At 27.7% G+C, this 124155-nt stretch overlaps 6 protein-coding genes and 1 long non-coding RNA gene across 22 annotated transcripts; 3 read left to right on the forward strand and 4 right to left on the reverse strand.

Annotated features, from left to right (window-relative positions):
• The first annotated feature begins 14054 nt into the window (after positions 1-14054).
• LOC113554990 (protein takeout-like) lies at positions 14055-20354 on the forward strand. The gene is made up of 5 exons (XM_026959232.1): positions 14055-14352; positions 16907-17150; positions 17599-17732; positions 18243-18395; positions 19284-20354. Exons 1-5 carry the CDS (start codon positions 14259-14261, stop codon positions 19436-19438), a joined length of 780 nt encoding a protein of 259 aa, XP_026815033.1. The 5' UTR covers positions 14055-14258; the 3' UTR covers positions 19439-20354.
• A 1173-nt stretch (positions 20355-21527) lies between these two features.
• On the reverse strand, positions 21528-34552 carry LOC113554991. Of its 2 annotated transcripts, XR_003405323.1 has the most exons (5): positions 34100-34552; positions 30303-30413; positions 28993-29092; positions 28664-28934; positions 21528-21659 (listed from the first exon to the last, which is right to left on the reverse strand). It is a non-coding gene; the product is annotated as an uncharacterized LOC113554991 (long non-coding RNA). The 2 variants fall into 2 exon arrangements; XR_003405322.1 differs by lacking the exon at positions 21528-21659 and having other exon boundaries at positions 28524-28934; positions 34100-34551.
• Positions 34553-35699: 1147 nt separating this feature from the next.
• On the reverse strand, positions 35700-46068 carry LOC113554551 (V-type proton ATPase 116 kDa subunit a). Of its 4 annotated transcripts, XM_026958442.1 has the most exons (18): positions 45706-46068; positions 45429-45605; positions 45042-45170; positions 42895-43016; positions 42686-42778; positions 40019-40145; positions 39298-39474; positions 39025-39237; positions 38809-38959; positions 37897-38036; positions 37590-37829; positions 37404-37513; positions 37199-37323; positions 37017-37135; positions 36798-36905; positions 36497-36710; positions 36246-36417; positions 35700-36032 (listed from the first exon to the last, which is right to left on the reverse strand). In XM_026958442.1, exons 1-18 carry the CDS (start codon positions 45820-45822, stop codon positions 35930-35932), a joined length of 2637 nt encoding a protein of 878 aa, XP_026814243.1. In that variant the 5' UTR covers positions 45823-46068; the 3' UTR covers positions 35700-35929. The 4 variants fall into 4 exon arrangements, with proteins under 4 accessions (XP_026814243.1, XP_026814240.1, XP_026814241.1 ...); XM_026958439.1 differs by lacking the exon at positions 42686-42778 and having other exon boundaries at positions 45706-46067; XM_026958440.1 differs by lacking the exons at positions 42686-42778; positions 42895-43016 and adding an exon at positions 40593-40690 and having other exon boundaries at positions 45706-46066.
• A 175-nt stretch (positions 46069-46243) lies between these two features.
• LOC113554552 (protein FAM32A-like) lies at positions 46244-48853 on the forward strand. Its single transcript, XM_026958443.1, has 3 exons — positions 46244-46500; positions 48012-48150; positions 48240-48853. Exons 1-3 carry the CDS (start codon positions 46436-46438, stop codon positions 48360-48362), a joined length of 327 nt encoding a protein of 108 aa, XP_026814244.1. The 5' UTR covers positions 46244-46435; the 3' UTR covers positions 48363-48853.
• Positions 48854-52169: 3316 nt separating this feature from the next.
• LOC113551275 (protein HID1) lies at positions 52170-57553 on the forward strand. Its single transcript, XM_026953430.1, has 15 exons — positions 52170-52453; positions 52518-52731; positions 52807-52952; positions 53013-53066; positions 53315-53483; positions 53886-54094; positions 54151-54354; positions 54422-54512; positions 54576-54806; positions 54867-55031; positions 55090-55326; positions 55714-55862; positions 56164-56288; positions 56441-56599; positions 56683-57553. The coding sequence occupies exons 1-15, from the start codon at positions 52388-52390 to the stop codon at positions 56744-56746; spliced, it is 2283 nt and encodes a 760-aa protein (XP_026809231.1). The 5' UTR covers positions 52170-52387; the 3' UTR covers positions 56747-57553.
• A 506-nt stretch (positions 57554-58059) lies between these two features.
• Positions 58060-95662, reverse strand: LOC113554043 (RNA binding protein fox-1 homolog 2-like). 12 transcript variants are annotated; one of them, XM_026957703.1, is made up of 13 exons: positions 95068-95662; positions 80164-80637; positions 79811-80005; positions 77707-77760; positions 76653-76745; positions 74183-74246; positions 73157-73177; positions 71098-71326; positions 68524-68599; positions 68127-68144; positions 65134-65372; positions 62021-62093; positions 58060-59722 (listed from the first exon to the last, which is right to left on the reverse strand). In XM_026957703.1, exons 2-13 carry the CDS (start codon positions 80632-80634, stop codon positions 59681-59683), a joined length of 1575 nt encoding a protein of 524 aa, XP_026813504.1. In that variant the 5' UTR covers positions 80635-80637; positions 95068-95662; the 3' UTR covers positions 58060-59680. The 12 variants fall into 12 exon arrangements, 11 of the variants coding, with proteins under 11 accessions (XP_026813504.1, XP_026813505.1, XP_026813503.1 ...); XM_026957704.1 differs by lacking the exon at positions 73157-73177 and adding an exon at positions 73645-73680 and having other exon boundaries at positions 68524-68584; XM_026957702.1 differs by lacking the exon at positions 73157-73177 and adding an exon at positions 73645-73680.
• A 17324-nt stretch (positions 95663-112986) lies between these two features.
• Positions 112987-115193, reverse strand: LOC113554813. Its single transcript, XM_026958861.1, has 6 exons — positions 115085-115193; positions 114842-114996; positions 114548-114751; positions 114270-114474; positions 113140-113288; positions 112987-113052 (listed from the first exon to the last, which is right to left on the reverse strand). Exons 1-6 carry the CDS (start codon positions 115191-115193, stop codon positions 112987-112989), a joined length of 888 nt encoding a protein of 295 aa, XP_026814662.1.
• Positions 115194-124155: the final 8962 nt, after the last annotated feature.

A 124155-nucleotide genomic window follows, 5' to 3' on the forward strand; every position in this document is an offset into this window, starting at 1 on the left:
ATAAATAGCTGATGCCGGTGACTGAGTCAGCGTCGTACACAATTTAGGTTAGGTGTGACTTATTTCTGATTTTTCGGAATAGGATAGCCAGGATAGGATAGATAAGCATTGCATTGACGTGATTTAAACTGGAGCGTACGCCATGTTAATTAATCAAATACCCGAAATACTCGATCTCTTTAAAACTAAAAACAACAGTTATCTAATCGAAATTGTAAATTGTGTTTCGCCGCCAAGCGGAAACTTCTTTTAATATTGCGAAATATTCGGTATAATTTTAAGTTGTAAATTTGCAATCGTCATATCGTCTTAATAAACTTATTAGGTTACCTCGAAGAATTAACTCATGATTCGTGAAAAACAAATTGAATAAACCGACTAAATATTCTCGGTGAATTAATTAACCCAAACGGCTTTATTACGTATTTATAATATTGTCCTAACAGTGTTACGAAAGACGTATACGGAATAGATTTTTCACACATATGGACATGATGAAATCCATTCTTTAGATCTAATAATTATTTTATTAAGCTCTCTATATTCTATGGCTCTATGCACAACCTATAGTCTCCAGATTGCTTTTTCACTAGTACGGTGTGCTGTATGAACTATTACTCGGTCTTATCACTCCTTCAGACAATAGCTCGTCTAAAATAACACGTAACTTATTTTATTCGCTGTACGACAGGCGTCTAGGGCAAAATGAAATCGGTTGTTCGAGTTTTAAAATTATTTTCATATCAAAATTTACATTGCTGCCGCGCGATTCTACGTTTTATTTTAATAACATAATATTATATTCGTTGTTATAATATACTTTAATAAACTCATTTCTTATCTCCGTGTCCAAATCGGGATCTATATTCAACAAACAATTATAAAACAAAATAGAATCAGACGATATGGTGTTATTCGGTACACTATAAAATCGAAAATCTATAACATCGTTATCAATCGTTACATTGGTTTCGAAAATACCCAATATATTTTACTTAGCCCCGTCATCGCATAAGCGGACACTTGGTTGAATTTTTAGGGGGGGGCTATAATAATCCAATGTAAAGTGAACCCCCTTTTTATACACAAATATACCATAATCTTCGATTTTTAGGGTGTCTAGTGAAATACTTGGGGGTTAAGCCCCGCTAAGTCTACCTCTCCCAATGTTCACCTATGCCCGTCAATTCCGTAGAAATTACTATTACATGTTGGTTTAATTACAAAATAGTTACTAGGAATGGAGTCGCATTTTAGAAGGCTTATAGGATTACCTGTAAGCATTGAACTTGACTTCGCAAACTTCATGTTCCACAACAGGAACGTCAATGTGGCACTATACCTCGTACGGCTTCAGGTAGTCAACCGGTGGTTCATTGTCATCTGCTACGTCGATGTTCATTCGTGTTGTACCCTAGCTGGTAGCTTTCCTGTTGACGCGTCGGGCTTTTGTCTCGTACGTCCTGGACAACTACTTTGTGGTGACCTCGAACTACATTCTGTGCTCCTTTTCTCTTTAAGGCTTAGGACATTGGAGTGAAATATGAGCTTTCGAGCCGCAATTAAAACACGACTGTTGGTCTTTCGTCGTGTTTTTCGTACTTTCTTTCTTCGTCGGTATTGACGGGAGCGTATCATTCTGCTGTCGTAGTGTATGCTTATGTAAACCGTTGTCTTTAATATTTACTGACGACTGGCAAAAACGCATCGCACGTGATGCATCTAATCGTTCATACTTGACCATGTCACCCAATAAGTCGTCTACGTCTCGATGATCACGGCCAATAAATACATAATAAAATCCTTCGAATATAAACCTTTCAAAACTTGCGTTTTCGATTCGTAGATTGATAGGCCTACTTGTTTGCACAGACAAACTTTCTCGTGAAAATATTCGCGTACATTCTCGTTTTGTAGTTGGACGCGGCCACACATCTTTCCAACAATCACCTGTCATCACTACACCGATGCACGTTTTATGAAATTAATTTTCAAAATCAGTCCAGTCATATCTCTTTATAAACCAATTATGGGCGGCTCCGTCTAAATTTGTGCGCACAGACTGTACACCTTACAGTGTATCATTCGGTTCATTCTCATTCCCTTCATTGTTAGTGTTATTTCCGTTGTAGTTATCATTCACGTTACCACGGGATCGCACGTTACCACGGAATCGTGTAACAGCTCCGACATTCTTATTCATTTTTTTTTTACATACAGGTTATACCTGTGTTGGAGGTCACTTGGAAATGCACAGAAAAACTGATTTTTGGTCGGTCTGTGGCGCGTTCTCTCGCTGGACAGAGTAAAGTTCAATCCTATTTCTGAAAATTGATGGGAGGAGTGTTCATATTCATCATTCGATCGTCAGAATGTCTATTTAAAGAAAAAAACAATAACAGTATTTGAATGTATTGCGTCCATATTTTATAATATACTGCGTACACCAAACTTGGCGGACGGAGACAGTTAGACTAACTGCTATTACAATCGTATTATAACAAAACGGTCTCTGTTGTCATGATCGTCCCAAATCGCAAACACAATATAATAACAATAGCCAATAGGTTGTTATTGTCAACAAAGTTTAAATTATAGTGATTTACAATTTTATTTTTACGCCACGATAATATAATATGTAATAATTAAAATTATTATGCCTTATGCTTGCTCTGATACTCTATAGCAGACGTCACCAACTGGTGGAACCCGAACAATTTTTTACGAGATCTTAAATTGTTTTTAATATAAATAAATAAAAACTATAAGTGTGTCATATAAAATTTATACATTATTTAAATAATGGAGAATAATCTGTATTGAACAAATACATAAATAAATTAATAAATACAAATACCGTCGCGCGCTTGACAAACATTATTTACTATTTTTATTTTTTTTTTTTGTCTAAAAGTATCAATCTTTTGCCAATCGTACAGATTTTTCTAGTGATCAGAAACATATTCTAAAAACATATTTGAATTCGTCATGAAATTTGCTTGAAAACGACTTTCTCAAATGTTTAAATTATTTTTTTTTTTTAATTCAATATATTATATATTACTTTAAGATTCAAAATTTCAAATTAAAATGTAAATGGTTCAAGTGATCAATTTCAAAACAGTTGAAAAGTCGTTTTCAAGTAAATTTCATGACGAGTTCAAATATGTTTCCGATTACTAGAACAGTCTACATGATTGAAAAAATATAGATATATTTTGTTAAAAACCACAGCCGTATGGAATCCCCTTAAATTAAATTCTACTTCGATATTATCGCTAGCAAAACAAAATCGACCAACGACTTTACAAAAGAGTTTGGATTTGGTTTTCGGCCTAATATACTTTATGCATTGGACATCTAGACACCAATTTAACTGCAGATTAAAAAATATGTCGTTATTTTTAATATTACTAACAAGTCATCTATGTTTAGTATACGATAAAAGTCCTTGAAACTACATTGCTATTATTGCCTAACAGTTGATTGCAATAAAAACGTGATAAACCTATTTTTTATGTAGACATCTATCTCAACTGAATAATTTTAACACAAATTTCATGTGACTCTTTGAATAGGTAAGTATTATTGAGTCAGGTTTGACTTAACTTATAAAAACACCGATATGATTTTCTCTTCTTAAATGCTTAACATAAGAGTCAGGGACGTACACACAGGTAGGTGTTTTCACAACTATTTGCTAACTATCAAAATTAGTAACAACAAACTTATTTGAAATTAAAATAAGAAATTTGATATTTAAAAATGCATAATGGTTGCACAGTTTACACACTTAAAAAAAATTTATATCAAAATAATATTATTTTTATATTTTTTATTCTATTGTGAAATTTGGAATTTAATATAAAATAGAGTATTATGTTGTTTAGACTAGGGCCCCTCGTCAGTTGTGGGCCCGTGGCTGTTGCCCACCTTGCCTATCCGGTATTTACGCCGCTAAACATCAATACACGCCTAGTGGCTAGTTTCACTCAGAATCTTAATTATTATAGTATTAGTATATACGTATACTCAAACAAATCTAATCTTACCGTTAACTAGAATGATGTCCAGATCGATAACCAAAATGGTGATTCCCGAATTTTATTAGAAAAAAACGACAACGTAATACAATGATCGTGAAAGTATTTTGCAATGGCTCGTTCACATTGCCTTCTTTAGTCTTATATGTATCATATGGGTCTGCGGCAAATAGTCCAGCGGCTAATGAGTAATGGCCCGACGACGTATTGGCTGCGGCGAAATGTCCGGGTTCGGTATCATATGCCAGTACTTTTGTGAAATACGCAAATATGATACGATAATATGATTTGTAGACATATCATCCTTCCCAGTATCCCGCGCAAGGAAACAACGCTAAGTAAAATTCTAATAATGATGCATGAATAACACATGACGTTCGGTGTATCATTCTGAATCTGAAAATGCTTGTGAAATGAAAACTAATTGAATAGCCTGGAATGAACTGTTAAATAAACAATAACAAAAGACAATTGTTTATTTTATACATATGTATATTTACCAATATACCGTAGAGATTAATTAACTAGCCTTAGTAAATAATTTAAATTTATATATTTAAAAAGGGTGGGCAAATGATGGGTATCGCTCTGCTGTATAGTAGTGATAGAGAGTAGGTAACTATAATGGAGATGTGTTAATTTTGAATGCAATGACAGGTATCATTGTATCATACAAAAAACGATTCTGAACGGAGTTGATTTGTCAGTCAAACATAATTAGTAGGGTATATTATGTATCATTGACTATATTTAAATTGTAATGTGTCGTTGTTTTACGCGATTTCGTAAACAATTAAATTTCATACGCTCATAAAAATTTTTCTATATTGACAATAGAATTTTTTTTTTTACAGTTATTTGAAGAAAAAATTATGGAGAACCTTGTATTAGGTTTTTTAACGTTAAGTATAAATCACAAGAATTTTATGAATTTTCAACATCAAAATTCTTTGCAAATTTTCGCGATTTTAGCATATTTCGTAATTATTTGAACTTTAAATGTTTATCAACAAAAATTGTGACAAACGATTTTTGATTTTTTTTATTACGATAAGTACAACTTATATAAACCTTGTATTAAATTTTAAAGATTTTTTGGAGTACCACATTTTTTTTAGACATTTCAATAAAAAAAATTTAGAAAAATTGAAAATTTCAATTGACTATAAATAGATTGAAAATAAGTAAAATATTTTTAAAATAACGCTAATACGTTTTTGGTGAAAATTTGAAGTATTTACAACGGTTCGTTTTTAAGTTAAAGCTAAATAAAATAATCGATTTTGTCGAAAACTGGTTATGCGTATAAAATTCCCTTTTTTCTGTAACTTTTTATGGTTTTTCCTGACGCTTTTGAAAACTACTGGAAACTTTTTACTATTGACCCCCCCTCTTCCCAAAGTACCTACTAGATTCATTTTACTTTTCAAAGAGGGACTGAAATCAAAAATCAAAGCATTATTTCTATTCCAAAACGCGATAACTGACACAAAAATAAAAAAAACAAAAAGAACTTACATCATTGTAAAATCAATACATTCCTCACTCCGTTCAGAATCTAAAATATTATATGCCTACATAAATCAAGATCATCGATTTTCATCATTTCGTTGTTGTTACAGTCGTTAAACTATAACATTTTAATGCAATATGATATTTCCAAACTACAACCAAAGTCTATAATAGATACTAATTATCATAATATTATGTATTAACATTGTAACTTACATTAAAAAGACGTCGTACTCGCTATGTTGTATTGTATCCATCTTACTAACGCACACCGTATAAAAATATAAGTTATGAGTATGCGAACATTAATATATAAAAATGCTTATAATTCGCTTAAAAATTATAATACCGTAAAAAACCAACGGAAAAACTTAAATAGGTAGTGTTCTTAGTTATTAAGTTTGACAACGGGTCATTTATTCATTCTAATATTTGATCTAAACAAACAAAATTAGGCTACTTAAACGTATATTATTTATTTTGTTATGGAATGCATTAGTAAAACGGAGACAACACAGCAGCCCCGTCCTTCTCTTGATATTGTGTATTATAAATTATGAGGTGTTATGTTTACTGATAACTTAAAGCCAGAAGCGTTGACATTATTACCTACATCGGGAATTTAAATTGCATTATATTGTATAAATGTCGAACTAATCACGATGCATACAATATGATAATAGACTAAACATTTTTGATTTAGATCGTACAGAAGTTGTGTATCCCTCGAGTGAATATTACTCAAACTCATTGTACCTATACATTTAATATTAGCGTTCATGTGCGATGGTCTTGCTTTATTTTAATTGTAATTTATTATTTATTGCACGTAATGTAACTAACTAATAACCTATAATATTATATCATTATTATGAATTTTATGATTATTATACATTAGTACTTATTAAAATTATGTGTATCTGTTTATATCTGCTGTATAGTTTACCGTACAAAATATGAATACATATTTGGTTTTAGAAAACGGATTAATCTAAATTATATAGTATACACCGTTATGCGAGTAATAACGGCTTGTCGTGCGATTTGCTGCACGATATGATAATATAATGGAACGCGATATAAATATATAATTTGACATGTGTATGAACCAAATAGTAAATATAATATCCTCGAAGTTTTTATTATGCAACTTTTGATCGATAATATTATTTATATTGTTGTAATGAAGACAGGTAAATAGGTACAGTATTGCTATTATCTGTATTATTATATTATTATTATAGTCAATATATGCCCTATTGGATGTCGCCGTTTGAACGCGAGTACCTATATTTTTACATAAGATTTACCATAAATCATTATTTGAATTTGATTTATAATAATATTATAACTGAAACATTTTTTTTTTTGACATTTAATTTATAAAATGAGTTATAAATAATTAATCTTATATTATTTATAATTAATTTAATCAAATAATCAAATATCGTTTATAAGATATATCCTCGATTTCGCTAGACCATGAAGTACATTGATGTCGTAAGTATAGGTATAGCATTAGTTTATCTTAAATCGAGTCCACTAATTTGAAAATTAAGTTTAACGGAACCAATAAAGCATGGTATTAATTTAATATTATCTTACTGAACAAAAATTACAAATTATAGTAACATCGATCGTTATTCGTTTTTTAAATTGTTATAATTAGTTATTAGAATTAAACTATAAAAAATCTAGTTTTGATTAATGATAAGATATTATGAACTATATTAATAAATATATTATTACAAAATTATACAGTTTAATTTAATAATATCACCTTACCAGGCTTACCGTTTAAATGTTTTAAGTAATAAGGATATATTATAATCCCACTACTTGTAAATACCTTAACTATAATAATAAATATTATAATTCTATTTAATCTAATGATTCTAATGTATCGAATCTAAAACATTTATGTCAAAATTGTAATATTATAACTTACTAATGGTCATAGACGCTGGATTTATCAGATTAATAAAAAATGTATATGTATAATTTTAGTTGCATTTGTACCTTACATTGTTACCATTGACCCAAAACAAGATATAATTGTAATATTTTGTTTGTTCTTGATAAAATTTTATAGATTCTATATGTTAAGGTTCGGTTTAAAAATATTTATGAAAATTATGAGTCCCCGAATTAATTAAATCGATTTAGTGTAAAATCAGAACTAAAATGTATGCATTTTCTTAAAAATAAAATTAGTATGGAAAATGTTACAATTTTACAGTACCCGTTTCCCCTTTATACACAGTTTTAACGATTTAAAATACTATGCGATTATTGATTAATATATTCTATTATTTATTGATTTTTAATAATATATTTATCAAGTATTTATCAAAACAAAATGTAGTTTTAAATTTCTGGTGTGATTAAATGAAAAATATATCCTACAATTTTAAAAAATAATTATAAGTACAAAATACATATTAAATAATTTTAATTGCATATAAATTGTAGGCGAATGTCTATGAAATATTATTTATGCACAGAGTCGTCGTAACCTATACAATATCTTTCGAAAAAGAACAAGAAAATGTCACCGTCTAATTTAAACTGTTTCTGGGAAATAAAAAAAAAATTGCAACGCAATATAATAATGATTATAATTTCATTATTAGAAACGCATACGACGAACGTCTTCCGTTGAATTGTGACATAACAATATATATATATATATATAATATCTCATAATTAATTATGTTCATGATATCTATGTATATTGTTTCTAGTGTAAACGTCATAATAGGTACCTACCTGCAGCTACAGCGCGTCGCATCCATCCGAAAGTTTCCGAGTCATTAAATTTGAAACAGTAGATACGCAAATCTAAAGCGTAAATACACTACACGCAATTTAAGCCAATTTTCTGAAAATCGAAATGTTATGACGTACACTAATAGGTAGGTACTAATTAGAGAATAATCGCTACCGAAAACATCCATCCGTAATAGTCGTCAACATTTATATAAAAATTTAAAATTATAAACATAACATTACACAGGTATAATAGGTACGCTATTGTGTATATACATTAAACATAATATGTATACGCTGTATGCATGAGCATATCACGAAGGCATACAACGCGCACCTAATTAGTTTTAATTATTATTATCATCATCCGTGAGAACATATACATAATAATATAATACATCTATATCTTACTATCATCTAGTTTTTTCTATATAAATAAAAATGAATGTGTATGGTTGGTTATATAAGCGTAGAAACTAGCAACCACCGAACCAATTGGCATCAAATTTTACACACATATATTCCTTGAGATTAGGATAGTATCTTTTGTTTTATTTTTCGACCACTTTAGATTACTCCAAGATGGCTTGTATATGAATTTTATTTTGGCTCGCAAAAATCGAATAATTTTTTATTTATGTATTTCATTAAAAAAAAAATAATATTAAATTGATTGTTATTCGAATGTATACAGCCAAAAGCGATGACAGCTTAAGTAATATAGCGTACTACCCGTTTGTCAAGTATTATATTATTATTGTGAATAGAACTGATATCATCGTATATATGAATCTCTGTTGAATAATTGGCATCCAAATTGTTTTACAGCGTATTATATATTTATATTTACACGTTTTCTTTAGCGGATAGCTTATCACCAAGACCAAAACAGACTAGATCTAAGTCATTTAGAACAGCTAATGAATCATTAGATTTTTAAAAAAATATAATATTAAAATTTTAGATTCTTTATGAAGCGATGAATGTAATGATTATTTCAATATTAAATAATAATAATAATTTTATAATATTTTATATTGATAGTGGTTTCTGGTAAAAATTGGCTTAAGTTTATAAGTTTGTTTACTTTAGTAGTCCAGTAAAGTACAAAATCCTCAGAATTTTACAAAATAATCGGGAAAATACAATAACAAAAAATATGATAAAACGAAAATATTTGCACATGTAAAATTATTTTTAATAATTATTTTCACTTCCAACATGTGTTTACAGACACAAAAAAAAATATTTCATTGAAAAATCAATACGTTCATATCCCTCTGCACCGAATCTAAAATGTGATGTTGCGTAATAGATATCTTTACTTTAAAAATCAAAGTAGCGTGTTTTATCAAGAACACCGTATAATCGAATATTAATTATTTGTAGCTTGTAATATGTACATGAATCTTATTATCAGATGCCAGCAAGACGTCAATCTTGGTAAGCTATACAAAATCAGTGAAAAACGAGTGTTTTTGCTTCTACGTTGAAACATTTTCTGAACAAATTTAAAGAATTTTTTTTCCAGTTAATTTTAGATACCACATGAAGTCATGATTATATTATATTGATACCTTTAGTTTGTTTAAAGTGTTCAAACTCTTAGTAAGAAATAATACGATTGTAGTTATTATTGGCCATGGTTTTGATAATATTGTTTTCGATTGATTTCATTATTGTCACGGTTTGTGTTTGAATTTCCTTCATAACAGAAATCACTACATGTGTAGACAAGGGCGCCTGCAGGGGGGGCCGAGGGTCCACCCCCCCCGCTTTTTTAGTTAATATTAAATATTAATTATTTTATATTACCTACCTGTTTTGCTTAAGTATTTATACTTTTGACTTTGTTCTCTCCCCTCCCAATTTATATTTCTGCGAGCGCCCTTGTGTGTAGGAAGATGCTTGTTAAAAATTTAGATAAACGACAAGGACAACGTCGCTCAAAAAATCGTTCTCAATCGTTAAAATATAACTAATATATGGTACAAAATATTATTTCTTTGATTTGCCGAAAATCGTTCTCAATCATATAACACCGGGTTCGGTATACTTTAAGTATAAAATATAAATGTATAATGCATATCATAATAAAACCTTCGTTTTTGTTACATGATAACACGGCCTAAACCAATGCTCTCCATTTCCCCGACCTCTTCTATTCTATGCCTTCTTTGGAGATTTTCAAGTCTCACGCTTATAAATCCTATAAATTGAAAAAAGATCACCTTATTTTGTATACTTAACGAATATTATCTACAATATTCGCAATGAATACCTACTTTATTTTATCAATGATAATAATTATAAAATATAAAAAAACAGAATTGACAATTAATGTGAAGGCTGACAACACTTTTATTTAGACAATTTTTTTTACGATTAAGTACCTACCTCGGCGAAGATTATGAGTGTTCAGCGACCAAACACTCGTAATCTTTTAATCTGTACCCGATAACCGCTCGTTATTAATTTTTATTATTTCACTGCATAATAAAATAAAAATAATTAAATAAATATAAATTATACTTTGTGATGACAGCGTGCACCCCGCAACAATATGTACACACCCCTGGGTTGGGAAACACTGGTCATAAACTAACAAGATTCGCAACTTCAATGTTGTACTTCGTACTTTAAAATTGATATACCTAAATAAAATAAATTACGTGCATCGCAATCCTTGAAATTAACATAAAAATTGTTTATAGCCTGTACTTACGTATCCAAATTACGATTGTGTTGAAATTAAAATTATCTATGTATAATTGATAAGTGGATCAATGACATATGTTCATGTAACATTTATTCTATATCATATTACAACAATTAATAATAAAATATATACCTATAGTATGCTGCGTAGTCATTAGTCCGTAAATTGTACGCGGTCATCAACTTTAAACGCGCTGAATAACAAATAATTAAGTGTACAATTTAGTATTTAGATGTAATTGATAATATTATACATAACCAATACATATTTGAAATATTTAAATATATTATACGCACTACACGAATTTACTGACAAATCAGGTTTGGTTTTAATTAATTTACCATTGAATACAAACAAAAAGTGCGTGAGACGTTAACTATCTTTTTTATAAGAGAAAGTATATATGGGTAATATAAATATATATAATACTCTTATAATTTATATTATATAGCTATACTATTTATTGGAACCTACATATATATATCAAATACTCAATAATTATATATATTAGCCATTATTGTTATGATATGGTGTACATTGTACGTATAAGAATATAAATATATATTTTCATTTCATTTATGGTGCTATATCTGATAATGACAGATGTTAATAACTTTAAATTTCAAGAGATAATATTTGAAGACCAATAGGGAACCTCCGAACCTATGTTTGGAGATTCGCATAAATATTATATTTATGTCCGTTTGAATTTTGAAGTATATCTAGATCTTTTAAAATGCAGGATCATAGATAAGCATATAATGTGCAGGATTTTAATGATTTTTTACTACAAACGTATATTATTGTCTGTAAAAAGGCATACTAATCGGTAAGGGAGAGGCCGGTAGGGTCTATATACAGAAAGGAGGTTCTCTATAAAGAAACGTAAAATTATTTTTATAAAATATCTACATACCAGCGATTCATCAAATGAGTTCGCTCCCATTTTAAATTCTTAGTAGAACGATCAGATTGATTTTACAATGATGTGTGACTGTATGAAATTCCTTGTGTCTCCAGACACGTTTGTACACCATTAGTTCTTAAACTTATTATTTCATCCACCGCCCACTTTGAGAACTAAAAATTTTCCAGTTTTACCATCTGTAGTGTATCTTAAAAATGGTAGTATCACTAGTATCTAGTCTGGATCCTATACTGCCCCCCCCCTGAAGACTATCATCATTAGGGACCGGATTTATGATGATGATTCATCATTCATCGCCCACTTCGATAATGACTGGTGTACACAGTTATAATAGTCTATGAAATTCGATTTTCAACTTTGAGAGTGGTTTAGGATAGTAAATTGGATATAGATTTTACCTTATAAAGATCAAATTTAAAAATAATTAGGGTTTTTCAAAATAATTGGGAAAATCAAACAAAAAAATTTAAGAAAAATGGAAATTTGTATACAAACCAGAGTATAATTTAAAAATATTTCATTCTTTTTGAGCGGTTTATGAATATTTGAAATTTAAGAATCTCAAACATTTCCAAATTATTTTGTAGGTAGAAAAATTAGCTTCTTTATATAGGTATCTAAGATTTATAAATGTATTAATACAAAATTCTTTATAATATTTCTAACCTTTATAAAAAAAAAATTCTACTGTTAAGTCAAATTACCTTTTTTATATGCATTTGAAGTTCAAAATATCTTAATAAGTAAGTATTTCATATTATGGATACAAAAATCTAAAACGTATAGGTACATCACAATTATTTTTTGGAAAAGTTTGAAGTTTAAATTTGGACGTGTAATTACATATTTTAATGATGAATAGCTATGTCAATTATATTTTGTTATATTTCAAAAATATTGTTCGTGAAAGTTTAAAACTTTTACGCATATTCTTAATTTTACTATTTGCAATGATATACCAAATATGTGTAGATTAATTTTAATATATTATCTATTTATACTATGCATCTAATATTTACACTGTTCTACGTTAAGGTATATTGACTAAAAAAAAATCATAATATAAAATGGTATAGGTACATATTTATATTGACAGTCTATGCTCAGAATCGTTTTCGTATATACAATGGATATAATTGAATTTAAATTTAACACATCCTTACAGTGACCAATTCGACACCTATAGGTACTATATAGTAAACAGTATTGCGGTACCCATACTTGCTCATATTTTTAAAATACTACTTTATTACGTATTGCAAATACCTCTTCAAAACAAATAAGGTCGTGCGTCATGATAGCTGCAGCGCTGCAGAACACCTGCGGGCAACAACCCGCAAACATAATGTGAACTTTGTAAAACTTTTCACTAAATAGAAAATTCTGCAGTTACCTATGAAATTCATCACCTCAAAATAAAAGTAATAATAGTTTTTTTTTAAACGACAAATATTTTTTTTATTTTATATGTATATATTTATAATTTATATGCTAATAAGTAATAGTATATACTGTACACCTACTGTATAATATATACTAATATACTATAATAGGTACTATACTTGCAACTTTAAATACATATGACTTACGCAAACTATTTTTTAAATATACTGCACATGTATATTTAATTATTATTTATATAAAATGAATTATCTCCGGAGATGTCGGCTAATAGTAGCAACCGCCTGCAGCTAGGTTGCTCCGCCTCGTCATCGGCCACATGTATTATAGAATCAACGATGGCTCTACGAAGGTCCCCCGCATGTAATATATGTGTTATTAAAACGACTTCGATAGTTTGATAAGTGACGAATTTGATGATACCAATGATATCATACACCGATATACCTATAGGTACTCACCTGTAGTCACACATAGCACGCCACCGCGGCCGTATAGAAATATTGGACCAAGGACGACAAGAAAAAATACAAAACAATCACATATAATCCAATTGGTGTGCGCAGCACCACAATTAAATAATAATAATAATTACGGTTATAAACTTGTACCTATTTAATTCGTATGAGATGTATATATACGTATGCGAGAAAATTATTATAGTTTATTCAGTCGCCGGTTACGTAGACATACTACTATATGGACATCGTTTCGGTCCATATCTATATATAGCTGCAGCTTCTTCGTCTAGTCGGGTCCCTCGCCTAAATATATTATTATTATACATATTTATACTGTTTAATACGTATGTTATGCATGTGTAATTTGTGTATTCTATCCGTATAAATAAATATATATCAACTATAGTAAATGAGATAGATAAATAATGATGGCGACAAAATTTGTGGTTTGTTTGTTTTTGACATGTTACGTGATCGTGAAAAATGTTGAATCGGCTAAGCTCCAAGCTCTACCGTTACGTAAGTAATGTATCTATTCAATAATCATTAAACTATTAATAGGTATACATTGAACACTCGCCAATTATTACAATCAGTTAACTAATTTTTAAATTTTTAAATTTTTTTCAATAATTAATATCGCCAACCGGTAACCAGTTTTTCACATATCAGATGTTTCTTTTTCATTTTCATTTTTCATTAATTAAATAAAACGATTTTTAACCTAAAATTATAGGTACTATACTTATATACCACAATTTTAATAAATAATAATTAATAAATGCTTGTTGCATATAAAATATTATCTTTGCATCATTAACATTTTCGTTTAAATATTTTAAATTTTGTTTTAACATAGATATTTTGATTTATGACTCTAAAATTCCAACAATTTCGCGATTTTCGAGCCCTATTTATACTTATCTGTTAATCAATTCAAAATAATAAAATAAAATAAAGTATTGGATTTAATTATAATACATGAGTAATATAGGTATATGCATCTTACATAGGGTCAAAATATACATATACATATAACTTTATATATAGATTATTCAATTATTGGGTATTTTAAAAGATACAAACAATTTAAATCTTGTTAAATTGTTAATTTTTAACAAAATACAAAACGTATATAAAATGTAATTAAATAATATATAAATTGTATATTATCAGGTGTTTAATAAGAAGTACAAAAACTATAGTATAATAGTATAGGTCGTTTACTAGATTATTATAGGCACTAGTTATGATGCAAATTAGAAGTTTATTTTTAAATTTTAAATTTTAAATCAATATAATATTATCCACTTAAGTGGATATAGTGAGTATACCCAGTTTTCATCTGAATATTGAAAACGAAATTCAGTACTTAAAAGTAAACATCTTTATTGGTTAATCTTCGTTATATAATTATTTATATACGAATATATAAAAAGTATAGAACATATTACATATGTATAAGATACAGTGATATAATAATTTATATAGAAATACAGTAGGTATTTAGTAATGTATATATTATTTTTGTTAAGCAATTTAAAATATATACATATATATATATTATAGGTAGGTTCGTTGGTCGCCGGGGATATATGACATTTCAGTGACTTTAACGAATGCAAATACATTAATAAAAAGATTAATATAATCAATGAGCTCATATTTAACTGTTTTTATAACGCTATTGAGTTATATACCTAATAATAAATATTTGAGGATGTATATTATATAGTTGATAATAACTAAGTCAATTTAAACACAAAATATACTATTATTCTGTGATTTAAATTAAATATATTGATAATGGGGTTAAAATGAAAATAAAAAACCTAAGATGACCTTCATGAAAATATCTGTCACCTTATAAAATATATATATATCACTTCAAAATTAATTTCAATTATGTAGGTATATTACACAATGTAATATTATGTTTGTAACTGTTTTCGAAAAAAAATAATAATAATAGTAATAAATTAATACTGACATTGACATATTTTGAAAATACTAACATTTGATTTAAGGAGGGTTACCAACAATGCTATTTATTATAATTACACGATGGTCTTTAATTAATCAAATTTTAGTTTAATGGTTTAACAATATGTTTATTTTTTTTTTTTATTAACTATCTTAATTATATTATATTATGTAATATTATTCATTGCAATTTATCCCTTGATATTAACCTTCTAATTCAGTAGTTGTTCACAAAGCTATTTTTTTCAAAGCACTTCTTTATGTACACGGTAATTCGTTTTATCAAAAAACACTCATAATTTCAAAATCTGTTAATATTTTTTGTTACATAATTTTTCGTCGAAATAAATTAACATTTTTAATTCATATTCTGAAGCAATACATTTTTCAGAGAATTTCAGCATTTCTATACATTATTTTTAATTTTTAAATTTTTTAAAAGATTTACAATCTACTTATTAATTATTAACACAATGAGTAAATGTGATACACAGAAATATACGTACAAGGGGCAGCAAGACAATTAATTATTCAATCATACCTAGAGAAAAAATAAAAGTTTACAATTACTCGAATGTAAAACATGTGGAAAGCAGCCACTTATCATTAGCGAAACTTTTTTCAGGAATTTCTATACATAAAAATCGATATCCGTACGAGTAGTTCATGAAATAACTTTATAAGTAGTTAAAGTTTAGATGAGCGAAGTAGCTATAGTAGACCAACATTTTGCGGGATACCACCCCAGCAATTACCCCACTTCACTCACCGAAATTATTCATTATCTTCAACTCAAAAACTACTTGTCCACATTTCAATTTAAATGTATCGAAATATTCTGTTTCAGAATACGAAATGACAAATTTATGATGTATTTTATCATTTAAAAAAGTAAAAACTTAAAATATAATATTAATAGATTTTGAAATAATAAATGTTGTTCGATAAAAGAATCACCCGGTACTTATATTATAATAAATATATATCATTAGTTATTAAAGTGTTAAACAAATCGTGACACTGAATATATCATATAAATCTAATAAATAATGAATGGATACGATTATTACGGTTTTATAAACGGTTACAGCATCATACATCGGCAAAGGTTGTCTAAGGGACGATCCAAACTTAAATGAATGCGTCGTGCGCAAAGGAGCTCCGGTAATCGACCGTTTAGTCAAAGGTGACCCCAAGTACCGGATACCGAAATTGGATCCTTTGGTCATACCAGAGTTAACGATAAAACAGGGTACGAAACAAGTGGGTCTGACGATGACGTGCAAGAACTGTGAACTGCACGGACTGAGGGAAACGAGATTCGTCAAAGCCAGGTATGAAAACAACATTAACGTCATAAATTATAACTTATTTTATTATATTGCATTTGATAACATTTGTATAATTTTATAGATAACATTTTATTAATATTTGATAATGAATAGACTACATGTATAAAATCCCTATGAATTATATCATTTGGATGCAAAATGGTATTATCTGTGATTTAAACTCATGCGAAAAAACGATAAAAGAATATTTAATTTTATTAAATTAAAAATTAATTATTTTTCAAATTGAAATATGAAAAATTCGTTTTTTGAGTGTACAAATTATGCAAGTCAGATGCTGGTAGTCTGCAGCATTATAGTGGGCAGTAGTACATAATTGTACTTTACAAAAATTGATCAGCCCTCCCCGAAAAAAAATCCTGGCAACGCCACTGATTAAAAGAATAGTTCTATATAGTAAGTTTAATTTAATTAAAATTATTGTACATAGAGTGGACGAGAAAAAAAGACACGTAGAATGGGACTTTGAACTCGATCAATGTATGTTTTTGGGACAATATTCTGTAGAAGGACAAGTTCTGATATTGCCAATCAAAGGCGACGGAGACGCCAATATTACAGTTAGTAAGTGCTTTTCGTGAATTATTGTCAACTATTTTTAACCGAGAGACATAAAAATCAGTTATAATTTCATAAAAATATACAAAAAAAATAGTTCACTGACATCCAATTTAATACATTTGTAGTGACTAATATAAATTTTTAATAGATAATTACAATACATTTATTGTAAAACAACTTCAATGATTGTCGTTGATTAAATTCTAGTGATGTTGACGAAAAAAATATCATTTTAAATTTTAATCCATAAATTTAAAATAACATGAAATACTAAAATTTGGTACTTATTTAACTATACTTTAAAAACTATGCGATAATATTATAACGATTGCATTTGTTATAAAAATCTAGGGGGAAGAATTAGCCACATTGCCACCCAATATAGTATTGATGAATTATATGTACACATTACGTAAAAAATTAAAAGAACAGTCCTTAACTATAATACTGTATAAAAAATGGAAGTCATCAAAATTCATGTTGTAAAATAATTTAATTGTATGAATTTATTAGACGGGATAACATTCACGTATTTGTACGACTACGATCTAGTCAAACGAGCGAATGAAAGAGACTATGTGGATATCACCAAGAGTGAATTGAAGTTCAATGCAAACGGAATGAAATTGAAATTAGATAATCTATTCAATGGTGACAAACTTTTGGGTAAGTGCAATAAGTGCAAATAATATTTTATAGGTACATTGCAATCTAAAAATTAAATATTTGTATGCGTCATGCAATTACTGCAATTTCGATAATTATTTAATAAAATGAAAAAAAAACACTGAAAACTATACCATAATAGCTATTTGTAATTAGTATACAAGTTGTATAGGTACACTTACAATAAGATGCAGGCATCACAAATTTCTTTTAGTAATATTATTATGTTAAATAGGTAGGCACTAGGTACACTTTTTCTTAATAGATCATGCAAATAATAATTATATACCGTTAAGACCTTGTTTAATCTTTTCTAACTACCTTTTTATGTATACTAAATTACCTATCTACTGAGCATACCTATAGGTATTTATATATTTATGTCGTAATCTTAATAGAAGATAACCTTGTCAACAAATTAATATAATATTTATACAATAAATGTAATTTAAATATCTTTATAAGAACATAAATGTATGTTATCACTTATACATATATAAGGTAAAATACATATTTAGTTTATCACAGTTATTTTAAATTTTAAAAACATAATATTCTGTATATTTATTACTTATATTATTACACAAGTGAAAACGCTGTAATAATGAATAATGGTATACTAGTATTTATTATTTTTATTTATGTATATTGTAACCTCCAAGTGTACCAAGTTAATTTTTTTTTAGCATTTTTTTTAACATATGTTTATTGAGTTAACAGACATTTTAGCATAAGAAAAACAAAGAAATGAAGGGTAACAGGATTTAATAAAATTATTATGTTTACGCGACGGTATTTGATATGTCTTACTGATGTCTGTAGTCCTGTAGACGACAGTCATCGCCGTGGTCGTATTTTTAAAGAACGCTTTTGTTTTATACATTTCAGGAGATAACATGAACCTATTTCTAAACGAGAACTGGCAAGATTTACTTAAGGAGTTTGGACCTGCCATCGGTGATGCCTTCGGAACAATTATGAAAAACACGCTGGGATCGGTGTCCGATCTAGTGCCGTACGACTTTATTTTCCCAACTAGTTAATCTATATTTTAAGTCTCTACTCACCTATTATTAATTATTGTTATAAGTTTTAACTTACAAACTTAATATGTACATATGTATATATATATATATACCCGAGTTAAATTGATGTGTAATAATATTAATATGTAAATTATAATGTGAGCACTTAGGTACAATATAGTAAATGATTTTATAACCAACTTCTAAATTGCAAAATACATTTGCATAATATATATATTAATTAACAACCAAATATACCTAACTGGTATCAATATCTACAAATTCCTCGGATTATTATATGTTTTTAATTTTTCTCATTACAAATGTATATCAATTATTAAATATATGGTATTCTTAAGCCTTTTCGAATATGAATAAATAATTTAAGTATAAGTTAAGATATAGTTTAAAATTTTCAGTATCGCATTAAGTTTACAATTTTAAGAATAGCTAGGTCATAGGTATATATAAATTAACTTATACATTATTAAATCTTCATATATATTAAGCGCCAAATTGGCAAGATATCTGCCTACTGAGTTTTCGAATTTCTAACGTTTGATTACAGCTGCTACAGCTACTATATGGTTTAAATAATAAAATTATATTGTCTACCATTTTTTGTACTAATTTACACAAAACTAAAAAATAACGGCCAAACACAAAAAAACAGGCCCAACGAGTTTTACTCGATAGCTCGCCAGACCAATTCGGCACTATACATATTCACTTGATCGTTACTTTTATAATGCTAACTTAAAACAATAATAGTTATTATTGTCTAAAATTTATTTCATCATAATATTATATATGTAACAATGTAACATTAGTATATAAATATAGTATATAAAAATGTAATGTTAATTTTTTGTATTGCTTATACCTACACAGCAAAATAGTCTAATTAATAAATACTTTTAGAAGACAACTAATACTTACAACGTTATCTTTAAAATCCTATACATCTAATAAATAATATAATGTGTGTTATAAATTATAGATAGTTAATAGGTACTTTAAAGTTCTAACTTATAAGTTATAAAAAAAGTATTGTTATATATAGTATTTACTTATTATAAATCTACTACTTTATTATTACTATCGAAATCATTGTTATAATGTATTTAGATATCTAGTGGCTAGTTTGTATTATACTATTTTTTAAGTCCTAGCCATTTAAAATTTTAATTATACCATTATATAAAAACTCTGTAAAAGTGTAAACAGTATACATTTGAATAATTAAGTACCACCTGAGTACCTAACTGATACACATACAAAAATAGTGATAAATTAGTAATTACTGTGCCTTATGGTGTTTCTAGATCATGAGCGGAGCGATTATGATAACCTATATTATTATTGGTAATTGGGCAACATTTTATCTACCCGATTCGTATAAAATATTTGTTTACCATTTAATACATGTATAACACAAATATATACCGAATCACATTTTATAATACTAAATGTGGATAGCATAGACCAGGGTTTGGTCTAACCTTTTGTAGTTTGCGGGTTAATTTACACTTTCATAAAAACACCGGGGGGCCGCCAGCAAAAATTTTTACATTACAGATTAAGTTACTTATATTTAGAATTGATTAATTAATGTGATGATTGGCATTATTTTTCAATGTCAATTGAAAATAATTAATTTAATTGTTGGGGGGAGGGGCAAAAAAAAGGCTTTAAGGGTTGCGGGTTAGACCACCCTGGCATAGTTTGCAATCAACTAAACGATCGCGATACTTTATAATCTTTGTAAGTTACGCTTAAATAATTTAATATTGAATAATTATTATTACATTTGATAAGGCACACAGTTGCTTCGAATAAAGTTTCGTGTGCACTGACGTGTTGGTTGGTATTATAGCAATTTATATTATAATAAAATAATCATTATTAATTTATAAAAATTTAATATTGGCCAGTGGCGTAGTTTGGAATATAAGTTTATAGTATCGTTCTAGTGGGGCTATGCCCCCACCCTTGACAATTAAATCACATAAATACAAATATTATATTAATTTATTATTATAAATTAAATGTGGTAAACGGTATAATAATAGTTTACAAAGACAATAAAGTAAACAATTAAATTAAATATATTTTTCATAAATTATAATATCAAGTCAATTCCTTTTTGTTTTTTTCGCCAAAATATCCAATACGTCATTGGGGTTTAACTAATGTCCCGATGCACTGATGATAACATCGTAAGTCCATTCAAGCGTTCCTATTAAGTATTTAAGTTAGTAAAAGTTCATAATTATTATGTAATTTACAAAAATAATGATTATTACTCGTTTTAGTACAAATAGACATTTGTGATACACTGTTGCTCAAGGTTTAGTAATATAATATTCGAAAAATAGTTAATACCTTATACCTACTACAGAATAAATAAAATTATGTTTTCATTCAATACCAGTCTACACCACGCTTATATTATTTATTTTTGTAAAGTTTTAGTTAAAATTATAACAAGAGTTGTAAGTTGTAGATTTTATCAGTGTTATCTTTTAACTATGAGTTATACAACATTTTTCTCATAATATATAATACTGTAATTGTTGAGCTATCGTAGTTTTACTAGTTTTATATTAGTAAAATAAAAAAAAATCTCAACTATGATAACATCCATGAATTCTTATTTCCTATTTTAAAATATTATTAATCTTAAAATCTTTTAAAGCTAAGTGCTTACGGGAATTTTATTATGGTTATTCTAAAAAAAAGCGTCTGGGGGATATCCCAATATCCCTCCCCCATAATTACGCCACTGATTTTGGCCTATTACCGAATATAATAAAAAATATTGAAAATAGTGGTCCAATCACTGGGCTTATCTGTTATAAATGTAAGACAGTAGTGGCCCAATTTCCTGGGCCCCTGAAATGTATTGATTGATATGATTTATCATATTATATATTTTTTTTGTGTACGAATATACACAATAAGTCTTCGATAAAATCTTAGACTTTTAAAAAAAGAAGTGAGTGGTTTTGAATATTAAATTGGACATTGTTTGTATTTTAGAGGTCTAATTAAAAAAAATACCGATACTTTATTTTATTATAGGGACAAGTAGGGGCTAAAATACTGTGTCCCCTAAAAATAAAAGTGCGTCCCAAGTTTTATAAGGTATTTTAGTTTTGATTACAAAAATAAATAACAAACATTCAAATATTTAGGAATTTCAACATAATTTCAAATATTTTGAACTTATACTTGTATTTATTTTATGTATTTTTAGTACTAGTATCATATAAATAATATTAATGTGTAAGGTAAGTGGTACATAAAAAAGGGGGATTTCAGGAGTTATAACCACCAAAGGTTTTTTTGCTTTATAAATCTGTCTAAGCCCAAAAGTAACAGTTAAATCGATAAGTGTGTCCCCTGAAATCAGATGTATTTTAGGCCCTAGGAACAAGGATAAAACAAACAAAAAATTTAAAACGGTTAATTTACACAAATCGAATTCTATATTTATTTATATACATTTGAAATTAGAATTATGATGACGTTCGTCAAAACATACTCACTACAAAACAAGTTCAAAATTCATAGAAGCTTTTATTGTATCTTGTTTTGAAAAATTAACAAAACATTCTTCAGAGTTCACATTAAAACCATACAAATTATATCAACCTATTATAATATTAAAAATTAAATAGGTGTATAAAAAACATATCTGATAGGCTGATGTTTCTGCTCAGAATTATTTTTAGTATACAAAAATATATATCATTTAATTTAAATTTAAGGCACCTATAATAGTGACCCACTCGAAAACTTATGTACATCAGAGCAATACCCGCTTATCTACTTTTTTTAATAATTAAGATACTTAAAAATGTTGTTAATAGGTAATTTTTTGAAGGCCTAGGCCCCAGAAAAATTTCTCAAAAAACTAGTTGCAGTACGACTTTGAGCAAGACCTGTGAATAATCGTGAATAACAAAGTTACAAGATTTAATATTTTGTAAGCGTTTTCATTCAACTTTCAAAAAGTAAATATAGCTTAACAAATCAAGGATCATACTAATGTCAAAATGGATAGTAATAATAAGGAGTTAGAAACAATGGGTGTCAAAGTCTGGAGTCTATGCATTTTTCACATAAACCTCATCTTACAAGTTAAGTATTAATACATACTTTGAATTTATTGAAATGCTTAGATTTATTCTTATCAAAAATTACCATAAAAGATTTAAAAACAATTTAATCTATATATTCTGTTGGAGAAGAAAATAATTTAGACAACCAATTAAAGTTTCAATATATTTTTATTTAGACATCCATTTTTAACATGATTAATTTACATAATCTTTGAATGCATTGTTACATTGTAAAGGGTGACCTAATTTTGAAGTCAAAATGAAGCTATATGTATTTAAATTTTAATTAACAATATATTGTAGGAGTATTATAGGTGAAGCTTTCTAAAATTTACCAAATAGGTTTTGAAAATTCAAGAATTCAAAAAAAGTAGTAATCATACATACAATAATTATAACAAAAAAAAAAAAATTACACATAAATAGCTTCGATTTGTAATAACCACATAATATAAGTTAAACATACATTATTGTTGAAAATTGACCAACATAATATTAATATACCATAAGTATTATTTTTTTCACAATAACATACATTTCTAATTCATATAAATTAATACAAATAAACATAAGTGACATAAATGAATAAAAATTACTTAAATATTAAGTCAAGCTAGATTCAACTAAAAACTGTCTCCAAAACACTATGAGGTAAAAAGTGTTGACACAAATTAATATTTCTTGGATATTATGTAAAAATTATGTATGTATTTCTATTAAAATGTATATTAACTTATATTTGTTTTATACTATACAACTATTGCATCATAAAGTGAATATTGATTATGCTACACATATAAAAAAAAAAATACTTGTCTTATTATGCGTAAGACAAAGACAAAAATCAATTGCAAAATCTTTTTTTTAAAACAAAGAAGAGGAAAAAAATAATTTATATAAAATTAATTTGAAAACATCCCTCACCAGCATCGGAAATAAGGCGTGATTAAGACAAAAACCAAATAAGACTAGTAAAAATTTATAAAAATCATATTAATTTCTATGTACACTTACAACAAAATCTTGACGTAAAGATACGTTCATGAATTTGTATTCTAATGCTTGGGAGTGAACTTCGGCCATCAGTAAACTAGAACTAATTTAAATCTAAACTTACGACAAGATGAAAGTGTCTTGACACATTCTTCAATCTTGTACTCTAATCACGTGAATAAAACTCCCATATAGTATAAATTACTAAAACCTTATTAATAATGTTATATTTGTGTTAACTATTAACACAAATATATTAAATTCATAAATATAATAACTATCTTAATATAATTTGAATATTAACTAAATAATATAAAAATTATGTACACTTACAACATGTCAAATGTTTTAATTAACAATTTAAAACATGATATCTATATAATTTTGTGCGTGTTTCCATTGTGTCAAATTAATGACTTATCTTAATACTAGCTTAACAGTACCTTAAACAAAAGATTAATTACACTTACAACATGCTAAAATGTCTTTATTGACAATAATTAACATGTTATCTAATTCAGTTTCAGGCGATCAGACAGTCAAATTAATGACGCTACTTAATATTAACTTAACAGTATGAAAATTATTTACACTTACATCATGTCAACATTTCTTGATAAAGAATTTAAAACATGATATCTATAATATTATATTCAGTATTTGTATTAATAATATAACTTAATGTTAACTTAATAGTTAATAATAGAAATACTATTTACACTTACAACATGTAAAGATGTCTTAATTAACAATGCTTAACATGTTATCTAATTCCACCGGTCATTGGCCCTAATTTTAAGTATTCACTTAAAATAATAACAATAAATATAATATAAAAAGAGTTATGTATATTAATCCAGAATAAAATGAAATTAGGTTGTAATATAATACTTAATTTTGTCAGGTAAAAGCTAAATTCAAACATTAACGTAGAGTTTTAATTAAATTAATATTTATGTGTAAGAGATACAATTTTAGCTTAATAAGTCACGAGTATATTTTAAATGTGGCAGTAGTATTTCAATTTAGAATATTATTACTTAAAAAATTATGGGAATGAAATAATTATGATAAGAAAATTAAACCATATCTATTTTTTTATTCTAGATTATATTTAATTTAATACCTATTAATTTATATTTTATACTTGCAATAAAATTAAATATTTGATTATTAAAGTATGATTTAGTCACATTAAAGTAATAAAACATTGATATTAATACCTATTTAATAGTTAAATTTTGAACAGAAAACAAATTAATTTACAGTCTCTTAATTTTGAAAAATCTTACAGCTAATCAATAAATAACAGCGAGATTTAATTAAGAGAAGATTCAAAACTTTTTAAAATCAATAATTTTGAAGACAAGAGTAGAGAAAATGGTTCGAGTACACAGTTACTAATAGAATGCTAACTAAACAGCATATTGTTGTTAACAATCCATATTTAATTTTATAAATTTTAATGTTTAAATGGATCCATCAACCTTATTTATTTATTTATTTGATGGGGATATTATGGAGGGAATTTTATTAAAGATTTTTTTTCCAGAATTTTGCATTAATGCAAGATCTAAACAAATGACTGTTACTCTTAAACGGAAATGTATGTAAATTATTAACTATATAAATGAAATGAAAAATCAATTAACATGACAATCATAGAAATTTTGGAATCAAGTTTCCATTGTTGAAATCAACAAATTAAAACTACATAGTATTAGACCTTAAATTGTAACCAAACAGAGAATAAGACTTAATGAATCATTGAATATATATATATGTTTTTTTTTATTAACGATTCAACATTTAAATTTATAACCCGGTTATAATTAATGTAATATCTTATAAATATTAATTATGGTTCATGTATTACAAAAATAAAAACTATCATATCAAGGCACCAATCAATTTAATTTTAACAACTGAAATAATGAATTACCGAAATTGTTAGATATAATGAATTTTTGTCAATTACAAAACCACAATAATAATAATTAATAACATGGTTATAAACTTAAATTAAAAAACTCCATATTATTAGTAATTTAATTTTAATTAAAATAAATATAATTAGTTCAATAATTTTAAAAGTATAGACATGAAAATTACAATATCCTAATTTAATCTATTATTAAAATTACTTGACTCGTAATAATAACTTAATTTAAACTTATTCAAACATACACTTATTGCAACTTCATGTTAATACTGTGAAGTTGAATCTAACACTTTGACTTGTTAAAACATTATTTGTTACCTATTTAACCTAATTATTTTACTAACCACGTCAAAAAATATTTTTTTAATGTAGATCATAGATAATTTTAAATATTAAAATGTTTTATTAATGAATTAAATTACAATTAAACAGAGTTTTTACCATACAATATATATTTATTTAGTAAGAATTTTGAAAGGTAACAATTACACAGAAATTTTGACGTGGTTCAACATTTGAATATCATAGTTATGACTTTTATTTTTAACTATAGTCGGGAGAATGAAAAGTGGCTGCTGGCTAATATGATAGCAACGATTTTTTTTGCTAAAAACAGTGGTTCTCATAATGAAAATCGAGGAGCGCGATCGGTATACATTGTCAGACCGGTTCGCCGTGAACCAGCTGTACGGGCGGTTTTGGTTTTATAGACCTTATTTTCCCTATTTACCCACGGTTATTGTAGTTTTATTATATGATGGGGTCTCCTCCCTACACACCACATACCATATAATATAATATAATGTATTATATATATTATTATATAAAAAAAAAAGAATGTGTATTGTATACACAACATTTGCTTCTCTGTTCTGATATTTGTCATTCGGCAACGATTATTCCACGTGTTAAGTGTTGTGTCGTGTTATATTGGCCTTCAGAAACTAAATTACATAATTTTGTTTATTAGTTATTACTGTTTTCAGTTAAATATTTTTTAAATATAATGGCTAGTAAAAGTGGTAGTGATACCTGAAGTCAAACAAAAAAAATGGTTTTTAATGTTTATAAATTTATAAAAGACCTATCTAAGTATAAACGGAATGAGCTGGACGAGATAGCACTTCAAATGGGTCACGATGTCATAAGGTTACCTCCCTACCATTGTCAGTACAACCCTATTGAGTTGATTTGGGCAGGTAGCGGAGGTAGCCAAAAATAACAACACATTCAAATTGGCAGATGTCGAAAAATTGGCGCACGCAGCTATTGATGCAGAGAAAAATTCAGAATGAAGACAACGAAAAGGAAATATTGAGGGATATCACATTGGAGCCAATTATCATCACATTAGAAGAGGACGACAGCGATTGAGGCGATGAAGAAAATGACGACGACATAATTGATGAAGAATGTCAATTTAAATTGTTTAAATGATGTACATATTTTATATTATTATTTTGTAAATATTTTTAATAATTTGTATTTTATATGACTTGTACATACATTGTAATGAATTTTTATTAAATGACATAATCATTATATTTTTATAAAAATATGTAAATACATTGCATTTAATAATTCAAAATACGCGCCTTTTTTTCACATTAGTTTGGAAACCAATTACAGAAATTTGCCACCGGAAGCGTTCGCATCAGCGGCCACTTTTCATTCTCCCGACTATAATAAGACGTATCGTTTTATTTATACCTTATTTTAACTGGTGAGGGAAACGTTGAATTTTAATAATAAGTTTTAATTAAAATAAAGTATCACAGTTTTCTTTGAAAATAAAATGTATGATAAATAATAATAATTAATAACTAATGGATAAATGAGAAATATTTAAATTGACCAAGTTATCAAATAAAATGTAATATATTGTTTTTAATACACTTTTTCCAATGATATATACATATTAGATTGGTCAATATTTTAAATATATTATATATTTTTGAAAATCATATATATATAGATATATAGTAGCTTACATAAATTAAACATTATCACTGGTAACAATAATAAAAAAAGGAAATGGAAATTGAGTAGCAATATTATTTTATTCTTAAATGATAAACAAGACTCAAATACTTTAATATTATAATTATATAAGATAACAATATGTGAGTTTAATAAATGCAGCAATTGTATATTTTTCATTTTCATTTTTTTTTTACTTACTTTGGCAAGCACACTCATATTTGACCAGCACCCTGGAGGAATTTGGTCTGGTGTTAGTGCCGGCTCTATACTATTGAATTATGTTGTAACGAATACAGGTGAGATGTGTTCTGCGATATAATTAGTCGAGCATTCATTATCAAGTAAACTTGTAGCTATTTCTACAAGCACCGCCATATTATGAAAATGAATGTTGATAGTTTGGAAAGAAAAGAAATAAAATATGGATGATAATACTATCTTGAAACAATTTAAGCCTTAAGATAATGATCTGAAAACATATTTTTAAATTAAATTTTTATATAACAAAATTTAAATTATAAAATTACCTTTTTAACACATAAATTATTTCACATTAAACAGCAGCTTAGGATAATACATTTTACCATATGGTCAGCAACAGAACAACACATAAAAAGAAAATTTGATCTAAAATATAAATATTTTTTATTAGTTTATTGTCAGTCAAATTAAAATGAATTTATAATTTTATAAAATATTAGCTGATCTGACAAGTATTGCCCATAAAATATTGTAATTATATAATTATATAATTTTTTACATTAAATGTTTATAGATTATAGAAGATAAATAAAATACCAATAAACATACCAAATCAATATTTAAGAAAGCATATTTGATATTCGCAACTATCATATACTCAATTCTTAGCTATACATTTAATTTTTTACCATAATAATAATATAAATACAAATAGATGATAGTACGTATAACAAAAAAAGAACCAATGTATATCAGACACTACAGCAGTTTTCCGCAGAAAATCTTTTAACAGATTAACTCAGAAGAGGGAGCCTGTTTAAGTCATCATTAAAAAGTTTTAATTGTATACCTAAGCATTTTTTTATTTTTTTAGAAAAATGTATTACTATTTAGAAAATAGTTATTTGTTAACTCAGAAAGTGGTTAATTCTGCATTATTAAATTATGGGTTCTCTCAGATGAGGGAGCCTGGAATTTTCATCATAGTAAATTTAATTTAACTAAAAACAAATCAATATCAGACACTACAGCAGTTTTCCGCAGCAAATCTTTTAACAGATTAACTCAGAAGAGGGAGCCTGTTTAAGTCATCATTAAAAAGTTTTAATCATGTACCTAAGTATTTTTTATTTTTTAGAAAAATGTAATACTATATAGTAGTTATTTAATAACTCAGAAAATGGTTAATTCTACATTATTAAATTATGGGTTCTCTCAGATGAGGGAGCCTGGAATTTTCATCATAGTAAATTTAATTTAACTAAAAACAAGTCATAAATATTTTAATAGGCAAAAAACAATCAAATTGTAAATTTTAGTGGTTTACTCAGAAAAGTGGTAACTTCTGCATTATTTAATTTTTGGGTTCTCTCAGATGAGGGAGCCTGAAATTATCATCACAGTAAACTTTTATTAATAAAACAAAACACATAATATAATATTTTTAATTGTACTAAATTGGTAGCTGAAAACTGAAAACAACTTAATCTGGGATTAAAATTCCTAAAGAAAAAAAGAATAATTGAAGTTGAAATAGTAATAATTAATAAGATTTAACAGTATTTATAAAATAAGTAAACAAAATTTATTTTATACTCTATATATACCCAAATAACACAAATATTGAAATACTTACTTTATTTAAATATGTAAAACTGTATAAACAACTATTATAGCATGTACTTCAATTATCCAAACAACTGATGAGTGATATAATAAATTGATATTTGCTGTCTTAAAGAACCAACTATAAATCAAAACAAATATCATAATTATTAAATCCATGTGCATTGAAATAATTTATAAATAAATAAGTAATTAAAATCCTTAAATATAATCTACAAATCACATCTATACAAAATTGTAATGTATTTAATTTTTTATTACATTAAGACGAATTTAAAAATTAAGGTATATGGATTAGATGGTTATAAAACTTAGAGGAGGTATGTTGCACCTACACTTCTTAATATCAAAAACATGTTCATAGTTTAAAAAATAACTTCATAGTTTAAATTGTTTTAAAGCTAAACCGCCAATCAACAGAATGATATAAAATAGTAAATTGTTAAATTATCTTATGAAATTTTAACAAAATATTTAGGTACCTACCTAGTATTATAAAAGAGGATACAATATTTTAAGAGCTAAAGATTATGAAATTCATTCCTAGAATTTAGATGTTGCAATACTATATTAATTAGATTGTACAAAATAGTAGATACGATAGTTTGAAAATTATTTTACCACTCACTAAAAGACTAAACATTCTTTACTAGTAAGTAACTTACAGGGAAGCTGAGGCATGGATAATTTATTTAGATAGGCACTAAAGACCTGCATGGGGCCGGCTTGGCCAGACATTTTTTAGGACAAAAATTAACAAGCCAGACTGGGCTACTAAGCAAAAATAACATATACATATTACATAATACATATGTCAATAACAACTGATTATTTGTTTTGTTGTTAAGAGGATGTTATACCTGCACGTGTTGTCTGTCTTACTAATGTAGATCATAGCAAATTTTTGTGCAGCAGAACACATTTTGTGATATTAGAGTAAATTTACCTATTATCAAATTTAAAGGTAAGAATATTATCTAGAGCATCTCATAGGCTTTTATTGATATATTAATTTTTAAGTGAGTTAAGGTTATGTAAAATAATAAAACTTTAAAATGCTTGTAACTCGCTTAAAAATTAATATATCAATAAAAGCCTATGAGATGCTCTAGATAATATTCTTACCTTTAAATTTAATAATAGGTAAGTTTACTCCAATATTAAAGCTAATATCACAAAATGTGTTCTGCTGAACGAAAATTTGCTATGATCTACATTAGTAAGACAGAGACAACACATGTGGGTTTAACATCCTCTTAAACTTTCAGCAGCCGTTAAATGTTTTTAATATAAATATGTTAAGTAAATTATAATTATTAGTAAATAAATATAATATTAAAAAAAAAAAAAAAAAACTATAAAAAAATTAACCTATTCATGCCGGGTTTACTTAAAAAAATTAGCGGGCCAAGCCGGGCTTAAATATAACAAATGGTTCTTAGACAGGACTTATATACAATAAATGGTTACCAGACTGGGCCAAGCTTACTTAAAAAATTACCAGGCCGGACCGTGCTGCAAATTATCATCCTGTGCAGACCTCTATTAGGCACATAAAGATGGGTAATTTTATATCAAACATAAATACATTGCGCATACGGATTATGAAGTAGATTTATCTTCTTAATTAATCTCATTAATATAAATGTTTTCAAAATTGCAGTACTAATTTGTTAAGGTTGTACAAAATAATAGTTACGATAATTTGAAAATTATTTTACCACTCACTAAACGTCCTCTACTAGTAAATAACTTAGCGGGAAGCTGGGGAATGGATAATTTCTTGAAATAGGCACATATAGATGGAAGCTAATTTTACATCATTATGTATATTTACTTAATTAATTTCATTAATGTAAATGTTTCCAAAACTACAGTACTAATTTGTTAAGGTTGTACAAAATAGTAGTTACGATAATTTGAAAATTATTTTACCACTCACTAAACGTCCTCTACTAGTAAATAACTTAGCGGGAAGCTGGGGAATGGATAATTTCTTGAAATAGGCACATATAGATGGAGGCTAATTTTACATCATTATGTATATTTACTTAATTAATTTCATTAATGTAAATGTTTCCAAAACTACAGTACTAATTTGTTAAGGTTGTACAAAATAGTAGTTACGATAATTTGAAAATTATTTTACCACTCACTAAACGTCCTCTACTAGTAAATAACTTAGCGGGAAGCTGGGGAATGGATAATTTCTTTAGATAGGCACATATAGATGGGTAATTTTATATCAATCATAAATACATTGCACATATAGATTATGAAGTAGGTTTATCTTCTTAAATAATCTCATTAATATAAATGTTTTCAAAATTGCAGTACTAATTTGTTAAGGTTGTACAAAATAGTAGTTACGATAATTTGATAGTTATTTTACCACTCACTAAACGTCCTCTACTAGTAAATAACTTAGCGGGAAGCTGGGGAATGGATAATTTCTTTAGATAGGCACATATAGATGGGTAATTTTATATCAATCATAAATACATTGCACATATAGATTATGAAGTAGGTTTATCTTCTTAAATAATCTCATTAATATAAATGTTTTCAAAATTGCAGTACTAATTTGTTAAGGTTGTACAAAATAGTAGTTACGATAATTTGAAAATTATTTTACCACTCACTAAACGTCCTCTTCTAGTAAGTAACTTAACGGGAAGCTGGGGAATGGATAATTTCTTTAGATAGGCACATATAGATGGAAGCTTATTTTACATTGTCATATATATCTACTTAATTAATTTCATTAATGTAAATGTTTTCAAAATTACAGTACTAATTTGTTTAAGTTGTACAAAATAGTAGTTACGATAGTTTGAAAATTATTTTACCACTCACTAAACGTCCTCTTCTAGTAAGTAACTTAGCGGGAAGCTGGGGAATGGACTATTTCTTTACACAATTAAATAATGTCTATTATAGAAAGATAAATACTTAGTTCATTGACCTCATTTGTCACATGATCATAATGATTGTTAACTGTAAAATAAAACTACTGAGTCTTAAATATAGATGTTTCAGACTTGCAATACTACTTAATTATAGTGAATAAAGTAGTAGTTACGATAGTTTGAAAATTATTTTACCACTCACTAAACGTCCTCAACTAGTAAGTAACTTAGCGGGAAGCTGGGGAGTGGACAGTTTCATTAAAAATAAATACGTATGACACAGAATAACCACTGAATAATTGAACAGTTTATATAATACCAATGTACCACATATCAACCGAACTGAAAGCTTTACAAAATTGAATAAACGTACAACAGGATCGATTGCCAACTACTAAATTGGAATAAACAGAAATTAATAGTTTACACAATGGATGATTTGAAATTAAATAGGGTACCTACAAAAGATATGTCAGATGCATTAACACGGGGTCATAATATACCCACCAACTTGTGACATTGATAAACCTCATGAGCATATGGTTTAACACGAGGCAAATTGGCAATCAATCAAATTTGAATCAATAGCAATAGAACTGATGGACAATAAGCAGCAAGCAAACCACGTGTATGATAGACACTAAAAAAAAAAACGTGGCGGTGTTGATGTCCAATCAAAATACTGACATTGATGGCGAATAGTATTTTCTCAACACGTGATATATATGCTAGGATTTCGATCGATGGATGGACTTGGGAGTAGAACCAGACATTAAATCATTTGTAAGTTAGAAACGAAAAATCAAGTCGCATGTTGCCCGAAGTAAATGTAAGGTTAAAAAACAAAGATCAGACATTCAGACAGCATTGCTGTCAGACGGAGGTCAACGATACTTACATAGTTTTTCGTTGAGGCGGACATCATTCTGGAACTACTGGACTATTGATCTATGTTAATGAGTTATGTGGTGATTCTGGACAAAGAAATGGTGACGGCACCTAAACCGCATCAGTCGGAAGATAAGCATTGAGATGGCGGACACGAGAAGCGAACACAAATTTGAAACGTGCACTTGAAGATAAATGGTAGTAGGACACGTTAGCGTTTAGATGTCAAAAACTGAAAGCAAGGGACGCAATTTTAACTCCAAACAGCCAAATGCCATTGGAAAGGCGAAGATGTCAAATAATTCTGTAGAGGTAATCCGACCACCAACACGGCCCATGATTGGGCCGGTCGGCGTACAAGACACACTAAGCTATAGTAAAGAAAGTAAAAAACCGTAAAGCAGTAAAGAAATGAACCACGGACGTGGAATAAAATGAGCGAGGAATGAAGAAAACTACAGTAGTACAACCTACAGTAAAACAGTGAATACTCAAACGCCAGACTGCTGCTACAGTAGTACAAATTGTGCAATACTTTTACAAGACAGCAAATGGTAACATTTCTACGCAAGTCGTACCAACTGTGATCAACTCATGAAGGATTTGACAGTGAGTTACTGAATTGACAAATAGAATAGTACAGCTGTATTTACTATACGGGTTACTCATTAGCACGTCTATAAATATGAATGGTTTCACGACAATCTATAGCCGTGCTCACTAGTCATTAACAGTTGTATACTTATATTGGAATTCTGGACAAGACAAGGTGAAAACATTTTTATGCAGTAATTATAAATAATATGTCCCATCTCGGCCATTTCAATAGCAAATATTTATTATTTAATATCTTCATGACTATTATATTCTATCATATATTAATAAATATTGTAATATATAGTATCCATGATCAACTATAAAAACTATTGAGTATAAGACAGGTATACTATAGGTATATAACTATATGTTTAAGTCATATCTCATATTCTTATGACCAATAAAAAATAACTAATCGGTCTTGAACCAATGTTTTAAAAAATTAATTAAAACAATAAGAGTAAAACTAATAAAAATATATAAAATATAAATTATTAAAATTAGATACACGATAATGTATTATGTATTTATGAGTTTATATATATATTTTTGCTAAGCTATGTTTATATATTTCTTCTTTATATATATATTTTTTTTTTTTTTGAGCAATAATTACATATTTAAATAAAAATAAGTTAATATTGTGGTTTTTTATTACATTAATATCCATTCTCTACAATTAAAACTATACTATTACCAAAATACCACATAAATGCTGTTATGTACTGTACCATATATTGTATCTACAAGTTGAATATATTTCAATTCAAACTAAACAGTATAATTATAAAAACCACAATATAATTAAAAAAGTGAAAAATGATTAAATCAATACCCAAGTAAAAAAAGTATGGATTAATATTTAAAAATAAGTAATTTTATAATTTCATACTTAAATTGTAAAATATACTTAACTTTAATAATTTTAAAATAAATTGTGTACATAAAAGTATGACTACCATTAAACTTATGAAAATTATAATTATTCAATAAATGAAAAAAACGTTATTATAGTTTCTAAGTATGTATTTATTTATTGGTTTTATAATATTAAATCTAGATGTTTATTTCACAAATTAAGTTTTATGATAAACCTAAAAATGAATCAAAAGATTCTAAAAACCATTAAAAAATGGAATGAAATTATTATTAATTATAATGTTTATTCTTAGTAGTATTAATTAATATAGCAACTATATAGTTCTAAAATAATATTACTACATTCTTCATGTTAATGTTTTATTTATTCTTCAACAGCAGTCGATGCAGTATTTAAAATAACTTCAAAAGAAAATGGTGCAAATGCATAACCAAGTCCTTTGTAAAATTTGCTCTGGAACTCAACCCTAAAAAATATATATTAAATTAATATTTTTGTATTAATATGACATAACACAATTAAATTATAAATTAACTATGTATTAATTAAAAAATAAAAGGATACAAATACAATTTAACAACTTCTTCAAATAAACATTTTAGATGCAACTCGAAAAATTATTAAATAATAATTAATTTTATAATTCCTTTTAAAATGTAATAATAAAAAATGATTTTACCAGTGTAAACGAAGTGTATGTAAAAATGCAGAAAGTCCTTCCATCAGCACAAGAATGCCTACTGTTAGGATTGCCCAAAAACCAAAGACAAACCACAACCACACTCCACCTATCCATGAATTCAATATCAGACCTTTGGTCATTACCATACTCCATAACACTTCAGATAATTCTAAAAATGTTATAAAAAAATTAATTTGTGTTAACATACAATGAATAGCAAATATTACAAATAACTATATATAACTTACGTGCATGAGCTAAAGAAAGAGCCCATAAGCGAAGGTATGAAGCTGTATGACTCACAGATCCAAGAACATATTCAATTGTATGAATGCCTTGGTGAATAAAAAGTTCACCAATCTCATTTTCGTCGTGTCCGCCAGCTGGTGGTGGTGGCTGTTGAACTACTCGACCAGCACCTTCTGCATCACCATTTTCAGTTGTTGCATGGCCATTAACTAACTTTAAAAGAGTAATAAATATAGTTGATTTTTAATACTTAATATATACTAATATTTTTCATTTTATTTAATATTATAAAGAACTTACTTGTACATGTTTATCTTTCTGTTGACGCATAATATATATGGGTTTGGCAAGTAACATAATTGGTACACACAAAAGTGCTACAATGACTAAAAACTTTTGTAAAGCACCCTACAAAAAATATTAAATATTTATAAAATAGATATAATATTTACACAAAAACCAAATAATGTAGTTTTTATTGTATGTATTTAAAAATAATGCATTAAGAAATATATTTACCTGACCAGAAAACATGTAAACTGTATTACAATTTTCTAATGCAACAGCATCTTTGAATAATACCATATTAATAAATGTAATTAAAATTGATGGTGCACATGCAGGACTATCAGGAAAGTCTATAAACATTTTCAATTATTAATAATATATATCATTAAATAGTTGTAGTAATAAGTGCATACCGTTTTGTGGTCCATATGATACCCATTTAATAAACATCAATAACACCATATAAAAGAATAGGAATGTCAAAAATATTACTTGTGGAATAAAATCACAATAAATGGAAAGCCGATCTTTAAAATATCTAAAAATTGAATTGTGTTAAATAATATTTTATTATGAAGATGTTAATCAATAAAAATAAGAGTATTTTAATATCCTTACCTATAATTGTACAAACTTAGGCTAACACCACTCAACATGTGTAATACACCAATTATAATGGAAATTTTCATTTTATATGCATTTAAAAACACAATTTTGTTTAATGCCAACTAGAAAAATAAATATTAATTTTAATATAAAACCATTAAATTTTAGACTATTTAATATTATCATTTATTTTTTTACCTGCCATACAGGGTCGAGTCCTACTGGATACGGAACTTGATCATACTCTGATGAATTAGAAGGATTTATCTGTAAATCTTTATTGCTCATCACAGTTGATTCATTGTAATTTGTATGCCAATGTGATCCAAATAAATTTAGAGATTTAGAAAAAATATCATTGTATATAAAACCAGTATACATAGAAAAAAGACCCATAAGTAATATTATGTAACGTCCAGCAAAGAATATATTCCATACCTAAAATGATTATGATTATGATTTAGAAAACTTTTAATTTTTATGTATTTATGAAGGATTTTTATACTTCATTGTCAGTTTTTTTTGCAGCTAATGGTTTTTCACGAAGTACTAAGAAAGCAGCAAACAAGAACATCAAACATCCGTGGCCAAGATCTCCAAACATCACAGCGAACAAAAATGGAAAACTGATTATGGTATATGGTGCTGCAATTAAAAAGTAATATAAGTGGAATAATATTAATTGTAATGTAAAAGGATATCACAACACTAAAAAACAAGTTTGCTTAGATTTAAAGTATATCAATACCTAAGAAATATGACGGTCTCGCATTTAAACACTAATTATTCAATGAGATACAGGCGTTTGAAAGTATGCGTGTGACATCATAGAGCCGAAGTCAGAACAGGGGCGTATATTTTACGTACAAAAGTGTCTAAATTCAATCGTTATATATAATATTTTCAAATTTTTTTTATGTAACCTTAAATGTTTTTTTTGTGGTTATAACACTGTTTTTTTTATAGTAGATAAAACTATTATAATCAATTTTGTAAAATTTGGTTTGCGTGGCAATATAACGCAAGTCGCAAACTCAATAATTTTACTAAATTATAATTTATAATATGTATGTAACAACAAGATATATCATGGTATAATTACACCACCGTCTTAAACACATAAATATACTTAGGATTATGAAAAAAAAAATTCTGAAATACTACTTTAAGTTATTCAAATCATAATGTAAATCAAACTACTTTTACATGTAAAACATAGACTGCTCAGTCATCAGCTCTATGACGTCACGCGGCTATTCATCAACTCTCATTATCTCATTGAATAATCATTTTTTTAACTTTAAATTTTTACCAAAATGTTTTTCATTGTGTTCATTACAATAATACACCAATAAACTTAAGATTAAAAAAAAAAAAATTTAGTGTTGTGATATCCTTTAAATATTATGAAACTTACTTGGATTTATTTCTCTGTAACTAGCAATTCCATAAGCATCAACCAAGTTTTGGAAAGCACTTGTAAATTTATTTGTTCTGTTATAGGTTGGTGGATCTTCAAATGTGTCCATTCTATTTAATATGGGTGGTACAGAACTACCACTACGTTCCTAATAAAATTTTAAATTAAAAGATAAATTTCACATTAATTTGTTATAACTTTAAAAAGACTTACAGTTCCTCTACGTAAAGCCAATTGTATAGTTTCAATATCAAGTAAAGGTACCCAGCATTCAGCAATTAAGCATTTCTGTGTTACATCCAAATTAAATAAATTTAATGTATGATAAATTGCTTTGATCTTAACGACTTTAATAAACCAATTTTTTATGTTTTTAGCAGCAGCAACAAGCACACGATGACGATGATCTTGTGTTTGACCCAGTACCTATAATATATATAAAATAGTTTTACTAAAAACTTGACATAAAAATTAAAAATTACATACAGTATTTAAATCTTCAATACGTGTCATAACTCCCATAGCCATTTCACGACGTTGAGATGGAGCTTCAGGACATGGGTATAATGTAGCACGAAATCCTTCACATATTTTACGTACTCGAGACTTCAGTTGATCGCCTTGAAAGAATATTATGAAAACAGATTTGTGAACTTGATCTCCCTAAAGTAAACAAATATTTTAAATAAAAAAATGTATAACCAATGTATATAATTTATTGTTTGATAGTAACTTATTTATGTGAACAGTAACTTAATTTGTAGAAATGAAATCATATATTATGTTTGAATCTAAACAGACCGATAACTTTATTGATTCAATATTTATCTATCATTACTCATTACCTTTTAGAGAAGTGCAAAAAATTTAATCTTTAACTTTAATATCTATTAAGGTAACAAAGTGGACCTAGGTGGTAATTTAGAATTCAAAAAAAAAAAAAAATTAGTAAAACAGAAAATTTAATTTTAAAATGATTTATCATTGAATCCCAATTTAATATATATACAGTGACCTACTCAATAATGATATACACTCAATATCTATTGTATGCCAGAACAGTTACCAAATTGCCCACTTTTTTTTTAAATTATAAATATTGATCAATTATTTGTTCTATTTATTTAAAAATAATTATTTAATTTATACAATTTTTTAAAAATTATTTCATTATAAATATTATTGATCATGATTTATTTATTCTTACAGTTGATGGGTCTTCCAATGGAGTTTCAATTTCTGCTTGTCTCAAAAATACATTTCCACGACATGCACGCCATAACATCCTCTCAAATGCAGGAATTCTTTCACGTAGTATGACTCCAGCAACAAATCTTTAGTTTTAAAATAAAGTATTAGTTTATGAAATAAAATTTAACATTTATAAGACATATTAAAGCATTGAAGACAAAACCATATTAGCCAGACTATTAAAATTGTAAGTAAATAAAACTAAGATTGTGGTGGAATGATCAATGTAATTTTCTCCCATTTACCAATATCTGCGCTGGACCTGCAATTCTTCCATGTATTCCACTCACCAACTCAGAAATGATAGATTATTATTATAGCATTTATGAAATAATTCAAATTATATATTAAAAATAATTTATCAAACTCTCACAGCAAAACATAAATGCCCTTAGTACAAGCATGTTTTAAAAAAAAAAAATTATATTTTATATCTAAACAATATAAATTTTATTTAATCATAGTTATGTTTTGTAAATATCCAATGTGTAGTTGTGTATATAAATAATAATATCAATATAGATACATACCCCAATTGCACTGGGCCAGCGTTGACTTGACGTGCTATTGAGTCATCACTAATAAGAGCCCGCGTCATTGATTCTGTTGGGTGCAAACCACCCTCTTGCTATTGTACACCACACACACACACACACACATATGGTCGTAAAATTTGAATAAATGTTTGATTTTTAAAATTATTTATAAGTTGTATTAAATCAGAAATTATCTTTTTGGTATTTATTTAAGGTTAATACATTAAACACGGAAGTTCATAAAATGTTTAGTCAATTTTAATTGATAAAATATGTATATTTATAATTTTAAGGTTAATATTTTACTAAGGTGTATATTTATAATTTTTAAGTTTTATTTAATATTTTGATTTTTAATTACCTATAGTTCAATATGAAAAAAAATGATATATTTTTTATTCATTGAATATCTGGGTTTTGTTTTTATTGTTATAACTTTTTATAAAAATATTGATTATGAAGGAAATATAGTAATTTTGTTTTGCAATGATTTTATAAGTGTAAAAGCAAAGCAGTGAAGTATAAGCATTGTTTATGAAACCCGCATTAATTTTAACATACCATAACCATTTAACCACAAACCAATATTATTTATTATTAATATTCAAATAATTGTATTAGTCAATTAGACAAGCATGTATATATATATATGTATTTTCCAATTAAATATATAGCCCAAAACTGTTCAAGATAATTTATAGTTTTAAAGAACATAACATATTTGCCAATTTACAATACAATTAGAAATAAATATTAAATTTTACAACAGTTTTTTGTTGTCACCAGGAAACCCAGGTCCAGTCAAACTACACGGCAGCATCGGCAGCTATATATTGGGTATTTACATATGTGTAACCAATATGTGTCTTTAAATATCCTCCACCACAATCTTATTTACAAACTAACACAATGCAATATATTATGTTTTAATGATGTTCATGGTTAGAAAAAAATACATTCACGATTATAGATAAACATAATATTAAATAGCCATTAAAAATAGAATAATGATTTCCAATCATATTATAATACACTATAAATAATTTTAAAATGTGATTGATTCATTATAGTATAATATTTACAAATAATTATTTGTTATCAGTTATACTTGAATAGTTTTTATGAATATATTATAAAATAAAAATAAAAACAAGTAGAAACTTACTTATAGGGAAATGCTGATTGAAAACATTTTTTATATAGTTATAAAAATGTAATCCTATAATATATTTTACCATTACTATGTATTTGATACTTCAATCAAAGACGGTCAGAAAATAAATGCCCATTAGTGTATTTCCTATCATATAATAAATATAAATTGAGAGCTTAAAACTGGTTTATAACAAGCCAAGTAAGACTTTGGTTTTTCAATTTTTCAATAGTCTAACTATAACTGAAATCACATATTTAAAATGAGATTATAAAATAGTAGAGTTAAAAATGAAACAAAATTGGACAATTAAAAAAAAAAACAGTTCACAAAACTTACAAGAACATAGAGTATCAAGTGTGTCAGTACTGTCATAAAAGGATGAATAATTAAACTGGTTTTTAAGATCTTGGTTTTGGCTACAGTTAGGCTTAGGCTTGTTTTATATGGGCGCATACTGTATATGCATATTTTCGATTACTTTGGTTCAAAATATATGCGCCACTCCGACGATGGCGTGTTTCCTTCGCCAGTATGGCACAATGAACTTAATCAATGTAAACTAATAACGCACACATACGATATACGCCTATGTGAAATGGGCCTTAAAGTAAGAAAATGAAAATAAAGATTTATTCAGCTAGTTATAAGCAGATTTCCAAAAACCAGTTTTAAGTATTGTTATAAATCTATGTGACTATATTATAATATATAACATTCAATAAGTATAAATAAATAAAACAATTGAAACAACTTGAATTAGAAAATAAAGTCAAATCTATTGCAATAAATAGTATTGGAAATATTCTGATACTGACTTTTTTCAACTTATAAGGAAAATATTAATATTAATCACTAAGAAAATTCACAAAATGTTAAATCAGAACGAGTCAATAAACACACAAAATCATAATAACACGTTCAGAGAATCTACCTAAAATAGTAGTTCCCAACCTTTTCTGGTTCAAATTTTGACTCTGATTTTTTCAATATTTTTGAACCCCACATTAACAACCGAGCAGAATACCTAAATAATAGTTTTATATTTATAATCCCACAGATTACATGATTGCATTGGATAGAATATCAAAGCATACAGCAATTAAAACCAATACTACATATGAAAATATTGTAAAACCGTACCCTAGTTTGAGGGCTTGACCGCCGGCGCGAAGTCCTTCTTCGCCTAGCAGTGTCACTTGCTCGTCCTCCCGATTTGGGTCAGCCATCTGCGAAGCAACCGCGGTACCCATTTGCTGTTCAGTCTGGCAACACATACACACACGCGCGCGCATAGGGACGACATACGGACACACACCACCCCACCAGACAAATATTTTTGTTATAGTAAGTATATGATAAAATGATTGTATGAAAAAGCAAGCATCAAAAAATATTATAAATTACATTACAGTATTTCTGAATAAATAATATAACTATTTGCTTTAAAAAAATATAATAAATAAGTTTAATAATATATAAAAATGGTGTTGAATCAATGTTACAGAACTTTTTAAGTATAATACAATTTTTAATGCTTACTAGTAAAAAAAATTAAGCAAATAAAATAAGAAGCTTAACTAGATAATAATAAATATAATCAATAAAATAATAAAATAATTAAAGCAGAAACTTTGTATTTCAAGTTTCACTTTTTACAATAGGGTAAAGTAAACAAATGCTATGAAAGTGATTATTGAAAATAAATATAATTTGTTTAATGATTTTAAAATATAATTTAGGTTGCTTATAAATATTTTGAAAAGCTCAAAATGGATTGTTATTATTAAAAATATATTTATTTTCGCAATGACTAAACAATGTACTTCAATCATTTAAGTTTAAACTTGTATAAACAACTTATATTACCCACGCCAAAAAATGCATGCTTTAAATGACAATTATCTTGCCATGTTGACATAATATTTTTATACAGTTAATCTTTTCATGAGATGTCATGTATTGCTATGAAATGCATGCATAGGATTGAAAAATTAAAATTTTATTGATAAAGATTCATTTTTAATTTTAATTTTAAATTAATATACTAAATAACATAATAAATAGTAACATGATAATATAATTTATTCCCAATATCATTAATATAAATATAAACAAAATTATTAGCATTTAACTATAATGAAATATAAAAATTTTAGATAATAGTCTATACCAAAATTAAAAATATTAATAGAATTTTATTTTTTTGATATACAGTCAACATTGCCAAACAAAAGTTTAATATATTTACAATACTTAGGCAACACACCACTATTTTTTTTTTAAATAGGTCATATTTCCTCGCCACAGAATAACATATATTCTGTTATTTTACCTCCACCACATAATATATAAAATCTCCATCATTTTTTATTCTCTTATCATTTCACAATCAACAAAAAGAATATAAAAATAAATATTGAGCAATAACTTATTTCATCAGTGATATAGTTAAAAGATAATGAGAGTGCAGTTATGTTAACTGTACAGAAGATGCAAACATGCAAATGATAAGCAGTAAAATATAGTTTATAGAATACCTAATAAAAATACTATTTAAAATAAAAAAATAAAAAAATTTAAATATTGACAAATTTTAGAAGATTGATAAATGTATCTAATAAAAATGTAATAAAGAACTGGGTGACTACTATAGTTTGGATAAATATTTTTAATTAAATAAATACAATAAATAATACTTTTTAGTTATCTAATAGAATCACTAATAAATTTCAAAATTTGTTTTAAGTATAATTTAATTCAAACATATTTAAAAATGTACCAATTAAATACCTAATTAAAAATTAATATTTTTTTTTCTGTAAGCTAAATAGAACATTAAAAAAAAAACTACATTTGTGCAATTAGCAAATAAAGCTCAACTTGATAATACTTTCAAGCAATTCAAAAGTTGAAAAAAAAATACTGATCAAATCATAAGAATAAAAAAAAAATGCAGTGAAGTAAGAAAATGATAGAAACCCAAATGAAAACTTTAAGATCCAATTATGGTGAGGTGGTTCCTGTTTAATTTGATGTTGCCAGATACTGAAACTTATGAGATCATTATAATATAATAGTATATTATTTTTTATAAAATCTCTAGACAACTAGGTACCATTCATTTTATGGAAATATTATTTTAATTAGCAATAGGCATAAATGCATATTTAACTAATCTAACAATTTTTTATTTAATTTAGGTATTGATGATTATTATTATACAGTAGAAACCTACTTAGATAACTTCAAATATTTATTTTAAAAATAATAAGTTAAAAAAAAATTACCTCATCAAAGAATACTTGAGTTTTTCGTAAGATATGTTTGAGCTCTGTTAACTCAAGAAAATTACGTTTCAAGGCTTCAGCATTATGATTTACTTCTCTCAACTCATTTTCTAATTTTTCAAATGTAGCCTAAAATAAAATGTACAAACAAAATAACTTTTAAATTATATAAAAGTAATAAGATTAAATATCTAAGGTTCTAATTATTTATTTGATTGTATTGGAAATATATTTTTTTAATTCTTATTATCTTAAATTATAAAACTTAAGTAGTAAGTAATCCTTAAGTGTAATAGAAACAAATATAATATAGGAGTGAAGGTAATGTAGACTTATAGAATAAAAAATATATATAGATATATTATATGCAATAAACTGATGAATTACTTCAAGGTCAATCATTTCACGGGGCTGAGGAGCTTCGGGATTTTCACCCGTATCCAACATGGGTATTCCATCCTTTTTAATCTCCTTTTCCAAGTACCGCAGTTTACGTTCCATTTCATCGCAGCGGCGCACTTCGCTGACAAACTTCCGTTGAAAAGCGTTGACATCAGGATTTAACTAAACGTCGAGAAAAAACCAAATGGAAATGGGAAAAAATACGATTAAAAAAAATTTAGAAGAAAAATTTAGTTGTCTTATTATAATATTATATACATACGTCCCGGAACTGAACCAATCCCAATTCTCCAAGTTCAGATACGCAGGCGTAAGCAGCTTCGCTCTGCAAAAACAACTGGCACAGGGCCATTTCCTCGCTGCGGAACAGCGATCCCATGACTACGGTTCGGAGGTGCGCGTTCTCCGATACACAAACGACTTAGCAGCCCTGCAGTCGTCGCAGATTTTTTACCTACTCGGCAGTGGTTGTGATGTTCAAAACTTGTCGCCGGACGACAATAGTCAATAGTCAATGGATATTAAATAGATGTTCTATAATCTATACTCCACACGGGTGTGGCTGACAGGCGGTTCCTACTCTTCCTACAAGCCACAATACTGCAATAGTAGTAGTACATTAGTACAGAAGGCGATGGGCGATGCGATACGCGGGCTAGGTCAGAATATTATCTCAAACATTATTTGTATCACAGAGCGTACCTAATAACAAACGACAATTCAATTATTGAAACTGTGAAAATGCTGCACTGATAAGTGATGTGCTGTGGTGATATCACATTTCGCCAATTTTGATATCGAAATTTAGATTTTTTAATAATAATATAAATACATTATCTAAGTTGTACGTTTCTTAAAAGTTTAAAGAAAAGCAGTGTTAAAAAATTAAGTTTAATAACAATAATAAATATTAAATAACTATAACCATAACAACACAGAGTCTTGACTACCGAATTCATAAATCGTCCATCTGTGTAATAATTTTATAGACCATGTCTGAATACGAATCTTTCGGCGGAGGACGTTTGAAATTGAAAAATGATTCAGGAATAAAAAAGTATGTAAACCTTAAGTATAATAAGTATTAATAGGACGATTTAGAGTATTACTTTTGTGTATCAGAAAAAAAATCTAGTTTTTTTTTTCTTCAAAATGTATAGCATTTCTCATAATTTAAAAATATAATACACAATTATAATCGAGTTTTTGCGGAAGTAACAAAAGCCAACAGTTTGCAAACTTTAATAATTTCTTTATTGTTTACTGATATGACATATGAAGTTTGTTCTACAATCCAAAAAGATATTTTTATTAAAATTATATCTATTATCAGAAGTACCAGAAACATTTAATCAAATTAAAACATGTTGGTTAGAGATCGGAGCAAATATTTTATTATTTTAGTAAACATTAAACAGTCTTGACATAAAATTATTACCATAGCAATTTTTAATAAACTGTTTGCTCTTGGTAGCCTCACAAAAACACGCTTTATACTTCGATGTAGTTGTCTAATCGTATGATACATTTTTAATACCATCTAGACCCATGTAGGTCAGCTTTTTATCTTCATTTTTTAATTAACAAAGTTAAAGAATAAGTCAATTTGGTGTGAAATTACAGTTAAATAAAAAACCTGTTAAGTGGTTAATCATTCTGCTGTACATTAAGTATCGAGTATATTTCATCATTGAGTAGATCATCATAATAAATGTGTTAAACTTGAGTTAAATAATAAATCATAATTTATTATGAAAAACCATTCTTAGTAAACACTTTCTGACTTTTTGATCATTAAAATTATCAAACAATTATTTTAATAATAATATTAAAATTTTAACAAATATTCTTGTATTTTTTCCACCCAATTATTTTAAAAATTACTGAGAAGTTTCTATTTTTGACCCACCAAGATATAAATTAGATTCAATTTACTACCAAAAACTTCGCTCAAGATTGATGATTGGTGTATTTTTCATACTAAAATGTGTAAATAAGTGAATTAAAAAAGGTTAGGTCATTGGAATAGTATACAACTAAAGATTTTTCTATGATGTAAAATGTAAATACTAGGTAAATATGATATGTTGCTTGCATTAAAATTTATTTTTGAGATGAGCTATAAAGAGATTTGTTTATTCTTGTTTTATCATTTTATAGAAAAAACCTATAACTTCAAATTATATAAATAAACAGGCGTTATTTTCCAATTTACCTTTGCATAGTTGCATAAACACTTATTAACCTTTTCATTCATGCACTATAAATAATAAATATTGTATATTTTCTATGTAAAGTAGGTATTCAAAACTGCTATGCATTGTGACACGTCAAAGAAGCTATTTCATATTTATAAAGATTACTGATTATTTAAAAAAAGATACATTAGACAGTTAAAAAAAATATATGTTATCCTTTTTAAATACATACTTAATATCATTTTAATATTTGCTTTAATCCTTTCAGCAATCCAAGTTAATATATGACTTAGCATAAATCATAATATGTTCATAGTATTAGTTAATTTACTTAATTTATTTTATACATTTATTGTTTTAATTTAAATAGAAAAAAGAAGAAAAGTAAAAATAAAGAGAAAACAATAGAAAAAGTGACTAAAGGATTAGAACAGGAAAAAGTATCCAAGGAATACCATGTGCCTTCTACTAAGGCTGAATTAGCCTTCATGAAACAACAAGAAAAATTGGTAGAGTATTTTTCATCATTAATTTATTGTCATATCAAGAATCTAATAGTATTTAACTAATTTATTTCTTATTGAATAATTGATTTTAGCAAAAAGAAAAAATTTTGAAAATTGCATCAACAACACACAAACAAAGAGTCGAAGAATTTAATCGTCACTTAGATAATCTAACTGAACATTTTGACATACCAAAAGTTAGTTGGACAAAATAGAGTTATTATTCACTCTTGTATAATTATTTTTGTATACTCGTATTGTAAAATTGAAATAATGTTTTTTTTTATTTAAGTTATAAATAAGTTACAATATGTATTAGCACATACACAACTTTTTTATTAAAATTATTTGTATTTGTAACTACTAAATTGTATTGATTGGTTAAATTAAATTAGTCAAAATAAAATTTTCTTTGAAATAATAATCAAATAACAAACTACTATTTAAGATTCAGTAGGACGAGGGGGACAGAAATAAAAAATACTCAATAAGACAATAATCCAAATTTGTTTAAAGTTTAAATTAATTTTTTGTAATAATTTATATTATTGATCATTTATCAGATAATGTGTTATCAATATTTGCAAAATATGATCAGTTTAAGAGTCATAAATTTGTAGTACATAATGCACATTTTGTAATTTTCAAATACACATCTAGAAGACATATGTGTAAACAAAAAAAATAAAATAACTATGCTGTTATATTTCTGTTTATTAAAAAATTTAATTGACATTATTGATTCTTCAAATGAATTCATTTAGATATCAAGTTTTACTATTTAACATAAAATATAATATATGATTGAACTTAAATCTTTTTTATGTTCTTATAAATTCTAACCTTTAACTTTATTTTTAAAGTGGTCATGAATATTCCAAATTTCATTTGTTCTTATATGTGATGTTTAACTTCCTAGTACTGTACTTGTTGAACATAATACACAGATTTGATTTAAAATAAAAGTTTCAATATCTAAATGCAGTAGTTTTCAACCTTTTTAACCATGCGGCACACTTCATCTCATACAAAATGTCGCGGCACACCAATCCATGTAATATGTGAAGCATATTTTATATAAATACCTATATAAATATATAAATACATACTAATAAAACTATTAATAGATTTTTCGTGGCAAACTTCAAGAGCGCTCATGGCACACCGGTTGAAAACCATTTATCTAAAGATTTGATGACAGTATATATATCATATTTAAATCACTAAACGACAAACTTTTATCAATTTTAAGGTGTCAGTGCTGAGAAATATTCTATTTTTCATGACTAGAAAAACCAGCTAGTAGCAAATTGTAAAGTTAACATTTCAAAAAATTCAGAAAATTCATAGCAAAATAATGACACCAGTTTCAATTTATAGTGTAGAAGGATAAATACAGAATAATAACAGCAAAGTGGACCTGTGAGAGAGGAGTAATCGGTGGAGTTAGCCAATGAGTTGGTGTGCTCATTACCAGTGATTTCGACATGCCTGAAAACCCATATAAAGGAAATAATAATATATTAATATCAACTTGGTGATGAAAGATAGCAGAAAGTATGGATTTTTAAAACAACGGTGGAGCACTTGGAACGAATACATTGATTGCAATAGCTAGTAGAATGGTTTGAAAATTGAAAATAATAAGGTAATTACCAGAGGGTAAATAGCTAATACATACAGGAAAGAGTTGGAATAGCACAGAATTTTACGGTGAAAGAAGACGCACATGTTCATATGGATATGAAGATAGATCGGCAACTAAATGTACTCGTATATGCTCTTTAAAAAAAAACTAAGCGTAGCTCTACTTTGAGGGTAAAACAGATTCATCTGTAAACCATAGCGATCAACTAAAAATTGTATGCAATAAATTGCCTGAAAATAGTATTGATTGTACCTTCACGAAAGCCGTGGCCGTAATTCGGTCCCAGATTAACAAAGGTCAAAGGAAGTTAAGTGAAACTATCCACTAAAAGTATTAGGGTAAGGGCATCATAGGAATGCCATAAAAGGGTAGTTTGTAGATTGTAGACTTAAATATGCATGTGTGAAAACATCTGAAAATAACTGAATTATATATATTATATAATATACAAGTGTAACGAATTTTTATTTAATGTTAACCGAACTATATACCTATATCAATTACAAGAGAGATGGATATGGAAAAACATTTCACTCCATTTCAGATTTCAGGATACAATCTGGGTAACAGAATAAAAAGACAACATAAATGATTAATTTGTAAATTTCAAAGTAAAGAAGCAGGGCGGGCGCCCAACCAATACCCTACTAGTAACTTTAATAAATTAGCTCATTTAGAGGTGAAGGAAATTGTATGAAATGAATGTACTGTCACCGTAGATTTCTATCCAAATATGTAGTTTTGTTAACCAAAAAAAGTAGAGCACTACCCACATAAAATCGACAAAAAGAGTTAGGAATATGCACGGTGGCATCCCTTATACAAAAAAATGCACGCCAATGATTATGACATGCAGGCTTTTAAAAACGGATGTATAGGGCCGGCGCTACACGGAGGCCAGGGTGGGCAAGTGCTCCGGGAACTTTGGTTATTTGAAATAATTAAAACGATGAGGCTAGACGCCTAGACATAGCCTAATCTACCTCTAATGGTACATCAGTGTTAGTTGGGGTAACTCGAGAATGGGAATTCATCATTTCTATGAGGCCTAGTATAGGCTAAATAAGTAGGTAAGTACCATTAAATAAATGCGAGAAAATGACAGAAATAAAGAGGCAAGGAATGGAAAGATCTCTATCTTTTGGTTCTACTGATGCTATTTTTATTTTAATATTGTATAATTTGATTATCAGTATGCTTTAAATTAGAGAGTGTAGAATAGTACCCAATAGGAATAAGATGAAATATTCGGAGCGTTATCAACCGAAATAGCATTTATAGAAAATGATCTGAGGAAGCAAACTGTGAACAAATATGAGCTTTACTTACAAAATTGTTATATATTTAGTAGACAGCTTATAAGAAAATATATTTTTCACAGCCATGATTTTTGTTATATTCTCCTATCTGACACCTCTAGACGATTTTGATTCGTTGAAATATGATTGTCTTTACAAAAGTTTAAATTCATTCAAATAAATTGAAAATACCGAATTGGTCATCGCTCATCAGCTTAAGAAGATGCTACACCCACATATGTCATCTTGCTCCGTTTATGGCCGTATTAATACCTGTTTTCTCGGGTCTACAAAAAAAATTAAAAATCTTGACAGAGCTTAGGTAACAACCGTTTCCGTATTACTATGAGGCTGACTGTTCGCATTATATTCGCATGTATATAATATTAAAATACAATTATAATATACTTATTACTTATATTCGAACGATGGATTAACAACGCGTTTTATTAAGGTAAGAGTGGTAAGACACTCTCTAGTCCTCGAGCGTCTCAGCATTTCAGCCTCTAAAATAAACAGTTGAGCATGCTGACCACTTATTTTGATAAGAAATTTAATAATATTCATTTTTGATATATGTCGATAATAAAGCATGTCATCTAAAGTATTAGGTACGATATTATTTACCATAAAAATGGCACATGCCAATTCTTTGTAAGACAAGATCGTTTTACTGGACCGAGCCTCATTGATTAATTCCTAGCCAAGGCTGTTAGATTTCTAACAATCTAACATAATATATTACCGTAGACTTTAGTGTCGCTTCTTGTATGTTTTATAGTTATACGCATGGTTAAATGTACATATTTCACATAAGCCATAGTTATACGTACAGAAATAGACTTTTTAAGCTTTTTACCGTTAAGCCCACAAGTATATCATACAGGAGCGACATCATAATATATATATAGTCGTTTTATGATTCTGTGGACACGATGTAAATGTATTCTCTACATCGTGGATAAGCCTCATCGAAAGGTGGATATCACGATTCAAGATAGTATACTATATAACCGCCACGTTATCAATTACTATTATTGTCGTCATCGTCTTGATAAGTGATAACTGAAATCAGAACGGGACAGAAACCTATTCCGAATCGAATAATAAATAATAATTAATAACAATAATAAATTAACATCATTGCAACTACAGCAATCGCAATGTTTTTATTCCCGCTTCCCTCAACATAGTGACAGCGACATCGACGTCTGCTGTTGTGACCTGCGTCCTGTAATACGACCGTTGCGTACACCAGAGCTCATCACCGCCCGTAAATACAAAAAATCCAGAAATGGGCAACGCTGACACCAAACTGGTGTTCCGAAAAGCCGTTGTTCAACTAACATCTAAGACCCAGGTAAGTTTGAACAGTGATATGAGTATGTGTCTATTCTAACCCTGCATGCATGTCCTGCACACAGACAATCAGCTCTGAGGACAATGACTTTTGGGATCAGTTTTGGTCGGAGACCGTAACCAATGTGCAGGACGTGTTTACACTTGTGCCGGCCTCTGAAATTCGGCTACTTAGGGAAGATGTACCAGCTAATTTGGCCACGCTTTGCTATAAGGCGGTCGAGAAGTTTGTCAAAGCTGTGGAGAACAGCTGTCGCACACAGCAGGATCAAAATACAGGTGAATACTTTCTTGTTTATATCATTTGACTATGGTTTCAATATTTTTTTTTTTTTTTTTTGTTTCATCTACTAGTCTTGAATTGCTCACGACTGTTGACTAGAGTGCTCCCATATGTCTTTGAAGAACCAGATTGGGAGAACATATTCTGGTCCAGTTTGCCAGCTGGCAAAGGTGATCCGCCCATTCCATTGGCACATTCACTATGTAGTGCTATATGTGTATGTATACCAACAGAAAGATTTTCAGTGTTCTAAGATTTTCATAGATTTTGTTTTCAGGATTTATTGTTTTGCCCAGATTTCACAGTCGCATCGAATCGTAAGACTGGGCCGGTAAGTTTCAGTTCTTATTTTATTTTAAAACTGTGTCGTAATAATAAAAAAAATTCATAACTATCTCTAAAATAATCAAATTAAATATTATATTTAATATTAAAGTAAACATAAATCATGTACTTCATTTTTGTTTACTTACTTAAATTTAATAAAATCAGCAATTTAAAAAGTATGTTTAAACAAATAAGTAAGTAATTATTAATGTGCAGTTTGGATTATAATAATTTTATTTCATGTTTTTCTAGGATAAAGCAGAAGATTTACATGCAGTAGATAGTTGTGAATACATTTGGGAAAAAGGAGTAGGTTTTGCACAGTCTCCTGTAAAAAATGCTACTTTTGAATCAAATCGCACTGAACTGCTGCGTTTACTGTTGACGTGTTTCAGTCAAGCTATATACTCACCAAATCAAAGTAAAGTTCTTGCGAAGATGCCATATCCATATTTGTCGTCTCACTTCAGATTTTTTATTTTACAAATATAGCAAATTTAGGTTCAAATATTCATAGGCTGTATTAGTATATAGTAAATGTTTCAATGCTATAAATTAATAAAATGCTCATAGCTTGCTTGAAAATAAAAATAGCAGTAAAACACCTTTTATAACAAAACATAGACATTGATTTTATCCTCGTGTTTGATAATAAGTCAATTCTCACTAATATAATTTATAAAGCTAAATGTGAGTTACTGAGTGTAAATTTGCTGTTATGCAATTGTAAGATAAAAATAACAAATACAACTATGATGTCCTAAACATCATCCAGTATTTTGATTAAGTTCTCATTTTTAACACAAATACATTATACATTTAGATGGTAATAGATGGGTACAGTATGTAACCTCAGCTGAAAATCGCCATGCATTGCCTATGCTTACATCTCTTTTGAATACTGTGTGCGGTTACGATCCTATTGGCATGGGTGTCCCGTACAATCATCTTCTATTTGCTGACACATCTGAACCCTTAGTTGATATGTGTCTACAAATCCTTATTGTGGCTTTGGATTCTGATGTTCAACAGGTATATATTAATATATTATGCATTGTATTTTATATTTTTATTGTTCTGTGTTGTAGAATGATGAAGCAGCCATAGATAATTTGTTTATTAATTATTTATCAAGAGTTCATCGAGATGAAGATTTTTCATTTATTTTAAGTGGATTTACAAGGTTGTTAATGAACCCCTTACGACAGACTTATCTTCCACATTCCACAAAAAAAGTGCAATTCCACCAAGAGCTGTTGATATTCTTTTGGAAAATCTGTGAATTTAATAAAGTAAATGTTTAAACTATCTGATTTATAGTGGAGAGGTTAAAATTAACTATTTATTTATTTGGTATAGAAATTTCTATATTTTGTACTCAAAAGTAGTGATGTCCTTGATGTTTTAGTACCAATTTTGTATCATTTAAATGATTCCAGAGCAGATCAATGTAAGTGAAAAAAATAAAAAATTGCTCAATGTTTACATTTAGGTTAAAAATTTTATTTTTCAGCTCGAATTGGTCTTATGCACATAGGAGTATTTATTTTGTTATTACTTAGTGGTGAGAGAAATTTTGGAGTACGTCTCAACAAGCCATACACTGCAACAATACCTATGGATATACCAGTGTTTAGTGGTACACACGCAGATCTTCTTATTGTTGTGTTTCATAAGATTATCACTACTGGGCATAACAGAATGCAACCACTTTTCGACTGTCTTCTTACAATCCTAGTAAATGGTCAGTATAATTTTGGATTTACAATAATTTCAGAATAATTTGTAGTGTTTTTGTTTATAGTCTCTCCATATTTAAAAACCTTGTCAATGGTATCGAGTACAAAGCTTTTACATTTGGTGGATGCATTTACAACTCCATGGTTTTTGTTTTCTTCACCATCTGCCAATCACCTTGCTTTTTTCTTGTTGGAAATATTTAATAATATTATACAATACCAATTTGATGGTTAGTACTTATTGCCTCACATTATGATAATATTTTAATCATGTTTTGTTTTCATTAGGTAATTCAAATTTAGTATATACAATTATTCGCAAAAGACAAGTTTTTCATAGTTTAGCAAACTTGCCAACTGATTACAATACTATTATTAAATCACTAACTAAAAAAGCAAAAAGAAATATGCAAGCCACTAGCTCTGTTAGTCTAACAGCTACTGAAACACCTAGTATGGAAGGGTCTACTCCTGCATTGCCTGCCGAGCCTGGAACTCTTAATGCCACACTTCCTGATACTCCAGGTAAGAAGACTGTTTAAAAACAACTAACCATGTAACCATTTTATAACTAGAGTCTAGACTTTTTGCTATTTAAAACCTTAAAATTATGGATTAAAATTCTTAAAAATGTTCTACTTAATATGCTTTTTAAATTTTCTTAGATGCAATTAAAAATTTTAACTTGAAATAACTATTGAATACTTATAAATTGTGATAATTAGTAATATTGCTTAATGGTCAATAATATGTAAAGTAAACTTATTTCTATGTTTTTAAGTGGATAAAAATATGATCATAATTTGTGCTTCTATAAAAAGTCAGACTCTAATTATTTCCTTAGAATGCTTCTAAATTATAACATGCATTTGTTCTGCCTTTGCTAACTGGGTGTAATGTAACAAATGCCAGGTGTAATGAAAATAACTGAACGTGAAAGTGCTCATCCGGGAAATTTAACCTTACCCGCTGAACTGGTAATGTCTAATGGCATGACAAAGGAAATTACAAAACAATCTTCTAACCAAGGAGATTGCTCTCCAACAACATCGTCGCCTAAGGTTTTTAATTTTTTACATAATATAAATATTTAATTTAATATAATCAAGAGCTTGAAATAATAATAAATTAATATTCTTGTGTTTAGTCCATTAGTTTATATTAAATATTTATTAAAAATATTAAATTTATTATGTGGATGTTATAAAGTATTTAGATAATATTAACTAATAAATAATACTATTTATTATATTTTCTTTACTTTATGGCTCATTATATATTATAAAAATTAAAAACCAATGAAATCTTAGTATATTAGTATACTTATGTGTTTAACTTTTGATTGTGTGTAAACATATCTAGAATGATGCAGAATGGACTCCAACTACTGAGTGGGTGCGATCTTGGAAGGAAAAGTTGCCATTACAAACAATTATGCGATTACTCCAAGTGCTAGTGCCTCAAGTGGAAAAAATATGCATAGACAAGTATAATGATTTATTACATTTTATTTTTGTTACAATCCATAACCATTTATTTGACATTTAAATTTCATATCAATGGCTGTATAAATAGATTATCATGTTATAAATGATATTGTTAAACTGAATAATGAACATATTATTTATGTTATTTCTAGAGGTTTGACGGATGAAAGTGAAATTCTAAAATTCTTGCAACATGGTACATTAGTAGGACTGTTACCAGTCCCTCATCCAATACTCATAAGAAAGTATCAGTCTAATCCAGGAACAACTGCTTGGTTTCGTACATATATGTGGGCTGTTATATTTCTCAGGTACTGATAATAATTATTTTCAAACAAATTTCAGATTTAATGTTTATATATGTATATAAAAAGGATATCGTTTTTTTTTCCAGAAACATTGATCCGCCTATTTGGTATGACACCGAAGTAAAACTTTTTGAAATACAACGCATGTAAGATTCTTATAATATCTGTTGTTTGTTTTGATTTTTGAGAAGACAATTTTCATGAGAACAATTCTTTAATGCATTATGCATATGTTTTTTTTTTTTATTAAGTGTGAGCTTTTTTTCTCTTTTGGATTTTATTGAGTTCTTTGGTGTTATTGAATGTGAGCATCTTAAAGTGATTTATGCCCATTGATAAAATGCATTTTAGTCATATTTTATGTACATGCAACCCAAATTTGAAAATCTGAACTATGTAAAATTGGTTAATATATTGATATATTCTATGAAACTATGTATTCTGAACATTGGTTAGAATAAAAAATTCTAGAAATTATATCTTAAAGATAACATTATTAAAATAAAAAAAATCATCAGCATAAATTATTTTTAATATCTCAAAATGTTAATATTATTTCATATAGAAAACCCTATTGAATTATAATTTACTACGAGTATTAATATTTATTAAATATTTTAAAATGTTGCATACTATTTTATACTTAGACCTAGATCAATGGTGCTTCTGTGAATAAAACTAATTTTAAATTGTGATTTTACTTATAATATATTAAAAAAGTTTTTGGCAACCAATGTAATGCAAAATCATCTTCAAGTTTAATCTTTTTGCATATAATAACTATATCGCATTGCATACTCAGTACATATAAATGATAACGGCAACAGGCATAATATCACTTTAAGATGCATTTTTGTTCCATAAGTCTAATTTATGATTTGTTATTTTTAAATATTTATGTTTATTAAATGTATACCAAAAAACTATTTTGAGATTAACAGTATTTTATTAACTTATTTCTGATAAAATAAAATATATTTATACATAATACATATAAATTATATATGAATAACTGATGCTGTATATTTTATTTCAATTTCTATTGTCTAAGTTAAAAATTGGTATTAACTAACGTTAAAAATCAAAATAGGTAAATTTAAATATATTAATATCGCAATAACTTAAGAGAGATATTGAACACCTATATAAAAAACCTATTATCATCTTACTTAATATCTATAAGCTATAGTATTTATAATCAATGGTATGACATAGGAAGCTATTTCGGTGATTGGTACAATTTAAAAAAAAGTATTAAGTATTAAATGGTAAATACAATACTATTACATGTCATATCTGATTATTATTTTATATTATGATTGATAAATAAGTGTAACAAAGGAACATATTAGATTGGAAAAGGAAATAAATAAATGTGTTTTCAAAATTTGAACCATAAAATATTATAATAATTGTTCATTTTATAAAATATCATTACAAATTATAATAATAACAAGGGGAGGGATAAACAAAATTTGGATTTAAAGTATATATTTTATAATAATATATTAACAATTGAATAATTGGTACACAATTGTTTTTGTTTAAATTATTTTTTCTTTTTGGTTTCGTAACACGATAATATTTGTGCGGTCCTTTTGTTTAGAAAAAAAATGTATATAATATTATGTTGTGCGCTATTATTATTATTATCATTATTCATAATAATATACATAAATAAATATTATATCGCCATTTTGTACTCGCTAACAGAATAAATAAATTAACTAGACACGATTGTACAGAAATTTAAAATAGTAATATATATATAATAATAATGATAATAATAATTGTATTATAAAAACAAAAAAAAAAAATCTAAGTGTGATGTTTCTTGTTCGGAGCTTCCGTAAAAAAGAAAAAATATAATAGTAATAATAAAACTTAAAATTATAATATATTATTATAAAAATGAACTAAAAAAAAAAAAACATATAAACAAACAAATTGAGAGAGCTGTAATATATATAATATATAATTGTTGGTTGGTGAACATTCAGATCGTTTTTCCTATAATTTAAAATAATATATATACACATGAACATATATATATATACACACAAAGTCGCTAAAATAATCGTGGTCTAAGGTAGTATTTTAGCAACAAACGTAATCAAAAGGCAACGGCGGCGATAAAATTTTACTCTTAGAAAAGAGAAAACCCACTACCAACGCCTTTCGATGTTGTTATTATTCCATCATTATCTATGAAAAATAATTATTACTGTCGAGATTCTTTTTTTCCCCACCAACTCACGAATGTCCATCAATCGAGATTCAAACGATTTTATGTCAAATAATAATAATAACAAATATAATGTATTATAATCATACAAATATAAGCATAATCTAAGGTAATTTTTTTATATATATATATATATATATATATTTTTGTCATGATATTTTGTTCATAGTTACTATTTATTAATGTATTTCAACAATATTTGGAAACGGGGTAGAGAAGGAGCAAGTGATGGTCAGCAGGGATTGGAAATCGAATAATAATAATCATATAATAACAATTAAAATAATAATATAAATAAATAAATGGCGTACAAAGTATATGGATGTACAAAATTCGGAAAGGGTTTGGAGTCCTAAATCGTTAATATACATAAATACCTATAATAATTAAACTATTTAAAAAAAAGTCAAGCGGTCGAGGTGAAGGATAAAGGATCGGGGGTGGTCAGCTTTTATACATTTTACGCAATATTAACAACGTCGGTAACAGAGATAAATGCAAACGACTACAATTATTAATTAATCGTGTAATAAGTACAATGTACATTATATAATATCTATGTTTAAATGGTGTTAAATGATTTTTTAAAAAATATTACAAAAATCGTTGCCCAAGTTCACACGGTCAGGAGAGGGAGTATCAGACGAGAGACATTAATCTAAATTCATCTCTTCACCGCGTTATCAAATATTTATGTATATCAATGGATTTAATATATATATATATATATTATTTTATATGGCTGCCTTCTTACATATATATGCACGAGTAAAAATTATAATTAATCGTAATGTATATAATAATCTCATAGGATAATATTATTATATTATATATTATAATCAGTACGGGGTGAATCGGTTGTAGCCACTTCGGTACATTGGCTGAAATCAAATACAAAAACAATACATTGTATTAAACAATAATAATATAGTAAAGGTACAAGCGTTAAAAAATAATTTTCAACAATTGAGATAATCTGCTTACAGAATAATCTAGTGGTCCTTTAATCAAAAAAAAAATAGCGTACAGCATTTTATTAATATCTCAGCTTGTTTACTTAGCCAGATTTTTTTTTATAAAATAAAATGTTCCTATATACATTTTATAGTTTCTTACACATATAGGTAAGTATGGAATCTTTTAGAATTATTGTTTATTGATTAATACCTATGCCAAAATTATATTGGTGAACAATTATGTTTCTGTAACCTATGAGGTCTAACTGTCTAAGTACAATGGGATTAGTACAAGATTATTTTTAGTTATTATAACATTTTTCAAGATAATGAATCCGTGAATTAAATATTTCTCGACATTAACAATTTAAAAATGAAAAAAATAGCATTAGTTTTAATAACTTTAGTATAAATATCTCGAAGTTGAGTATATTTATACGCACATGATACATTTTAAGTTATCATATATTTTATAGGCAGCGACATTATAATTTCATATATTTGACGTAACGACGATCCGAGGCTGCTGACATCGCCATCTTAGTGAGCGTATAAATAAATAATTAGACTTTTTTTTTTTTTGGAGGGTGATAGAATTATTCAGTCATGTGCTGCATTCCGATTAACCTGCTTTCGTGGTACTCGGTTGTACATTCACTTTCATTTATGGTGGAAAAAATAGATCAAATTTATGAATTTTTTTTTTTATATTTTAAGATTATGATAGGAGTAATAGTCACAAATTGATATGTTCACCTCCGACCTCGTCACGCCACCGACAACTAAAAATAGACGAACAATAAATTGTTTTAATTAAACGCAAGAGGTTTTTTTTAGTGTAAAGTAATATCGTTTCGGGCCAACAATCATTTATAACTACATCGGCCGGACACAGATAAATAATTTTGCAAATTATTTTATGGTCCGTCACTTGCCAATAATACAATTAATTCAGTAACCAGTACAGAACGATACTCGATAACATGATATAAATCCAATTAATTTTAATGAAAACGCATTTTAGGCGTCCTTAAGAGTGCGATAATATAAATTACACAACATTCATCATTTATCATTGGCATAATATTATTATACTCGATCATATTTTATAACATGAACACGACGAATATTAATAATATTATATCGCAGCAATATTTAGTTATTATAGGGTAGTCTCTCAAGACCTCTATAAGGCTAATAATCACTGTGCACTATCGTAGCAATTATTTAGAAGCTAGACTGCAGGCTATACTCTATACTATAGAGTAGAGGGATGGCCACTAACAATAATTTTGTGAGCCACATTGTTAAGAAATGTTCATAAAATAATTAAAAAAGTTAAGAGGGCGTTATACCCACATGTGTTGTCACTGTCTTACTAATGTAAATCATAGCAAATTTTCGTTCAGCAGAACACATTTTGTGATATTAGCTTTAATATTAGAGTAAATTTACCTATTATAAAATTTAAAGGTAAGAATATTATCTAGAGCATCTCATAGGCTTTTATTGATATATTAATTTTTAAGTGAGTTACGAGCATTTTAAAGTTTTAATATTTTACATAACCATAACTCACTTAAAAATTAATACATCAATAAAAGCCTATAAGATTCCTTAGATAGTATTCTTACCTTTAAATTTGATAATAGGTAAGTTTACTCCAATATTAAAGCTAACATCACAAAATGTGTTCTGCTGAACGAAAATTTGCTATGATCTACATTAGTAAGAGAGACAACACATGCGGGTATAATGTCCTCTTAATTATAATTTTACTCTAAGCTTAATGTCAAGAGCCGCGTGCGGCTCACGAGCCTCGTTGTGGCCACCCAGTACTCATAGGCACTGAAAATCAAGTGGTAAAATTGGTTCAGTTAAATAGTTCTACGGATAAACGGTTATCAGTTTATACGCATAAATTAATTTATGCGAACTTTTCGAATTATTTTTTCACTTAAAAATTAAATAATGAATAGATTTTTATAAATGTAAAGAAAATATTTGATAATAAAACTATCTGTAATAAAAATGTAATATTTAATATTTATTTTTATAGTTATTAAATCAATCATGGTTAAGCAGTAAGTTTCGAATGCCGAAAAACCGGTCGAATGGTAAAATATTTAGGAACGAGTGCCACGGTAAAAATTTCACATCAATAATCTTTTAATATTATATGTATATAATATGTGTGTGTTTATAAGATAATAATATACTGACCCCGTATCCAGTGACTGGACCAATACCGTGACTAGCTAAGTATGATTCTGCGGTGTATTCACGCCCAGTATATCTAAAAACACATTTGTTAAAAAGAAAAAAATACAAAATTAGTTGTTGATTTAAACATACGTAATAGGTATAGACAATTTATGGTATACATGGTAAAATTTAAGCTAAAAATGTCTTTTAAAAAATACAGAATTAGTTCGTACTATTTAAAATTTATCAATCCTAACCTACCTAACACTAATCAAAGCTATAAATTAAAAAACAAACAAAATAAATATTTTTTTCTCTTTGAAGTGACTTATCACCTTTATATGAACGTTATAAATGAATATATGATATCAGTTGACAAAATAATTAATTAATTGGAATAAAACAAATTAAATAAATAATATATAAAACAAAACAAAAATTCACACAACACGTAAAAAATGCGGAAGTCACATTGAACGAAAAAGACTACACAAAACATAAATAAAAATATTTAATCTAAAAAGTATGGACAAATAATATATATATAAGCTATACAAAGCCAAATACAGAACGAATTAACACAAAATAAAAAGCTTTTAGTTTTACACTACAGTAAAAGAAAAATATGTACTTGCATGCAGTTTCTTTTACTCATCACTAACTAAGTAAATGTACAATTCCATCGCCGTGATCAGTTAAACGCTTCTATACACACATAATATATAATTCATAACATTAGTTTATACATAATGCACGTACGCAAGTGTCGTATTTTATTTAAACATACGAAAAAACATACAAAATATATGTATTGTAAGCTACGTTATTGCCGATTAATAAAGGTTTTAACCTTTAATATGGAAACTTAGTCGTTGTGCACACAAAAAGGTACACAATAATATAATACGAATAACAATTAGTAATAACTAATAATTATTACAATCAATTATTCTATGTAATATAATAAATTATCGTGAAATATTCTGTTAATTTTGGCATACATTTTATTATTTTACTATAATAATTATGATATTGACGATATTGTTATATGCAAAAGTTGAATAAATAACAAAATTACCATTTAAGACAAAAGCTGTTTAAATGTGAAATCGTTTATTATTATTTAATTTTCAAGAAGGTAATGGGCCTCACAACACATTCAGCTAATAAAGAATAGATCTTTAAGAATAAAGACACGTGCGCGCGCATATTGTGAAGTCAGTATATAATATATCGTATATTCGTATATAAATAAATTATTAAATAACATTACCAATAAGAGATCCAACGATAAACACATTAATAAATTAATAATGAATACGGAATAGTTTTAACAAAAATATAAACATTAATTCAAATGGATTACTCAGTACAGTTTTTAATTTTTTAACTCTATGGTATGATTTTTTTTCAGCGCTTTAAGGCAGACATTATTGCAAGCACGTATTTAGGATTAAATTCGAAGGGGGAGGAGGTAAAATATTTTTAAACCCCTACCCCTATGTTTATGGGCTTGCATTATTAGAACTAGTATCCGCGGTAAAATTGTGATGAATAAATAATGTGTTTATGTTGATCGCTGTATTGTCCAATTTGTATACGAATAAATCTGATAAAAAAAAAATTAATATTGTAACACGTGTAATGGTAGAAAATGAGATATGTGAAGCAGTATATTACGGGTTTATAGTCGGGTGTATATATATAGTGATATATTATAATAATATGATATATGATGTATCTGATGTCAAATTTACGAGTGTTTTATTGGTATATATATGTGCGGTGTATATATATCAAACTAATTTTTCACTATACAATAATGTGATACAATGACACGAAAACTCCACCGTGGAAAAGAATAATGATATGATGAAGTAGTATTTTGATAGAATAAGCACGCAATCTATTGGATATATTAACAATAATATTGGTGACATCGAAATACCGACACAGCGGCAAAAACAATTTGTCCGATGATGGTATTACCACTCGTATAGCGTTTTATGTTCTCAAATTTCCCGCAGCTTGTTGAATTTAGACTTGAGTGAGTGATCAAATATTCGATGGTGAAATAAATCCGGCTGGCAATTTTTTTCATACCCTCAACAACTGTAAAAAATGACGAAAACCCGAAGTTTAAAAAGACGCGAACAGCCACGCGGCTGTCTAAACTAATTAAAATCAATTAAGCGCGGTTGCAGCTAAAAAAAAAAAAATTAGAAGTCTGGAAAATAATGTTTATCTGTATGCTTGTTTATACTTAACAATAGCCTGAACTTAAATTAAAAGGCGATTTAAAGTTATGTATTTTTACGGTATTTTAATTATTATAAAAGTATATTATTATGTTTAGACGAAATTGGATACCTTATTTTTTTTTTAAAAAAAATTGAGGTGGTTTTAAAACAATTTCATTGTTTTCTAATGTCAACACAAAATACCAAAAATACAAGATAATTATGTTTTATAGTTATTTTTGTGAAAACTAAACATTTGATATTGGGTGTTTACTATTTAGGTATAAAATATGATATGTTAAACGGGAAAAAGATTAGGGAGCAATCACTAGAGAAAGTTACTGAGAAGTTACAGTGGTAACTTCTTCCCAAAATATGTTTCTGGCCGGTGGTCGTTGATAGTTATGTTTTCAACTTTACTATTACATACAGAGGTGTAATTAGAAATGCTCTAAAAGGTAGGGGGCATATTTTTTTTTTAAATCCCAAACATGAAAGTAAGGAGCTATTTAATATATTTCTATATATCAAATATATATATATATACATAATCGAATACTTTTATAAGTTGTGTTAGTTGTTTTCGAGGTAGAATTCTGAGAATTAAATGTACATGCCAGTATGCCACGTTAGTAATCAATGGTGGAGCGATCTAACTCTATGAACTACCCCATCCTTGAGTACGTTTTTAAGGACATGAAAAACGTTATTTTTTGCTATTTTAAATCATAATTATATAATGTGTATAGAGCTACTGATCATGACGACGGTCGTGCAGCGTGTGTTTGGTGAAATAATAATAATAATAATATCATCGTATTATGTAGATAATTTATAAGGGGATACATAATTTATCATCATCGTCATGATATAGTTTATTATGACTCTCACCCAGCTGGCAACGCCGTGTACGTAGCAGCGGCGGCGGCCGCCGGGTTGGCCATCTGGTTGTTGGCGGCTGCAGCCGCCGCGTTATACGCTCTAGCCGCTGCGGCTGTGTACGTGGCGGCGGCAACGTAGGATGCCTGTTGCGCTTGGGCCACCGCTGCGGCGGACGACAACGCTGGAGTCCCCTGGGCTGCGGCTGCGGCCTTAAGTAGGGGTGACGCGGCTGCTGCTGCGGCAGCTACCTGTTTTTGGAACGATTAGTAAAACAAAAATTCGTTACATTTACAAAAAAAAAAAAATGCAGGCACATTATCACACGTGGACGCGTTATACCGGAATCAATCAAGCATTATATTATTATTATTATATATTATTATTGTTGTATATATATATATATATATATATATATATAGTATGGTATAAAAGTATTTAATGTACTTAGCAAATGAAAAATAATTAATATATAACGATTACATCGATATAATAATAAATATATATATATATATAACGTTAAGTTGCGCTTTTCCATTATTACTTATGTAGAATAAGTTTCAACCCTAAACCACCAATATATCAGCGAACAAAAAATAGGTAAAATACAAAATAAATAAAATCCACCTGTAAGTATATTAATATAATATTCATCAACACAAAATTGGACAAGAATTGAATATAGGCAATATGTATGTCATAATAATTCAAAAACTACATACATTTCTTATAACAAAACAATATTAATTTAATAATAATTACATACACTATAGGCAAATTAATAAACGGGAGAGGATAAACGATAAAAAGTAGAAAATCGCGAGGTGTAAGCCATAGCTTACAGTGTGCACAATGTATAATAATTAATAATATATCAGTGTACATCATATAATAATAATATGGACAATAGAAATATTATATGAAATTATAACTTGCCCAGTATAGTGTAATTGAATTCTAAAAACCTCTAAATACTATTGTGATATTATTAAAGATGTAAGATAATATACGGCTTCAAATAACCAAGACGAAAAAATAAATAATTATAAATTTGTAAACATATACCTATTTATTAATTTATAATATTATAAATAAAAATTATTCGAAAACTTTCTAATATATATATATATTTATATATATAATATATGGATACACAAAAATAAAAAATAAAATAAAAAACCACTATGAACCATTTCACATGCAACAGTTAGCTGTACGTTCAGCTAATATGTGGCATATCACCCTAAAATATTCCTTTTAATAATATATGATAGATAGCAGTACATTTCTAGCAACACAAATAAATGATAAAGACACATAATTATACATATATATACATATACATATACATAAATATATATATATATATATATATGCATATATTTATTTTCAACCAAGGCTAGTATAGTATTAAGATGAATTATTAATTATTATGTATTATTATAATACCCAAATTTGAAATTTTTATTTTCTCAGTGAAACGCTACAAGCATAGCTTTTCGTCTACATTTTCCCCAACAAAACAGCCAATACACAATATATATATATATGTAAGGAGAAAGAAATAACAGGCAACCCAAAATAAAAATAAATAAATAAATAAAAATACAATATACATATACACATAATAATAATAATTAAGTGTACGTATATATTTTATGTAGGTACATATTATTTAGGTTATAAAAAACGACTAATAAACAACAAATTTGTTTTCCTTGTACAAATATAGATACGATAAAAAAATTTGTTAAACATACTAGATAATTCAACCTGTATAATAGTTATAGCGAGTGAGTTTGTGCTCGTATATATATTTTTTTGTTACATGCAATATTTTATTATTATTTTTTACTTTTTTTAATAGGCCATTTCAATATATAAAAAATTTCACAAACGATTCCGCCACCGAAAAATAAATAAATAAACACTAAATATGTTGCACAGTCTTATACCAATCAAAGTCTAACGTAGAAATTAAATACTCAACTGATGCCAATTACCACTTCGGGGTAGCGACACATTTCCACATTAATCGTGTTGTTTGAATTATTTATGAATATCTTTTTCACCCTTTCACTCTATAGACTAACAATATATTAGTGTAAACATTTAAAAGTGTACACATATACATCATATTACGTCGTATTAAAACATAGCTAAGTAAATGGATTATGTATATGAATTGGTAAACGGGGATGTATAATAGTGCTTGCTATTGTTGTTGTAGACATAATATTATAAAAGAACTTTAATTAATTGTTAAAATTTGACAAAACGATCTCAATGCATAATATACCCATCACTATGTATACCTAATAATTTAACACGTATGTACTATGTGTATGTGAGTGTATGTGTCATTAATGTTTATAAATGCTATTGATTCTAAAATCAGGCAACAAATGCCTAATGTTCTAAAAAAAAAAAAATTTAAAAAAAAAATCACAGGAATCAAAGACTGTGCAAAAATTAAAATATATATGTATAACGTAGTGTTAATAATAAATAATGATTAGCGCTCTATATATGTAACCGATTAGTACAAACTTTCAGGAAAATTCCGAATAACAGAATTTGGTGTTAATAAAATTAATATAATATAGGTATGTACAAATATTACTTTGTAACCGCATATAATAAAATATAAAATATGATCAAGACACTGATTTCTCAGTGCATCTACATTATAGAAGCGGTGATGTCAAGAAAAAAAGGCCGGCCATGCCATTCGTCATGTTTTTTCGTATATAAAACTCACGTTATATTTCCCTTTTCCAGCCTTTGTAATCCGTTACACATAAGATTTTTTTCTAAAACGAATTTCAAGAATGACGATTGGAATGAATTGAGCAAATTGTTCATGTTAAAATATAGAAAAGGAACGCAAGTTTTTTTTTGATATTGTAATTTAATGCATTTAAAAATAAAAAAAGAGATGAAGAATAAGAAAATTGTATAGGATAGGAATAGTTTGTGATTATACTATATGAATCGTCATTTACCTCATTGACTGCTCCTGCCTGAAAAAAAATACCAACACCAGTTCAACTAATTCTCAATTCATTTATTGGGTCACCTTTTCATAATCAATATAAAACGACTTAAAACAAGTTTAAACGCAAAGCACTTTATTACTTATGAGTTCATAACCAACCACACTTGAATATAAATCGAATTAAAACAAATAAAAATAATTGTTTTATGAAGTGGAGCGCGAAACCCGACAAGCTTAAAAAAACAATGTTTAACCTCCCATTTTTGTCGATTCGTATAAATATAAATTATAATATAATATAAATTTAACACGGTAGGTTCTTAGTGTTTTTTTGTAAAATATTTAAAACATTCATTAATGATTAATATGAAGTATAAAAAGTATAAATAATACAAAAATATTACCTGTAACCTGTAGTTATTGTCTGCAGCTTGAGCTGCCAGGAATGGATCATAGTACACTCCACTGAAACACATTTTACTGGTGGTAAGAATGAAAAGCCGTAAACATTGTTTACAGTTTTTCTCGATATTTTTCAACTATAATGTCTAACATTAATAAGTAATTCATATTTATAAATAATATTCTAATAAATAACAGATATTAATCTTTTATTTTCGAATCTTATACACATGATAATAATGTTATTGTATTCGATTTTAAGAACATAATATGACTTAAACAGTTAGAAAATGTACTTGTAAATACAAAACATTTCAATTCATAGATATTATATCTTTTGAAAACTTATTTTATAAATTTATAAATTATTTCTCCGAGTGATAATAAATATGTCTAATTTGTCTAATTGATAACCTCCCCAAAATACGCTTCAATGCCTTATTATTATTATATATTTTATGCTAGTTATCATATTTACTTATTCCATTAAATAATTACAAATTGTAAGTTTTTCTTCCCATAAGAAAAACAGTTATATCAAAATTTTACTTTAATATTTAAGTATAAAATAATTAAATAATAACAATTTTTTATAAATATATATGTATGATTACAATAAAACAGCCTACAAAGAATTTATTAATTATATAATTATTTAGATTAAATAAGAAATTAATGCAAAAAAGTGAGTATTTCACTCCCCTTGTACTCATAACTTTGTCAATTAATAATAAATTATAATTACATTTTTTCGTTATTCAATTTATGAATACATAAATATTTAAAATGGAGGCATAATATTGTTATTGAACATAACATATTATATTACTTAGTATTAAGGCCTATAGTAATATAATTCTGCATAATTGTATACAATACTATATCGATATATAAAAAATAATTTAAGTATTTGTACATAGAATAAAAGTCAAGATTAAACCAGTTTTACGGTATAGGACAAGAACTTAAAATTTAAGAGTATTTTTTTTATGTTCACGGGTATAAAACGTTATTTGAAACCAAAATGACTACACTTATAATGTTTAGTGTGTGTACTGTGTATATTGTATATATATTATAATTTTATGCCTAACTGGTTATCTGAAATATCTGTGTATTTTCATAACTTGCAAAACCAGTTATTTCGAATGCAATTCAACTACGATGAACGCTGTAAAAGACTTAATCGATGGTATTGTAATACAAAATAAAATTGAAATAGATTATAAAAAATTAATTGTACACGGATGGTTATAATATATGAATGAAAATGATTTATGTTATCAATAATTTAAAATTTATTAATACCACTGTGTTACAAATCAAAAAACAAGGAATAATATTAGTTAAGACTCGTGGATAATTAACTATTATGTATTTTTCTGAACGTGAGCATAATTTTGGTTAATACTTGTATTTAACAGAAAATAAAATTATTACCTATAATTTAGAAATATGTATGTAAATGATAGTTTTAATCATTCATAATGATTATAATGAAGTTTGACGAAACGCACTGCGATGATACAATAGCAGACAGAGATTAATAGATAGATGCAACTAATAAAATGTCGTATACACGTGGTTTACACATACTATTTTTTCAACTATAAATAAGCATATTTTTACTAGTTTTTAAATTTTTATAAAATGATTTATAAATAAAAAAGTCATTTATTAATAACAATTTTATCCATAAGATTTTACAAGTCACAGTACAATTTATTTTGAGACGATGGGGAGGATTTTCAGGCATAGTTCTTACTTCTTACAGCTAACATACCTGCAAGTGAGTATTGGTAATTTAGGAGATAAGAGAGGAGTAATATAACGATGATAATATTTATATGTTAATGGCTGTGTATTCTTCAGTTTTCATAGGTGAAAATAAAGTAAAAATATAGTCAAAAATCTCAAAAGGAATGGACTAGAAATATTACGCGTATAGTAATATAATTCATTTTATTAATGAGGTTAAGTTAAGATGTATTTGGAGAAGCTTTAGAAGTCTTTGGACAGAATTAAAATCCATGAAAATTAGTTGGTTTATCAAATAGTTCTTTTTTCTACAAAATGAGCGAATACATTTTAGACAAGGCAATTAAAGCAACTTTAGCACAATGGTCAGTAATATTAACTACAGAGACACGTATCGTAATATTATTAATTAATTAGTAATTATTATAGTTTATAAGTATATTATGATTAAATATTTTATATATGTTTTTTAAAGTAATTTGCAATTAATAATTATTAATGAATACACGACAAATTAATATTTAAAAGTAATATTCTATAACCAATTTTTCGATTTGGTTTACCTACTGTCTTATTTATTATATATACGCAACTAAACAGGGTGATAACTGATAATATTTATTAAAGACCTGTGGGAACCTCCAATGTAATTGAGCGGTCTTAAATATTTTAATACATATTCTGTGCTTGAAATTTTAATTTCACTTCGGAGACAGAAAATATTTCGGACCGATGCCAATCACATGATTTTATATCGTCGGGAGTTAAAGCATTACTAAAAATTAATAACTATTATTAAAGGTTTTTTTTGTACTCACGGGGCGTAAGAACCGGGAGCCGTGTTTATAGCTTGTAACGGATTGGGCGTGACGGCAATGCTGGTCGCTGGCAGTCTAGCGGTGTTGAATCCTGGAGCACCGACCGACGGAAATCCGCCGTTGGACGCCGCGGCCACAGCAGCCATTGCGGCCGCGTTCCTGACGGCGTTCGCGGCCGCCACAGCCCGGCCACGTTGTATAGCTGCCCCTCTGAGTGCTGCTGCAGCGGCTAATAAAATAGAAAAAAATACCGCGTGTGCGCGATGATGTTATAATTAGAATAATGATTTTTATTTCACTTTTTATTTATTTTTTCTGTGCCTGCGCCCCATGAAAAGCGTTTTTACATTATTATACACGTACGGCAATTTCTTGAGCTCACTCATCGCGTTTACTTTATAATCTTAAGCAACTAACTGTATTCGAGTTAAGATTTTCTAGAATCTTTAACTTATTATCAAGATAATGTCAACACACTGTTTATTTTTTTTCTCTGACCCATGCATAACTAGACAAAACCCAATCGCATAAAATCATTGTTTGTGTTTTCAAGTAAAATCATCTATTACAGAAACTATAGAGTATATTTTTGAAAGTATAGTATTTTTATTTGTCTAAAAATTGTCTAAACATAATTTAATAAACATTTAAATTTAAATGTTTTCTATATTTATATAGTTAGAGTAGTATAACATCAAATAATACTTTTTATAACTTTTGTAATACATAAATGAATTAACTCTTAAGATTACTCAAAAATATAAACGATTTTGTTTTTGTTTAGTTGCGTGTGGGTCAGAAAAAGAAAACAAACAGTGCACCAACTAACTATCCTGTTAATGATAATTTGTATTTAAATATTTGAATTTATTAACATCTGTCGTACCCCAGCAATTCAAACATTTTTCTCAAAAATCGAATAATTTTTGTTTTATACAAATTTCTAAACATATGATTAACTTTCAACATTTTTTTTTTGTGTGTATAAATGTAAAACTTTTAACTAGTTATTTAAGACTAATACTTGTTTATGTTTCCACTTAGATTTTAAGCAAGTAGTTTATATTATAGATGTGAAACTCGCTAAAAAAAATAATTATCGTAAAAAGTCGATTTACGAATGCCAATAATTTGTTTACTATTAAGTTCCATAGTTGGTCAATTCACTCTAATTTTCAAACTAACTAAACCACATACGAATTCTTGAACGTACATTTTCTATATAGGTATGCACTTGTAAGACGGAGACAACATACGCGGAGTTGTAGCGTCCTGTTAAAGATATTCCATACAATTTAGATGATGATTTATTTTAAACTATATAATCATATTAGTATATAATAGAAATCAAGATCATTCAAATTTAGACTTCTGAAATAAACAAACATTAAAAAAAAAAAAATACACTACTTACTAGAATCGCGAAAAAGGGTTGGTTTGAATAAAAAAGTTTTTAACCCCCGTAATTACTGTAAGATTCCAAGTTTTTAATAACGATCTTTAAATATATGTACTTAAAAATTATTAAAATCAAAATAAATTGATATTTTAAGTATAATAACTGGACGAGAATGCTCAAAAAATCACCTTGTACCCATACATAATATATCGTTGTATTTTATTATCTTTTGCTCGTAGAATATGTTTAGAATTTACATGCTAAAAAAATCAGTATATCAAAGTATACTACTCAAAACGTATTTATTTAAGCGTGGTTTTAAACACGCTTTTTTTGTTGTATTGATAATAATTTTTTCGACTAAATGATAACGACATATTTTATAATTAGAGTACAGATACTGCAATAAGATTTAACGTAACAAGAAATTATTTAGGTACTGCAGTTTTATCCGCTATGTACATTCATATATATTTCATATGTACACGTTAATAAATATTCGTATATCATGCTGTTTGATCTAATATAAATCTAAATTAGCTATTTAACTTTAAAGAAATTCTAAACGAACAGTCTAATAAAAAACTTCTCATCTAAATGTTAGTTAGATCATGCACGTACTACATTTAATATTTTACATTGCACTGGCAGTTTACTTACCCTCAGGCCACTGAACACAAACTGCAAACCACAATAAGAACAAACCAAATGTTAGCCAATACATAATTAATTTACCATACATACAATATTATACATATAATGTAATGCAACTACTTAAAGCGTAATTTAAAAAAAACTATACAAAAGCATGAATTAAAAAATTTCCAGACAACCAATTGTAATTCGTAAAACTACTATATTATATTAAATACTCGTGTGATTTTCGTATACTTATGTCTTAGGAAACTTTTAGTTAATTGTTTAACTAAAATATAGGTATTATAAATTAAGTGAAACACAACTTATGTGGCCTAACAAAAAAATAAAACCGAGACGTGTTTAAAAATAATAAAATGATCATGTAAAATATCATGCTCCTTAAATAATGCAAATCAACGCCTATGTAAAACAATATTTAAGCATGAAATACGTTAAAATATGGTCAATGTTTTGGAAACATGCACTAATTTTTGCAAACAGTTTCTCACCAAGGTTCGGCAATACTCCGTTTCTAGAGAGTAATACTATTGAAATCAACCAAAACACATAACAAAATGTAAATACCATATTGAAAAACTATAAATGAATAATTTACCTTGGAAGGTTTATATCCCAAGATCACACTATTATCTACCTTATAGAGACAAGCTAAACACGGTACTGATACTTAAAGAAAAATACCTACAAATTATCTAAAGCCATTAAAGTGTTCTGGATTCTCAATTCGAGACACGATCCAAATAATATTTTATATATTTGAAATGGAAATCTTAACACAAATATATTGTTACTATTAGCATCGAAAAAAATTATCAAATATATTGCCAAATGCCCAAATGAATATGTTTATAAGCAAATAATAGTGAAGAAAGCCATTTTAGTGAGTACTTTATGTACATAATATTGGTCTATATATTATTATGATTTTATGTGTATAATAAACCTATATATAAATAAAGTATATTGTTTATAATATACTCGCTACATTATAGATCATATATTTAAATAATAGAAAAAAATACTAACCATTTGGTAATTGCAAAGGCGCAGCTACTTTTTTAGTTTGCACTCTTGCTGTTGCATTGTTCACCTAAAATGTTAAAAAGTGATCAAATATTTTAAATAATTATGGAGTTCCTAGTGTTTCTACATATTAAATTAAATACATATTTTAATACACACAGATTAATAATTAATTATAATTTAAAACTAATATTACAATAAAACAAATTTGACTTAAAACTATTACATACACAATGTGCGACAATGAAATTGAAATTAAGTAAATTACAAAAAAAGTTATAATAAAAGTAAATCATAATTTCAATTTCATTATTAACAAATTTGTCGGACATATATATATTTATACATAATTTCCGTATTATACATATTATATTATATGAAATCATGACTAGTCTACAGCATACTTACTCGTCGTCAACGACATAATAAAATTGGTATATTCGTCCCAGGGTAGTGGCGCGTCTGGATAAATTCACCCGATCAGCAAAGAAATGTCAAATAATCTGACACTTTGAAACACAGAAAAGAAACGCTTGACACGAGACCTCTAAATCACGCTTGTAACCTACAATCAATACTAGCCTTCGGAAACACGTAATAGTCAGAATATGTTGTAGAATGTGAAAGTGTAGTTATAAATAAAAGTATAGGGGATTTCATTATTTTTATTTATTGTTTTTTGACATAACGTCTTAAATAGGAACGATGAAGTTTTAGTAATCAAGGAACTAGACACATTAAAAGAGGAATAAGACAAGAGAAAATGTATTTTACAGCCAGGCCCATAGTCGTGACTGAAGCATCATGCAAATTATCATTCAATTACAATCGAGCGTCTTGATACATGGAAAGATTTACAATAATATTTTATCATTGAAAAATTCAAGAATAACAATATGCAACATATCTTCCTTTCAAATTAACTACACTAAAAAAATTAAAATTACCTAAAACAAAAATATGATTGAATAATGCTGGTGGTAATAACAAATCACTATATAAGTATCCATACTTCAGAGTCGAACATTCACAAACTGAGTGCCAACAAAATAAACTGTGAGACCTTTCAGAGAAAATAATTTAGAAGTTTGAAGCTTCAGAATTATCTACCTAACAAACAAATAACAAATATTCGTTCACACACATCTCAGTCTCAATAAAAATAAAATAATTTTCTTTTCATTTTTTGCATGCACATTTTCATTTATATTACTACACATTTTTCAATTTAATAAAAATAATAATAGCATTGAATCTTGTAAAATGAACATTCTAGTAAAATATTAATAATAAGAATTATTTGAATTTGACATTACTTTGCTGAATAAAATTTCATTTAGACAAATTTAATTTTTGATGACAACTTTTTTATATAGAATTATGCAAATTAAATACACAGTTATCATACAATTAAAATACTCATTGTAAATATATTATTTTTAACCCACAGAAGAAATCCTTCCTGACTATCACCATTTAACCAACAATAGCAATTTAACTGTGCCCAAGATTAGGTCAAACATTACAATATAGTTTGGACAATAGAAGACACGCGACAGTAATTTCTACGCTGATTTTTGTCAATAAATTAGTGGTTACTTAATTTTAGCATCAGTCATCAATATAAATTATTAGCCAAATGTTAAACAATATACAAGTGATACATACAGTGTATGTAGTAATAGGCATGTTTCAAAGCAATAAACCTAATTAATAAAATGATAAATACATAATAAATTTTAAAAAAGATCATGATCTGCATACAAGTTACATGAATGTTAATGAAGTATTTTGAAATAAATAAAATATAAACATTAAAATATTTTTCAATTAAAAGTTAAGTTTAAAATAATATTATAATTTATTATAAAAATAAAAATATTTGTACAAAATATTAAGTACAAAGATTAATTCCTATCTTAATAAATTCATTGATAAAAATGGCATAGCCAAGCATTGTTTTGCCAACATGAATGAAACTAGATGAACTTTTCATTAAAAAAAAAATCCTATTAATTCCCAATTTCCATCATTTGTGTACCATTAATATTATTTATGTTTTTAGCAAATAAATAGAAAAAAAAACTTTAAAACAATTAATTATATGTAGTTAGATATCAAACTGATGGATATTTTTATATTACACAAATATTTTTATGGTTCAGGAAAATATTGAAAATATAAGCACTAAAAAAATAATAATAATAATAGTAGATAATAATAATAATAATAATAATAATAATAATAATAATAATAATAATAATGATAATAATAATAATAGATAATAATAATAATAATAATGATTTAGAGTTTTTACAATGGTTTATAAATTATAAACAATTAAGTTTCTACGTCGTGATTAGTCTTACTATGTAATAAGTGTAAACATATAAATTATAAGTAAAAATATAAGTATATATATATATATAATATATATATTTATATATAATAGCATAAATATTTGCATGCAAACCTCTATTTTTCTGCCTTCAACAACTGTTCCGTGAAGATGTTCGCGAGCCTCATCAGCGTCAGCGCTATTCCCAAACGTTACAAAACCGAATCCCTGCATGCAACACACACAACAAAACACATGCAAATAAACAAACTCAACAGAAAATAAATTGTTTTATTATTATTACTAAGTAGTAAATTGATTTTTATATATATTTTTAAATGTTTTTAACTTTATTCTTAAAGAATTCATATGAAAATTATTTAGTTAAATTTGTTTGGGGAAAGCGAACATTGACGTTCACAGTTAACACTATACAATAATAAAAAAAATAAAAAAAATAGTACAGTAAATGCTAAGTTAGTCCAGCATTCATTATGTATAGCGTTTCACAAGAAAGTGGAACTTTTAAGCGGTATACATTTTTATTAGCGTTATTGTGCTATTAATTACGTGTCAATGATATACTAGTGTTAAGTAAAAACATAAAATATTGCGCTACTTATAGCGTTGTGAAAATGCTCCCAAAAATTGTCCGTTTTGGATATGGAAAAATATATAAAGAGAAGGATTTAATACTCAAATCTCACAGTAAAATGAAAATCTTTAATAGGTATTTTGTTTACTCATACTAAGTATTAAATAAATTATTTGGTGATACACTTTTTATAATAAATATATATATACAAATTTATATACTTTAATTTTTATTATTAACAAAAAATTTTAAATATTAATATAAAAATTAAAATCCAAAGTAAATAACCACCCTAGAATAATATGATTTAATATTTATTTAGAAGCTCCCTAGGACAAAGTGGTATAATAATTTATTAATAATTGTTATATTTCTTTTGTTTTTTTAAAGGACTTAAATTTTTTTTTATATATATACAAAAAGTGTATTATTAAAAATGTTTTATTAATTTGAATAGATTTATTATTAATTAAGTCAATGTATTATTTAAAGTTACTTAGCTGCCAACAAAGCGTGAATGGTTTATTTATTTAATCAAGTTATACATTTTATAATAATTATGATATTTTATTAACTCTAATTAACCATAATTACCTTTGATCCACGCTCATTAAATATTATTTCAACATCAAGAATTGGTCCAAATTGCTGAAAAAATAAATGATATAATATTAAGACCAAATAAACAATAACAATAATTTCACTTTTCACAAACTATACAAGATGTATAATTAAAATCATTATAATAGATTAAAAATGTAATGCAACTTGGGTTGGAATCTAAAAGCATTATTATTTTCAACATTTTTAATAACTTTTTAAAAGCTTATACATGATGAATATTTTTACAGCAATACATGAATATTGATGGTTTGGTTTTTGCAGTAATAGTTTATTATACATTTATTTTGCTTCACAGTTAATATAAATGTGTAAGTTCCTTAATTTTAAGTATTTAAATGTTTTTATTTTTAAATATTCTTTAGATCAGTGGTCTTTAAGCTTTTTGAACTCACGACCCATGTAAGCTTTGTAAAAAATCTAAAAATAAGACTTATTGCAACCCAAATTTAAAGCTTACACAACCCAAAAGTTGAAAACCACTGCTTTAGATTATGTAGCTTGAATTAGATATGCTTTCTTTATGTTTTATTTTCTAATGAAGTAATACCCGGAACTTTTTACTCTATGTGAAATGTAATCTCTTTAAGATAAAAAAATAGTTAACACAATAATATACTACTCCTAATAAATGGTTATTTTTTTCATACATATTAAATAAAATTTGAATTGATACTTGATTTATTGTTTATTCAGTGACAAAAGTGCATCAATAGCATGTTTCAGCTATGATTCATTATAGATTTATTTTTACTTCTTAAAAACATTAAAAGGATATATTAACATATATTTTGTGATACACAGAGGTACGGCAAAGTGGAAGTTTTCTAGGGGCAAAGAAAAATGTACCAAGGACCCACCCACTACTATAGATGCAAAAAAATGGTAGAGGGGAGGAGAGCTATAACATAAATTGCATATATAATTAATGGATAATAATATAATAGAACTAATTATTTTTCATATCAGTATTGACTACATATTGAGTATTATATTATATTTACAATTAAAGGATTAAAACCACAACTCAACCCTCTATTTAAAAAATTTCCAAGTCAATCACCTTAGAAATTATGGTTTGCCACACCACTGGTAATATAAATTATTATAATAGTTGTACTTATTTAAATATGTTTACAATTATTTCTTTAACTACACAGTAAATAACAGAATATGTTACATTTATTTGTTAGTATTTTTCAAAATAACAAACATGTAATGAAAATTACTTTTGAAAAATAACCCTTAAAATATAATGCATTACAATAATATGTATTGAAAAACAAAAGTAACATTTTTTTTATTAATCAGAAAAAAACAATACTATAATACTTATGATTAATAATTAGTTTATTATTTTAAATTTTAATTTTTCAAAAACTCACAACTTAGTTTTTAAACTTTTAGACAAAACATTTACTTGCATAGTACTTAATTTAATTTACTGTTTTTAAAAAACATTTTTTTTTTTGGTATTTTGTTCAAGTTATAGCCATAAATTACTTTCACTTACATTGATTTTTGGCTGATTTTGATAATAAATTAGAGAAATAATTGTATGCTGATTTGATTTTTAAATTTTTATAGCCTAGAGGTAAAGAAGTTACTTTTTATATTGAAGAGTAAATTAATTTTATCAGAACTACATTTGAGTAATGAGTAAAGTTACTATTTTACTTTATTTTTAATACACAATATTATATATTTTTTTATTTTATGTTTAAATTATTTTATTTTATTTTACCTACATATTTTATTTTTATTTTAAAAATGCTTAAATGTTTAAATTTATACATTTTTATTTTTTCAGTTTATAAGTTGGATGATAATAATTATTATTCTCTTACATTTAAATAAATCTGTGTATAACAGAACACAAACAATATACCAAAGTTAAGTCATTAATATTATATGTGTATAATAGATATAAAAGACATATAAATAGAAATCAACATTATAATTTTAAATTTAAATATAACCTAATCAAACCTATTTACATGTGGTTACTAAACATATTTTAATGAAACTATTATTAATAATACAATTATATTAATCAAACAAAATATTAATTAATTACCCCAAACATGGCACGCAAGTCAGGCTCTCTAAATCTAAAGGGTATATTTGATACATGAAGTCTCTTTGATTGGATATTTTTGTCTTCGCTAGATGAACAAGGGGACCCAGCGCCAACATTGGTAATGTTCGTTGGTGAGGCTACAGATACTGACACCGGTGTAGTCAACGCATTTGTAGCATTAGTACATTCCAACTATACATCACAAAAAAAAAAGAAGAATATATGACAAAATAAACTAGCTGTTTTTGGATTATACAAAACAATATTACTAAGGCCACTACAGTGTGAGCAGAAAATGTTAGCTAATTGTCCAATTGACCATAATATCAAACCTTAACCCAAATATTTACCGGTTGTGATGCTGTAGTGACTGTGATTTGTTGTTGGTCAGACTTGATTAATCCAACAGATTGCTGCTGTTGTTGTTGTTGTTGTTGCTGCTGTTGTTGTTGTTGTTGTTGTTGTTGTTGTTGTTGTTGTTGTTGTTGTTGCTGCTGCTGTTGTTGTTGTTGCTGCTGCTGCTGATGTTGCTGATGCTGTTGATGCTGCTGCTGCTGTTGTTGTGATGACGCCATGGACATATTAAGCCCAGTCGGGGGTGAGTATGCAATAGGTGGCAACGGTGGATCACTTTCTACAGTCACCTGTGGTGGAAGTGGAGCTGTATTTTGAGGTGCAGCCACCGTGGCTGGCATTAGAGTTGGTTGCTGGGGATTGGCCATTTTAAGCGTCATCGCAGCCATTTGTCCGGGTTGTTGCATAGGGAATGCACCAGACGCTGCCGCGAGTGATGCATATGGATCAATTCCTCCTTGAACCATTTGCTGTAAACATAATAGTAATTTATTATTATTTTTTAGAATTCAATGATATTAATAATAAACATTATTTTTAGTAAAAAATGTTAGAGTAAAACTAATCGTTTAATTTTAAAGGTCAGATTTTTTAAAACATTTTATATCAAGTTATTTTCATGAATGTTCATCAAAGATAAATACCAAACGACCTTATTTGTTAAAATGTATTTTACACAAAATATAATTCAGACTATACGGACTCTATGTTTAACATCAATATGATCATGGGCAACAAATATATATCATAAACGGCTCAGAAGCGCAATGGTCAAATCCATACGTGTTTGAGAGGCTCTCCTCCCATATTGTAAATTTAAATCAAATCATAATTACATTAATTTAGATTGTGTTATAGTAGTTATACAAATAAGACTTTTATATATGTTATACATGTCGTATTAAAAATTGGTACATAATAAGTTTAAGCTGACCCGTCAGCAAAAACATTCAAGACGTTATACATAATATCGTATTTGTAACGCAATGATATGGCTAATATATACGAGTATAAAACAACTCCTACAATCGCGGATCTGTCGAAAACGAAATTCTAGATATTTATTTTAATGGATATAAAAAACAACTGGAAAATATAACAGCACAGAGATATGACATCATCGTAATTCTTCATCATCTTTATCATCACAATTGACACGTACATACACTGCAGTGATGTAAGTCTATAGTATGTACGGTACCTGACCTGTATAGTGTATAATAAACACAGTATAATTTGACTTGGCACAGAACTAGGTAGTTTCAGGTCGTACATTGTGTGTGTACGACGAAAAATTGCACATGCCTCTGGGTAATATCGATTGTATATCCAGCCGCAAGGGCATCAAGTAACGTCATAATATTATTATAGTCGTACACTCAATATTTATATGTAAAATAGGTTTGTACTATATGAATATAAATGTGGTGTACCTATATAATATCGTCGAGATAAGCTTGAAGGATCGACTGTATCATCAATGTAGATAATTCTACCGTGACCGCCTTTTTAACGAACGTAATATAACCATAAAAGTAATATTACGTGATGTATAGTATAATATGCAAAACGATCAGCAGATTATAACTTCATAGATGTTAAAAGATATTCTCAAGTAAAGATAAAAAAAAAAAAGGAAGAAAAATATATAATTAATAATAAAACCCTTTAGAATTAAGGTTGAGTTGAGTTAGAAGTAGAAAACAATTTTACAATTCGTAAAAAATCATAATCTCAATTACTCTTTATCGTTATCACAAAATAGTTTTCAATACTTTTAACTTAGAAGTTATAACAATATACTTTTATATAAAATTAAGAAATAAATTACAATTACTACGGTAGCCTTCTAGTACCTTACTTCATTTATAACTTTAAATGCCAGTTTTAATTTAAAAATAAACTATTTATTTAAAATTTAATATTAATGCATCATTTTTAAAAAAATAACATTTAAGCAGTTGTTTCTTAAAAAAAAAATTCCAATTCTTATTTAACTTTTAAAAATTATGCCAAAATCTACTTTTCTAAAAAATTAATACTGCAAATCCAGACGAAATATTATATTCTAAGACCTAAGCATTTAGATAGAGCAGGTGAAGTTTTTAAGTACTCAAATTTTCAACAATCACAGTTAACCTAAACCAACAATATTTTATTTGATGGCGGGAAGAAATTGTTTATTTTTTTTATTTTACTCTACCTATTAAAAAATTAACAAATATGCGCATTAGTATATCAGACGACAAGTAATGTTTTTTGGCCCATCTTTGGCGCAAGGTGCAATAGTATTTACTACAGCAACAATCCCGCGGAGATATGAAGCGAGCGCCACGGAATAATTATATTCATAGACTAAGCTATGAGGCCTCGAACAAACAAGTGAAGTTAGAGCGTCGAAGAGGTGTAGAATGGGTATACATGCCGCGCGGGTTTCGGGCTAGCAACCAGTTTGACGCACAACAGCTGAATACTAATTATTGCGGATATATTATTATATTATTATACATATATATATATACAAAATATATAATGTTGTTTTAGGACGAGCTCGTATGAATACATACCGACGGGCTAAACGTGTGTATGCGGGACTAGACCGGTAATAGGTATATTGTAATATAATATATATGCATAGGCATCAAAGTTTCACCAAAAAAATTATATAACTTCAATTTTTAAATGGAGAACTGGTATGACGATGGCCATATTCGTGCGGTGCGTGAAAGCGGTAAGATATTCGTGACCAAACCACGCGCGCAAGCTAGACTCTTCCTGAAGACACACGTGCGTCTCATACTACAACGACCTGTATTTTACATATTTCGCAAGAATGCCGCTGATTGATAAAAAATAGAAAAAGAAGAGAAAATAAAAAAAATTGTCAATTGTTTCCGGACGGACGTTTAGTGTTTCGTTGGGACGTTGGAAGTAAACAACAAGTATACGAATGTGTGCGAATTCTCGTGTAAACGGCACGAGTATAGTGTAGTGTGTACCTACTCGAAAGACTTGTCTATTTATTTTTCACATTTCGTCGTGCACATCATAAATAAGTACTTTACTATATAGTATTATAATATATTTACAGTAGTGTAGTGTACATCAGGTCGCGGGATTATTCACAGAAGGAAAAAACGATGGGGCGGTGTGTGGGGGGGATTTCGCTGGAGCGGAGAGCACTCTGGTCTAATGAGGATATACTGTGAGATGCATTGTGTGCACCGGGGCCAATTCGGAGGACGCGTCTGTCGCGGTGGGGGATGGCTATTGTTGTAATACTTCACCGACGACGACGTTGGAAAAAAAATATAGAATATGAAATATAAATACACAATATAATATTATAGGTACAGTAGAAAAAAACCAAATATTATATTGTAAAATGCTGCGGGCTCGTATATAATATAATAATAATATGTATACAACGTTTTTGTGTCGCTCGACAAGTGGCTACATCCTATGAGAAAGCTAGCCATATTACGCCGACGTGGCCGGGCCCGTTTGTACATTGGGATAATATTATTGAGTTAAATTGATGTTTATTGTCGGCTATACATATATAGCTGCCGCCGACAATATTAATAATAATATAAATGATTCGTCAGAAACGAACGCGAATGAGATAATAAACGCACGCGTACATACATCATCAAAACGTGCGACGACAGCATTTGTACGTGCGCGCGATTACAGAGCTTGGCAAACGCGTCCTGAAACGCTAGGAAGATTTTTTTTATAGTCGCACTAAATTTAGATAGAATTTATTGTCCGCGCGATTGCGGAGCGAACTTCAAACGCAAGACCTGTTGAGGAAGTACATAGGGCGCGGCGGGCCGGCGGCTTTGTTCCCGCATCATCGTTGTTGTTGGCTAAGGAGCCGAAATCGCAGTACGTTGTGTTACTACAATTTTTTTTTTCTTTTCTAGCATTTTACAGCAACTACAGTAACGTAGAAATCGGGCAGCTCTTTCGTGACGAATTGGAATGATACATTTTTTGTTTCATTCTCCTCTTCGTATAATCGTGCTAGAGTTCTCTCGTATCTAACTGAACTTATTCGAATTTAGTCGTATTCTCCATTCTCGACAATGCCGAATATAATATATTATATAGTATGAAATGTAAGTTTTAAATTTTAATTCTTTAATAGCGTCTAGCTAAGAGTACCTACGAGAGCGGCAATATACTAGGCAATTATAAAATTAATGGATATTATATTATTAATATATTTATATAGGTATAATCGTAAGGCCATCAAATTAAAAAGCTGTAAAATATTGAGCAATTATATGCACACGAATTCCTTTTTAAATTCAGTCGTTATACAAACTTAATAATTAAATAGACGTTTTTCCAGCAGAATACATTGGCCAATTTCTAAACTATTGTAAATGAAGTATTAAAAACTCTAATAGGCTCATTCCACAACCAATTTCATTGCATTAATATATTATTTATATTTCTAAATAAAATATAATTGTCTACAACCACAATAGCAACCCGGTCATGATTTAATGGTTTATAAAAAAATATGTCTATACTTCAGAGCAATTATTATTGATCTGATATAAGTATTTAATTAAATAATGAACCTAGAAAAATATCCAAAATTATTACATTCTTTCCAAATTAAATTTATCTAGTACACCGCTACATATTAATACAAAATGGTAGAACAATGATCATAATTCATAATACAATATAGGCTATTAATATTACTTGTTCAGACCCAAAAGCCATACTCATTAAAACATTACTTTCTAACATAGTTCACAATCACAATCATAAAATAATTAGAATAACGATATTGTTTATCAGTCATTACTCATTTTTATCAAACTAATTTCACCTCTTAAGGATGACATACCAAATATCTTTAAAATGAATTTGTATTGTTATCGAAATTAAATTGATTAGTCATGTTAAAAACACAAATGTGGACATTAGTTACGTACTATGTAAAGCAGAGTATTATTGTTTCATGAAATATTTGTTTTTAACACAGGTATTTTGAAAAAAAAAATAACTGCGTGGTCGTAGACTTAACATTTTATCGGAAAAAAAAATAACTAGAGAAAACATATTACTTTATTACAATGTTACGCCCATAAAAAAATTAGATGAGTAAATAGTAAATATACACGATTATTACACAATTATATTTATGATATAACATAAAATGTATTCAATAATTGGTTTTAAAACAAATCAGTTTACTTTGAGCTTGCTTTGTACATCAATAATAATAATAACTAATTAACATAAAACTAATATATCCAAACAATGTATATTAAACTAGAAAATTCAAAAGAAATATTCATTGAAAACAACAAGTTGAACGAAGTATTGGCAATGGGATGTATTTATATACTCATAAATGAAATGAAAATACTTGCCAAATTATGCGAGTTAAAGAGTTCTAACGAGGCCTTACGGTTTTAAAAATAATTCGTACATAAATGGTTGTCATTCCATTCAAATTTCAAGCCATAATATGACCAATTTAATTTATAACAGCACGATGCAATAGTGTATAATTTATAAATGGAAACCGCAATAGAGGTAAACGAACGATGGTAATCAAAGGTTACAATTGATAATATGATTTCGACGAAATAATTGTCAAATCTCACGCATCGTATCAAGTCGTCAATAATCAAAATAGACTATGGTTATAATTACTAGACTATATAGTAATATATAGTTATATAACTATATACTATAGTTATTATTTATCAAATTATACTATACGGCATTTAAAACTGCAAACAACCATCATGAAATATAATATTTTATAAACGATTTATTTTAGACAAAAGATCGTCTTAAATGCAACAATCGAAACTAACCATAAATAAATATTTCGTTATATAACATTAAATATTAAAAAAAACTTCAATTAAGAAAGATAGTAACATATTTCATATTAAAAATGTATAAGTATAGGTACAACGTACACCTATGTATTTACACATTTACAGTCAACAGTATTATAACAGATAATTAAAATTTACAATTTCTTTTCATAAAATTGATTTTTTTTTCGAACACACACGAACTTATCGATGTGAACACACAACAGACGAAAACAATATTAGATGAACGTCGATAAAATAATAATTAAATATTTGATATGGTAGTTTGTGTTATTAGAATGATACAAACTTATATATATTTGATGTTAATCGTTTTTTTTCTTTCGATAATTATACACTCAAATAAGGAAGGAAGTACCCTCTCCCTTCTTTTTTTATTACATTATTATACACTATTTAATTGAATCTACCAATCATATAAAAGTACCTATATTATATATGTATTTATTTTGTCGATACCAAATAAGAACAATGGTTACAAATTAAAATTATTTATTTCTGGTATATACGATATACAGAGTGATTCATCACTAAGACTCGCTACCATTTATTAATTTATTCAAATTCTGATTTTTGGAATTTTTAATTATACTTAAAACAAAATTTTAAATGCTTATACTTTGTTATGTTATTTAAATAGTAGTTTATACATATCGATACAGATTTTTTTAAATATATATATTGATCAAAATTCGATAAAAAAATTACTGAATTATAGACACTATCTTACTGAAGATAATAATCAATAATAATAAGTATAAATAAACCATGATTTTAACATTACAGTACCTAGGTACTTAAACAATAATATATTAACATTTTATAATCTATCACAAATGTTAATACTAGACTAAATTTTATACTCGAAAACTCGATATTATATTACTTTTATATTTTATGTAAACCTGTTATTAAAAATTATTATCCTAAATACATTGAATTTTAAAATAGAAGCAATTTGTTAAAATTCGTTTTAGATGCAACAATATTACCGAAAATTAGGCATCTGCTTAGCAATTTTCAGTAAAAAAGAGCATTTATAAAAATTATATTTATATTGGTGATATGAATGTCATATCCATGTCACTGAAAATAATCCAAGTGTATTGAAATATTAAAAAACCATTATTTAAATAACTGTATTATTAAAGAATAGATAAAAGGGTGAGCTTTCTATGCGAATCACTCTGTATATGTTTTCCAATTTAATTCAAACACTGCAGATAACGTTATTAAAATAAATTAACATAAAATACACGGACAATGTGCCTACTCCAGTGTTGAATTTTAATCAAACATGAACTTTAAAACGCAATAAATACGACATTCGTTAGATTTTGTTCAGTATACACGATATTAAGTAATTTAATGTACCAACTGTCATGATGTGTGTAAGTTGTAAAAAATTAGTAATATGACTTATATTATGACATCAGTCATTGCTACTTAATCTAGGTAAAAGAAATTAATATTTTAAATATTTAAACGATAAATAAAATCTAGACGGTCCTGAACACTAAATATTATATTTACTAATATGATCTATTCTTATTAACAAATTGTAAAACAAACCTTAAATATTACAACAAGCAGGGACGACCACGAGTAATGTTTTTACAGCTGAATATAATAATCAATCAAATTTTAGTAATAAATACTTAATTACTCACTAACTACCTGGTGGAAGAGGTTATTTTATTATTCATATAAGCAGGTTAAAAAACATATTAATTAAAATAATATCAATCAATTTAAAAATAAATATGAGCCTAAATTCTAAAGCTCTAAACGGCATTACATTTTGCTACTTCCACGATACACTTATTGAACTTTATCTGGAAGTATCCCTAAGCCAACAAGTCACACATCAATTAAAAAATGTTGATTTGTAATCCCGTAAGTTATACATACAGGCAAAGGACATATTATACTATGTATGCATGTGTACGTTTGTGCGAAATGCTACTCGTTATTATAATTTACTCTGTGACTATCCGATGTGGATTGAACGGAGAATAATAATAATCGTTTAAAAGCGAAACCAGACAAAAACAAACACGATCGGCACTTTTAATACGTCGTTTAAATTAAATCACGCGTATAATATTATGTCGATACCCACTTCTAAAAATAAAGTACAAAAACGCGGATGAAAAATTGGGCGCACGAACAGTGAACTTTTATATGGTTTCGCAGAGTATTACCCCCCCGTCTACAGCACACGATATTATAAACAGTCCGTTTTCTCGGCTGTTGTATAACAAAATAAACTTCAATGATACGTTCGCGGTACTTACGAGTGATTTAATTTTTTTTTTTGACTTCTCGCCTTACCAACAGGTAGGTAATGATGACGACGACGACAGACAACACGTGCGTTTCCCCTCTACTCAGCTAAACAAACGGTAATTCGCTAGAGAAAAACGAACCGCAATAATATTATTATTATTATTATTATAACCATCGTCGTATCGGGCTAATAAAACCTTGGAAACCGCGTAGAAGTACCGCGAGGGGATGTAGAGGGGGGGATATGTAGGCGGGAGTCCGTTTTGTACGTCATGCGTTAATATTGTGAGTACTTATAAACATATGAATTCATCAGCAGATTTAGACGAACGTAAAAAGTACAATAATAATATTATATAATATACTATTTAAAATTTTGAATGAAAAATAATGACATCTAGTCATTTAATCGTCTTAGTCGAGGTTTTTATTTTCGAAAATTCGCGAAATCCCGAAAAGAACGATTTATTACACTGCCGTCTGCCGGTAATAATTACACATATAATATTAATATGATTAACATCGAAAGCAAACGGACCGCGATGAGTACCACCTAGACCCATAATGATATAAACGCCATTGCTCGCCTATAATAGCTACACGGTCAGCGAATTCCTATTTAGTTATATCGTAAGTACATATAATGTTATATGAGCGAAAAGCGATTTCTAGACCGGCACGCCTGCCTGATTCATTAACCGCTCGTTTTAATTCGCAATTAAGAAAGAAAATCCTATGGTTCCGTACTGTGTGCACACGGTCGATTGAACCAGCGGTTTAATTAAATTTTTTTTCGTACGCATCTACATTAAGTGCATAAAAACATTACCCTGATATAGCAATAACACAATACCCGCGTGATAGTATAACAATTGTATCGCGGCGAGCATTATCGAAATATCAGTTCGATAAAACAAACGGTACGTAGTAAAATAATATCAAAGTCCTCGCCAGAGGGCACAAGTCCGAACGACGTTTGAGGAGGCGATTTTCTCAATTCGAAAACACGTTATGACGTGATATTGGCTGCCGACACCGCCGCGCGATGTGCATCGTATCTGACACGCGAACACGATGATGTTTATCATCATGTACAATGATAATAATAACGACAATTGTAATTATAAAAGAATACTATCGAAAACGCGATATATGGCACGCCGCGAAGGTCGGGTTTTGCAACGACGAGGTTAACCTTGCCCGCACGCGGTTTGTACGCCGTAGATATGTGCCAAGCGTTTTATATGCCGCACTACAACTACTATACGACATAACACAATAACCGCGTGCGTATTGTAAACGATCGACCGGGGCGGAGGCGAAGACAAACAGGCGCGGCGGCAGCAACGCGAGAAGAAAAAAACACCCGACAACTACACCAACCGTTTTTGAATTCGTGCCAATAAAGTGTAACCATATCGGCCGTTCGGTGTGCGTTTGTCCACCGCCCGAGGCGTCGGCGATCCGATTACCTACATGCGCGTTATTGACAAACCCGTAGGTACATAATACATAAATGTAATATAGTTTATGGTCAGGGCTCTAATACACGTCTCTACGTGTTTTTCTACGCGTTAAATGCAATTTTATTGTTGTGAAATTTGCGTTTACCGGTAGGTGGATAAAGGTAGGTACGCGATCGCGGAAATACGGCATGATAAGTCCGTATGCGCGCGTACGATTCGACTATAGACATAGAAACTACCTATTTATTATCCGTGTATGGCGTGTGGAGTATACCTATAGGGCGGAACATCTCTCAAAATCGTTAGTGAGATACTCAGTTATAACGCATAATTTAATCTGCGATGGAATATATAACGAAAGACCTGGTTACTATTATGATAATTCAAAATATTGTGTTATCTCATCACGGTGCACCGCCACCGAATGGGTGCAGCAGCTGCAACGATTTGTTGGGTGTGCCACCCGCAAGGAATCCATCGTGATTACAGGATGTGGGCGCCGCAGTAACGAAAAATAAAGTAAAAAGTAAATATAATATAGACAACACAAAACGGGGTGAGTATAATTTGTCGTTATTATAGTATGCGGGACGACTAAAGTGTACTTTGAAATGCATACTTATCACCGGTATTTAAAAGTATGGTTGCCAATCAACAGACTGTTTTTATTTCTTTTTTTAATTTAATTTATAACTGTTGTCGATCTAAACAAAATAAATGATTTCGAGTCTAGACTTCCATCAATTTATACACCCCATTTTTGTATTAATCAATGAGAAGTATGAGCATCGCATGCTAGTCATTTGACTATTGTTATCACTTACATGATAATAATCGATACAAAGCTTTCACATTTATCAGGATAACAATAGCCAAAAATCTTCTCGTGGACCTAACAATACATACATAGTTACTGCCCAAAGTCTGCACGAGAAAACGAAAATACTAATAATTATTATATAAAAACCAGAATATTTCCCAGGACTCTGCAGGCTACAATTGACAAATGACAAATAATTTTTAGAAACCGCGTGGGAGATCTTTGTTGTTCTCGTTACGATTACAGCCGTCGCGTTTATACAGATTCAATGGTATAATAATAAAACACCCTAAATGAATTATGATTGACGTGAGAGACATATTTGAAAAAAACAAAACAACGAATGTCGTCGAGTAACAAAAAAGTTAAACCAATTTTCTTTGTGACCGTGTACAGCAGCTGATTATCGTTCGGATAACCGTTTTATCCTTTTGCAGTGAAATTATATTTATTTTGTCAATTATATCGCAGATCGATCATGAAATATATCATTACCGTCGTTTAAGGCACGAAATCCTAAACTTTCTGGTCTGACGCAAGGGGTAGTCTGTATGTAGTACAAAAAAAGCGTTCGAAAAGAGCTTTTAATACACATGTACATGGATCAATACGCGCAACGACGACAACATCCACATAAAATGAATTCCCGAAGTCGCGATCTCGACTAGTTTCGACCTAAATAATAAATTTATATATAATGATATCAACTGCTCAGTCGTCGACGATAACGTCTACGTGGGACACGATTCGCGTCGTCGTACGTTCAGTTCTCGTTTGGTGAGTCGGGGAGAGGAAAAATCAATGTTTCGAGTGCGTTTTTAATGGCATTTTCCCACCGACGCTGCCTCCACCAACGCCACAACTACACCGGGGCACAACGAGACGCATCCCATACTCTATTACCGTATCTATCTATATAACACGTATAACATATAATATGTGTATATATAATATTATTATTTCGTTCCCGGCACGTTACCAAACATACATCCATCTAAAGATATATATGTATACATATAAACGACGTAGAACAGATGTGCGAGAGCCGCCCCCGTCCACTCCCTACGTAACCCCATCACAGACAGACAGGATAAATAAATTATACGCGGCCCCCCTCAACATGTGTGTTTCTCTCTTGGGCGACCTCCACACACAAGGAACGTACGCAACACGCGACGGAAGAAAAAATTTAACTGAAATAACGCAGACTACAGCAGTGCCGCCCCTCGGGACAGAGAGGAAATTATACATTTATACTATATACATAATCAAAGAATATGGATATGCAGAGAAAATAATATCATAATATTATTGTCGTTATCTCAGTGTCTGGTAATTTTCAGTAAACCAAAGAATTATAATAATCGAGCAAATGACCGGCAATGCCAAAGGTATTTGGAAAAAAGTCCTGAAGGCTGATTATATCAATACATGGTCGACAAAAATCGCTTTTATCTGCAACAATATCGTTGTCGTACCTAAGGCGTACTGATTTATAAATATAATAGGTAACAAATATTTGAGACGTATAACGATTAGCGATATAATATTACTTTAATATTGTCGATACAACATACAAAATAGTGCGTACAGTGTACCTAAGCATATAAGTAACATTAGGTGCGAACAGTCTTAACACCGTTATCGTGATTTTCATCAAATATGCGTATATTATCCATGTATTATATACTCGTGTATATTATATACATCATTTGTCGTATACGGACGAAGGCTCAAAAAACTTTGATATTGATGTATAGATATTTGGAATGAGTTCCAGTGTTTTCAACAGACGACATAGTATTCAAAGTTTATTTGATACATAATAGTTCTAGATAATATTAATAAGATTTTTAATGGTTTTTTATTGCACACGACTATATAATATATTTTAGTGTTTTTTCAAATAAATCTAATAAACCATAAACGTATAACGTTTTTATCAATACACAGAGTGATAATATTTTATCGCCAATCAGGCAAATGTATTTTTAATATTTTAGAAAATAAAATCATTGTTTTTAAGTTTTTAGATACATTACATTTTTCTAGAACTTTCATTAAAATTAAAAATATCTTACATTTTTTAAAATATTGCCTTGATTTACAAAAACTTCACCACTGTATATATTATAATAATAGCAAAAAGTCTACAACGATAAAATAAAAATATATACCTATAAACAGTTTTTGAACGTATTTAAAATCAAACACATGTCATGTGTATTCTATACGGTTGGCTGCAGTCCATATGGTCAATGGACATTAGGTTACATACAATAATAATATAAAAGGTCGTTTTACAGCGATAGAGTTATTAGTATATAAATCCGCTAATTACGAGGAAACAAATTAACCATCACTGAGACCATTGCGCGGGAGTTGACCGTGCCAAGTTTCCGAAACCAATTTCGTTCACGCGAATTACAATAAGCTTTTTTTCTCACCATTTGCAAACGATATTCAAACGTTTGCTTGGCAACCGACAATATTATATTGCTCCACTCGTGTCATGTATAATTCATTCGTCAGTTGCATATATGAGCAGCCGTTTCGTAAAAATATCACATGCGTTGTAGGTATTTGTATTTGTAAAGAAAAATGTATAAAAATATACGTCAACCAAACTGGGGGAAAACATTTTTTTATTTTTAATAACTTTTTTTTAGTCAAACACAAAATTCAATACCACATTTCATTGTCAAAAAAAGCCTTTTGTTTATACAACCTATACGTACATATATAGACTATATAAAATGTACGGCGATGCTATTATTCAATCTACTCGATAAATTGTAGGTCGTAATATAATATGTCATCGAACGGGAATAAAAAAAACCTCTTTCCACAGCTGTGATAGTTGGAGGGTAGTTGAAAAGTGGGTCGTCATATAAGACGGCAATGAATGCGAAAAATGTCAGAATGCCCGTATTGTACATTTCGGAAAAAGATAAACTTTTATTTAGATAAAAGTAGAAAAGAGAAATGAATATGTCGAAAAGCCAGCGAATTGTTGAGTGGAAATAAATAAAACGACGAAAACACGGCTGAGCACTTAATAATATAAACTCACCTCGGGCCCGATATATACAGACGAATTGTATTATACGAATATCGATCGTTTGGGGAGCCAAGGAGGAGCTTAAAGCGAACGGCGGCGTCGGTCCAAGGAGCGATAGATACTACTAGCACATTTTTTTCGTCTATTTAATTTTGAAGGAAATTTTAAAATATATGAATATCATTATAATATATGAAATGGACTCTTCGCCATACGATTGACGCCGAAGCGAAAGAAAAAGCAAAGGAGGGGGAGGAGGAGCGAAGCAGTGATGAACACGGTCTGCAGGGTCAGTACAATTAGTGTAATGGACTTTTGTTTCGTGTTCGTAACTCGAGCGACCATCAACAGGCAGGGAAAAATAATAGGCAACTCCTTGTTTTGTCACGAACAATAAATGTGTAAATAATATTATATGTCATGTAAGTCATATTCATCGTGTGCTTGATATACGAAATAGATACGAGTGCCTAAATTCTTCCACCTGCAACAGTGGCATATTCGTTGATCCCTTTTAAACCGATGCAAAAACACTCAAATATGACGTTCCTAGCACTAGGGTGAGCGAAATGGTGTGCGATTTCCGAAACGAAATAACTTTTAGTCCACTTGGCCGCGCTGTCAGCGAGGGTCATTAAAAATAACTCGCAGACGGGGGCGGCGGCAACGATTATTACCCCCTACGAACGACAAAGCTGGAAAACTGAGCGCACATCAAAGTTCGGTTTTTTCGAATTTTTAGAAATATTTTGGATGACAACGATGAGATCTATTGATCTATCAGAGAGAGGGGCGCGTTCCAAATATTATAATACGCGCGATTGTGATAACGGCGAATGCGCAAAAGCCGGGAGAGAGAAATAATAATCGTGTCATGCAACAAACGCGTTTATCTGTACGGAAAACCTTTGAGTTATCGCGGCCGACGTGACGGTAATGACGTGCTGTACAATACACCTATATATTATTATATAATATTAATTATATTTTATTTCACCGATGACACAGGCACGGCGAGTGGAGCGGTTAATGGGTCCGGGGGTAATATATAATACAGTTGTAACGACGAAACGTCTCGGCTAGATAAGATTTTCGATGCAGGTACACAATACACATCCGCCGAACCCAGACAACTCGTCTTAATCGCCATCGTCGTGAACGAGCGCGCGCATAGACCATTCGGCCGACAATAATACGCTATATTGGGTACGATACTCCCGGCGGCGGCCGACGAGTCTCACACACGCACGCGACACGGCGATTTCTAAACAACTATGAGCTGTAAAGCCTACATAGCAGTAATCGTCATTGTCGGATGCGCCGTACGGCGTCGATTCCTATTATTTACACATATTTCGTAATTAAACGTTTTACGTTGTACTCACTGGATAGTATAGCCCCTGATGGGGGATCAAATAGGGCGTTGCAGTCCACAGCTTGAGGCCGTATCGAAAAACTTTGTTTATCACAAACGTAGAAGGGCGGACGACTGGCGGCCTAACATGCTACACTACGGTGGCGCGTCCCCGATGCGTTCGTTTTGGCGATGATCGGTTTTCCGTGAGAGGTTCAACGATCAGCAAGCAGTGGGTTTTACGTTGACACGACGCGTCCGGAGATCGGCGTGTGGTGCGGGCGTTGGAAGAAGAGAGCTGCTCGGTAAACGCGGACGACGGCGGCGGCGGCGGATGATAAAATATTTTGGGAAAAAAAAACAAAACGCGACGAACAACAATATAATATAATATTAACGATTTTTTAATATACTAATAAAGATTGATACGTTTCGATAATAATAACGACGATGACAATAATAAAAACCTACTCGAAACTGATGGAAAAAAAATTACAATAGAATAATAATAACAACAGTAACGATTTTGTGCGTGCGTGTGCACTGTGCACGGTGAAACGAAAACTGAGAAATGTTTTGCAAACCGACACGGACGCCCAGTGGCACAAGGCACAAACACAATCTGACGAATGGATTGGATACGGGAAAATGAACGTACGTACGCGGGCTCCCCGTGCCCCGTTCACCGTGCGCTTCTATCCCCTCCTGTCAGAGTAACGCTCGCACAAGAGCGCGCGCGGCGGACGTGAGTGAGAGAGAGTGCACGGCGGCGGCGGGTTATCCCCACCGCCGCCGTCGAGGCGCGCGCGAATCGATGAAACAGATCGGTCGGTCGGCGTACACGACGCGCACCGCCGCTCCGCCATGGCACCGGCCACCAGCCGGCGGGCTCATGCTCGCGAGGCTCCACGCCGCCGCCCGGAGATACCATACCTCCCGACATCAAATTCCAAACCTTTCGTAAAGTCTCGTTCGACGAAACGATGTTATTATAATTTATATTCATATCGTAATAGTATAGTACCTAGGTAATGCGATCACGTGACCGTATCGTGTAAACATCGCCACAGTGTTCGAGAAAACCGAAAACGATGACGAGTTTGGATAATGTTTTCGTGCCGCTCCTCCTCATCACCGGCATTGTTAAACCCCTAACAGTGTCCCATCGCTTTCAAAACCCGCCACACTCGATCCACACTAGTGGACAGTTATTAAATCGCATCAAAACTATACTCTCTTTACTGTTCAAACGTACAATTTACAAAATATAACTAGACTAGTGTATGATCTAAGGTATACATTTCTGGTAGGTCCTATTCTCGGTACACAATGATATACATATTTGATTCAGAGTTGGATAAGTACTAAGGTGTCACTCGTTACCGTACAAAATTTACCAAGTATATAGTGTTTCAGTTCACATTTTAAAATAAAACAACATTGGATTGGAACTACGTTGGATTTGTTAAAAAAAAAATATTAATGTATTCTAGTCGTTGTAGGAGTTTTAATATATTATTATTTATGCCTTATGGTTACAGTTTATACTGAATAATTTTAATATGAAATATGAAAACGAATTCCTGGACTTCCGCTTTTATTGAACTATTGCACATTTAATAAAGAAATATATTACAATATATTTTACGAATAATAGAGCAATTTTCATTCAAAATAAATATAAAATTTTTGATCAAAATATGAATACCACATAAATTACAATATAGATTTAAGTTATTTGATAGTACATTAATACGTAAATGATTAATGCCTACATGATACGCATTAATTGTACCGAAAATAATAACACTACTAACCTGTTACTGTCATTACTTAAAGAGTAACGACTAACGAGCAATTGTTACGTTATTTTAACAACACTTTTATATTTTCTACAATTGTACAATAGGTATATACATTTAGATGCAAGACGGTCGAAAAAGCCCTCTTCCTCACCAAGCCATCCACTGTAAAAGAAAACCATAATAATAATATATTATCGAGACCCGGCGGGTCTTCCTTCAACTAGTGTCGGCGGCAGCGTGTTGCTTCTTGCCGGACACTATAACTAATAAAGGGAATAAGGATAATCAGTCGAAACTAAGTCGAGTGAATAATACTCTATAATACTATTATAGTATTATTGGTATTAAATTATATTATTGTAATATTATACAATATACGTATTATATGACATCCTAAAACAATAAATACTGTTAATTTTCAGTTTATTCAGTGGCATAGTCTTATATGTGATAATTTTTCTGGGAAGTGTATAATTTTCATAAGAAAAATTATCTAATAATCAATTATATAGAAAGAAAGTTTACATAGAATATTATTTATAATATTTATATATTAATTAGACAAATTTAAGTATTGGAATATGAAATAGAATATACGAATATTAAATTATAATATTTGTATAATAGAATAGATAATATTAAAGTTATAACTTATAAGTAAATATTAAGTACTACATAAATATGATTATTTAATAATAGAACTAAGGAAACACATTATTTTTATAAGTCATGTAATCAATCACACATAGACACACCACTGCACTGTATGTTAATAATTGTTCACATTTATATTTAAATCTAATATTAAATATAAGAGGTTAACTAAAACAAATATCATACTTGCTTGTTAAATAAGTAGACTAAGGTTATAATACATCTTCGACGTATGAAAAATGTGATCTTAAGTTTAAAAAACCTGACAACAGTTCATAAATATTTGTTGAGTAAAGACATGGCCAATGAAATGCTGTGTGAGATGCGCTAATCGTTTTTGATAATACATTAAATAATATTAAATATCTGTATCTGTATCTGTATACTGTTGGCTAGTTTAAATTATTATCTTATACATAAAATATTTTAAAAAATATTGTGTACCTATATATTTTTAGTTCTCATTTAAAAGTATAAAATTATTTGATTAGGTAAATTCATCAATCCTACTTAGTATAACACATTTAAAGAAATGTTCTTGTTTTTACTTGATGGTGGGGGCCTGTAAAAACATTCATCAACAAGACACAAGACGATACAACAGAAAATACGCCATTGGATAAATATAAAACGTATCTTGACTCTTAACATAAGATTTATGACAAACTTCAATAACAAACTTCAACGTGGACTCAACGCGTATACAATGCGAAATATTATGACGATAGTTCCGGTAAAACTTTAAAATGCGAACATCAAAATGTAATAAGATAATCGTCGGAGGTTACAAATAACACGTTTTTGTTCCCATACATTTATCATACAATACACAAATTTTTAACTACCAGAAATTTTAACAAGGTGTGACGTAACAGTTTTATTCGCGTTATACCTAATGTTAATGTTGTATTAACTGTCTTCCTACAATATTATTACAATTTTAAATCCGTACGTTTGTGTTTATATAATAGTATTGATTTACATACCTGATAGCATATTAATGATCATGTAAATTACTCGTTTTTAATAATTTTATTACATTTTTGTTTGTACAAAAAAAAAACAAATAACTTTTTAAAGCAATAATTAATCAATAAGTAATAAGACATAAATTATGTCAATTATAAGTGTTTGACTGAATAAAAAATAAAAAATTTACAAAATTTCTATAATTTATACGTTAAAATTAAAATTGGTATTACTGATTGTAAAATAAATAGATATGAACTATACCCGGACTTAACATGCATAGAATTATTATTTGTTTGAATTGTGTAAACGTGTAATGCATTATTATTGCGTATAAAGTAAACGAAGGTGGAAAATCTATTTATATTGATTAAAAATTTTTCTAGAATTATATCATTCGACATTCATTATAAATAGTATTATATCAGTATTTTAATCACATAATATCATATTTAAAAAAAAAAAAAAAAATTAACTGAAATGATCGAATTTCAGTACTCCAATTTCGAATCCAATTTGTTGAGGTCCATGCCAATGAAAATGACATAAAACTTTCTTAGAAACAAAAATAAAACGATATTGAATGACACAGACACAAATACATAATACCTATGTATATTTTTAAATTCTAATGAAAAAAAAATTAAATCTATATAAAATAATTTTAAGAAATCAAAATAATGATTATGAATTTGATTATAAAAATAATAACCAGAAATCGACGTTTACTTAGACGGTATCGTGATATATTTTAAATCGTGAACCAATAAAATATGTACGTACTGTTATTATAATATAATAATTATTAATTATTACACAATTTCAAATTGGATTTCACACGGGAGATATATATACAAATTTAATGACAACAACCGAAGAAGGTGTATTTACAATTCCAATGGCATATTATGTCACAATAATTGTTTCACAATACATACGAGATATAGTATACAAGACACAAGTATCACATTACAAGTGTACAGTACAGTACTCTATATTTCTATAATGTACACAAATTTTAAACGTTTATTGGAAAATATAGTAATTAGTTTTAAACTTTGAACACTAAACAAATATACACCTTGCGACCTAATTATAAATGTGCCAAGAGAGTAAAAACGAAATTTGTTAAAAAAAATTATCAATATACCTCTATACACTAATATTTTTTTTCCTTTTATCGTTGCATAACGATTTTATCTTATTTCTATAGGTGTTAAATTTTTTTGAACTTCGGTCGTTATTAAAATGTATATAATAATATAATATTACTCGTTAATATACTTTTGTACTACGTTATAATATGAGTACTTACTTTATTATGTTTAGCAGTATAATAGACTACTATTTACATAGTATGATTACTATAGTATTAAATAATACGTTATGTCTTTTGGGGTATTACGATGTGAAATAAAAACCACCAAAATTATCTTTATTATTTATACCCGGTTTCGTAAATCATAAATCACAATTATGTAACGACATTGTGGCCAATTCAATGGTATATTTTGTGATGAGATTTCATAGTAATACAATTTGTATCATTATACACAGAAATAATCTTAATAACTTTTTCCACATATATATCAACGATATACGTGGATTACCAGTCCACGTAACCAATGGACAATCAAATAATTTTACTTTCATCAAAATGTACATTAATATATATATATGATTCAATAGGCAATAAGGCAATAACGATAAAAAAAATACAAGTTCAATGCTCAAACTATTCTGTATACTCCGACTCATCCGCGAAACAATCAAAAACCAAGTCCTCGATATACCAAATTTAATTATATCAAAAAATAGTTTAACACAGTCACTTTCTCGAAATCGTGTGTTGGCGGAGTGGGGACGGTATACTTGTATATTTATTTATTTTTTAAAATAATGTAGGTAGAAAATGACACGAAACTTCCTACATCCATAAATCTTTATTTTTATTTTCTTCGGCCTACCCACCACATCAAAATGAACGCGAACTACATAATATTATTATAACGTTGAATGCACATAATAAATTACGTATTATGTTGCTTATGTCGCATTATATTATTTTGTCATACAGGTATAGTTACGCGATTTTTAAGCCAATCATTTACGAATAATAACATTAGATATATTATTGCCCTATACATTATAATATATACCTACAACGTTGAGTTTGAATATTGTAAGAAGATCGGACACTGTCCCTCCGTCGGCAGAAATTATCAAAACGGGGTGCGCCTGCGCCTATAAGTGAAAGTATCATTACAATAATGCATTTTTTCTAATTTAATATTTAATTTATCATCGTTGTTCGATCAACTTTTTTTTTATTTTGTTAAATTCTGAATAACGAAAAAAACGCAGTCACGGGGCGTCGATTAAAATACAATTGAGTTTAAATCGAATAACAGCGTGAACACCGATGGATTCGTCGCAATACAAAATGCATTCGGGTGTATTAAAATTAAAGCTCAAAACCGGATATGTTATGCACGATTCGCATGTACAGCGTATTATACCTAGGTCGTCGCCGGAGCGGAAGTTTTATCATGGAGGCGTGTCGGTGTGTTAAAACCGAAAGTGATTCCCATGGCCATAACAAATTTCAACCACGACCGACTTTTGTAGTAAGTTTTACACTTTTATACGATAAAACAAATTTCAATATTTCAAAAAGTAATTATTCCTTAACGTTAACACCCCAGCAAGTTATTGCGAATAGGTAATATAAATTGATATACATAAAATATTAAATACATATTACATACAATACATACTATTCAGAGAACCACTAGCTAGAATTGGTAAAATTTTGCTAATTGGATAATTATCCAGATAATTTTAAAATAATAATTCGAATACAAATTTTTAAATATTATTATTATAATAAAATTGTCTTAAGATTATATTTAAATAACATTTTATTCGAAAAATGCTATATTCTGTCACCGTTCACACTTAATAAATCTTAAATCTGAATCTGACAAACATCTATGCTGACAATCCATATTGATACTACACACAGGATTTTAATGAAATTTAATTCACATATACCCCGATTGTTTTTGTTTGTTTATCGTTATTCAGTACACAAATATCTTGGATTAAAATGGAAATAATATTTATGTTATTTTGGTCACGTAAAAATGTTTATTTTTTAAAAAAAAATTATACGAAATGGGCACCTAACCTATGTAAAATAATTTATAATGTATATTTAAACAATACGATTGTCTGTCTTGGTCAGTGCAGACGCGTGGTTTTATAATAATAGCATTTACGTTGAAATTAAAGGTGCAAGTATTATAAATGTATAAATTAAAATAATATTATTTTCCAATTAGAAACATTGAAAAATAGAGAATAATCAGAATTGACCACAATAGAACTCTGTTCATGCTGCATATTTGTTGTTTTCCAAATAACGTCAATCGATTTTTATCAAATCGGAAATAATATAAGGTAAAATAGGACAGGTAGTAACAGTAATAACAATAGACCAATAATATTCATACGTATTTTTCAGAACAGAACAATTATTGAGTACTAAATTATAAATAATTTAATATTTATACTAAATAAATATTACTTTAATAATTATAATAATACAATTTATTTTGCTATTACATAATGGTAACATACTAACATAATATGGTCGGAATCCGGAGACACGAGTCAAACACTCGATTGTCAAGATTAATAGATACTCGAGTGCGGTTGCTCCTAAAGTCACTCCACGCGACAATTAACGAATATTATGTTGACATACCGATGGAGTAGTGTAATTTTTTAGGCCGCCTGTGCTATTCGTCGCTGTCAACGTAAGTGTGTCGATAAAACAATATATTGAAAAAAATGTATAACACGGAGTCAAGTATGTCTACTTAAAACTCCAATTGAGACTATTAATAATATTGTGTTCATATCGAACGCGAATGACAAGACAAGACACGAAATCTTTTTCTCCTGCCCTAAATGACAATAATTGCCAGTAATAAATCTATAGGCTATAGCAATCGCGAATTGTATCAATACAACAAAAATTCCAATATTCTAAATACTATATAATACTGACTTACGTTGAGTAGTGAATTGAGTCCTTCCCAAGCACTGTCCAGCGCACTGACAACATGTATCTGGTCGAATCGGCTCATTTCACGATACCTAATCCTGCGACAGTAGCTCATTAAATTCGTTTCGGTTTCACCGGTCTGCAGTTGTTATACCTTTTGGTTTTGCCGAGAAAAATTACGATGTCGACAACGGATCACAAACGAAGACTATAGATAGTAAACGCGGAGACAGTAGAATGAAAATGCAAAAACAGCGGAGTAGCGGACTACAAACGCGAAGACGACAGACGACAAAACAGGACGTGCAACTGTACAAAGTGGTGTAGGTTGTAGGTACCTATTTCAAATGAATTGGTTTTTACTTTTTTCCTGTGTTATCTCATGACAAAAAAAAAAACAACAACAAATAACTAGTCCCTACGAATATAAATAATTTTGGAAGGCATCTAATAATAGACATCCACTCAAAATGAAAATACTAGACTATGGTCGGGGCGTCGAGCAGAGGACGCATATTATACAAAAATAATATTAATGTATACATTACTATACAATGTGTGCACGTCCGACTTGTAAATAATTGTAAACTGTACACTGTACATAATTGTTTGATCGTCCGTTCATATTAGATAACCATTATTAGTTTAACACTTAGCAAACAAAACTACAGCTTACAAGACTATAATAATATATTCTTAATTAATAATTATTATACGCGGGATATTATACCTGTAAAGCAAATTTTTAATTTATTAGATTTTTTTCAATTGATTACTTTAAAAATGTAGATCGACGGCGATTATACCATAATAATTAGAGTTGATGATGGATATGACTATATCAGATTGAAGCAATTAGCAAATCATAATATAAAAATCTTGTTAGTTGTTACTATTATTATATTATATAAATTCGATAAAAGTATAAGTATAGCAATCGTGAAATATAATTTAATGGTAATAATCGCGTTTTTCGTTTGGTAAAATTTTACTATTAAAGAAATGAAATGTTAAAAAGCTATGTCATGATTTAACAATATTGTATTATAATATAATATATAATATATTCCTATGTATTGATAATTGATGTGCTGTGTTTATGTAGCCATGTAGGTATACAAGTACAAGATAGGTAGGTACACGATAATAAATTAACATAAACATTTTCAGATTCAGTATAGTTATTATATTTGACTTACTTACTTACGTATAACTAGTCCTTCATGATGCAAAATTAATGATAGAATTTCATTTATTACTTTATTAGTTTCCCATTAGGTCGCGAGAAAACTTGGCAGTAACTACTAACTAACTACCATCACTGCTTATTCGTATAGCATAAAAATTCAACCATGTTTAGTCAAATATAAGATATATTCATGTAATCAGTATAATCACTAATCGAATATTCGATCATACTGCTATTGGTTATCCTTGACATCTGTTTATAACACGTAACTATCCAGTGTATTAATGTTTTATAATTTTATGTAACAGATTATATTATTATATGATTTACAAAAAATAATGACGATTCGTATTCGATAGTGTCTATGAAAGTTATATAGGTACATGAATTTAAATTCGATTAAAATTAGTTTAGTATTTGAATATTATTTTACTTGCAGTCCCTTTTCAGTTTTTAATAATTTTCTGTTTTTGATAAACATCGAAAAATATTATGAAACGATATTCTTACAAAACTAAGTGGGCTGGATGGGTTCCAATGATTTATTTAGGTTAGTGGCAAGGATTGTCTTAGATTAGAGTGCAATATCTTTGAAATTGTCTCAACTTAAAAACTCAAAAATCAAAATTGCATCTATATGACATGATTTTATGTATAATTTTTGTAAGGATAAATAATGTTATTATACAGGAAAAGTCATTTAATATAAATCTCCTCATTATTAATTTCAATTATCTACCTACTCTTATTTATTGATAATGAATCGTTAATATTTATAAGTATGTGAATGGAAGGACTGAGGAGGGGCAATAAAATAAAATCATGCAGAAAATGAAAATTATGAATACTTCTCTAAAATTGTATTAAAGTTGAATAAATAAATTTAAGTTTATATTTTTTGAGTCAGTCAATATTCAAAATTATTATACACCTTCAATTATTTTATTACCTATTTATTGCAACATATCGCAACGATTACCTATTACAACTTACAAGTTAAGATATGCATTATAATACACACGGAAAAAACTGTACAAATAAATCAAAACAAAACGAAGTTATTATTGAGTAAAATTTTACCGTTCACTATGCAGTCTTATTACAACATCGAAATAACTAAAATTATACACTGGGACTGGATAATTTTATACGAAAAACGAAAATGGTATTACCTGCTCGGGCGAATATTATGTAAAGAAACACAAACGTCTCAAACTATCGTGGCTGCAAATAGTACGAACGTTTAGGCGGCCTACAGTAAGCAATCCATTAACACTTAACTCTGACGTCCGCATCGTTTGAAACGGACTTTAAACATTTTGTATACAGAACAATAGAACCACAGAATCAGGATTCAGGGGCGCATTGTGTACCATCCAACATTTACATTATATGTCGAGACAAATTTCCGTGCAAACAAACGAGTTGAGCCATTTCCAGATCAATCACGTTCGCGTTCACCGAGATCATCAAGACGAGTCGTTTTCACCTAATCAAAATGTTGAACATGTTTAATTAAGTCGAGGTGAAAAAAAATTGTTTCACGACAACTTCTGTATGTAACTGTTCCAGCGATAACATTGGTTGTTCAAACCGTGTTCAGAAATCGGAGCCTTATTTAATATACGGACCTCTTGTTATACCTATATACATACAGCAAAATTACAGACTGGCCGACGGAATGTAGTTAAAACCTGAAAAACGTCATGTTCTCGTGGGTCACCATCATATAATGGCCGCTCTCGGCACTTTTAACGCATCTTTGAAAATTAATAAGTATTATTAATATTTTTTTTTTTTTTTAGAAATCTGTAGGCCACATCATTATCTTTAACATATCGATGGACTGCATCATAATGAGCGAACAAAAATACATTGAATATTCGTGTCAACGCGTCTTATATAATTTTGTCTTAACTATATTATGAATATGTATATATTTGTAATAATTAAATATTTAATAATGTTACAAAAATATTGTTAAATTCTTAAATAATTACACAATTTTTATTTAACGTCTGTATAAAATATTCTTATTGCTTATAATATCCATATATTTGTTTTAATATGTGAGATAACATTTGTAATCTCAGTGTATCATATAGGCGCAATATTTTAATATTTTACCTGGGGAAGGGCAAAAAATTTATGCCAAACTGATTAGAGAGGAATTTTGCCCCAACATCCCTTCAGATTACCTTTTAAAACCTTGTTTATATCATAGGTAATATTTTGATACATTATGAATTTATGATTATTACTTAAACTTCTTCAGATAAAAAGTATAGTGGTTGTAACCACATTTATTAACTTTAAAATAAATAGCACTATTATATTTTTTAAACAATTAAAACAACCAAATACAATCTAATTGTATATTTATATTGTATTTATAAAAAAAAGAACCAATAGGTTTCTGCCTGAAGGGCAGTAGCCCTTCTTTGAAAATTCATTATTAATAAATATAAGAAATATTATTGAAAATATCCTTTTCTATTATTTATAATCTATCTTTAAGAAAAGATTTGAAAATCTGTCTTTTGATACATTGAACTATTGAAGTTCTGAGCCATATGTTTTAATTCTCCGCATTTAGGAACATGATCATGTAATTTAATTTTTGGGAACGACTAATGCCACTTATACATTTAAATTTTAAATTATTCAATAATAATCACAAATATAAATATAGTAACAGCTGATAACCACAGACACAAAATTATAACATTTGGCTTATAGAAGCAGCCCTGCTGTAGAGTGAAATTAAATTAGGCCTTTGTGATAAGTTAACAAAAACTCTTATCTATTAAAAAAAAATGTTTTACTATTATTTGTTATAAAATAAAAAATTACTTTATTTATTACAAATATCGTGCCATCATGTTAAGGGGGATGGTTAAGTTCTTGATAACTGTCCAAATTATATTTATGTAGCATATATATTTGAAAGAGACTCATCAGGCGGTCTTTACTCTATCATATAGGAGCAGCGCTGGAGCAGTGGAGTATAACTATATATATTTAAATTTATTAAATATTTTATGCACATAATAATATAATACATTTGCTTATTATCGGACGTAACAATTCATATTTTATATTATGCACTATGTAAAACAACACATGGTATAATATGGAATACGAAAATACAAGTGATGAGTATATTACTGGAAAAAGCATATCCCCCTTCCAAAATAAAGTATCTAAATACGCCACTGTACCTACCTATAATTGTCCTACGCATAAATTATCTCGCGACTGGCGCGCGCGTAGGTTTGTGTTATGATTATTATCGTTAAGGTCATTCGCGGGTATATTATGTTCCGTTTCTTTTCATTTTTTATTTTTACGTCACAATTTGTAATGACGACATGACGTAACTGCTGCTATAAAACGTAAAATAATTAACTAGTCTTGCACGCGTGTATTATTAATTATTCCACCATATTTGGACATCATTTAATACATTGAACGTTTTATGTCATATTTAACACCATCGTGGCTAAATGTGCGAAATTGTTGGGGCATAATGATATTTCATATGGAAACGGCTATATAGGAGAGGTATGCGCGTGAAACTAGATAATGTCGACATCAATAAACGGTGTACCTATACGGCTATACTCGTTTTCAACGCGTGGTAAACAATTTTTTAAACAAACAATAATATATAAATATTACACATATGTATTAAATATTATTATAATATAGGTATGTGTTATATAGCATGTTATATGTGCTTATATATACGCGGCGGGTATATGGACAGGGGCATGTACTTGCAAGTTATGGTTTTATGAACGACAAAAATGACGCACGCAGACGGGACCGACACCTAAAATCCGCTGCGGTAATCGAATTATACATTCATACCGTCAACTCTTCTTTCGAATCGAATCATTTTTTCCTCTCGCGTTGCACGTCATCCTTTGGCCCGCGCGTGTACGCGTCGTACATTGAATAGGGAATATCCTGTGAATTCATTAGTGGGATATATTATATCATTCGTCTGCACGCTGAATATAAATCAATAGAGAAGAACGTAATATTATGTGCCCATATACATAATATACATATAATACTCGTATATATTATATACTTGTTGCAAACACATCCACAATATATTATCCTTAACGTTGTGTCAATCATCTAATAGGATATCATATTATTAAAATGTAGGTATAGTAATCGAAAAGGGTTCTGTTTACACGATCGCGACGTAAAATAATACAGGTAACACAGGTTTGTACGGTGTCGCACGCAATACGCTTATTTTACAACATAAGTCCTAAACTCCTAACCCTGTGTCGATACTATACAACTGTTGCGCATGCCAGATCATCTCTATACATATATTTCATCTCTATACATATATTTCATCTCTTTGGAACAACAATCAGCTATACATTACCGACTACCAATATATTCCTCCGAGCAGCTCTAAATTATGAATAAACCGTCAAGACATCTTATACATTCAAATTCAAGTATAGATATAGTATATGTATATAATTAATATTGAATTGGTATCTCGTCATCTGTACAGTCGTCCGTAATACATTCAACAAGCTTAACAATAGGACGCATAAGAACAAAAATAACACAATATTGTGTATTTCGTACGCAAATGTAAATCGACCATTAAAACACATATACAACTAAATCTAGAAAGTTTGGAAACCGTAATTTGCAGCAGCGATCATGCACAGATGATAACAACTAACAAGCAGCAAATAACGCTATATATTAAAATATAATATAGTTGAATACAGTATATACTAAATGTCTGTATACCATGACGATTAGAGTATAGTTCTAATTCTAACCTTCATGCTATATGCATGCATACATCATACGTAGGTGCATTATATATAATTATTATTATATATAGGGAGTCTTGATACAATATTATTAATCGTGGCTCTGTACGCCTTATCTCTGTTAATCGTAATAAATGATCACAATTCTATATACAATTAATAATCTCGACCGTTATACAAAAACATTATATACACAGTTAATGTAAATATGATATATGGTCTTCAATTTCCCGTTACACGGATTTAGGATTTCTACGTTTTCTAGGCATATTATATTATTAAACATCAAAGAAATTAACTATATTCAAATAAGGAATCATCGCCAAAATTAAAACAAATAAAGTATAATGTGATGTAATGATTACTGATAATTTATAAGTACTCAACATTTATTATTTATATTTTTTGTACAAACTAATGATATAATACTATATAATGATAACATTGCGTGACCTTAGGCTTTCAATTATTTGTTAACCGATAAGGTATAACGGAATTTAAGATCATGTTTCACTAAGAAAACACAATACTTATAATGTTATTAATTAAAAGTTTCTTCTATTACTAATTTTCCACTAAGAATATTCGTAAGTATGCAACTAATAACTAAACTTTTTGGTTAAAATTTAATTTTCGATTTAAAATGTTATACCTATTAATATTATACAATTATTAATTAGTAATTTATTTAAAATTTAAATTTGTAAAGGATTACTTTTAGGCGTAAATACATGAATTATATAATATTTACTAATAAGTAATATTAGTTTTCTAGCACAAATATATTTGTTTGTAAAATTTAAGGACCATGTTTTTTTTCTATTATAATAATTGCACGTTTCCACAATAGTACAACGATTTACAACAATAAATTAAAAACCATATATTCTGCAAAAACAAAAATTCAAAGAATGAGATTATGAGACACAGACATTTAACAGTCCGCTTATTTTACACGAAATCGGAAATATATAATATGTAATAAATATTTTTAAGATTCTGAGCGAAATAATATGTTTGGTTTTACAATGTGTTTTTTTTTTTTTTGTTATTTATTTATTTATTTTTTTGCATATTACCTTATTTTAGAACAGTAAAAGTACTTCAATCAGTTCAATCTTCAATTTCAATTTTTTGGTAGGAAACGGAATATAGTTAGTAATTTGGAGAGAGGAGAGGTCAAAATCAAAAAATCCTTAGTATTGTTTATACTTACCTTTATAATAATTAGGAAAAATAAATTGTAGTTCTTGAGCATAACCAATTTTTGACAAAATAAATGTTATTATTTTAATGAAATCTAATAACAGTAATAGCGAATTACAGTATATATATTTAACATTAACTGTGTATAGAGTTTAAATATATAAATAATTTTATTCTTTTTGGGCTATTTATAGCTATTTGAAATTTTTTGTAGTGGTTGCCTACAAATCAAATCGAATGATTCCATTACAGAAATACAATGCAGGACTAGCTAATTTTTGTAAGCTTTATATATACCTAATGATTATTACCGACAATATAATTTTAAATATTTGAGCTTAATTATAAAGTTTTACATATCTAATATTTTTAATTTTATTTACATATTTTCTAATTTTAAATAAGTATAAATCAGTATTTTATTGATATAATTTTTAATATTCATATCTTTAAAGTTTAAAAATATAATAGATCCATGTAAGTTTTGCTTATAATAATAAAATTATAAAAAAAAATTATGTGTAATTGTAATTTTACTGATACTTTAATGAGTGTCTAAAGTCTAAATTTGATACTTACGCATAAAATAATATTATAAGGAGCTCTTATTAAACAATTTTTATTTTTTCAATACAATTTAAAGATTATTATTCGATTTATTTGTAGAATATATATAAACTAATTTTTATTTATAGGCATTTGTCATTTTTTATTTTTTTATTGTCTTTTTTTTTAATGTAGTTTAAGTTTAAGTATAATCGGACAATGTTTTAAATTTAATAAAATACCCAACATATTAAGTTGTTCTTATTGTAAGTTAAAAATTTTAAAAACATGTGTGAGCACGATTATTATTTATTTTATGAGTGATTTGAAGTTCAGATTCTGTTGATTACAATTTTTTTTTGTAGTTCAAATGTTAACAAAATTGGATTAAATATCAAAGAATAACGATTTTAGTTATTTATTTGTTTGATTTACTATACGTAAAATTTTTTTAAATGCTTTAATTTTATACTAATTGTAAAATAAATTACTGTAATTACGATATAAAATATATAATAAAATATTCTTACTATTATATAGGCTGGCAAGTGACAGACCGCTTCCACTCATAGAATCGTTTTTAGTTAGTTAAAAATTTATAATTATTAAAATATATTATTTTCATTGAATTTAAATTTAGCATATTCGTTACGCTATATAATCCAGTAGCCTATTCAATGATGAGGTTTACTCAACACCTACTTACTGCATAGTAGAGTGGTTACTGATTACCTATATATTTGCCCGTTTGGTTTTTTTATAATAATATAAAGATGACACTCATCTGCCCACTGTCAGTTTTAATATGAAGCCCTTAAAAACACTTTCCATTGCGTTATATTATCTTATCAATTATATATGCGAGGATCATCTCCGTAGTGTGCAAGTGAAACTCGTTCACGTAGGTGCATCGAGCGCAATACATAATATTATGATATGCATTATTAGGTTATTAGACCTCTGTGGAAGTGCGTACACATAGATCTGACTCGTTTTAAGCGCTCCCCGCACACGTGGGATGCTTTGATGTAGTTTTGGTGCCAGTGTTACTTTCCGCTTATGGTAGCTTGCCGACCTTGTGGTATAGACCACGACAGCGATTTTCAGACGCCAAACCTCAACACTTCGATCACAAAAAATAATATCTACATAATAATATAAGCGTGTGCGTGTGTGTGATAACGCGTTTACCGCCGTTACGAGATTCTTGCCGTATATATTTATACTACGACGCATTCTTTGCGATTCCCAAACATAATGCTACTTATGTATATAGTAACACGAACAGATGAACCGTTACTTTTCCTCAATTCTCAGCTGGATGATAATTTTAAATATTTTCTCCATCTAACTCGCCACATCCGTATAATATAATAATTATTATATACGCATTGTATTTGAGTAATAATTTGCTTACTATGTATATACCATAATATATAATAAGTACATGTACGAACAGTTTGAATGTTTCTTACTTAAAAAAGACATATTATACTTAAAAAAATTATAGTACGTTGTATGAATTATATTTATACGATTTAATACCGTATACCATTATTACACTATAAAATTGATAGCTTTACCATGTTGATAATTTATCCAATGCATAGGATCATTAAATTTCTGAAACTCCAAATCTAATCTATATCATATTTATTTATTATAAAATAAAAATTTAGAAATTAAAGTTATAGGTAATACTACATATAACACGTTGAAGAAATTAAGATATAAAAATACCGTAAAATTCGCTTCGTTGTATACTTTTGTAGGTGTCAAGTGTATAATGGATGTTCTAAATTTGAAATCAATAATAAATCACTGTAAACGATAAAGGATTTTGAGTGGAGAACTGGAGACAGCCGTCTCCGCGGTTCATCTAATGAACATTTTATGATATATTATAATTAAATTATTATATATTTATTATAAGTAATTTATTTGTCTATTATAGAAATAGGTATAAGTCGAGCTTATTTTTTCCAAAAAAAAATCTATGAAATTAGAATAATATAGGTACTTAAATTAAGTATAAATGTATAATCTTATAATGACAAGAAATAATAGAAAATAGATTGAATATAAAAATATATATAAATAATATTAAACATATTAAACATATTAAACATATTAAACATAAGCAATTACGAATAATAATTTTAAATGTTTAAAAATCTGAGAAAATTATTTGTTATTTAATATAATTTTTATTCTTATATTTATATCCAGATATAGGCGGCACTCAGTTGTATTGTATTATACATAAAGCAAATAAACATAATTTATAAATTATGACATTTTGTATATAATAAATTATAACTAAACATATTTTAATATTTTAACGACACATTTAACTATACAAGTATATGTGTACAAAAGAAATAAAATATTAAAATATGTACTGTAAAATATAGATTAACTAAATACTTGTATTATTATAAATAACATATAAATAAATATTTAAAAATTATTAATACACAGTCAATTAAAATAGTTACTTGTTGCCAATTGGTTATAAGTAATTACTAATTGTAATTCAGAAGAGCATTTCTTACAAAACGTGCATAAAAGAAAATTCTATAAGTTTAATAATATAGATACACGAAAAAAAATATTAATGAACTCTTATGAGTTTTAAATATAGTTTCAAAAAATTAATATCTAAAATGATTGTAGTCATCGATTAATTTTAATTTAAAAATACGTTCATTTTACCCTCTAGTTCATTAGGTAATGAGAATTTGTTTTCCAATATCTGTAACTCACAAAAAAATAAGAGCTGATAAATGACACAACATATTATGAGATACGTGTTTATGATATATATATTATGAATACTAACCAATTGTATAATAAATTTAGCTTTTGATATCAATTCACTTCTTTCATAAACTTGGTTGACTAATGTTACTGAAATATGAACTATAGTACTATCAAAGAGACTTGGGCATAAGACTTTTGATCCACGTATTGTGAAATTATTTTCATCATCTACACATATATAGTACTATAATTTTATACAATACTATTACTAGAAAGGACACGTTAAAAAAAAAAAAACTAGAAAAGTCCTTCTACTGTATATTAGGTATTTCAAGTAAACTTCGTCATTGTAGTGGAAATGAAAGTAATAAATTTGGATTTAATTGAATTAATGATAATTAATTTACTTATTATTATTATTTAATTATCATAATATCAAGAATGATATATCATTGCATAAGGAAAACAATCTGAGCGAAAATAGTGTATACATTTGTAAATTTGACAGTGTGTGACTATTTTATAATTAATTTATATTCAGTGAATATTATAATTAGTAGCACGGTTAATGGTGAATTAAATAATTTTAAAAAAGGCGCTATGCATTTTAAATATTTTCAAATTTATGTAAGTACAACTTGTGAGGAATTTTTTATTATATATTCAAGTTTTTTGCTTGACCATAAAAATATTCATCAACATTTGTAACAAAGAACAAACGGAATATTTCAGTTGGCTGTAAATAACTTAAAATTAATATTATTTGAATATATAATGTCATTAAACTTCAAACTCATAAAAAAATGTATGTAGCTTTAAAATTTAGGTTAAATATTTATTTTAAAATTTCAGTTTAAAAAAGGAATGAAGAAATGAAGAAATGTATATACCATTTACATGCTTAAGTGTTAAAATTGAAAATTGTATAAATTTGAACTACAAAATAATTTATACATTTTCACAATTTTCATGACCCTGAAAATATTTGTACTTAAGTTTAAACATTTTAAATTACGAAAAAAACTAAATAAAATAGCTATTAACAATAGTCTTAAACAAATTAAAGTTATAAAACATAGAAAATATAATACTTTTTTTCCACATATCCACAAATTAAAATATAGTACCCGTAATTCATATTCTGCTTTAATTAATACCTCTCTTTAAATTTTATTTAATTTATTTTTAAAATATTTATTTTGTACTTACTTGTTACAAAATGTTTTAACCAAATATATAAAAATTCTAAACATTTTTCACTAAAGGATTTCGAATTTACAAGTATAAAATTAAGCCAAGGATCGGTGGCGAACTCAATTTTAAGATATGTTAATTCCTGTAAATGTTTTAAAAGTTTTGTTGACAGTATTATAGTTATGCACTCCCAAGCCTGGTCAGACACCCAATCCAATTCCTATAAATATTTTTTAATATTGGTATCTAAATATTAAAACAATCTTAAAAATAGTTTTTTTTTAAATTCTTACTTGAGATATAATGGTTTTTAATTGCATAAAAATGGTTTTTAAAAAATCAACACTTGGTGCTTCAGTAAATTCAACCGATTTACAGATACCTTCTTCGTAATATTTTAAAATAATTTTAAATAATGTAATAGATGATATTTTGCAATTTTGACACAGTCTAGTCATGGCGTTTAAAATATATTCACATTTTAATGTTATTGAATACTAGAGCAAATATAAATTCATTATTATGAAGTGTATGTTTTATCATTTTAGTGTAGCATAGGTGTATAAAACAAATTTAATAAATCATACTAGAAGTTTGTGCTCCATATTAGTTTCTTCTTGTTCAAGCTGACATAATTGTATTACAGTATTGATTGCAAGAAAACAAATATTATTATTTTTTGAGAGGCATAAGTTTTCAAGAGCATATAGAAAGTTCTTATTTTTCTTTATTGTATTTAAAACTAAAATAAAGTTATGGCAGAAATTATTCAATTAGACATATAAAGCCATATAATATGTTCTATTATCACCTATGTTTTAATTACATACCATCACTGTTAGAAAATTGAATCAGAGTTATAAGATGCTGAAGAAGAGATGATAATAGTGAATACTGTTCATTGAAAGTAGATTGATGGATTTTTATGATTGAAGACATTGTATAAACTATACTACGATGTTCGTTAATGGAAATATTTGTCCCACGGAGAGAACACGGTTCAGTTAAATTCAATAAAAACGTTAAATTTGTTGCTGAAGTATTAATAATAATTTAATTTTAATTAATTAAATTAATTAATAACAATTGTACAATATCATACAGAACTATTTTTTTATTACCTCCTATTCCTTTTGAATTATTAGTACAACAGAATGAACCTAAATATATGGGTAACATATCCCAAATAATTAATAATGTTTTGTGTTCATTACATTCGTTTTCTGTGGTTATTATTTTCTTAACAATATTGAATCCTGAATGTAGTTTATTATTGTCGATGTTCGTATCGTTAATAAGCACATCCTATAATGATAGTTAGAATTATCAATAATTTTTATAATTTGCAATTATTGATAGTGGATATTTTCAATATTGTAATTAAATTTACCATCAAACATAACTTTGCTTTGTGATTATTTAAGCAAAATTTCTCCAACTCAACCAAACTAATTTCATCTGAATTCTGGACCCATTGTTTAATCTAACAGTAGTGGCATAAATTAAACTAAGAAAACTTCGAAAACATTAAAATATATATTATACTCACTAATTGTAATTGTATTTTTTCTGGTATTATACTTGAAGCGAACAAAAAATATAACAATGCAGGGTGATGGGTAAAAATCGAATCAATAATTTTTGAATTTATAAGTTCAACTAATTTTTTTGTAGCAAATTCTAAACCAGATATTGAATTTACAGCATGGTGGGACACAAAACAAATCTGAAATAAATACATATTTTTAATAACGCGTAGAATGAAAAATTACCAATTTAATATTTACAGAAATATTAAAAAGAATTGCTTTAATAACAGGAATAGGAATATCATTCTGTATTGAACATAAGTAATCACACATTGGTTCTAAGTATATTGACTCCTTTTCATCACTAAAAAAATATATACACAGATACATTGACAGTTGGATTATATATAAATATATAAATTCAAATAAATACTTTGCTATCTTAAAAATTGTAAATCTACAACTTATAAATTGCTGCTTTCTTAATTAATTTCTCTAATATATTCACAGTTCAGTAAATAACATAGAATGAATAGTTAATGCAAAAAAAATAATCCACTGATAAAACCCTTAAAGATTAATTAATTTTGCAGGCCACGGCACCGCGGTTAGAATTGTGGTGTAAATTATTTTCAGCAAAAAAATGCATTCTCGGGAATAGCTTGATTATACAAAAACCACATGTTATTATATGAATCAATAAAAATAATACATTTATATTAACTAAATAATGACAAATATAAAATATTATTAACTATTAAAAAGGCTACAATTATTTATAGATAGTTAATAATTATACATTGCATTTTGTTCTACCTATACAATCACGAGAATACTGTTTTTCAAATATTTTCTCTAAAATTACTTTGTATTTAAATACTGATACACATTAAGTATGAAATAGAAACGAAATTTCTATAATAAAAAAGTACGAACTAAAATAATATCGTGAAATTAATACATAAGTTTCACTAAAAATCTAAAAAACATAACTTAACATAATTTTCATGAAATTTTGTTAAAAGTATTTATATATTTACTTACTAACCAACATAAAATCATATTATCATTTAATCTAAAATGTTAGATCCATACAAATATTAGGTAATATATAAATATAAATAATAAAAATAAACAATTACTCATATAATATGGAACTAATTTCGTCCTTATTTTAATTAACTTTACTTAATATAGTAAAAAGTGCCTTTTTTCAAAAATGTCATTATAAATAATTATAATATTATATTACCTAAATACAAACTTACTTGGAACAAGTTAAAAGATAGAAATAAATAAAAATGATGATAGAATGTCTAATATCAGTATTTGTGCTATTTGTTAGAACAAAGCATAAATCTTTTGGAGTTTTGGGAAAATTCTTGAAGCTCCAAACCATTTGATTGCGAAACATATCAATACCACCAGGCCAATGATGATTTATTTCAAGATAAGCTGATGATAAATAAAACAGCATCTCAAATAACAACTCTTCGGCTAAAATACCAATTTTACTAAAGATAAATAATACACAATTAATACATGAAAATAGAATAATTATATATAATCCAAATAAATATTAAAAGTTTAAGCAGTTATATGTATAGTGTTATTCAAAACGAATCATCTGATACTTATTGCCTGGCACTTAACTTCCTGGGTTATCTGATATTACGCCATGTCCATACTACTACGTATTTTAAGGATATGTTAAGGATACGCTGTATACGTACCAAAAAAGAGCTAAAAATCAACACAGTACATTACGACGGATATATACATGGAATAAATTAAGAGTTCTGACTAGATGTTGTTCGTGTGACCAAGAGAAGTCACGTAGAACATTTATTGGTACGATTACATAAATTTGAAATATTAGTTTTTTATTTAATGCTTCATATTATATTATTCTAAACCTAAAAGTTAAAAATATATAAGCATTTAAAACCAAATGAATCATTTAGAATAACCCTGTATACACGAGCCAATTTTGGATAATATCATATATATATATATATATATATAACTAATTAACTATATTCAATAATAAAAAAAATCTCTACCTTTTATCTTTTTCTAATAAGATATCAATATGTAAATACATTTTTAGTTATTTATATATATTAATGTATTGGTAAAAATAAAAAAAATTATAAATATAATCAATATTACTTGTATTCAATTAATTCATATAAATTTCTAATAATTCTTGACGCTGCATAATGACTAGCTATATTTTGACGAGCAGAAGTCGATAAACTTTCTTTGAACGGACTTATTAAATTTTTGATCGCTTTTCGATAACTTTTGTAATATATATTTATATTCAAATGTTTCTATGTATTATAAATTAATATTATAATATCTATATTATATTATATACATTAGCGTCCTATTGACCAAAATATTCAGTAATGTTTAGGTACTTACTAGAAAAAATGGTAAGCTTATATGTTTTATCATATACCAAGCTACATTTTTCAATAATTTGGCTATTTCTGTATGTTTTTTTAAATTTTCATTTAGTAACACTCTCTTTGTTATGGTAGAATAAAGTCTATATAATCAGAATATGTATACAACGTTATTGATCATGACAATTATTATAATTTATAGATATCTACGAAACAATACATAAGTATTAAATTTATAGGTGGTATTGTAGATTAAACAATAAATAACAAATAAATACATTACACAAGGTGATTCAAGCATAAAAGTCCTTAACCATTATTATTATTACCATAATTTTTTTTTTTTTGGTTTTACACAAAACATAAAACATAGTAGTATACTTGATATACTTCGATAATTTTAAAATGTTAATAGATTATAGATTAATATTATATCTAGTTTAAATTTCATATCAACATATTTTTCTATCTTATTTCATGAACTATTCTTATTACCTAGTACACAAAGTATACAATTTAGATACATCAATATTTTAATAAAAATTCTCTACTTAACAAAGAGTGACCAGCCAATGAATTGACCAGACTTCTCGTACTAGTAGGAATTATTCCACTTTTTAAATCTTTGTCTCCTTTTTTAAATGTCCTCAATTTTTTCACGTATTCACACAAATTTTAAATATTTATTTTTTTAATTTCATATAAGATCTCTTAAATGGTAAAATATAAATTTCTTACCTTCTATTTATGGACTATAATTTAGTAATACAATTTGACATCAGGGAGGCATTATCATTATTAAATTATTAATCATAAATTAAAATAATTTTATAAATACATATTTATATATTACTATAATAACATAAATAACTAATAATATATGTTTTGTAAAAAGTATTATTCAAATGGTACCTATTTTATGAATTATTACTAATTAATAATTACTGAAATTCTATATAAATATAAATTATTAACGTAGTATTTAAGAATTTTATAACTATTGTACCTATCATAATTATTCTTAAAAAAAAAAAAAAAAAAAAAAAAATAGAAAGGATCTCCTTTTTGGACAGATGCTTTTGAAATTATGGTTACACTGGAATAACAATTTACAGTATACATTTTAAGGGGGGTTCTCATTAGAATTTCTAATTTTCTAATTCTGAAAGAAAATAATTTGTTTCACCACATACAACTCTTTAAATGACATAACAAATATAAGTAATTGAAAATATGATCTATAAGTATATTTCAAAATTTCAAAAATCAAAATGCGTATATTTGAAGAAAAAAAGTGCTAACATACTTAGCGAATCACTTAGTATAATAACAATATTTCTATCTCCTTTCGGTTCAGTTGTTATTCGTAAAAATTCTAATCTAATAATGTGATGTATCTAATAATAATGTTTACCTACTACCTACATTTCCTCTATTAGAAATGATATATGTACGCATATCGACAAAAATATTTTGGGATTCGTGGCATTATACTCATCATGTCACTATAGTTTACGCTACTGATTAATTTTAAATAAATTATAAGTACCTTAATAAACTACTAGAAAGATTTGATGCAATGTCAACCACACGAGAATCAATGATGCATTTTCCTGTAACACTTTTACAAATTGCCTTTGAAATAGACATGCTCGTATTGTATAATTTATTGCATAATTCAATTGAAGGACACGACAGAAAATACGTCAGTATAGAAATAGCATTAATAACACAATGTGCTGGTAAATTTTGTGAATTAGTAAAAACCATTTTTATAATGATTAAAACTTGAGGTATATTGCAGACTTCTTGAAGGTTTGTTCCTCCCCTAAAATCAAGTACAATAGTATTCAATATTATAGTTATTAATGAATTAAATTAGGACTGTGAATTTATAGGAGTGTGCATTTTTTTATGGTGATTGTGAAACGAAGCTTTGTAAGTAGGTACATAATTTGAATTATACATCATCATTCAACAAATTTCTACAACTTGATACCAAAACAAACTATTTATATGATATATTTTGACTTGTATCAATCAATTTATAAATATGGTCTATTAATATATGAGGTAGACTAGGTAATGGCATTTTAAAACTGTTGCAAAATAATATAGTGCAAACCTGTCTAAATAAAAGTAATTTATAATTGGGTATGTTTTACCAATAAAATCACTTTACAAAAAATTGAAACTATGTTTGTTTTTAAACATTTAATAAAAAAAAAACAAGTAGTCCTGTTAATGAAAACAAAAGAGAAAATAGAGTCTATAATATTAATGTAAAATATGCAAAAAAATCTTTTGGTCAGTTATTTGTTGACTATTTAGGGCCTACTTATTTTAATTTAATACCTTATGAATATAAAAAAAATACATTTACATTATGGTCAGTGATATAGCCGTGGGAGGGGACAGTGGGCCATAGCCCAGATCAATTGTATCAACTTAATATAAAAATGAACTGTTATTGTTAATTGTTGATTATATTTTTTAGTATTTTATAGGTTTAGCTACTCCACCCCTATTTTAAAATCCTGGCTATGCCAGGATCATAATCATGGTAATGTTAAAAAAATTGTTTATAGTTGGTCATTTTTAGAATTAGTTTAAATTTGAATTGTTAATATTACCTACTTCCTTTTATTTGTTAATTATTTCTTTATATTATTATGTATGTACAGGTGATAACTTGTTTTAGTTGTATTGTTTTTTGTTTTTTTTTTATTTACTCATCTATTCGTTTATTTATTAAATTACATTTTATGTAACACTCACAATCCATAACATAAGCTACGATTAAAGGGGTTGATAATAATAAAACTGTATTATTTATTCCTATATTGTTAATTTATTATGATTATAAATAATAATAAAAAAAATCCATTTATAAAACTTATTTTGAATTTTTTGACGTATTAAATTTTTTAGGTCATTTATTACCTTTTTAGGTCATATTTTCTTTTTTTAGTTAGTTATCCGGTATTTTTAATTAAATTTTGTTATTTAACATCTTTGAAAACTTTTTAAAAAATGTTTCAAGTGAATAGCATTATTAAAGAATCAATCGTCTTCAAAATTAAAATTAAATCAACTTTTATACAGTTTTTTTCATTTAAATAAATGTTCATATAATATATTAATGTCAATATAAATATAAAAATTAAATTAAAAACCATTTTATACTATAACTTTTGGAATTTTAATTGCATCTATTGACAACTAAATGCCTTTTTTTTAAGGTTTTTTAGTGCATTCAATTCACAGCCTTAAATATTATTATATGTTTAACTCAATCGTGTAGTTATAAAAATATTGTATACTTTTTAATTATTATTGCCAATAGTTGAATTAAATCAGATACTAAAGCATCGCTTGTTCTTATTAAAAATACAAGTGTTCGCAATAAACTATTACAAGTGTATAATACATCATTTCTTTTGTAAAATGTATCATTTTTTGATAACATCCATACGCATAAACATATACTTCTAAAATAGAATAGTTATAATTTAATAATTGTATATAACTAATATAATACTATTTTGTCATTTATATATATATATAAATAAATGTTAAATTTAATTATTTACTTTATTAACGGTGTATTAATTGAAAGTAAAGGTTCACACAAAAATTGAATCATATCAGCATCTAAATATGTTCTACTGACTAAATTGAACTTTTTTGGATCTTTTAAACTTCTAATCATAAACTGAATACTTTTATCCTGTGAATTAAAATACTCATCATGATATTACCTTAGACATTTTTATATTTATAGTACAATTACATTATATTTCTTTTTAACATTACATTTACATATATATTACAAAAGCTGAACTATATGTAGTAGCTAGTAAGTATATAAAACAAACAAAAAATATTTATTAAATGTTTTGGCAATGCGCCCTTTAAAAGGAAAAAAATGCAATTCATCAAAATCATAAACATTATACAATTTTATTCTAGTATATTCTGTTTCGATAAACATAATTATAAATAAATAAAACGAGTATATATACTTAAGAAAGATATTTTTTATGTTGTGCAATAATATTATATAGAGTCGTCAAGATTCCATAAAAAAAAAACAAAAATTAATGTTTTATTTTCCTAAGATCGAAGACAGATATATAGTGGTTACTGGTTACACTATATTGATTAAAAATGATTAAATAATAAATAAACCCATCAATATATGCATATGAAAATGAGTGTAACTATGTAAATACCTACTTATGTTCTTTATTGGAATGTAAACGGATATACTCATTTCAATTAAAATAAATCATTATATTTTCACTTGTATTTCAATAAAAACTTTTATACTAACTCTCCATCAATTATAAGCTGGTTAAATGACATTCAGACAGAAACGTATATCAAAATGAATAGCGTTGAAATTTCCAAAAAAAAAACAAAAGACAAAAAACGAAGGAAAGACAAGAAGACAACGAAAAACGTATATTTTTATATAGATTTGGTGAAATTACTAGGTATGAGTTTGTAAAAAGCATGTGTAGAAATTTTAAAAAATAATAATTTTTGTAAATGTCTTTTTTGATGACTTTTAGTGAATTTTAGTAAAAAAAAATATAGTATAAATTGTTTAATGCTTTTTTTGTATTATAACTGTGATAATGTATAATTAAATATATGTTTTATAAAAACTTTTCCTATGACTTTTTTTAAAAATAGTTAATAATAATATATGTATTATATTATTTAAAAATCATTGCCAACTCAATTTGAAAACGACTAAAATGGCTTTGGTCGAAACGGGTATCTGGCTAAACGGGAAAGTATTGGCGCAACTTGGTCTAAAATAAATATTAAGGGGGCTGTAGGCCCACAAATAAATACCTAATTATAATTTGCTTACTTTCATGCTTTTCAAAAAGCTAGAAGGTCTGGATTATTTTCATATCAATAGTAACAACTGTACAAATACGGATATTTTTTTTGGTATATTAAAAATACTAAATAAGTTTTTTTGTTCATTTTTAATCACCAAAATAAAACTAAAATATTGGACGATAACCGCCACAATGACGCTTATCGATGGCAAATGTTTTCATATTCATACAATAAAAATATTTTTATTAAATTATACGTATATTGTAAAATAAACTTTAATATTTTATATTTATACAATTTGCTTTTGAATAATTCTGTTGTAATAATTATCTACACCACATTGCATAGGATATATCTCACATTCTTACTATTTTGTGACTAAATTATTATTTAATCTTAAATAATCAAAAATAATTGGGAGGGGGGGCCTAAATATATTTTAAGGCAGCTAAGCACCCCCCCTAGTTGCGCCAATGTGGGAAAGGTTGATTTTGGGCGAAACGGGTGCCGTCCTCCGGGGTAAAATATCGCCTGAGGGTGTCCTAAGAAAAAAGGTCATATTTTGACGTAGCCGAGGTTATGTTAGGTTAGAGTATGTCCCAGTTCATTTAGGGTTACCCAGGGAACACAATGAAGAAGTTAACTAGCTTATATCTCAAAAATATTTGGTTATTATTATTTTGGCTTACAACCAGTTTTAAAATATTGAATGATATATTTTATAATGATATTTATAATTTAATATTTATTTTTAGTTGATTTGTCAATGCTATTTATCATATATTCAAATCATTGATTCGTTTAGTTTATTTTTTTTTATCGCTCGATCTAATTTTTTTAATTCCTGAATGCTTAGAAGTTTTAATGAAATATTTTGCATATATTTGAATTTTTTAATATTTCTAAAAAGTGAGCTTAAAAGGCAATGTTATTTATGTCCAGGTGCAGATCTAGGACCGATTTACGGGAACGGAGAACTAAGTGCAATTTTGAAGCTTTAATTTATAGGAATAAATATAAATTAAATATTTTTATTAAAAAAAAAGAGCGAGAGTGTAGCATAAATTAAAATACTAAGGTGATGTGACTAGGCAGGAA

Source organism: Rhopalosiphum maidis, chromosome 2, assembly GCF_003676215.2.
Source record: "Rhopalosiphum maidis isolate BTI-1 chromosome 2, ASM367621v3, whole genome shotgun sequence".
Classification (NCBI taxonomy): domain Eukaryota; kingdom Metazoa; phylum Arthropoda; class Insecta; order Hemiptera; family Aphididae; genus Rhopalosiphum; species Rhopalosiphum maidis.

Excerpts from the sequence above, each read along its gene's own strand:
- LOC113554990 (XM_026959232.1), top strand. The coding sequence starts at position 14,259 with ATGATGGCGACAAAATTTGTGGTTTGTTTGTTTTTGACATGTTACGTG. Across the intron at positions 14,353-16,906 it reads GCTCCAAGCTCTACCGTTAC|CATCATACATCGGCAAAGGT; the intron begins GTAAGTAATGTA and ends AAACGGTTACAG. Across the intron at positions 17,733-18,242 it reads AGACGCCAATATTACAGTTA|ACGGGATAACATTCACGTAT; the intron begins GTAAGTGCTTTT and ends TGAATTTATTAG.
- LOC113554551 (XM_026958442.1), bottom strand. The coding sequence starts at position 45,822 with ATGGGATCGCTGTTCCGCAGCGAGGAAATGGCCCTGTGCCAGTTGTTT. Across the intron at positions 39,238-39,297 it reads GTATTGAAGATTTAAATACT|GTACTGGGTCAAACACAAGA; the intron begins GTATGTAATTTT and ends TATATATTATAG. Across the intron at positions 37,830-37,896 it reads CAAAAAAAACTGACAATGAA|GTATGGAATATATTCTTTGC; the intron begins GTATAAAAATCC and ends TAATCATTTTAG.
- LOC113554552 (XM_026958443.1), top strand. The coding sequence starts at position 46,436 with ATGTCTGAATACGAATCTTTCGGCGGAGGACGTTTGAAATTGAAAAAT. Across the intron at positions 46,501-48,011 it reads AATGATTCAGGAATAAAAAA|AAAAAAGAAGAAAAGTAAAA; the intron begins GTATGTAAACCT and ends TAATTTAAATAG. Across the intron at positions 48,151-48,239 it reads TGAAACAACAAGAAAAATTG|CAAAAAGAAAAAATTTTGAA; the intron begins GTAGAGTATTTT and ends AATTGATTTTAG.
- LOC113551275 (XM_026953430.1), top strand. The coding sequence starts at position 52,388 with ATGGGCAACGCTGACACCAAACTGGTGTTCCGAAAAGCCGTTGTTCAA. Across the intron at positions 54,807-54,866 it reads TCTTACAATCCTAGTAAATG|TCTCTCCATATTTAAAAACC; the intron begins GTCAGTATAATT and ends TTTTGTTTATAG. Across the intron at positions 55,032-55,089 it reads TATACAATACCAATTTGATG|GTAATTCAAATTTAGTATAT; the intron begins GTTAGTACTTAT and ends TGTTTTCATTAG.
- LOC113554043 (XM_026957702.1), bottom strand. The coding sequence starts at position 80,634 with ATGGTTCAAGGAGGAATTGATCCATATGCATCACTCGCGGCAGCGTCT. Across the intron at positions 77,761-79,810 it reads ACTTGCGTGCCATGTTTGGG|CAATTTGGACCAATTCTTGA; the intron begins GTAATTAATTAA and ends TTATTTTTTCAG. Across the intron at positions 62,094-65,133 it reads TACACGGCGTTGCCAGCTGG|ATATACTGGGCGTGAATACA; the intron begins GTGAGAGTCATA and ends ATGTGTTTTTAG.
- LOC113554813 (XM_026958861.1), bottom strand. The coding sequence starts at position 115,193 with ATGTCTTCAATCATAAAAATCCATCAATCTACTTTCAATGAACAGTAT. Across the intron at positions 114,475-114,547 it reads TAAAAACCATTATATCTCAA|GAATTGGATTGGGTGTCTGA; the intron begins GTAAGAATTTAA and ends AAATATTTATAG. Across the intron at positions 113,053-113,139 it reads CTAAATTTATTATACAATTG|ATATTGGAAAACAAATTCTC; the intron begins GTTAGTATTCAT and ends TGTGAGTTACAG.